Genomic DNA, 119,667 nt, shown 5'->3' on the forward strand with positions numbered 1-119,667 from the left:
CTCGTGTTCAAACAGAACACGGGCTTTTCAGAAACACGAATCAAGCTGTGTTTGACTTCATCACATGGTTTTCCAACCCACTTTTGCAGACAAAGACTTGTGAATTTACAAAAATGGACACGAGCTTCAAACTTTAGGATCATTATTCACTCAAATACAATCAAACATGGCACTTGTTGGACCTCTTATGGTACTAGACACTTTGTCCACTTGTTTATTTACTTTATAGTCTGTCTAATTTAGTCACACATACCACAGCAGCTATTTAATGTTCCTTCATGGTTTTTGGTATTATTGTAATGCTTATTTAATCTACTTTGATCTCTTTTATTCTTGTTTTCCATCTCAAAATGGCTCTTTTCTGGAAGACGATTCTACAAATTTGGGAAACCATATGATTCATGCACAGCAGCTTGACTCTGCTGCCATCTTCTGGTCATAACAAGACCTACACTTTATGAGTGTCTAAATGCTTTCTGTTTTATTGTTTTTGTGTTGCAGCTGAACTGGAGTTTGTGCAGATTGTGATCATAATCGTCGTGATGACTGTGATGGTCGTGGTGGTCGTGTGCCTGCTCAACCACTATAAACTCACCACGTGGTCGTTCCTGAGCCGGGCGAGCCAGGCACAGAGTCAAGATCTCTCTCTGCAGCCGGTGAGACTCTCTATCTTTCCTAACCAATCGTTTTAGTCTCTGTCAACTTGACATCCAATAGGACAGTCTGTTTGTTTGTCTGACCGATGGAAGACGGTGTCCTAAGTATTTTTGTAATTTCATTCGTTCAAACTAGCATGGACAATACAACTCAATCGTCACATCGGAAAATGTTTAAAAGTGTAAAAACTATTCACAGGTTTGTGCTCATCAGTTATTTATCCAGTACCCCATATATCCGAGTCCATCAGTAATTCATCCCAGCCGGACATCTTACGCGAGTGAGCTTTTATCTGAGAAGGTTGCAGCACTTTATGATTTGGAGAGTGCTTTGTTCAGCACAACCTAAAAGTCTCTCAAGTGTGTGTGTGAGTTTGTTTACTTCTGGAAAGCCCTCCCTCATCTAATCCAAAATAGGGTGCAGCACTAGACTGAGCGGGGGAGAGAGAGCGCCGCATGTGTGGGTGTCTCATCTCGCCAAAGGGAGGATTTTCGATACGGTTCTGCAGCAGGCAGACAGACGGCAAGAAACAAAAGACCATCTTTTATATTAGATGAACGCTTTCAAAACGCTGGTTGACGCTGTGGCCTGAAGGTTCTCAAACAAGTTGCGTGCAAGCCAAGATGTACATGCCGGTGACACGAGATCTTCTCTCCTCTTCATTTCCTGTTTCTACAATCACTATCAAAAAGCCTTTGAAATCTTTAGAGCACCCGCTGTGGTAAAAGCAGACAGAATATAGATTGTCTCACATTGAACACCGAATGCCGCATCAGGACATGCGATGCATTTCTCCTTCAGAAAGCCAAAGAGTTTTTTGGAAGACACAATGGCAGTGTCCCTCAGAGACCAGGACATGTTGATTATATTAAGCGGTTCTGTCTAGACGCCAGTCAAACGCAGACCACTGCATCATCCGCCGGAGAGAAATGTCTCCTGAGTGACTGAGACTTTTCATTCATGAGGGACCACGAGGGGGGGAGCCAAGGAGGGGAGCAGGCTAGGGATGTCTGGAGAATGCTGCTCTCTGATTTTTATTTTCAATATATGAAGACGCAGAATATTACGAGGGTGTAACAAATAGGCTCTGTACGGGGACGTAGAATGATTTGTTGTTCTGATTTGAAAGAGTCTTTTTGTTTTTGTTTTTTAAAGTCACCTATCACATCCATTTGTTTGTGGATTTTGTGTTGATGTTCATTTTTAAATGTTTAAAAGAAACTTTGCTAATTTAAGAAAATACTAACAGTGATACTTCACCCGAAAATACAAATTCTGTCATCATTTACTCACCCTCTTGTGATTTCAAACCCGTATGGCTTTCTTTCTTCTGCTTCTTTCTTCTAACAGAAGCACCCATTCACTTTTATTGTATGGAAACAATGTCAATGGGTACCGCCGTTGTTCTGTTACCGACATTCTTCAAAGTATCTTCTTTTGTGTCCCGCAGAAGAAAGAAAGCCATACAGGTTTGAAATGACAAGAGTGGGTGAATTATCCCATTAAAGGCTACATGCTGTTGTTTTAAATGTATTAGAATCGTAACTTATACTACAACTCGAATCAATGAATATTACATCTGTCTATGTTCCTGCTTGTTTGCAGGAGGGATCTTTGTGGCCATCAGATAATGGGCTGAGGCAAGGGGCATCTGAGGTAAGCTGTCTGTTTATGTGTGGGCTTTTAAAGGATTGTTGTTCTCTTGTATAAATAGCTCATCTGCCTGTAACAAACAGTGAAGTCTCAAATGCGTGTTGTCTTTTTGACGGTGTGTGCGAGGAAGGGTGCATCTGTGTGACTGTATATGTGCGCTTGCACTGAAACTAAAGTGCGTCGAGGATGGATGCACGCATATATTAATTGTTTGTGTCTGGGGTGGGGGGTGTCCCTCTCACCGGGACGCAGCCTCTCAGCGCTTCATTAATCTCTCAGCCTCCTCTGGCAGCGTCTAGACAGTCGTCTGAGAGTCCAGACACTCTGAGTCTATATGCGCAAATTGCCACTCATCGGGCTGAAGCTCGCCGACATAAACGTGGCCCCAGCCGTAATGAGGCTGACATGCAGATTTCACTCTGATGAATGATATTTTATCAGCTACACATTAGCATAGTAATGTCTGAACTGGGATCGGTTTACGTTTGGGCCCTGGCGGTGAGTTTATGTGAAAATTTATGGTCATGATTGATCTGCATGGATTTGGCATGAGTAGAATATAAATAAATGTCTTATCTATACCTTAAAGGGACAGTTCACCCCAAAAATACAAATTCTGTCATCATTTACTCGCCTTCGAGTTGCTCCAAATCTGTATACATTTCTTTGTTTTGATGAACACGGAGAATGATATTTGGAAGAATGCTTATAACTAAACATTTCTTGGACCACATTGACTACTATTATACTAGGAAAATACAAATTTTTGTTTTAGTTCTGATGAACACAAAGAATATATTTTGAGGATGTAGGACAGCAAGTAGATCTGGGCCACTTTTGACTACCATTGTACTTTTTTACTATGTTAGTCAACGGGGTCCAAGAACTGTTTGGTTACAAGTATTCATCCAAATATATTTGGGTTCAAACAAACAAAGAAATTTATACTGGTTTGGAACAACTAAGTGATAAAGTTATGACAGAATTTTAATAATTTACCCACTGTTATTCCAAACCTGTACTTCCTTCATCATAACACAAGAAGATATTTTGAAGAAATAACATTGGACCCCATTGACTACCATTTTATGCACACAAAATAAATATTGGTTTGTCTTCTACAGAAATGGTGACAACATTTGTAACCATCCTAAAAAAGTGTTTTACCTCAATGTAGGTTAAAAAAAAATTGCCTTCAAAATTTCTTATATATAATATATATATATATATATATATATATATAATTTAGGTTGGAATTAAAAATTATGAAATAATTTGTGTGAATTTTACACTTTGCCAACTTTATACAGCAACGCATGGATGAAGGTTTGTTTCGGTTGTAGGTTAAACAGATGAAGAATTGATAAATGAGCTTTCCTCGCTGTGCTGTTTTTGGATTAAAGCATTATCTTATAATTAACGGTATGACATCAGCTCCTCTAAAACTGAGATGAAGTTCTTTTTGGATTTTTTTCCCGCTCTTCTCTGCAGGTGGTGTACGCTCCTCAGCCTAGGGACCGTTTTACCGCTCCCACTTTCATGCAGCATAATCGCTTCAGACGTTTCCAGCCCACCTACCCGTACCTGCAACACGAGATCGACCTGCCGCCCACCATCTCGCTGTCAGACGGAGAGGAACCTCCGCCGTACCAGGGACCTTGCACGCTGCAGCTGAGAGACCCCGAGCAGCAACTGGAGCTCAACAGAGAGTCCGTACGCGCCCCACCCAACCGGACCATCTTCGACAGCGACCTCATTGACATGCACAGTTCAGGGGGCGGCGGTGGGCCACGCCCTCCCAGTAGCAACTCTGGGATCAGTGCCACCAATTCCAGTAACCACGGACGCATGGAGGGCCCCCCGCCTGCTTACAGTCAGGTGATCGGACAGAACTCGGGCATAGTACTTTACCTCCACCAGCACAGCAATAACCCGCCCGTCACTTTGCAAACTCTGCCCAGGGGCCGGACAAATCCAAGCAGCCCAGAGAGCACAATAGCACTGAGCATGGGCCGACAAAAGGAGTTAGTGTGAATGGGCGGGGCAAGCACAGGATTGGCGGACCACTCTTCAACCATACAGAGAAAATGGGTTCTCTGTTTTGACACTCCCATGCACAACAGAGCTTAATAGCAACAAACGCAAAACCATGTTTAAAAAAACAATGTGGAGCTGCGCTTACTAAAGCAAAATTGATTTTTTTTCTTTCAGATCAGCTGTGCAAACATCTGGAGTTTTGTTGACTTGCGCATAGCCGACAAATCAGAAAAAAAATATCTAGCACAAGACAGGCTTTTGTTGTTATTGTTTTTTTTATATTTTATCGTCGTATCCCCTTAAACGCCCCCCTCCTGCCCAAGCCACACGTGACACGCTGGCTGTGTGGTTTTTTTGTTGTTTTTAAGACCGAGATCTGTGCAGCATGAACAAAATGGTGTAAATCCAAATCCTAGTGCCAAGTTTATATGGAAGGTGTCATGGGGCGTCGACTGTCTTAAAGACTTGTTATACATTTTAATCAAAACCCTTCTGTGAAATTGCACTATTGTTGGTAATCAGAGGAATATGGGGAAGCGCGGGGGGGTTGCGAGGGGTGACGTACGTGTTTACTGTTTGTACTGTTTGTCTTCATATAGATCTGATCATATGCTTCAATGCATGCTCTCTATGAGAGAGATGTGATCTTGTCTGTCCTCAGCACAAGAAAAAAATCTCTGATCCAGCCTAAAATAGCCTTTATCTAAATGAGGCACAGAAAACAGAGAGCCCGCTATAGTCTCATCGACCTTAACCGGTGACACTTTCACAGACTCGAGCTGATCTGAGGTCAGCTGCCTGGAGGCCCAGTTGACAATAAGCCTTTTTAAACTGTAAAGGTTTGACATGTTATGAGCTGTTACTCTGGGTCTGGAATGAGAAATTCACTGTAGCGTGTTTCAGTATGTTGCTCATCAGCTCTTTTTAGATTTTTCTTAAAATAAAAATAATTTATACGTATATTTTATAGCTGGAATCTGATTCTAACATCATTCAAGAGATAGTTCACCCAAAAATATATATTCTGTCATTTACTCACCCTCAAGTTGTTCCAAACCTGTATAAATGTAGTTCTGCTGAACACAAAGATAGTTGGAAGAATGTTTTTAACTAAACAATTCTGGGTCACCACTGACAACTAGAGTAGGAAAACGATGATTTTTTGTGTGACAATGATTTTTGTGTGCGTGTTTAAGAGAACAAATACGTCTGTATAGGTTTGGAACAGTTTGAGCGTGAGCAAATGATGACAAACGTTTAATTTTAAGTGAACTATCCCTTTAAGTTTTAAAGTTACCATTGCATGCCTTTTGCACTTTTGTCTGTAAGTAACAACTGTAAAATCAGACACCCATAAAGGTATCCAGCGTTGTACTGTTGTGAATTTCATTTGATTTCTTTGCTTTTATTTCAGTCTCCATTTCAAGCTGCCACGTCTAGTACACGGTTCAGTGTGATGAACCCCTTTGCATCCTCCATCATCTGGTACCCAATGAAAAGTAATCAGGTTTCAGAATATGGTAGTCAAGGGCTAATGTTACGAGCATCCATTTTTACCCAGCAATCCTCTGTTGCGTTTAATCTCCCCTTGTCGCCCAGTCAGAATGAACTCTCAACCCTGACACCACCTTTGTTTTTCCTGTCCATGTGTTGACCCTCTCATTCCCACCCAAACACTTCTGAGCAGAAATCTGCATTCAGTTTAACCTTGATCACAATCATTTAGGCCCAGATGAATAATGTTGCTCTAAACCAAGAGCTCTTGAATCTGGTCCAAAGGTTGAGAGAATCTTGAAGAAACCCCAAAGACTCTTAACAGTTAGTGCACACAAACCCTTTAATAAGGAGACTGAAGACTGAGCCCCTGCTTTTAGTCACCGCATAGCCTGTCAAGGACAGATGGACTTGTGGCCATGGAGATTTTTATACTCTTACGTGTGTTTACCTGGGAGTCATGGTCAAACATTTTTCAAAAGCAACACATCCACCGTTATAAGCTACTCTGTACGCAGAATGTTAGAGTCAGCCAATCGAAATGTGTTTTTTTTTTATGTGTGCGTCTGTGTTAGTTGGCTTTGTTTTTTTCTGCCGTTGTTGGGGTTTTGTTTTCATCTGTCATATGGACCCCCGTGATATAAACCAGACTGAACAAATCGAAAATCTACATTAGGATTTATAGAATCTCAACAGATAGATTAAAGGGACAGTTCACACTAAAAAATCTGTCATCATTTAACCACCCTCAAGTTCCCAATCTGTATGTATTTATTTGTTTTAATGAATAAAGAGAGCGATATTTGGAAGAATGTAGGAAAGCAAACAGTTCTTGGCCACCACTGACTACCATAGTAGGAAAAATTGACAATGGTAGTCAATAGTGCCCCAGAACTGTTTGCTTTCCTACATTCTTCAGAATATCTTCTTTTGCATTCAACAAAGCATAGAAATGTATAAGCATTTTTTCAACAATGTTAGTTAACGGTATCCAAGAACTGTTTGGTAACAAACATTCTTCCAAATATCTTTCTGTTCAGCAGAACGAAGGAATTTGGAGAATGTTTGGGTGAACTGTTCCTTAAAGATGCTGGAACGGTGTATGAATGGTCTTGTCAAGCACAGACAACGTAACTTCTTTAGAGGTTAAATGAACATGGCGCAAAACGAGCACAATGTCCAATTTAAGAGCCCCGTTCCTGTTACGTGTCCCTCTGTCCTCATTCTCTCGCAGAGCTCAACGTTCCATTTATCAGTTTGCTGCTTCCGCTTTTGCTGCTGTTATGCTGCTTCTTCATCCGCTGCACTTTTATGTTTCACCTTTCTATCTGTTCACCATCCCGCGTTAACACTTCCCTTTGTTGTCTGGTTTTCATTCGTCTCTTTGAAAGCGCTTGTTCTCGGCTGTTTTCCGCTGTCCATGGAGTTTGCATGTTACTCGCAAGCTGAACCGGTGCCTATTTGATCGTGTTGTTTTCGAGCGACGTAGGAACCCACTTGCACTCTAAAAGTTCCCACCTTAGCCGTGCCTCACTTCCAATGGTGCTTTCTTCTTCTGTGTGATGTTTTTTTAAACCTTTTATTTGTAAGGTGCTGTAAATAAAGTCAGTCTGTATGCACATATCCTACCCAATGGGTAGACACCAGAGAAAAAAAGACATTGTTAATAATGTAACAATTTGTAATTGATGAAGATTTTAACACGGTGGCAAGATTTGTAAATGCCTGCGGTTCAAATGTGCTGTTTTTCAGAAAGACACTTATGAAAATACTAAACTACAGAGTACTTCTTAGATTTTTGAGTAACATCCTGCTACAGTATGAAAGAAACGGATGTTCTGCGACAACCAAGAAATATTTAGATGTGCTTTTAACACTGCCCCAACTATATGTGACACACACATCCTTGATAGGAAAAACAGTGTAGTTAAGTTACAAGTTAACAAAGTAAATTACAAAACTGGAATCCACGGATAATAGAATCGTTGACCACCAAACGGTGCCAGACTCCCACTCACGGACAAAAAACACTGAGGGCTTGTGATAAAACATGTTCATTTTAATCCCAACAGATACATGGTTTTTGTCATGCAACCCTGTGTTGTGCTTCCTGTCTGCAAAGTTTAATAATGAACCAAATGAGAGATGTAGTTTTAACATTCTTATTTTTGTTATATATTTCAGACATTCTCGTGTATGTGGTGTATAGGAGCAAAAAATGATTTTAATTGCAGATATTTATGTGCCGGTGCTCCACTGTACAGTAGCTTGTATTCGCATGTCTATAGTTATATAATGTACATAGCAATGCCATTTTGACTACAAGCACCTGACTAACAGCAGTTGGTGACATTTTGAGAAATGTACAATGTACTAAGAAGCTTTTAGAGCTACAAAAAAAGCTTTTTTCTTGCACAAACGCGGAGAACTAATAACTGAAATGGTTTAGATGTAATTTACTCTGACGCTTATCATGTGAAAAGCTTCTGAGTGTAGCCATTCAGAACTACACAGAGCAACACATCATCACCGACCTTTATTTTATACTGAATATCTCCCTGAGTTTATGTTACTCTGTATGTTCATGTGTGTGCATACTTTTCGATACATGCACATGTACATACTCACACTTTAATACTGTATTTTGTTTTATTTAAACCATTGTGATGTAACTAATGGGTTTTAAGCCTAAGGTCTGTTACTGCAATGCTGTTTTTCCGAAAAAATGTAATCGATACGTTGCTCTAAATTACTGTTATAGACAAACTTTTATGCTTGTACTTCTGCTGTTGTCAAACTGCAGTAAAACTAATAAACTAAAATGTACCAGTTCTCAAAGACTACTACATCATCTTTCTTTTAATGAACCTTGGTTTTAAAGATTTTAAATGACGCTAATAAAAACTAGCAGTTATTTTTGATATTGTTTAGATTGTTTATCCAAAAAGGGATGCATCAATAGGAGTTTTTGGGGCCGATACCAATATTGGTCAATTGCATACAGTACTACACACTATTAGCTAGTTTTCTGCATTCAATTATTTTTACTGAACATGAATTGGATCCTAAAATCTAAGACGACAACATAACAATCTTCAAAGGTAATTTTGCTATCCAATATTTATTTTAACCCAAGTTTGAACATTTCTTTAATGAATTTAAATAGTTATTATTTTGCTCCAAGAAATACATTGGATATTCACACATCCAACTCATTGACTCCATGCAGTTAATTTATAAACTAGGGACCTATGAAATCAGTTTTATTAATATTTTGTGGTCTACAACTTTTAAAATGAATCAGTATCTTACATCTTATGTTTGTTTTCTTTTGCTGTTTTAAGTCTGCTCGAATTCAATTACTACTTATGTAAATTTTTAGTAGCAGTTCTGTCATGTGGTTACCTGGACTTTTATTTTGACAACATAATGAATTGTGACTGTTTGCTTCAATGTTTGACAGCAGCTTCTCTCAAATAAAATGGTAAAATGCGCCTAAGGTAAACTCTTTTAGAGTTGCGCTAATTTAGTTTGTGTGTTCGCGTCCACCAGATGCTAAAAAGTCCACTACAGTACACAAAACCACACCACTCATTCAAACGCAGAACATGCAGATTGTATATTTAAACAGCAGCAGAATAATTATTAGCAATATTCATAGCACACTATGAATTTTATAAGCTGTTCAGTGCTACACGGAAATCATAAAGATATAATAAAACATCGGCCTCTCATACTATTGCCGATGGTGTTAAATGAATCCAATCTCGGCAGATTAATATCGGCGCCCGATACATCGGTGGATCCCTAGTAACATTATATAGCTAATGTTTTTCACTATACTTGCTGTCTGTAGCCCAGATACTCCATAAACAGTGCAATACAGGAATTTTAATACAGGAAAAGGACCAACACAGAATTCAAAGACAGATACACACACACAAATTAAAATAAGTATCCAATTGACATTTATATGCATCACTTGGCTGTCAGGTAGAAATACTTCTTAGAAACTTAAAACTAATACTTTCACACAAACACAGTCCTGATTTTAGGTTGATTCTAGTATTATTGCAGTAGTTCAAGTTTGTTTCATCTTAATCATGAAACAACAAAACTTTTGTGCAAATTGTTTTTAAAAACAATTTGTACATTGTTACATTCAGTTCAATGCAAGAATTTACATAAAGTACTTTCATCATTGATTATTTTAATAGACATTTGTTTCGCCTGTGTTTCCTGAACAGGTATCAGTTCTTGTATGTGAATATATGTAGTACCTTACGAGGTCAATAAAGACTTCTACAACTCGGAAAACCTCCGTTATTGAGCTTGTGAACATTTTGTGAAAACCATTCCACTGTTCCCACCACATAAGTGGGATTCTCTTCCAGAAGTTGACAGCGTGATACACAAATCACAGCAAATCCTGCACCTACTCAGGTTTCTTACGGAAAGACATTTTGTCTTTCGTGTCCTGTAGTCTTTCGGAAAATTTGCCTTTCGTTTCAGAGAAGCGCTCTTTGGTCCCCTCCATTCGTTCCGACAGCAGTTCTTTGGTTTCCTCCATTTTCTCAGAAAACCTGTCTTTCGTTTCCTCCATTTTTTCAGTCAGTCTTTCCCTGGTCTCCTCCATTTTGTCATGCAGATATTCTTTGACAGGCGGTGGGGTGGAGAGGTATCCGTGTTTGCGGAGGTACTGGACGGAGAGAGACGTGCCTCCCAGTGTCACTGTGTATCGGGCAGGTGTAGCGAGCTGTGACCATTAGGACATTTCGATTAAATAATATTCAGATAAACAGAGAATTCAAATATTATTAAATAGTATTTAAATAGTTCATCAAAAAATTAACATCACTCACCCTACATTTTTTAAATGACAAAAGGGTGAGTAAATGATGAAAGCAATTTAAAGTAAAATAGTGGTTCCCAACTGGTGTCCTTAAGCTTCAGGGCCCAGATTTTATATTAAACAAAACCGTTTACTGTACAACAGTAAATATTAATATATTTTTAACACGCTAATTTGCCATTTATGAATATTACTAGAACTGTATAACAATATACAGTATAACAATTTGATCATTAAAAAACACAACCTTAGAAATGTTTTGTGTATTTTTACATACCATGTCACATAGACCATCAATGTTGGCATTAGATTACTATAGTTTAATCTGCTGTGTCAAATGTTTTGCACCAAAATAACTTTTGGCCTTTGCCAACAGCCCAAAAATATAGGAACTGTTTTCAGTTCCCTTAGACATGTTTATAACCCCATTTTTCTACCCTAAGTGCAATAACACGGTTAGCTGCGTTTTATTACCTGCATTTTTTAAAGGTAATGAATACAGACCCACCAGTTAAGAACCAAAGCTTCAGAGAACAGTTATAATAAGACTTAATAATAGGTTTAGTTTCAGCTGCCGCTGCTGCTAGGGGTGTGACGAGATCTCGTGAACAATTTTCTTACGCAATTGGCATGATGGAGTGCTGGGCTCAACCATTTTAGTCGCACATGGTCCCTAAATTTAACCTGTGCGACCTCAAAATATATTTGGGAGCATTTGTGTGAGTGCACATTTTTTTTTGGTGTGACCCGTTTTCATTACTGTACAGAACACACTAATTTCTACTTTTCCACCGTGTAAACACATTCTAGACGGACAGGTTTGAATGTTTGCGCATCTGCAAAACCCCGCATTGGTGTTTACGGCGGTTTGCGCTGCTAGCAATTGAGCTGACTGTACAAGGCAAACCTCTTCAGAAATGGATCATCTGTCTCTTACATATGTGCAATGTAAGCATAAAACATGTTGTAGTTTAACTGTTTCTCTGAAGGCTATGAGGGATCGGTCAGTGGAGGAAGGAGGATTGACAGCGTGATATGCTAACACGAGCACTGTGCAAAATCAAATAGAGAAAACAACCACAGCTCTTTACTAAAATCTGTGCCTGTTAAGAGAACAAAGCATAAACTCTGTGCAAGTACTGGCTGTCATTTGAGTTTGTGAGAAACCATTTTGCATTGTTTACTTATATGTGACCCTGGATCGCAAAACCAGTCTTCAGTAGCACAGGAACTTTTTTAGTAAAAGACAAAAATACTTTGTATGGGTCAACACTATAGATTTTTCTTTTAAGACAAAAACCATTAGGATATTAAGGACAGATCCTGTTCAATGAAGATATTTTGTAAATTTCCTACCTTAAATATATAAAAAAAATATTTATGTGAGCGGATGGCCTGCCACAGTCTCCCTGATTAACAACTTCAAAGGCAAATTTCTCAATATTTCACTTTCAGATTCCTGAGTTTTAAACGGTGGTATCTGAGCCTGATATTGTCCTATTCTAACTCATACATAAGCTTATTTATTCGGTCAAAAAATTGACCCATAAGACTGGTTTTGTTGTCCAAGGTCACATATTACCCTACAAAGTCTATATTATATTATTATTCATTAAAATAGAAGTTTAATGTGTTTCATGAAGTACAAGTTGATTTTATAACGCCTTAATACTATTTTTCCCTATATATTTCATCATTGAGGATTTCTTAAAAAAAACTCTAAAACTCTCGTCTCGTGAACCAGTCTCATGTGTACTCGACTCGTGGGATAAGTGTCTCGTCACACCCCTAGCTGCTGCAGTTGATGTTTGTATACCTTATACATTGCGTAGGCTGTGAGTACATAGCCACCCTGGGAATCTCGCAAAATTCCCACCATCCAATCCGGTAAACCGATAAACTCCAGAAACGGAACCACATTCACTCCTCTGTGGAGAACATACGCAGAACATCACATTCATTCATCTTGACAGTTATTGTTAGCACGAAGTATGGATCCATAACATCAGTTGATTTTAAAATAACACCACTAAAGCTTTTGTGACCCGCTGAAGATCAGACAGACTATATCTGTTAAACCATTTTTTTTAATTCTAAAGTCTTAACCTGTCATGTACCAACACTTACATTTAGGTGAAAAGAGCTGTACTTGTAGCAACCCAAAACCTTAAATCTCCATTAATTCTACACTGAAGTATACTATGCACTTTGGGCTTTAAGGTTCCAAGGTTATAAAAACTTTTGCTTACTGATTTCATTTCTCGCATAAATTGCCCAGACGAAACAATGGAAAAAGTAAAAAGTACCACTAGAGAAATGTCGAAAGCTATGTGGATTAAAACATTGTACGGCACCTGTTCATTTGTATTGTCAAAGGATTGCAGACAACCGATGGTCACTTACTTCATAGCAGCATAATAGAAACTCCCGAACCATACTGTGGACGTGACGATATGCACGGGCACCATCACTTTACCGTACTGTTTGAACATCTTCTTAAATCTCTGAAACAGCCCAATGGATTTGTCTTGCAGAGGATCGATATCATCCTTATTCTGAAGGGCAGCCTCCACAGATTGGATCGGATCAGTCTTATAAAGACCCTCAGTCCCTGCCAGACTCTGCGGAGGGTTTAATGGCGTTTCTTCCTCCTCTGACCTTTTGCAGGCTTCTTTCACCCTGACGGTATTAGTAAAGCTGAAACAGCGCGAGCCCCGGAGGGTCAAAGGAATGTCTCGTGCCGCCCTGGCGTGTCCCAGGTACACAGAACGCAGCAGGAACACCTGCCGCAGCACGACTGGAGACCACATCCGCTGCATCACTCGCACGGCCTACAGAGCGCCGCCTACAGAAACAGGACAAACCAGATGAGTTAAACATATTGTGAGGCTTATTAATGTAAGTGTTAAAGAACAGTTTCACCCAAACTATAAACATTTGGTTAAAGGGGATATATGACATGGCTAAAACTAAAAATATAATAGTTTGTTTTAGATGTAATGCAACACGTTTTAAGATTCAAAACGCCACATACCATGCATGTTTGTATCTCCTCTTTCCCACGCCTCTCTGAGACGCACAGATTTTTTTCAAAGCTCATCGCTCTGAATAGCAAGGTGTGTTATGTTTGGCCAGTTAACCGGTGCTTAGTGATTGGTCGAATACAGCAAGCGTGTGATGAAATGATACACTCGGGGCCAGTCTTAGTCAAAGCATACCACGAACTGACGTATATTTGTGGGGTTGTATGCATCTAGTGTTCTGACACTTTCATTTTGCAATTGTATGTCTCTAATACATGAATGGGCAACTTATAACACACCAAAGACAAAGAAAAACACGTGTTGGCACCATATGACCCCTTTAATGATCTATAAAATATGAACCGTTTTTTTATATTGCGTATTTGACTGAATTTATGATTCCCATGATATTAAAAAGCCTGTTTTTGGATGCATGTGGGAGCTTCCTACGTTGATGGTATCCATCGTAAAGTTGTTTAATGCCAAGAAAGCGCAGCGTTGCAATCTAGTGTGGATTCTTTGAAGAAGGTCAAACACAAGATTTAAAATATTATTAACCGGCAGTAAATAAATCTTATATGAAAATTTGTGTCGTTTCACAGTTATTATGACTTCGGTGAACACAGTAACAGAATGAGTTGGTGTGTGCATGCAGTGTGCCATCAAATAAACAATATAACGGCAACTATTTTAAAGCCAAAAAGAAAATATCATTTTGATATAGATCGCTATAAAACATGCTTTGAGGTTCTATATCGAATTGTTTTAACACAAAACAAGTGACATCACTATTAGTTTAGCACTAGTAATGATTCAACACTCACACAGTGTGAGCTTGATAAACAAATGCTAATGGTCAGGATAGACAAGGCTCGTGGCACTTTGTCAATTTCAAGATTTATCAGTTTAAAGACACAGTAACGTTCACTTAATTCCACAGATTAATGAGGTTAGATTTAACCATCAAACTATCCAGGACAGACTGCTTTTCTGTTTGTATGAAACGTCAATTAGGGGTCTAAAAGCGGTACAAAATTACAGTGCAAACCCTCCTTATCTTCAGTCCAATGTCTCGGTTGATCATTTTTACAGCCCTGACACTCCCATTTGTTTAAACACTGTTGGCCGTGTCTCTCAGCCTTGTGGAGTGTCTATATAACAGCATATTTTGGGTTTAATATTAACAAATTTTGCTCATAATATTTTAATCTCAATCGTCAAGGCTGTCAAGACTTCCAAAAGAAAACTTCAACTTCTCAAAATCCCAGGAAAGTAAACAACAGTCTAGAACTACAAGCGTCATATAAACGTTGTATTTGAGCTTTCTTTCGTTGATATTGGAGGGCTTTGGAGATCGGATCCCTGTTTGCCAAACAAGAACTTCTTTCTGTCCGTCTAAGTTAACAGGGCCCCGATTTAAACTTCATCCAACTGGCATAGCTTGGCCCCGTGCTACAGCACACATAGCTAAACGATATTCTTTTAAAGGCGTTTTAGCCGAAGTAGAAGAATAGGTGCAAAAAGAGACACTTACATTCACCTCTTGAAGGTCTGTTCTGGGTTTAAGGAGAGTCCTCGCAGTGCCCCATGTCTCACCACACTCATGTCATGTACACGCACGTTTTCCACACACATTCACATGGAACTCTGCTGCGCGAGGCATCTTGGGAAGTGTAGTCATTTGAGTCTATGCACTCGGGATTTTGACGGCTGCTGTCCAAAAATCTCTCTTATTATTCCCAAATATATTTTATATATTATATATTTATATATATGAGTGTCATAATTACATTATTTTGGACTTTAATTCTGTTTTATTTAAAAAGGTGTAAGCGCTTTCAATGTTGCATCAGTGCAAAGGAGGGACGTGAAGATTCGCTTTACAATAGAAATACACGGTGGCATAAAACAATATAAAATACATAAGCTTCATAAAAAATGTTTTAGTAGGGAAATGAGAAACACGGTACAGAAATAGTCATAACCTGCTTAAAGGCACATATTCATAAATATATTTATTTATTTTCCATTGTCTCCTATGTCGGCAAAGCAATAACAACAAAACGTATTTATGATTTATTGTTTTTTACTCAACTTAATTCGTCAAAGTAATAAACTGTAGTTACATTTTTCCTCCACTAGATGGTAGTGGAATAGCGGAAACGTATTTAAAGTTGTTTTATTTAATAGATATTATTCATTAACAGGTCCAATGATTAAAGAATAGAACTTTGTATTTGCTTGATTTCAAATGATGAATTATTGTATTAAAATAAATACATTTCAAATGGTTTATCAGTCATTGTTACTCCTGTCATGTACCAATAACAGAACTATTTAATGTGACAAGCATTGAGTGTTTTAAATCACCATAATTATTTTTGCATTGTTGCAATAATATAAAACACTGTTTTATGTTTGAAGTTTAAGGGGATATTTGAAGTAATTACATTTGTGTTGTCAGTGAAGGCTTATGTGGTTCAAAGCTGACATGGCGCTTTAATTAAAACACCGTTCCTCAGGTTTTGTGGTCATCCGGGACTAAGCTAAATGCTTAGACTCATTATTGGATTTATAAGTGACTCTTCTTGTTCGTCTCTTGTTAAAGCCTATAGGAGCCAAACCAGACATGTCTCCCAATAGCTTTAATGGCCACCATCTCAATTTTGATTCTTCTTTATATTGTTCTGCAACCAAGACGATGAGAAATTATTTTGAAGGAAGACTTGTCAATTGTGTAAATTAATATGCTAGACAGTGTCTCCCAGAGTCATTTAAATAAAATGTCAAACATCTAAAGGAAAACTACATGAGAAGTGAAAAAGGAAAACTAAAAATAGCCATTTCAAAAGTGTCACGTTTTTATTTGGGACCAATGCCTTAATAGGAAATGACATCACATGACCAATGTCTCATTAACAATATCTTATGACCAATATGGCCAACATTGTGAAGTGATATAAGCAGATTAAAACATTCTTATGTGGATAATGAGCAGACAAGCTGGGAATCTGTCATGAACTGGAGTATCAAAATGGTCACAATCCACATTCTTCTCATTAAATCACAGAAATGATCACATGAATGAATCGCATACGACTTATCTAAAGTCCAAAGCACACTCTTAAAATAAAAGCTCTTAAATGGCTCTGAGTGGCTTGTTTTGTGCCATGAGGAACATACATGCAATCTTCAAAAGGTTCTTTGGTAAACAATTATAAAGACTATAAAGGCGAGAGTTTCTATCTTAACATTATAGATGTTTTAAAATGAAAACTAGATTCTATTTCTAGATTTAATTTTGATGACCTTCAGGATACATCCTTGTTTACGCTCGTCTCAGTAATGTGTTTCACGGCGCTTATGTACTTAACAGACAAATCTGAAAAATTGATTTATGCTTCAGACTACTGATGTGGGTGGCAGAGTGATGCGCTTGTAGATGCGGTTGGCCACCTGTGACAGGTCAATGACTTTAACTAAAGTGTAACTGCACAAGTTAGGCTTATTGTATTTCAACTATCACGCATCTGACATGAAACTAATTACTGGTGTCTATTTGAGCTTCATTATATCTCTCTGCTTAGCCACGTCTATGTTCTAACAGATGCGTTCACCGCATAACATTTTTGAGTTTGTTATGGTGAAAAGGTTGATGTCACCTGGAGGCGTAAAACTGAAAGTTGTGATGTGCACCATTGGGGCTGCTGTTTTAAAAATGCCCAATGTGTCATCCCTATACGTGAGTTAAAGCAAGAACAACACACTTACTTTCTCTGGCGTTCTGGTTCATTCAATTCAAAACAAGTTTGCAGGTTTACAGAGAATCCATTTTATAGGATAAAGTCAGTAAAATTGGGACACTTATTGGTAAACTCTGAATTATATACAAATAATAATTCTACTGTTTAAAGCAAATGCTGAAGGTCTCTTAGCTCCAACTGTAGTTTTTAAAGGAAAATGTTTTTTTAAAGAGAAATGAAATAGATTAATGATAAGAACACATTTTTATGTGGGACACAATAAATGTTGGATACAATTATGCATAAGACACATAAACAGGGTTATTTACATAAACCGAATAAAAAATGCTTACATCACATGCAAAAAAAATGATATGGCTACCTGTTCTTCTTCAAACTCCGACAAGGGCGCTTCCTTTTGCTTCCACTCAATTCTATAGCTAGAATACCTTTCGCGTATTTACCTTTGTGCGTCTCCAAAAGCGCAGCTGAACTCTATTAATGTTTTGGAAATCTGATGTGGTCGAAGGAACTCATGTGTTCCACAAGCTGCCATTCGCTGATCACACAATGCCATCAAAAATAATTGCATTCCAGTGTTTGTTTAAAAGTGCCAACCTTACACCCGTACATTCCCAGGTCAAATCTATCGATCCGATGCAAAATAAAGTGATTACGCATTTGTCAATTCGGGATGCGCCGACGTCAACAAAAAGTTTATTGACAGTAGTCTGCTGATCCTACTTAAACATTGAAGTATTTGGTGAGTATTGACATGACTTCGGACTGATTTGTCGCTTAGATCAGGATTAAAGACAATGTAGGTATCAGTATCGATGGGGGGGCGGAGCGCGCGCCCGCTGCGCTATATGAGAGCGCGCTGAGAGATTCATACTGCAGAGAGAGCTCTATGTATTGGATTAGTAGCTAGAACTACCTTTAACTTCTATACTCGACGAAACATTTCCAGTGATGCATACAACAGTAAGTAATACATTTGTTGATTTCACTGTTGTTGATGTTGTTGTTTCAGTAGTCTATCAGTAATCATTCTTCTTCTTCTTCTTCCAAGGAGGTACCATAAAATATCTAACTATTTTTATTATTACTATGCTATTCTATCTATTATTTTATATCTCTTTTTTATGTTATACCATACATTTATTACTGTTAATATTCCTAATAATAATTTTTGTATACTTTGTTATTCAGCTTCATTCTTGACCTATCAGTAACTGAGAGAATTATCATGTCCTACTTTTCTTACCTTTGCAACAGTTAATGGTAAAATATACATACAGCCGGTGTGTTTGCATTCAAATTTTGTGTAGATCATTTTGAAACTGCAGCTCTTTTTATACATTTATTCCTGATGTGTGACTCTGAAAACATTCGAGCTGCACACCTGCCACAATATGTGAGATCATATCAGGTAATCATTTTAGGTTGTCATAACATCACTTAGATCCTTGTAAAAATTGTACCTACGATGGGGCTACATTTTTATCAATCGAAAAGCATTGGGAGTTGGGCTTGTGTTAGGATTATATAATATAGAAATTGAGGAACTCCTTTGAATATTGATGACCATGTCGGAAGGGCTTGTGAGTAGGGTTGGGAATCAAAAATGGGAATCGATTGGGATTTGGAATCGAAAGACTAGGAAAAGCACAGAATAAATAAGCTATACGGTTTGGACATACAATAAATACAGACACAGAAAAGATTATATTTATCTTATATTATGAGGTGGCCTAATGAGATTGCATCTGAAATAATGTCAAATTGTAATTCAATTAGCTTTTTTCATGTATTTTAGAATTGTGACCAGAGTTGTGGGACATGAACATGAACAAAACTGGTGTTTGGACCTATAAAGGCTTCATATTTTTATATTCGATCACATTAATTATTCATTTAAATGTTTGTCAATGTGTGTAATGACACTGACTATTTATAAAGCATCATATTTTGACAGATTTTGACATAAATCTAAATTTTCATTACATTAACTTAAAAGTGCCCATAGTTGCAGAAACACCCATATATATATATATAAATATATATAACCCCAGTATTGTATATAGTTAATTTTACATGTCTCAGCTAATGACATACATTTCCTCTCAACTAATTTTTTTTGTTTTCCAGAAGAGCTACATGGATACAACATCATGCAACTAGCAACATACTGATCCATTTTCCCTCGACACCACACAAGGACATGAACCTCTCAGAGTGGCCCGCGCTTTCCCCAAACTCTTCTTTGCGATACACAAACCAAAGCGATGAGTCCAGCAGGTACAGGCCGAGTGCATTGGCATGTGAGCAAGTGCACATTGCACCTGAGGTGTTCCTCACGCTGGGCCTCATCAGCCTGCTCGAGAACATCCTGGTCATTCTCGCCGTCGTGAAGAACACGAACCTCCACTCGCCCATGTACTTCTTCGTCTGTAGCCTGGCTGTGGCCGACATGCTGGTGAGCGTTTCTAACGCATGGGAGACTATAGTGATCCACCTGCTGGCAAACAGAAGTTTAGTTATTGAAGATCACTTCATCCGTCAGATGGATAATGCGTTTGACTCGCTCATCTGCATCTCCGTGGTGGCATCTATGTGTGGCCTGTTAGCGATCGCCGTGGATCGCTACGTGACCATCTTCTATGCTCTTCGGTACCATAACATCATGACCGTACGTCGAGCGGGGATGATCATCAGCAGCATCTGGGTGTTTTCCACAGGCTGTGGAATCATCTTCATAATCTACTCTGACACGAAGCCTGTGGTGGTGTGCCTGGTGGCCATGTTCTGTGCCATGCTGCTCCTGATGGCTTCCCTCTACAGCCACATGTTCCTTCTGGCGCGCTCGCACGTCAAACGCATGGCAGCGTTGCCGGGATACAATGCCAACGTCAGGCAGAGAGCAAGCATGAAGGGTGCCGTCACCCTCACCATACTGCTGGGCATCTTCATCGTGTGCTGGGCTCCGTTCTTTCTCCACCTAATCCTTATGATCTCCTGCCCAAAGAACGTTTACTGTGTCTGCTTCATGTCACACTTCAACATGTATCTGATACTCATCATGTGCAACTCTGTGATCGACCCGCTGATCTATGCGTTTCGGAGCCAGGAGATGAGAAAGACCTTCAAAGAGATCATTTTGTGTGATGGACTGCGTGGTTTCTGCATCCTGCTCAGCAAATATTGAACAAGGTTCTTGGAAGATCCCGACGGTATGGACTGATGGATGAGTGTGTGTGTTCGGATGGATCTGTGTTGCACATGAGGTGGGTTTAAGTCCCAGTGAAACGCCTGAGATCGCTAGGGTTGGGCCAATAGAAGATGACATCCTTCATTGCCGATGGCTGACACCCATCACGATGTTGGGACGGCATCTTGATTCCCCTGCATGACGCATTTTCGTCATCAGGAGGGTCAGCGGTCGTCCACACATCCCGTCTGCCTACATGTACAGCACATTCCCAAGACAAATGCTAAGCCGAGTCCACATTATGACATTCTGCGCATGTGTCGATCTCGTCCATTCATGTTTATCCGCAGTTGAGTTTGAACTATAAAACGCACAGCATTACTTGGCATTTTCCAGCAGATTTGCACGTATGATTGACAGATATGCTCAGCTCTGTGCTGTCGTTTCTTCTGAACTGGAGCACACTCACGTGCAATCACTCGCAAAACACTAACGCAAAATTACGACTTCAATGTTCATTTTTTTCCCAGTCTGGATCATCCCCTATCTCCCATCTAGTGCATAATGCGCCATTCACCATGTAGGACATAATCAATGTGCGAACGAGAGGCACCGCTTCCGCAGCTCTCATAGTGAAGGGGGCGGGTCTCTTGATTCTAACGCGGATTTGATTGGACGTGAACTTTGACCAGATACTAAGGGGCGTTGTAGCATACAAGTTTGTTTTTATTAAAGGGATACTTCAAGCCAAGAAACTAAATTTCCCCATGTTTAACTCACCCTCAAGGCATCCTAACTGAATATGACTTTCTTCTTGAAGAATAATGTAGTCGGAGGTATCCTTTTTCTTCCAAGCGGTTGAATGGGCATGAATGGGGGGGGATTTTTTGAAGCTCCAAATTTTGCAATATTGTAACTGCTTGACACAGCTCTGTGGTCTTAACTAAGGTCTTTCTAAGCGAATAAATGTGTTTTTTTTAAATACATTTTCATAGTTACAACGATATTTACACCAATCTCTAACTTCTGTTGTCTGCCTGCTGTGCGTCTTCTTCCTTTAGAGTTTATGGCGGTTGCCAAAAAAACATTTGGTGAATTCCCCCCACCAACTGGGCAGGAGTGTGGAACATTGATGGATAGTTAAACAGAGAGTTTAAGAGAAATAAAAATGTAAATACAACTAATTTAAAAATACAACGTTTAAACTCTATTAAACAAAATGTACATTTCTTAAGAATCTCATTAGAGTAAAGTATCTGATCCATTGTTCAATACCGTTTTAAGTTTAAGGCTTTCTATTCCCATACCTCTTAATTCTTCCAAAAGTGACAACCTGTCATTTTCGTAAGCAGAACAATATAATATGTTCTACTGTTTCTGATGATCCGCAAAAACTACAATTCCCAGATTCATGTTTGCTGAGCCTATATAGGCAAGGCTTAAGAGCTGTGTCCAAGATGAAGAGAATTTGAACAAGGGGTGTGGCGTGGCAGATCCGGCACGTTAGTGGGGTGGGGAGAAGTAAGGGAATGTGCAATCACTGTGGGGTTTTCTATTTAGATGTTTTGAAAATGCATATAAGAAAGCCTGAAAGCAGACATCCTAAAATAATCTCAGATTTATCAAAGAAATTTAAAGTGATAGACGCAGATTTTATCTTGAGTTCGCTTTAGTTCAAATGCTGTGATGGATGACATCAGTTTGGATGACAAACTGATAGTAACAGTTTATTGTCGTAATGATGATATATATAATATTTTTCCATGTAAAACACAAAAACCACATCATTCAGAAGTTACAAATTAAATTTTAAATTACGTAAAAAAGCCATTTTACCCTCTTTATCCCATCATCGCAGCAACATGATAGCCTTTTTATTATAAAAAAAAAGCTATTGCTATTATAATTATAATACGTGCTTTTTAATGAACAATCTGCAGGCAACAGGTCAGCACGAATAATTTCCAGTACGTGTGTTTTGGCACTTTTTCGAGCTTTTTGGAGCATCAAGAAATTGCCCCCCATTCACTACCATTCTTCCCCTGGAAAAAAATGGATATGTCGTATTATAACTCAGACTACATTATTTTTCAAGAAGAAAGTCATTTTCACCTTTAAGTACTAAGCTAAACAAGCTATTTCACATAACAGACAGTTTAAATATAGTATAGTCCACACAATAAAAACAGAATTTGAAAAAGTAACCCAGTTCAAAAGTTTTTTATATATAGATTATATGTAGAGCATATATAGATGCTTGAGTGTAACCTGGATTGTCATTGTGACAATTGTATAAGAGACTCTTGTTTGTCCTGAGCCAATAATCTGCCCACTGTTCTGTTTTTGCAGCATCTCCTAGTTTTTCTGTATTTACTATATAGCTATGTGTTCAGGTAAATGTATCGTTTTTGTTTCATCCTGTGAACTACTAACAATATTTCTCACAAATTTCAGATAAAGATATTGTTTCTATTTGCATTTATTTGCAGAAGATTAAAACTGGACAAACTGGTCAAAACACAAGAAAAGATGCTCTGTATATTTTCAGACCTCAAATACTGCAAGGAATACAACTGTACATGTATTTAGGAAAAGTTCACGATTTATTTTTAATGGAATATCCTCAATTTTCCTCCCTTTTTTTACGTTGCTGTTGGATGAGTTTATGTCACCTCTGAGGTTTGATTTTGTTGAAGTTCAACAAACACTGGACTCGAATGGTGACAATACATCTAGAATTGCTGATTGAATGAAAATTTAGAATGGTCTTTTAATATTTTCTGCATCTGTAAGTTAAATTCTTCATAGTACAATTTGATAGTAATACAGTAAATGACAGAAAGTGTAAATGTTGTAATCTTATGTTTTTTTTTGTCACAGAATGTGTCTTTAAAAAAAAGTTTTGTCAGATAAAAATGTCTCTGAAGTAACTGGTTTTATTCACATCAAAATATTTATTATGATACATATAACATGATTTAATCTGAATACGTCAATGGAAGTAATTTAAATAACAACGGCATGCCCAGTGTAGTGTTAGAAATGACGTCCAAAAATACAATAAAACGCTCTGTATTAAAAAGTCTAAAAGCATGCCAAATAAAGAAGTATTTATGTAAACATGTTTTATAAAATTCTAGATATTGTCCTGTAATTTCAGAAGGAAAAATTCTTGGTGAGTCTTTACAACTTTCATGCAGTTGCACTTATTTATGAATATTTCAAAAGATTTCTAGGCAATGACATATGTTTAATGATTTTTCAAAATGCTGTATTGTAAAAAAATATATTGTATTTAAATGAATGCTAAATGACTGTATGAATATTTCTGTTTTAAGTAAATGTTGTTTTGATCTTTAAATATGTGTGAATTGAGTCTGTTCAATATGAAAATGTATTTTTTATCGAGCAATCTGTAACCCTTAACGTCCAGACACGTGCCTCTCTCAGAAAGACTCTTTACAGATCCTCGAACCCAAACACATGAACATTTTCTTAAAGGTGCTGCGCAGCTCGGCGCTCCGGAAGGCATAGATAGCTGGATCAATAACTGCATGACTCACCAGCAGCACAACGTGTAGCTGAAAGAGAGAGCGGTAACATTCACAGTAAGGGTTCTCTGGGCAAATCAAAATTATCAGCAAATGAAGGGTGAACGGAGCCCAGCAGGCCACAAACACCCCAATCAAAATTGTGAGCGTCAGCGCCCCCCTCATGGCGCTCCTCCTATGGCGCGCTGTGGCACTGGGCATAGATGCGATCCTGTTGGCATGGTGACGCGCTAGCAAGAACATATGCACATAGAGCAGGAGGATGAGGAGCAGAGCGGTGAAGGAAAGCACGACGAAGAAGATCTTCACCGTGGCCTCCTGAAAGAAGCCGATCATCAGCACCCCGCAGATGCCACACATCACCCATATAGTAGACAGAATGACCACCACGCGACGCATGGTCATGAGTGTGTGATACCTCAGCGCGTGGAATATGGTGATGTATCGATCCACAGCTATGGCAAGGATGCTAAAAATTGAACCGAGGAGGCACATGCACAGAAGGGAGTCCATGATGTCATCTATATTTAGCTCGAAAGTGCCACGAGAGTTTAGCCGTCCAGCGTCGGTAAACAACAACATGATGTTCTCAAGGGCTTTGGAGAAGCCAGATATGGTGTTGAATGCGGCCAAGTTGCAGATGAAGCAGTACATGGGAGAGTGAAGGTTCTTGTTTTTGATCACAGCCACAATCACTAAGAAGTTTTCACTTAGGCTTGCAACCGCAATGACCATAAAAACCTCCTTGGGCACTTGAACCTCAGCACAGTCTGTATGGTTTTTAGATTTTGAGCTGGAGTTCATGATCCGGGTCGATCAGTGTTTATAAACCAACCAGATGGAGATGACACTTGAACGTTGGATTTTGGTCTTCATCAGATGAAGATTCGGTAGGAAATGACCTGTGGGGCACAAAGATTTTTAGTCGTCTGCTTTAAACACATATAAGTCAACATTCTTAGTTGGTTACATACATGGACGAAGCTGTTAATGAGCACATTTATGTTTTATGCTACGACTCAAGATCAACGGATACTTTACATCATGGATCTCTTTGTCAGTTAGAGTACATTGTATGTACTGCGTGCAATACAGTAAATGTAAAGAGAATTGTACACAGAGTTTGACAATTTTTCCATTTATTATATAATATATTATACATTAAACAGAAAAATAGTAAATGAAACCTCAATCATATTTGGACACTCAAGCCAAACTTAAAAAATATTACACGGTGTCGCATTTTAGTTAACAAGGATTAACCCTGAATAATGGTAGAAACACTTGTTTACGGATGCCACTTGGCTTTGTTTTCTGATGTCAGCACCACCTCATGCATCTGCAAGGATTACATTTTTATCCCAAAGATGTTTTTAAAGTACATTTCCTTTAACAGAAAAAAACATGCCACATGGCCTATTTTTCAATCAAAGCATTCAATGGAAATAATATAGGAACAATAAGCAGCATGTTATCATTTGTGACCCTGTTACTCAATTGTAAAGATATCAAGATTAGATTTTGCACTTAATGTTATGTACTTATCAAACGATTGATGTTATGGAGAAAATCATAAATAAAGAAAATTGCCATTAACCTTTCACTTGCAGGGTCACATTTCCTTCCTTCAACATGAAGCTACTCATTATGGTATGTGAGCTTTTTTCTGTTTAAATAGAGAAACCTTATCCTGAATGAACCATTTAAGACCTTTATCAGAAAAATTCAGTGAAAATATTTAAGCAGCTTGTGAAGATGTAACCAGGCAAACTCAATCAATAGCTCTGTATTATATAATGGAATATCTACAGAATATCTAAAGCCACTGGATTATACTCCAGATGAGAAAATTAATTGATAAGAGAGATGAAAGAACATGCATTAAGGCACCCTCAGTCATAATAATGTGCTTCATATGAGTGATGCTATGACCCGATGAACATCACATCTTTTTTTATGTTTTTTTATGTTTTTATGTCACATCTTTCTGCTATTAACAGTGTTTTACTTGAATGTTTTTCAGATTCACTGCAGATCTTTAATATTCTCAGTAAAAATGAAGTAAAACAGACCCATTATCTAAGCCTTACACCTGTCAAAACATGACAGACTACAACATTTCATGCTGAGGATTTATTAAGAAACATCAAACACAAAGGTTTGTGTAATTTGTCATTCGTCTTTGTATTTTCGCCCATTAATCTGCTCTACAGATTTTAGTTGTGTAGGTGCAGAGACAACCATAATTAAAACTTGAAAAGACTGGTCTTAAAAGAACAGAGCCAGCGATGAAAAGCTTCTGCGTTGACAAGAACTCCAACATTCCTGCCAATTACACGTCTATTGATCTGTACCAAGACTAATACCCAGTTTTGGACAGTTTAAGACCCATACGGATTTAATGAAACCGCATTGTTCAGAATGGATTAACCCGTTTGCCAATTATTCAATATTCCTCAAATTCACTTACCGTTTCTCTTATCAAACACAACCACAAAGTTACAACCTGTGAATATTCAGAGCAGCAGTGTTCCTCCGTTTCAGCCAGAATGTAAGACTTCAGACTGGTGGCCCCGGAAAGCCTCTGTTATGATAATTAATAATAGACCTCGGGCTATAATAGCATGTGGACATGCCTGTATATTTGTGTATCCTTGATTGCTCAAGGCTGTGTGAACCACTTGTGTTTATGTTCCTTTTTTTCAAAAACCAGCAAAGGCCACACAAGGCCATCCTAACTCTCCCCTATAGATTGCATTTGTGTGGGGAGGGGGTCTTGCTCTTATCAAAACTAAGGCGAATTGGTGGAGGGTTTGACCTTGGTCTGTTTTTATAGAGTGTGACAAAAGTTTTAGTAAAGTTTTTTGATTGTACGTTCCCCGTCTTTCTAAAATATTCAAGGTAACTGTTCCCTAGACATAGATTGAATGTTTCTGTTTCAACACCTATAATTAACATTTCAGGGCAAATCCCTTTTGTCAACTACTGTAGCTTAACATAGTAGTAGTTTTAACACTATAATATAAAAAAAGTAGTTCCCTGAACTTTAAAAACTTTCAGCCACATAATTATAATCAGACCTAACCTATTGTAAAACATGATGGAAACTGAAGCGTAGGATGTGATGAAGCCTATTCAACAGCAATTTTTCAAAAGAAACAATAAACGAGCAGGTAGATTGAGGTGATGCACAACATCTACAAATGATGTAACTATTAGCTGAAAAGGATGCTATTAAGTAATGTTACAACTAAGGATGCCACAATACAGCAAATGCATTGACAAGAATCGTGATATTAATAAACATGATTTTTAGTTCAATATTGCAACACTACACATGAGAGAAAACACAAAATAAACAAAAGTAAAGATACTTTCACTGAAAGTATTTTTTATTGATTAGAAAAATCTGTTTATTGTTATTGTGAAATCTTTTTCCCACCATAAGTGTAGTAAAAACATTCTTACTACTGAAAATCCTAAATGTGGATCATAATTTAGTCTCCTTTATTTTTATGGTTATTAATTATTGTTGCTGTGTACGTCGTGTAATTGATTGTTATATTATGACTTCAAAAAACTGTCCAATTTTGGATTATAAATATTGCGTTTATGCCGCCACCAGGTGGAGAAATGCGGTAATTGTATGAGGAGCGACACTGAACCTAATAGTCGGCAGGGGTCACCAGAGTGCTTTTCCATAGTGCCTATTAATAATAAATATTCGTTTTTAGCGAATGCATTAAACTACAAAGAAATAAAATAAAGCCACAAAGAAAACACGTTGAAGAAAACGAAAAGAAAATGTCGAGTAATGATGACCATCAGGTCAATACTCGTGTACTTCAGTGCAATAACAGAAAACATGATTGACACCAAAATTAGTCAAAAATTCGACATAAAAGAAATGAATGTGTTTGTGCTGAATATTTCTATATTTATAAACTAACAAATACGGTCAATGAGTTGCATATAAACATCACAGATATTACATGTTTTTATCATGGCGTTTGTGTCATAAAAAGGCAAAAAAAATTGCCTTGCAATGTTTACAAACAGGATTTACATAATCTAAAATAATAATAATTAAAATATAATAATAATAATTAAAATTAGAGATCAAAACTTAACATTCTACTTATAAAACCCTGAACGTTTTTGTTAATCCTTTACACTTTTATTATGGCTTTACATTGACAATAATCGTAGATGCTACATCAGAGTACATTTGTAAAACGACGGTAACTCGTATTTTGGTGATAACCGATATTCTGTAAACGTGAGCTCATCGCATGTCTGCGGAATGGCCACTAGAGGGCGTCTACCCTACAGTCCATGCGCATTGCGAGGCCAGTCAGGAGGGTATGGTCGACCATGAACGCCTGCAAACATTTCCTGATCTTGGGATAAGAGAACTGTGAGTCATTATTTCCACGAATGAGTCTTTCCTTAAACATTTCATCTACTGCGGTGGTCACTCTGCTCCATAGCAACCGGGGTTTTGTGGGCTGTTTATATATAAAGAGATCCGGTGCTCAGACCTGTGATTCTTAATGCATGACTCAACACTTTTAACAATCTTATTCAAACAGACCCTTTTTGTTCAAGATAATTATATTCCTTAAACGTCAATTAGTCGTTTGTACTGCATCAAAATGTTGCGTTTTGTAGCCTATTAAAGCTTAATTGTATTAATCACAACGTTCTATATGAAAATGTTATATAAAGCCAATCTAGCTAAATAGGGGAATGGAAGTGTCTAACTTGTCATGCTTAGACACTTTGTAACCTGTCATGCTTTGTTTGATCTTTCTCCGTTTCACGCCACACTTTGACCTTTTGAGCATTCCTACAAAACAGCTGATGTTAAATGTGTCACGTGACCCGATCTCCCAGATCCTGCGTCAGATTCTTGAAAGAGTCCTTAAGAGAGACAGTTTCTCTTGGGAATTTCATTGTTTTGTTGGAATGCACGGAGTTTGCGTGTCATAGTACGAACGAGGCAGAGGATGGCAGTGAAAGGGCTTTATTAGACAAAGAGACATCAGAAAAAGAGAAAGCTGCCAGGCCTTTCTCACACACTGCGACTCTTTTCCATCGATCCGCCTTTGCGGTTGTAAGTATACTTATCCTCTCACGCCACAGTGTCTGCTGTTTCCAGAACAGTTTTGGCACATAGTGATTAAAATAATAACGGATGATATTTATGTATGCCTGGTTCTTTAAGATCCTAGTCTTGTATCTTCTGGTTCAGCACCCGACATGCATGTACTGAGCAGGTGTGACCTGTCTTTGCAATTGTGTCCTCACTCACTTAAGCTAGTATGCACTAGGTAGTGTGTAAACTGAAGCACAACCTTCCTTCCTTTAAAAGATCTTATGTACTTGTTCTCTTTTTTCCCCCGCGACACCTGATTGGATACTTTATTTTTGACATGTCCACCCCTTAGCAAGAAATGACAGGCAGGGATTTAATATAAGAGGTGCGGTGGCTCTCCGAAAGCTCTCTTCTTTTAAGTGTCTGCTGTTTCCAGAACAGTTTTGGCACATAGTGATTAAAATAATAACGGATGATATTTATGTATGCCTGCTTCTTTAAGACCTTAGTCTTGTATCTTCTGGTTCAGCACCCGACATGCATGTACTGAGCAGGTGTGACTTGTCTTTGCAATTGTGTCCTCACTCACTTAAGCTAGTATGCACTAGGTAGTGTATGGTAGTTGACCAGTAGTGTGTAAACTGAAGCACAACCTTCCTTCCTTAAAAGGATCTTATGTTCTCGTTCTCTTTTTTTCCGCGACACCTGATTGGATACTTTATTTTTGACATGTCCACCCCTTAGCAAGAAATGACAGGCTGGGATTTAATATAAGAGGTGCGGTGGCTCTCCGAAAGCCCTCTTCTTTTAAGTGTCTGCTGTTTCCAGAACAGTTTTTGCACATAGTGATTAAAATAATAACAGATGATATCTATGTATGCCTGCTTCTTTAAGACCTTAGTCTTGTATCTTCTGGTTCAGCACCCGACATGCATGTACTGAGCAGGTGAGACCTGTCTTTGCAATTGTGTCCTCACTCACTTAAGCTAGTATGCACTAGGTAGTGTATGGGAGTTGACCAGTAGTGTGTAAACTGAAGCACAACCTTCCTTCCTTAAAAGGATCTTATTTTCTCGTTCTCTTTTTTTCCCCCGCGACACCTGATTGGATACTTTATTTTTGACATGTCCACCCCTTAGCAATAAATGACAGGCTGGGATTTAATATAAGAGGTGCGGTGGCTCTCCGAAAGCTCTCTTTTTTTGACCTCGTGTCATACAGCGGGGATGGATCTAGTCTGGATTTGTGTGAGACGACGATAAAGGAACGCTTACTTGGTTGGATACATTTGCTCTTCGGAAACCTCGGTGGACTACCTCGGATTTTGTCAAGCTGTTATTTATTTTATTTATTCTTTTTTTGTCATTTCTTTAGGGAAGATTAAATTATGTTTTTGAAGCTTTGTTCTTCTACAGTAAGTTACGGATTTCGTAAATAAAAATATCAACTGTAAGTGAATGATGAATCAAGAGACCTTTTGAGGCTCCGTGCATTCCGTATTCCCTTGTGTGGACATACTGAGTCAGACTTAACTCCACCTTCCTCTCCCTCCCCTGCTCCTCTCTCTCTCTCTCTCTCTCTCTCTCTCGTCCTTTGAAAGGAGGGTTGAGCGACAGCGTGAGTTTCTGCCAGAGGTTTGGAGCGTAAGTCAGACCAGACACACGCACTGAATAGTTTGCGCTGGACACAGAAGCTCCAGGAAACTTCCATAACACAAACTCTATACGACTTCATCAACCAGGTTAGTGATTCTGGTGTATTGCAGATTAGTATGGTGCTGCAGATTGTAAATGCTCTGTATCGAGATAACTTTCACTTGTGTTTTATAGCTTTTTTAGCATTGCAGAGAGGGAGAGGGAGAGGGAGAGAGAGAGAAACAGAGAGACAGACAGAGAGACAGAGACGTTTGTGTTCAGTAATTGTGTCTAGGGGGAGTGTCGCACAGGCCTGTCTCAGCATATTGTTACGTTTGGAATTACTTTTACGATCCAAAATAAATACCACCGTGTCTGTGTGGTGCAAGCTAATGTAGGTAGGACTTTATCATGCATGTCTATGCCAGTCTCGCATTTTGTTTGTTTTTAGTATTTTCTCAAAATATACATTTGTTAGTCTAGAATAGGCGATGTTTAAGTTTGTCTGAAAAAAAGAGTTGTTTATTCTCACAAATGTGTTCTGAATATGAATGGATATGATTGGAGGTTGGGCGTGGCATAGAGGGTGAGTGAGGGAATGTGGGTAGGTCGATGGGCAGAGAGGTGGGAACACGTGAGTGGGCGTTGATTCGCGTGTATTTATTTATCGCAATAAATAAGTTTAATAATCATTTGTCTTATTGTTTCAGAAGAATGATTCTCAAACATGTCTGTCTTATGCTGTCCTGTTATCTCCTTCACACTCACTTTACTTTTCTTCACTTCTCTTCTCAGTCCCGTACACTTCCAGGACAGCTATGGAGACTCCAAGTCAAAAACGAAGCACCCGCGGAGGGGCGGCCAACATCGTGTCTCCCACTCGCATCACCCGGCTGCAGGAGAAGGAAGACCTGTGTAACCTGAATGACCGTTTGGCGGTGTACATCGATAAGGTGCGATCTCTAGAGTCAGAGAATGCAGGCCTGCGGCTGCGCATCACTGAGTCGGAGACGGAGATCAGCCGAGAGCTGGGGGGTATGAAAGCGGCGTACGAGGCGGAGCTGGCAGACGCCAGGAAGTCTCTGGACTCAGTGGCCAAAGAGCGAGCCAGACTACAACTGGAGCTCAGCAAAGTACGTGAGGACTACAAGGAGCTGAAGGCCAGGTATGTGTCCAGGTCACCTTCATTTCACGAAAAATCCCCCGATAATAATTTGAAAGTAAACCAGAATTGCAGCCCTGGTCCTGGAAATCAAGGATTTCTTATAAACGCTCCAGTGAACACGACTCCCAGAAAGCCCCCAGTTTCAGTTTCGGTCACAGGTGCATTTTGCTGACATGTAGAAAAACTGCAGACCCCAGCTGATTTTAGCTCCCCTTTTCTTCCTGAAATGTCTTCAGTTCGTAAAGGAGATCCGTTTAACCCTAAAGAGCAGAATGGAGCCGACCCCTGGACGCACAGCCTAGTCCTCGGCTAAATTTAGCTGAACTATTACAGCTCTGCCTTGTGTGTCTGCTTATTTCTTCGGTCACTTAATTTGACAGCTCACTGCTTTAGTCTCTTTGATGCATCTTTTCCTGTCGAGCATTAACGTAAACGCATTAGCAGTCAGGGTAACAGATTAAAATGGCTGTTATGAAGAAAAATAGACTTGGACAAAAGCAAACAACATAAATCCGGTATTATGGCAACAGTCTCAAAGGTTATTAATTGTGACTTAAAACGGTTTCATTCATGTATATTGTTGTGCTTTACCAATATTTTTCTTTTTTATTATTTTCTTTAAATAAGCCATGCGTAATTGACAAAAAAATGATTTAATGGTTTTAGCGCCATATTTAAATGGCACGTAATGGGATCGAACAGATGGATGCTTATACTAGGGCCACCCACACGCTTCCTCTGACTCTTCCAAAGGTGTTCTCCAGCTTAGGTAGCCTTAAACGTTGTGAGTGTGAAGTGAGGGTGGTGTGGTTGGGAAAAGACTGTTGGGTTTGTCACCACACCCCTTGCAACAGGTTCAGTGTGTTTTTTTTATCTGGTTCATCAATGAAATTACATTCCAGGTTATAGCTGCTATGCCTTCTGCGGAAATGATGAATTTCTGTTCTGAATTTTTATCAAGACTGAAGAAGATAGATAACAACTTTGTAATGTGCGGGTTTAACCAAAAAGCATGCGGAGGCAGGTTGATATGGAATAGAAAAGCTTTGTGATATGTTGTTAAGTCATTCTTAGTTTTCTTTAGTGGCACTTAAGTGGGATTTAAATAATAAGGCGCCTACAATTTTATTTAAATAATATAATTGATTTGTTAATTCTGTATAGTGTACAGTAGATTAAAATATTTAAGTTGAATTAAATTGTCTTTACAAGCCATTTTCAATTTATTCAACTTATTTTTTATAAAAAAATTTGTGTTTTATTTCAACTCATCAATACAAATTAAACAGTTTAAATGTGTATTTACATAACAACAGTGATTTAAAATGACTTGTAAAATCAACATGATTTCACCTTATTTTTGGTGAGTTTTCACATTTCACATTGACATGCATATTTAACACAAGTCTGACTCCATAGATACCAGCCATCATTAAAACAAAAGCAACATAACACCTATAAACCCCCACAGACTCGAGTCGATGGCCATGCTTGAAATATGTTAATGTGGGTGTTTATTGAGGTTTTGTTCCGAAGGATAATGATGTAATTGTTAGTTAGTCGTTGTAAATGTTGCCGTAACGTTCTCAGACTGTTTACGCGGCTGTCTCTATGGTAGTTTTTTTAGGTAATCCTCAGTTGAAAGTTAAATTCACACCCGAGCGGGTGTGGTTCCAAGATAAACGCATATCATTGCCAGTCACACTCCTTTACCAAATTATTTCACCAACACTCAGTACAGTCGTGTTTGTGGTTAAATTGGGGAAGTTAATGGTTTCTATTGGTCTCCCAGGGTATCCCTTGAATGAGTTCCGGTAAATGTTGATTCTGTGATGCAGTTAGATGCCTTTACTCATTGGAGCTGTTTAGAAGTGTTTGGTTTCCACAGCAACCACGCAGCATTGTGGGTATGTGAGAGACGCTTCTGAGTGGACAGAGTAGTGACTCATGAGCTTTAAGTAGCTACGGGGAAACACCTCGGGAAGACGGGCTTATGTTAGGATTAAAACTGTAGTATTGTTTCATATATATGAGTCATTAAATGTACTTTCTTAGCAGAAATAAAACGCACATTAGAAATAATTTATTTCGTTTTCTTCTTTATGGTAGACTGAGACTTTACTGAACTGGTGCTTTAAATATTGAATTCGACAATATGTGTAGCGTTTTGGTTTAGCTCGAGATATGTCATACTGCATATATTTCTAATATAAAGAAGATGTAGTTAAGAGGCTTGTCTTAAAGTTATTATAATTTACTGGTTCTTTAATTTAGGGTCAGGCCAGGTCATGTACTATAGCAGAGACAGCACACGTTTTTGGCTGCCGGAGGGATGTGTGTGTTTGTGAGCATCTGTGTGCATGTGGTCAGTGTTCACGTTCTTGTGTTCTCTATTGGCAAATCTGTAAAACACCATTTGGTTATAATCAGACAGAAGACTATTCTGTGTGCATGCATGTGTCTTTCTGAACTCTATAGACAGGTGCAGTGTGTGAGTGTGTGTGATCAGTGGGTTCATGTGTAGAAAGATGAGTTTATTTCAGTTCATTCGGTACCATTGTGTACATAAAAATGTTGATTTGGATTATACAATTACAAGCCGTTATAGTGCAGCTCAAAAGGTAAGTCGGAGGATATCGGAGGCAATACATTTATTTTAAATGACTAACACTAATCCATTATTTAGTTAAACATCTGCTGAGTCTCGAGCCCTGCCCGTTTGAGCAGAGATTACAATTTATTTGTGAAATTATTGAAACATGATTAATCTTAGTTCAGATATGCACTCCAGCATCCCAAAAGGAAGTCTTGCAGATTAAAGCATGATTCCACAGATTATACTGTAAAGATTAACCAGTCTACATGTCCCCCACGTGCTCTTTCTATGTGGTTAGAGTATCGCAAATGGACTCACAAGGCTTATATCGGATATCTCTACAGTGTTGGACGTCCTTCCGTGTAAAAACTGTTGTGTTATGATGCCTGTAGTTAAAAGAAAATACATTTCAATCAACGTTATTTTGGATATGTGAGTTTTAGGAAAGGTTTAGATTTTATTACAAAGCATTGAAGACTCTTAAATCATTTCATAGGTCTAATGATTATGGGAACTACATTCTGATCAATGTTGCTTAAGGTAGGGCAAAAAGAACAAATACACATTTGGCAGGTTTCAGACTTTAATATAATACTATGCTGGATGAGTCATTTCTTGGCCCTTCCCCATCTCTTGTAGGTTTGCCATTGACTGGATTATCTGTATCCTAGGTGCAAAGTTACTACTGTACTAGTCTGGCTACAGATATCCCGACAGAAACTCCACCCTGCCAACAAAAACGCAAAACTGTCTTTTATGTGAAGTATTTGTGTGTATTGCGTGGTGTGGTTTAGAAATCATTGTTAACCTATTCATTTTTATATATAAGAATAAACTTTAGTGCTCGGGTTGTCTAGGCGGAATGCAGATAGTATTTACACATCTTAAAGGGAAATAATTTCCCATCATCCTCTGGCTTTATCAAATTTAACACACGGCAGTAAACACTTATCATATGATGCTAATAAACTTCCTGCAGAGTCACAAATGGCACATTCACATGAGATAATCCTTGTGTTGTTTGGGCATTGTGTGTGGTATAAAATCAACTTTGAGAAATTACAATTTATATTGAACTGTGTTTTATTGTGAAAATGCCGAAATACTTTGATCTTTTTTAGAACCACTCCCATGATGGCGTTTTGTACTTCAGAACTGCCCTTCCATAAATACTCAAACAAGATACATTTTATTTTGTCCCGATCCTTTTGACTTTACAAAGTGCTTACATCTCTATGTCAACTTCACCAAACCGATGTGTACAAAAGCATTACTGCACATTCATCATACTATGCGTCTGAAAAGAAAACCCTGTCTCGTTTCTCAGTGAAGAACATGCTGTGTGAAAAGGGATACAGATCCCATTCTGTTGTTGGTTTGTTCACTGCCTTAGGACACATTTCTTTGCTAACCTCATGACCTCACTGAAGATCAACTGTCGTAGGCATATCACGTTAAGGAAATAGTTCACCAAAAAATGAAACTTTTGTTGTAAATTATGTAATAAATTGTGACACAAAAGATTTTGGGAGAACTGTGCTTTTAAACATTCTGAGATCTTTATTCCACTTAAGTTGAATGTTTTAAATTAATGAATACAGACTGACTTTGTTTGACTGACTTTAATATAACAATGGTCAAGGATTCCATGTGTTTTTTTTTTTACTGTTGTAAACTTTGTAGAATGTAGTTTTATATAGTGTTTATGTTCTCCACACACTCAGTCTGAAAAAACATTTATTTTGAAGTTTTAGGTTAATACATTTCAATGGCATGACAATGATAAATATACAAATTGAATTCTCCAAAAATAATGAGGTCTATAACCAAACACAAAGCTTATGCACATTTTATGATCCACATCAATTATTATAAATAATTCTTACATGACGGGCAAATAAACTTTTGCACACTCCCCTAGACACGTATACATTTTTGGTTAGATTAACACGCTTTTTATGATTACTTTTCATTTGTTTTATTCTTTAAATGTTGAATGTTTAAAGCACATAGACGCATCCATATTTTTCCCATGCGGTTCCATTTGGTTGTGGTTGAATGGGAACGGCCTGTGGACCGAATGACTCATTCGGTTGGTTACATAATTTCCATCTACTGACTCAAAAGATCAGACATGTCAGACTTATACTGTGTAAAGGGTTCGGTTGTGAAGACTATAACTTTCATTGTAATAGTTGATCCTTCATGACACTTTAAAGAGTTGTTGAAATACAATTAATGTAGTCACATTTAAGGAGGAGGTGGAAAAATAAATAGGATAAATCATAATGTGCAAAAAAACAAGCTGTTGTAATGGAAGCCCCACCCAACTGCTTAAAGAGCGAATCAGCTTTTAGATATGGAGCCCTGTTTTTTTAACAGAGTACGCATGCGTTAACTGTACTATTAAATAAATAAAATTTGTTGTCCGACGTTATTGCTGATTTAAAATATTTAGAAATTTAGCAGCTCATTTTGGAGATTTAACACTTTACTCATTCAAATAGTAGCTGTACTTGCACCATTGCCTTTGTAAAAAAAAAAACGCTGCCTGGAGGTATAACTGAAATAGTCGTCTGTTGAACGAACTTGCCTCGAAGGAACTTTTTTCAATTCATATACAAAGCCAAGCTATCTGTGTTTTTTATTAGTTTGGTAGATAAACGATAATAACATACATCTGACAGTTTTAATTAAATGCAAAGGTGCCAAATCTTACTGAAATGCCTTCATAGTTTTATTCAAATCCAACAAAACTGCTTAACGAACCGATGTGGTTAAGAAAGAGAGAAGAGGCGGAGTCACGTGTCCGTGCCATGTGACTCATAGCCTTGCTGCCAGATCCAAACCAAACCACACATAATGGGAAACACTGGCAGAGTACACACACACAGAAACATACACACACACATCATCTCCATCCCATTCTTAACCAGCAAGGTCTGAAGGGCTGGAGATGACAGTTAGATGCATCTGGTTATGTTTAGTCTGTTAAAAAGTCACTGGAAAGTGTTTATATACAAAACCAGATCCTCGGATGCATTATGAGATTATGTTCGACTGGGCTCGGATAAGAAAAGGGAGGAGCGGGTTACTGTAATTGGTGCTGTTCTGGTGGGTTGTACGGGCGTCAGGGAGAGAGTGAGTCACCATCCGCAGCTCATAAACCCAGAGCTGCCACGCTGGCAGGGCCTCGATGCATTCTCCTTGTTACAAAACGCTTTTTATTAATATTGGATGGTTAGATTAATGTATGTCTGTCCAGTCCAGTATAAAGTATAGACAGATTCATCATTTTGGAGATGAGGCCAATTGCTGAACAACTGTGCCAGGATCAGTTTTTTGTTATCAGTTGTTTCATGGTCATGAATGAATCAACTGCCTGGTTTTGCACAAGTCTTGCTCTTAAGGCTGACTAGACAGAAGGATTAAATACATTATAGATGTGTATTTCAGTCTAAAGGGAAGTTGTGTATGCATTTGTGGCTGTAAGCCAGTGAATCAGAGATAGGGAATAATGTTCTCTTTGTTTCTGAACGGGTAACGGATACGGGGCACACCCTGAATATAAAGCCACACCTTTAGGGTCCACCAGTGAGATTCAGAAGAATCCTAACATGTATTTGTATTTATGGCACTACCACTTCTGGAACAGTTGCTTTCTGATGTCATTTGAACATAAAAATGCTGAATTATTTTTCTGGTTTATATTTTTATGTAGTTACCATAACTTTAGATAATAAAAGTCATGTCATATAAAACACAACTATGATCTTGATATGTTGATAATAAAGTATATGTGATAAAGGCATTTGGGTGTCAACGTCAGTGTATCCCGCTCTTTGAAATTTAAGATTTGATTTTGAAAAATGCACAGTAAGCAGGATGTCTGCTCACGTGTATCTATTAAATTACAGGATTATTTCAGACTTGAAGGTCTAAAATTCAGACGTAGACCTAGATTTGAATTTACTTAACCTGTTAAATGTATTTAAATTAATCGTGTACAGAATAAAAGTTTGTGTTTACATAAAATAAATGTCTGTGTACTGTGCATATTACCTTCGTGTTTATATATTTAAGAAACATATAAACGTTTAATATTTATAAATTTTATATGTAATTTAAATTATTGGTAAATATCAATAATTCACCCCCAAAAAATTATAAATATATATACATTTATGTGTATGTTTTTGTATTTATAAATACAAAATGAATATGCACAATACACGGACACATATTATGTAAACACAAACTTTTTCCTGGATGCGATTAATCGCGATTAATCGTTTGACAGCCCTAATTAAAATCTTTCATAATTTAGAATTTTTATAAAAAAAAACATATTTCTATGTTGATAGTTTTATGTTTAATCGCAGATCTCCCTATTTATGCAACTTTTACTGCTTTTCGAATACATGCCGCTTCTAGTCAGAGTTAAATAGTGCATATACACATTTAGATCTTGTATCACAGAATGACTTTCCTTAACGCCATAAAACTTTCTATCATAAAAAGCACCATATAAATGTGACCTTATTGATGTAGGAGGTTGCGGCGAAAGGTGTTGAATAGATTGTCCCCTCAATAGCCTTCCTTTACTATATCAGAGCCATACTTGGGTATCGCTAGTCATTAGTGATGTAAGTGAAATGGACATAGTTATTCTAGATATCATTTTTAGTGAACAAAATGAGGAAGTGCGGTCAGTTAGTGAGTCACTATAATTTTTTTGGGTCTGTTTCCAGAGGAGAGGGGATGTAGAATTTGCAGGATTTAAATCAGCATTTAAGGGTAGACTAGCAACTAGCATATAGATGTCATCAAACCCTTGATTACCATTAAGTTTTGAAAGCCAAACATGTATAACATATCGCAATACCAGTTAATGTCTGCCATAGTTTAGCTTAGTTAAGTCTTGATCAGCTTAAAGAATTTATTGAAGCGTTAAGTTGTGCAAACTCAGTTTTTTCCAGTTATTTAACAGTGTTAATGTTACCTCCTTTTTTCTCTTGTCCATACGTTTTTCCATCTGTACTTTCCACTCGGTTTCCATGGAGACTTTATGGACAGACTGTAGTTGGTAAGAGTGAGTCAGAATCGTCTCTGTTAAAGGGGAAATGTTCATTCTTTGACCGGTGTGAAAATGGGGAACCCTTAAATGAGATATTTGATATTGTCCACACATGTTCTCCACCCGGTGGAAACTAAAACTGTCAGTCACGTTTACGTCAAAAGTGTTGCATGAGTGTTTTGTTAAGCTGCAGGGAAGAGGGGGCGGAGTTTGAGGCTGGGTATTATTTTTTAATTCAACTCAGACGCATGCTGAAATAAAAAAGCAATAAATAATTCATTCGCACAGTGGGCTTTTGAATGTATATAAATAAGTACTATAAAGGTTTAGTTCATCTGAAAATTACATTCGTGTGACAGGTTGTATGGTTTACCATGTGTTTTTTTAAGGTTTTACAAAATGTTTTTGATGACCGCCTGCAGGCGTTTTTCCTCTCACAACCTCCAGCTGTTGTATTTGACGGCTGTATGTTTCAGTCTGTTATGTGGTACTGTTTGCTACAAGCATGGGAGAAACACTGCAATGACTAAAATTGAAAGAAGAGGTGTGGTTTTGGAATCATAAGTGCTTTGTAATGAATGGCCATTAGTGTTATTAACAATATTTATCTGGATTTGACTTTTATAGTTCTTCATTGAATAATTTGGCTACAGTGTGTTTTGGCAACACTCAGTTCACAACAAGGGTGGTTGTTGGGGAAACCCCATTCTTTCTCTCTTTTTATATTTAGTGGACTTTTCTCTCAAAGATGGTAGGACAACCTTTAGTCATCCACTCTGTCATGGTTACCATACTGCAAACATTCATAGGGATTTTTGTGGGTTTCATTTTCGTCACAGAAAAAGACAAAGATAGCTGTGATTCGCTGAGAAGCTGGAGGCTGAGCTGTAACATTCCTCTCCTCCCTCCCTCTTTCTTTCTCCTCTCTCTTTCCTTGTGGCTTAAATGTTTCCAAGCGTTTTTACGATGCCAAGCCTAACCCTTCTCCTGCTTTCTCTCACACACATACAACCCGGGACACAAACTACACACAAAACTTACTGGAACCGATGCTTTATTGAAGAACCCTTGGCCAAATACTATAATTTAGAAGCTCTGTTATATTTTAGCTAACACAAGCGTAATTCTCATCACCAGTCAGAGATGTAGTTCACTGTTTGCAGTATGTAAACATTGACCAGGTCTGTGCAAACAGCAAGGTCCAGTCAGAAACAAAGAGAACCGGTGTAGAGGCGACATCAACACACGTTGTCCCATTGTCTGCTTTCAAAGGCCTCTGGTCAATTTGACTTCCTGTGGACAGATCCTGGAAACTAAACAAACAGCCCAAATACAGTGGCAGAAAACATGAACGCTGATACATACCACAAGATAATAGAATCCAAATAAGGGAACAAGCCACTGACCTGAATTTAGCTGTTAACACTGACCACACGAGGCTCTTAAACTTTTATCGTGTCCTCCAAATGAACACCAGTGCAAATTTTAAACATATGCCAGATATTGTATAACTATAACAAAATAAAATACATAATATTGTAAAAAATTAAACTTAAATTATTTGGGCCAATTTTTCCATAATAATACTGTACCCTGCTAAAGGGAAGGCGTTTTGTTTTTAAAACATGTAATATAATCCTACAGGTTGACTTGTGATGCATTTTTCTTTTTCATACCAGAATCTGAAATCAAGATGTTTCGTTTTACATAAAGTACCTTTGTTGTACTTAGGATTCTTCAAAAGCATCATTTGTTGAAGTATCATTGTATTTATTTACATATTCTTGTGCGCACAATTTCTTGTAAATGGTAAATGCAGAAACTAATCTTATCTTGACTTTATTTTGGTTGTCTTGGTGTTATTTTTTTGGTTGAATAATTTTATATGGCTGGCTGGGTTTAGCATTTCTCCAATTGCATCAGTAACTGAAAACCTTAGATTTTTGTGTCGCTGCAGTATGCTTGGTGTTAAAGACGCCTTCTATATGAATCAGAACAACAACAATAACAACAAATATCTCTTTCTGTGCACTTCTTAATCGTTTTTAGTAAGTGGAATAGCTGGAAAGAATAAAATGTCATAACAGAGCGGCCGTTGTTTAGAATGGGAAGTTGGTCAAATTCCTTCTCTCAGGAAGGAGGTATCATGGGATTGTTCCATTCACACACCTCTGAGAACTCTGGAAGTATCTTAGTAAATCTAGTTTTTAATCTTTCAGTAGTTGTCTTAGTTTAACATTATAATTATGTTTGTTTTGACTTCCCCTAAAAATGTAAACACTGTAGCTCTATGGAGTTACAAAACATTGCTCTGTTTAGCTTAGCATCTCAACCATCAGATAGCCATAATGACTCAATGGTGTGAGGTTTTTGTAGGATTATTTCCCTTTTTTAAAAATGGCAGATGTCTACAATCCACTACACTCTTACCCCAAAATAAATGTGCTTCTAAAGGTTATTCGATGCCATAGAAGGACCTTTCTGGTCTAAATGGTTCCATAAAGAACCTTTAACATCCGAAGAACCTTTCTGTTTCACTAAAGGTTCTTTGTGGCGAAAAAAGATTCTTCAAATTATGAAACATTATGAACAAGATTTTGAAAAATTGATCTTTTATGGCTTTGCTGTAAAGAACCTGTTAAGCAACTTTATTTTTAAGAGTGTTGGGTTAATTTAGGTCGTACTTTGTGTACAATCTAATTTGCAATGGTTTTGTGTGTGTATGTTGTAATTTAACGGCACTGTGGCAGAGTTTAAATTGTTTTAAGTTGTAATCATTATTTTGAAAGACTTTTGAAATCTGAACTGGGCAAATACATCTTTAAACCTACAGAGGAATGTCAGTAAATTGTTCATTGTCTGTATGAGGGATGTATGTTTTGTTCATTACATAGAAGCCAAATGAAGCGTTGAAAAAGGATGAGAAAACATGCTGTCTTCATTCGCCCACCCTGAAGTTTTTCCAAATCTATATACATTTAGGTGTTCTAATGAACACAGAGAAAGATATTTGAAAGAATGCCCTACACTGGTGGTCAGGGGTGGGCAAGAATTGTTTGGTTACAAGCATTCTTCGAAATATCTTTCTCTGTGTTCATCAGAACAAAGAAATTAATACAATTTGAGGGTGAGGAAAAGATGACAGAATTTACATTTTTGGGTGAACTGTCCCTTTAAGAACACAACAGTGAGGAATTCTATCATATAAGAGTTTATTGTATACAGTCTATTAAAACTGCAAACTTGAACCTTCATTCACATCAAACCCTGCTGTTATAAAATAGCTTTTTTCACTGATTTGTTTATACCAAGATGATACTCTTCTGTGGTAGGTTAAGATCTTGTGTCGTTCTTTACTATGTTTTGAACCGAACAACACTGTATTCATGCACATGTGGTTTAAATTCACTGTTGGAGGTTCAAATCCTTCTTTTTTTTATTAAAGAGAGGCTTCATGGGGTTAATGTTTACTGGCTTTTGGGACAAACTCTGGGCAGGCTGATGAAAATATGCACTGGGCTGGTTATACAAGCTTCGCTGCTTGCCAAACATATTTAGTTTTGCACAAAATTTGTTTCATATTTAATTCTCTTAGATCAGTTGAGACACGATGCTACACCCAATCCTCTATTGAGGAGCTTAAAAGGAGCCATGGCGCCACAATAAAATAGCTGCTTTCATTATGAGTTATTCTCTTTAAATATATCATACGTCGACATGCACAAATGAATATGATGTTCTGCATATAATAATCTACTGTGTACTTTTGTGTGTCTGGGTAAAAATGTTCTTTTTATACTGTATTTTCAACTGTAGGAACGGTAAAAAGGAGGCGGATCTTGAATCGGCTTTGGCCAGGCTGAAGGATCTGGAAGCTCTGCTGAACTCTAAGGATGCTGCTTTAACCACCGCTCTCGGGGAGAAGAGATCCCTGGAGGCGGAAGTTAGAGATCTGAAGGCACAGCTGGCCAAGGTGATGACCGCATAAATGATTAAGGCTCTTGAGGTGATGGAGAGGTTAAAGTTTATGTGCTGGGAGCTAAAGTAGCTAATTGAAAATCCCAGTTCATGTGGAAGGCAACTATTTGTCCCTTAAGTGATCATTCACCCCAAAATAAGAATTCTGGCACCAGCTGTTCCCTATCCTGTTGTTTAAACAGTGGTTCTCAAACTGGGGGACCCAAAAGGGATCCATGGGGACCACAGTTTTATGGCATTTAATGAAATATGGAAATTTATGATATTTCTGAAGTTTGCAGAAAAAGAAGACGTTCCAGCATTGAATAATTAAATATGTTTTTGGTTTAATTCAAATTCTATTAAGGATCACAAGTCTTTATTTGGGAGGGGGGGCATAGCGATACATCCTAGTACACACAAGCGGGCCTTACAACAAAAAATTTGAGACCCACTGGTTTAAGACAAGATTCTTCTGTGGAACACAAAAGAAGGTATTTTGAGAAATGTCTTTGTGTCCAAATGGGCTAAAAATGTCTTCTGTCATGTTCTGCAGAAGAAAGTCATACAGGTTTTGAATGCACGAGGAAAATATTAGGGAAAATATGATTGCTCTTTATTCACATCTGGTCGTCAGATTATAATCGCTGGTCCACATCAGAACAGCTAACCGTAGTAACATATAAAAAGTAAGCGACCAGTGTTTATTAATGTGTGTCGAGTTATAAAGATGATTTATTGTGTTGCAGCTTGGAGGAAATCTGGTTGATGCTAAGAAGCAGCTACAGGATGAAATGCTGAGACGGGTGGATGCTGAGAACCGAATCCAGACCTTGAAGGAGGAGCTGGAATTTCAAAAGAACATCTTTAATGAGGTCTCATACACATGCCCACCTACAAATATTTATAGTGCTTCGTGCACGTTTGATATACATCTCAAGTATACATAATTAAGTCCACGATGCGGTGCAGAGCTGCAGGATCTTCTAATCCTGAGACCCGATGTTGTTATACAGGAGATCCGTGAGTCTAAACGCAGGCATGAGTCTCGTGTGGTGGAAATCGACAACGGCCCTCAAATGGATTTCGAAAGTAAACTGGCCGAGGCTTTGGTTGAACTCCGCAACCAGCATGAGGAGCAAGTTCGTATCTACAAAGATGAGATCGGGAAGACCTACAACTCTAAGGTAACACAACAGAGGGTGGCGAGAGAACTCACAAATGAATGTGATTTCCTACTGCTGTTTATCCCCCCCGAGGCACCAACCTGTCCGCCCTGTATACATATTTGCAGGCTTATCTGGGTCCAGCAGCATTTATCAAAATGTCTAGAGCATACAACGTATCTGTCAGTTAAACATAATGCTGTTTTGTGCTTGTTTGTGTAGCTGGAAAACGCTCGGCAGTCTGCAGACAGGAACAGTCATTTGGTGGGTGCCGCCCATGAGGAACTGCAGCAAACACGTGTGAGGTTAGAGGGCGTGACCTCACAGCTCACTCAACTGCAGAAACAGGTACACACACGTGCATGCGTTTCAGATATTTATTGCGGAGTGCTGTTTTGAAATTCGTCTGATTGGACAATTTCCTACAAGTGAGCCATAGCTTAATTACTGTTTATACTTGATTAAACATGCCATTGGCATCTGACTCCTGATTCATAGAATTCCGTCCTGGCCTGGAATGAATTGACAATATTAGCGTACAGATTAAGTTGTAGCGTCTATTCGTCTGCTGCCTAGCAAAACCCTGCAAATCTTTTACATTACTATATCTTTCGAATATTATACATATTTTAATTCAAATATTAAAAGTCTCATTTAAATCTTGATGATGTGTGTGATGTAATTTGCTTTGTGTTAGTTGTCTGCTCGCGAGGCAAAGATCCGCGAGTTGGAGGAGGCTATGTCCAGGGAGAGGGACGTCTTGCGTCGCCGTCTAGAAGAGAAGGATAGAGAGATGGCTGAAATGAGACAGCGCATGCAGCAACAGCTAGATGAGTACCAAGAACTCCTGGACATCAAACTTGCGCTCGACATGGAGATCAGCGCTTACAGGAAGCTCCTGGAGGGCGAGGAGGAGAGGTGACAAGCAGATTCACTCATAGTTGTACTTGTTACATGGGCTTTTTTGAATATTTGGTTCCGATTGGTCAGTTTCTCTATTTTGTAATCTTATATTATTGTATAATGAAGCCTAAAATGTTAGTTTTTCCCTTTTTTTGACAATTATTATTTGCCATAATGACCGTACAACATCTTTCAAAGTTCCAATGAGAATATGATTTTTAAAAACAAGACTCTAAAACTTTATATAATAATGTCCTCTAACCTTTTGTTGCTTAATGTTAAAGGAGTAGTTCACATTCAAAATACATTTTCATGATCATTTACTCACCCCCATGTCATCCAAGATGTTCATGTTTTTTTTTCTTTAGTCGAAAAGAAATGAAGATTCTGATGAAAACATTCAAGGATTTTTCTCCATTTAGTTCAATGGACTCCAAACGGTTGAAGGTCAAAATATATAAACCCTGACTCGGTACTTCCGCCTACGTCAATCGTGACCTTTTCAACGTAATGACGGACTTTGTGAAGTCATGAATGCGTATCGCAGAACATATCGCTTGATAAGACCCTTATTCATCGTCTGGTATCATTTAAAGCCCATTGAAGCTGCACTGAAACTTTAATTTTGACCTTCACCCGTTTGGAGTCCATTGAAGTCCACTATATGGAGAAAAATCCTGAAATGTATTTATCAAAAACCATAACTTCTTTTCGACCAAAGAAACAAATACATAAAGATCTTGGATGACATGGGGCTGAGTAAATGAGCATGAAAATATATTTTGAAAGTGAACTACTCCTTTAACCTTAATGCTAAAACACTTGACTTACAGTCTTTCTTTCTCTCTTACTGCTCTTCTTTCTGTCAAGGCTGCGTCTCTCTCCAAGTCCTCCTCCCGTACGCAGTGTGGCTGTGAGCCGCTCCTCTGGTTCTGCTCGTGTGGTCCAGAGCAGCACTTCTCGCACCGCATCTGGCAGCTCCAAAAAACGGCGTCTGAACGATAACGACAGCGACGCCTCCAGCGTGGTCGGCGGAACAGTCACGCGTACTCGCGTCTCACAGCAGGCCTCCGCCAGCGGCCGCGTGACTGTGGACGAAGTTGACATGGAGGGAAAATATGTCCGTCTTAGTAACAAATCTGACCAGGTGAGAGAAACTCATATACACTTGTAAAAATATATTTCTTGAATATTGTAGAATTACAATTCTGGCAAAGGTTCATGTGTAAATGACCAGTTTAAGTAAATAAACCAACATCAAGACTAGCTAGTGTTTATTCATTATTATCTTTTTTTCTACTAAGGATCAAGCTTTGGGACACTGGCAGGTTAAGAGGCAGATTGGTTCTGGCACTCCAATTATCTACAAGTTCCCACCCAAATTTACCCTGAAGTCGGGTCAGACTGTCACGGTGAGTAATGATTAACAACCGTCTCATTTTTCTTTCATTGTTTAAATTCCTGACACAACTCACTGCGTCTCTCTGCTGTCAGATCTGGGCCGCAGGAGCTGGTGGAACCCACAGCCCCCCCTCTGACCTGGTGTGGAAGACCCAGAACTCATGGGGCAGTGGAGATCTGTTCCAGACCACCCTGATCAGTGCTAGCGGGGAGGTAAGAGAACGTTCATCGACTGGCTGCTTTCGATTAATCCAACAGTAAATGCCATGTGCGAAGAACATTTATTGTGATTGGTCGCTTCTTAAATAGGCTGTTCATGGCTCAGAAAAGCTGTGGTGTAGACCATATCTTATGCTGTAGCTCATTTTCTTGCCTTTATCTCTTTGTGTATCTTCAGGAAATGGCAATGAGGAAGGTCACTCGTACTCTTTTCCAGGATGATGATGATGACGATATGGTACATTTGTATTTCATTTTATTATGCATATTTTAACATTTTACCTAATATCTGCAAGAGTAAAAAAACATGTGTTCTGTGTACCGCCCCTTTAAACTCTGGTTTGGTTCTACATAAGCACACCAGCCATAATGAACATCTTTTTCTTTAACCAGCTTTGTACTTTGTGAGGTTTGCATGCGAGGTTTTTCCGCAATGAATCATAGCACTAAAATGAACTGAGAACGGCCTGCAAACACTTCATCTATAATAAGATCCGTTGCCCTTCTCTGTCTTGCCTCTCTTGTATTTCACCCGCTGATGCTCCCTGCAGGCCGCTCACAGCACATGCGGGGAAAGCGAGTACAACCTGCGCAGTCGCACTGTGGTGTGTGGCTCGTGCGGCCAGCCGTCAGACCGAAGCGGCAGCTGCATGGCGGCCAGCTCTGGAGTGTCCAGCGCGTCTCGTTCGTTCACCAGTGGAGGGGGTCTGCCTGAGTCCTTTGTGTCGCCTTCACATTTTATCGTGGCCAATGACAAACCAAGACAGGTTTGTGATTAAAAAATGTATTTTTTCGATATTAATTGATTGGTTCTGTATTACAAATAATAGCATAATACAATATTGATGAATATAATTAAAATAATTATTCATTATGTCGCACGAGTGAAACATTAAATAGACATAAAAATCAAACATTTAATTAAAGTCACTTTCTTTATGAAGTGTTTTTGTCTGTTTTAATTTGTTCTTTAAATTTGTAAATTTTCATTTTATGTTTTGTGACCTTTCTTAAGTGATTTGAACTTAATTGTTGTCTGTAGTAAAATGGAATGAAATTGATAATTGTAAAAAATATAGTTTAGTGAAACTTAAGTAAAACTTTATTCTTGGCCTTAAAATTATTCATAAATTACACATCTCTCAATCGTTCTGAAGTTTAGGGTCACTTGTACTTTCTTTGACATTTTAGGATTTGTCTTGAATTTGTAAAATGTCCCTTTTGCGACCAGCTTTTATATAACACTGGGATTCTTTTTTAAGAGTATTAAATTCCACCTATTCTAGGCTACTATTGGCAGATTTTTTACATTATTCAGTCCAAGTTTAAAAAACATTTTTTATTTAATACAAATTTTGAATGTCATGAAATAAGTATTTTTTGTCTACAAAACTATTTAGACATTTAATGGTATACCTTGATCAAAAGGATTGTAAAGTCAGGAGAAAAATGTCACTCAAGAGCCCCCAAACTTTTGAACGATTCTGTATTTTATGTGAATAATTTTAAGGCCAAGAATTAATTTTTACAATGGAAAATTTTGTACAATAATATTTTTTTCCATATGGAAGATAACAATTTTGTATTTTTTTTAAGTTTTAATCTATTATGGAATGCCACGTATACATTAAATAAAATGAATTTATGAGTTAAAGAACGTTTAAAATTTGAATATTAAAATGTAAAATAACCAGATTAAGAAAGATAAATGTTTTTTTAAATAAAATAAAACGTTTATTAATTCTCTCTCTCTTTTTTCTCTCTCTCAGGCTGGGCCCAAACTAGATAACTGCTCCATCATGTAAACCCCTACGGGCAGCCCTGACATCTATCCATTCACATAAACCAGGAAGAATTTCTCCTTTTCCTAGATCCTAGTTGGATTATTGTTCCTATGACATGATATATTTTGTACTTTTCTTAGTTTGTATTTCATAATCTGCAGGGTAGATTTTTGCTTTTGCTTGGCAAAGCGCTTGATAGCAGCTTCTATGCTGTAGCTGTAGATGATTATGTCCAGTGTTACTCTAATAGATTTGCATGATGGCTGCGCAGTAGCTACAAAATACTCGTACTGTACTCAGGTAGAGAGGCGAACTGAGCATTTCACACTCGCACCATGAGGTCTACACGGGAATGCTGTCAAAACACAACACGCACAGTTAAGAAACCCTCTAGACAAGGTCTGTTGTTACAAAACTCTTTACTACAGCCTCACTGCAGACTGGTTATCCACCCGACCTACGCGGGCAAAAAAAAAGGAATTTTTGAAGGACAAGAAATGAGGTTCCAGTTTAATTTTTATTGACCGTTCAGCACATTTGTGTAAAGTTATTGCAGCAGTTTGTTTTACAGTATTTTTGTGCTACCTCTTGCGGTTTTTATGTACGCCTGTTAAAGGGAAACATACTTACTCAACAGCCTCATCAGCTGTTAGCAATTATGTCGTCAGTTGCAAGGGCTCACAAATGTACAATAGACCTCAAGATCATGTCATTCTACAGAGTTTCGTTACGGTGAGACTTCAGGTTCTACAGTAGTACTATTATAGATGTGTTCTGGATGTAAAACTATTTTGTGCGTTAGCATTGCACATTTAAATTGGTACTGTTTTTTTTGTAGGGGCACTCTTACAGAGCCCGAATAGGCTGCAGATGATGTAGTCTTACTTAATAAGTGTTATGAAATGTTTCTGAAAGACTTGAAGCAACTACACAACTTCAAATCCAAAGAAGATAGTTCTAAACAAATCTGACTTTTGTTGTTTTGACTTGCAGAGGATCATGTTGTCTTAAATGAACCGCTGCAATGTTACAGGTTTGAGCAACAAATTTATGCTTCGAGTCTTGGAGGAAGAATATTTGAATGTGCAAAACGTCCACCGTCATTCCCTGGTTTAACTTCCCATATTTTTACGGTGGCCTTTGTTGTTTTGTTGAAACATCAGATATTTATTTACACTAAATGATTATTTGTCATATCTCTATGGATTTGAGTGCCGATTTGTTCATCACTCCTCTTGCAGTTCCAGTTCCTCATCTAAACAGCTGTTAGACTGCAGTAAAACTGGTGTAGTAAAGAGTTTTTGCACTGGGAATCAAATTCTTATAGTGGTGCTTAAAGGAAGAACTAAAATGATTTGTTTTTTTTGAAAGTAATATAATCTTTGAACATAAATTTAGTGCTTTAATATGAAATCTACAGTAATCGCAGCTGCATATATTACATATTACATATGTTATTCTGTCGCATTGCAAAGCTTTGGGTTGCTAAAGGAGATTTTGGGATAGTATTTTTTCTACATATACTTAAGACTTGTGGTAATGTATTTGTGCTTTAATCAGCCGTTGTCATTATTGTAAGACAATTATTTCGTTTTTCTCTGAAACTGACAGCTCAATTTGCCTGTTTGTCATAGGAAATTTTGTTTGAAATCGTGAAATTTGTTAAAGCTTCGTATGCAAAGTAATAGAGAATTAAAAAAAATGTCTCTGTAATGAATCTTTCTGTACACATTGTCATCATGTAACAGAGTTAAATTATAGAATCATGACAACAAAATATTGTTTTCTTTTTTTTTAAAGGTTTTCTTTTGTTTGTGATTTAATTTCCTAAAGGTTTTGAAAAAAAAACAATTGGCTGAAACAGACTACAGGGCTTGATATTTTTGTTACTTGCTTTATCGTTGGGAGCTTACGTTTTTCTTTTCATCATTTACATTTAATTTTGTGAGCAAATTCAGAATTGATGTTAAAATAAGAGCCTTGTTACAAACTGTGCCTTAATATTATTCAGTTAAATAAAGCCCTTTTGACTTTTTCAATTTGTCTGCATCATATGGAAGATACATTTGTATCTATTAAATCTTTCATTTTTATCTTTTGTTATTATAACAGTCATTTGCATAACACTGCTTGCAAAGTTATTATCTGCCAAAAAGCTTATGAAAATATCATGATGATAATATCATTGTGCTCCTGGTAAACAGATTGTCCAGATGGACACCTAGAGACAATGTGCTGCATTTGTTATGCAGATGTGTGTGTGTTTTGTCTGCAGGTAAGTCTCGAGGCTTTGTTTGTTTATTGCTAAAGATATAACAGTTCTCATGTCCTGAACTTTATTTATTTGTATTTTATTGTAAGTGAAATATGAATGAGCTTTAATGAGACATTTACTGCAGTGTATGTGTATTGCTGTGACGAGGAAATGAATTCAGCTGGTGTCTTAGTCCAGTGTTGGATGTAACTACTAAGTCATCAGTTACTGTAATTTAATTATTTTTCCATTAAAAAGTAAAGTAAGGGATCACTCTTATTTTTTCTGTAACTTAATTACAGTTACTTTGGATGTAATTGAACTCTCTAATGCAGTGGTTCTCAAACTTTTTTGTCTTAATTACCCTTTTTATGATTTTTTTCAAGCCAAGTACTGCTTGACCAGACGACAAAATTTTACTTTAAAAACACAGTGAAATGAGAGTCAAACAGTTATTATATCTAAATGTATTCATTTATTTTTTATGCATCTTTGTATAGTCCTAATTTCATATGAAAATACTATTATCATAATTTATAGATTTTCTTTATTTATTCCTAAATGTCAGTACGCGTACCCCCATTTGAGATCCACTGATCTAATGTATACAATACCGGAGTTGACATTAAATTCTAACTTTAAAATGCATGCATGGATGTATATTTCTCACATTTGTAATACTTCTGTAATTATGTAGTTTTATATTGTTTATTTGAATTAAATGAAGATTATTTTCATGTCTAACCTTGAATCACTTAACTAATCAAGGTTGACTTAGGATATAGAAAGTAGTTACAAGTACTTTTTTTTTACTTTTTTTGTACAGTAATCTAATTACACTATTAAATATGTAATTATTAACTAGTAATTAATTACTTTTTCAGAGTAACTTACCCAACACAACACTGTCATTGTGTATTGCATTAGACAAAAACTGTGTCTTGAAATAACATTTAGCAGACACATTTATCAAAAGTGAGCAAGGAACAATAAAACAATACATCAATAGGAAATAAACTGAATTATAGCAACTATAACTAAAAATGCTTAAAATAAAGTTAATAAAGGACAGTCAAGATTCACATTATGCATGAAAACTGATATTTATTTACACTATATACAGTTTTTATGTTTCTGACATTCAAAGCAAAGGTTTTTTTAATGTGCCCTCAAATTTACAATCTCATATAAAGAATTTTCATATTTTTTTGTAACTTAATTTTATTTATATAATCATACTGACATTTACAACCCTGATTACCAGATTGGATAAAATACTATAAAGCATTTAGCCCAGCTCTTACCTAGATATGGCTTTATCAAAATATATTGCATAAATGAACATGCTTTGCCTATCTTGGGCCTTTTTATGTGTATATTTCACATAAAGATGATTTTTATATGGCAACTTTTGTGACGGCAGGAAAATATTTCTATTAAAAAAACTGCCAAAAAAACATGTGCAAATATGCAGTATGCAGCAAATTGTTAAATGCTATTTAAAGCTGGTTCTTGTTCGTCAGTTGTTACAAAAGACACCCAAAATATTCACAGGAGGAAAAGAATGGTAGAGCTTTAGACAGCTTAGTTTGCTTTGGGTTTTAAATTCCTCTAAAGCAGGGGGTACACTTGACTGTGCGCGTCCGTAACAGACCATCAGAGGGCAGCGCTGAGTCGCGTCATTCAAAGACCCACTGCAAATTAATGGTGCAGGAAGTCATTCGCCAATGCAAACAATCCGAGTAAACAGCAAGACAAAAACCAAAGAGTATGGAGAAGGATATGCTTCTTAGCTTTCCCGTCTTGGTTTCAGCTGCCCACTTGCTGTGTATTGTACCCCTAGAGGACTATTGCACTTTTCTCGTGCATGTGCTGTTGTACGCGTCACGTCCACGTGGTCTCAAAAAATAGGGTCCTCGCGGACGGGGTGTGCGGACGGTCACGGAACCTCCTGATGATGAAAATTATCATGCGAGTGGAGCACGGATGGCCAAGACCATAACCCCTCCTTTACGGAGACATTTTGCTCCATGAACATTCAATAGTGTCCAATAGATGGCAGTGTTGTGCAGCTCAGGCCTCAGTCATTGTTTTTGGTCGCATCTATCCATCAATGCATTCATATGCGAGTGATTGTAGTGATTTTCAAGAAGGACCAAAGTGTTTTAAATCCGGAGGTCAGTGTGGCAGTCTCCGTGGCGATGGAGATGGGGGTCTCCGTACCGGGGGCAGGTCGTAATGCCCGGGGATGTGGCTGTTGATTGGAAGATCGTAGTGATTCTGAGTTTCCTGTTCCAGAACGTTGCCGAGGGAACAGTGTTCTGAAATAAAAGAAATACATTGTAATGGTGATCCAGATGGGAAACACGATGACACACCAACAAGCTTTCATGTTCTTGTGCATCAGTGCTTATCAAACAACTTTCAACATCATGTTTGAACGGGTTACCTCTGCACACTAGAGAAGACGAGGTCACGGCGGGCGGGCTGATCTCAGTGTAAGATCGCTCTCGGGGCACCGCAGACTTCATCTCCATGTAGCTGCTCTCTGGAGGACACGGTGGCAAGCCAGGCAGATCTTTGATGGTGGCGTACGGGTTCTCACTGTTCAGAGAGCTGCTGCTCACTGCCACACAAGAATCTTTTAAATCTGCAACCACACCATAAGACGTAACATTTTATAAATAACATGACAAATATTCAACCCTCTCTCTTTAACAGAAAGATGTATATGAAACTTTCACCTTTGTTGTAGTGCTTCCCAAGAGTAGCGCTATAGCTGTAACTCCGATCAATCCCAAAAGCCCCTGCAAACCACGAGGACCGTGTTTACTCAGCCCGCCACACAAACAGGAAATAACTCAAATGTTTAGTAGGTGAAGAAATGACATGTCCCACATGATTTGATACCTGCATCTTTAATTGGTTCCTGGTGTTTCCATCCTGGAGGAAGAGTTGCATTTGTGTCAGCTACAAACAGACCTCTCCTCTCTCTCTCCCTGTTCTTCAGACTGCAGAACAGCTGGTTGTTGGTGTTCTATCAAAGCACAAGAGACAGAGAAGGTGTTTCTGTTACAGTGTATAGCCATGTTAAAGATACAATGCAAAGACACATGAAAGTAAAAAAATCTGGCTTATTTCATCATTTATATATTTTGAATTGATCTTAAAATACACGTAAAAACAGTAGTATTGCATTGTTTAAACATGAATATGAACTTTGGAGTATTTAAGATCAAGAAACATTGTATCTTTTTTATTTTGACCAGTTTGTACCATTTCAATTTTAAGCAAATAAAAACAATTTTCATTGGGAATTCGCGAGAAATGTTGTCGCTATAAAATTATAATTTTACTGATAAAAAGGTTTGGATTGGTCGGTTTTTCCATGACTATATGTGCTAAATCTGCATGCAAAGTTAACCATAATGTGAAGTGCCCTCTACTGGGGATTTGTGCCTTTTCTATTAAGAAAATGTTTACAACACATGCAAATTAATCATGATTTACTCTCCTCTATGCGCCATATGATTTTTTTCATCATCATATGACAGCCAGTCCCAAGACCCCAACTCACCATATTTGAACTGGTTTCAGATGATGTCTATTTACGTTTATAATTTCTGTATCTCTAAATAAGCTCAAAATATTTGTTTTCTCTCTCAAAGGAATTTTTCGCTTCAGAAAACATTGATTAACCCACCAGAATAAATATGGTGAATGTATGAATATAGGATGGATGAGGGTGAAGTAAATTTCATTTTCCTGTAAACTCTGCAAATAAAAGTGTTCTTTACTGTATACAGCATATTTATTTAGGTATATGAAGATCAGTATACTATGCACTCTATACAAAGAGTGTTACTAACCTTAGTATAACCATAGTACTCACCTTTATGACTCTGTCCTGGTTGTTGGGGAGGTGCGGCAGTGGAGGTCTATTCTGAGACAGCGTGTGGTAACTTGGGTTTGAGTAATAGTGATGATAGCTGTGCGGTACATCTACACGAAATATCCAAATAAGATATTATTTTCTTCTACTATTTTTAGCCTGTTTCTAACAACATGGACTTTATGATAGAAAGGGTACCTGGCACAGCATATTCTGAACTGACAGTACGGGTCGAGGAGAAAGAAACAACGGGTGTGTTGCTCTGTTTGTCTTGCTGTCTGCGACGATACAACAGCAAAATCGCCAACAAGAGCACCACCAAAATCACCAGCACCACGATGCCTGCGATCGCTCCCCATGAGTCTCTCTCCACCGGAGACACAGGCACCATCATGTTTAGCTCCCGCTCTGACAAAAGACACAAGATTAAACACATTACACAGACTGAACGACATCAACAAGTAATGTGTCACGATGGATAGTTCAAAGCAACATAACATTACAAAACAAACATTACATTATAAACAAGAATAATCATTATAAGACCATGTTTTTACTTTTTTAACCTTTATTTTAAGCTGATCATTTAAATATTAAAGATTTTGTTTTATAAAAGGTCATATAAATTAAAATAATAAGGAACATAGGCCCAGTTTTACAGACAAGGCTTATCTTAAGCCAGGACTATGTCTTTATTAAATTAAGATATTTAAGTGGCTTTTGATAAAATGCCTCAGATAAAAAACATTACTTGTGTGCCTCGTGAGACAAAACAATGACAAGTATATATTTTAAGCTATATCGATGCAATTCATTTTAGTCTGGGACTAGTCTTAAACCTTGTTTGTGAAACCGTGAAAATAATATAATTTTAAGTGACAAACAAACAAGTCACTTGTAAACCGTTACAACACATCAATATAAACATAAAATAGGTTTCATAATTTTATTAGTTTTCTATAAGTTATATTTTTGGGGTCTTTATGCCTTTTTTTGATTAGTACAGTGGAGAGGTGGAAGGAAAGCGTGTAAGGACCGTCGGGGCGGAATTCGAATTTGGGTCACCATGAGCACACTTGCCCTATATGTTGGCGCACTAACTAGGAGGCTATCAGGACAGACATAAGTATCCTTATTTAAGTATATTTTGTTTGTGTTAGGTAAGTTTTAAGTATAATTTAATTTATGTACTAGTAGCATATATAGCATATATCAATGCATCAGGGTTGTACAAAATTCAGAATTGATTTGAGAATAACCCCTAATTTCCAATTCAATTCTTGAACTTGCATTAGAATTGAGATTGCAAACAGGAAGCTGAATAGCGATTCAAATTGCAGGAAGTAGAATCTGAATTCTGTAAAACTGAAAGAAATTCATGATACATAATTAAGGTGTATTTAACAATGAAGCTTTACAGTAAATATTACATATGATTACAACATGAATTTTATACAGATATTATTGTATGGAGTTTATGTACAATATTGAAGTAATTTACCATACATTAACATTAAAAACATACTCTATAAAATTGTTATAACTTTCAAATTGTGGAAAATGATAGGACAGCACTTCATTTCCCATAATACCTTGCTGTATCCAAGTCTTTAAAATGGTTGACCAAACATTTGAGGAACTGTTGACCATTAGATGTAATAACGTTACCCTGTAAAGTACTTTAATAAATTATAATTGCATTTACCAAAACATTGTTTCATTTGATTACTTTGAAATTAAGATATAGCTAATTATTCAAAAATTAACATTTACATTTTACATTTAGTCATTTAGCAGACGCTTTTATCCAAAGCGAATTACAAGTTGGGTAAACAATGGAAGCAATTGGGTCAAACATAGGGACAACAAAAAGCATAAGAGCAATAAAGCCTACTACACAAAGCCTACCACAGTGTACAGAGCCAAGTTTAGTTTATCTAAGCTTAAATAAGCATGCTTTTTTTTTGATATTGTAGAAAAGATATAGAAATGAAGGGAATGTATGCTCAATGTTAGTGTCTGTATTTCCATCAGAAAGAAACAAATATTTTAAAAGTATCACATTCTCACTGATATCTGATAAGAATGAATTTCTCTCAATTGCAATGAATTCAATTCCACTTCCTGTTTAAATTCATATTCAATTCAACATCCTGTAGGGTGGAGTCATTTCATATTCAAATTAATTAATTTAATTGAATTAAATTCTTGAATTCAGAATACAGCTCAAATCAGACTTTTCTGTCAGTGTAAGGCAATCACAGGATACTTAAGTGTAATTGTATATTGTTTAAAAAGTATATAATTAATTTAAAATTCTAATAAGTAGTCTGAAATAAGTATTCTTAAATCAACCCTGAATAAAGTTCTTCAATTGAAAGAGGAGGCTAACGCTGTACCTGGTTTGCAGTCCGTGTCCGGTCCAGGTACACAAACACAGTCTCCGGTGTGAGGGTCGCAGGAATGGTTTGGAGGACATGAGCAGGTCAGAGCGCAGTTAGTGCCGAACGTCCCTGTCGGACACACTATAAAGGCAGACATTTGGCAAATGATTCATAAACTTGGAGCGTTGAAAAGACAGAGTCTGGTTCAAGTCAAAAACATATTTTTAACAGAGAATGCGTTCCAACATCACTTCCAGGAAATCTGGTCACAGGCTCCTCAAGATGAAACAACTGGGATATTAAAGTTTAAATTATGCTAACAGTTAAAAGAAAAAACCTGATTTTTAACTCCCAAAAAATGAAGATTGTAGGACGCAGGGACTCACATGAGGAGCAGTCTGATCCGGCCCATCCTGGTGGGCAGAGACAGGCGCCATCTACATGATGACACGTCGCATTGTTGGTGCACATGCACACGCTGCTACACTGCTTTCCATGGCGACCGATGGGGCAGGCTAGACAAAATCAGACACATTTGCATAATGCACATGTCATACAAAATAGGTTTGTACTCCGTGCATGTTTCGTGTGTGTATAACTAACCTTGTTCACATAATGATCCTGTAAATCCAGGCAGACACTGACATTCGCCTGTGATGTGATGGCAGGAGGAGGCATGAACACATGAGGGACACTGTCGACTACACTTCTCTCCATACAGACCAGCGCTGCACTCTATGGAGAGGTGAGAGAGAAGACCACTGTTTTATCCATCTGTAATGTGACGGGAGAGATCTCAAAGACAGGAATGTGAACTGGCTGCTCACTGTGTTGACACTGAGCTCCCCAGAATCCAGGTTTGCACAGACATGTTCCGGTGTGTGCCTGACAGGGGGCGCTGTTGAGGCAGGAGCACGTCTGGTTGCACTGATGGCCCCATGTCCCTTCTGGACATTGCTGCGTGCAGCGAAGACCTAGAGAAAAGCAAAGCAGACAGACTGAACTTGAACTGGTTTCTATTTAGAATGAGTGAAATGCATTATGGGAATTAATTAATTATTAAATAAGGATAGGCTGTTTGAAATGGACTACTGTACTACAGAATAAACTTTGTGGGCGAACTGTCCCTTTAAATATCTTAAAATGTGCTACAGTAATACAAAGATCGTCTTTGCAAATGTCACTGAGTTCTTACCTGTCCAGCCGGGTAAACACAGACATTGTCCTGCAATACTGTGACATCCTTCGTCATGAAGACAGTCACATTTGTGTTGACAGCCTGGGCCGAACGTGCCTATCTGTTAAGCGAAAAAGCAGTTCAGAATGGAAATACTGAATCAGGAAGATCAAGTAACGCCGACTGTGCAGTGTGAGATTATACGGCTCTGACATAATTACTACCTTTATATGAATGATAGCATCACAGCATAAACGGTCAGCAAAAGAACTTTGTTTCATCTTACAACAAGATCTATAGTATAACACTCATGTTTTTAGTGTTATGCATTTCACATCAGATTTATAACTTTAGTGTTGGAGTTAAGCTGTTTCTGCCTATTTAGGAGACAGATACGTCAAACACAGACGCATCAGATATCAAACCGGTTTGTGGGAATTTGTCTCGGATCTGGACAGTTATTTAAAATCAAAAACACTTTTTATTATATACTAAAGCAAAGCCTTGACTCACCGGACAGGACTCATCACAATAGTCTCCTCTCCACCCCGCTGTGCACTTGCATGAGCCGTCGGCAGGGTTGCAGGTCCCTCCATTTGCACAGTGACATGTGAAGTTACAGCCAGGACCCCACGTGCCCTTTGAACATGCAACGGCGCAGTCGGGTCCCCTCCAGCCTAAACACACAATATAGTGTTTATTCTCACTTCTACCAGCAACATTAATGAAGAGGAAAAACTACAGAAGGGAAAATAATGTTTTTGTATTTTTAGATCAAATGCTTTTGCCTTAAATGGTTAAGTTGAGTTTGAGAGATGTTTTATAGCATTGTTAACACTTTCTGTAGCTATTGTAAAGGTCTCTGTGACAGCTTGTATTAGGAACCATCGTAATTTATGCCCTCAAACTTTCATTCTATTTTCTCAAAATCATCACATTGGCTGTAATATCTACAGCAGACACTGTCATCACTGTGTATTAGACTAGCAAAATGTTTTGTCTGCTTATATATTTATACATGCACTCACAGACACAAAACAATTAAATGGCTGACATATTTCAAAAAATAAAATTTCTTAGTATTTTTGTGTGTATCAAATATTTAGTCTAAATCAAGATACATTTACTAACTAATTTTTGTTTCATTCTGTGAACTACTCACAGTATTTCTCCCACGTAAAAAAAAAATATTGTTTCTTTTTGCAAAAATGAAAACTGAGAAACAGGTCAAAATTTCAGAAACTATGCTCTGTGTTCATATTCATTTTTACGCTGTACAACAGTAATATTTGTACATGTATTTAGAAAATTTCTAAACTATTTTTCATGATAACCTTCATTTTTATCACAGGGTGTGCCTCAGCTCCCTTGTTCTGTGGGCAGGACACTGATCAGTGAGTCAGAAATCCTTTCAGTGCACTGAAACGTATGTTCCCAAAAAATTTCCACAATGCAAGGCAAAAACTGGGGAGCATCGATGCTCCCTATGCTCCCTTACTCAAAACCACGTGACATTTTTTGAGGCCGTTTAACCGAAATCGTAGGAGCTCAATAAACGTCATGAACCGCGATATTACTTTTAAAAAAAGAACAATGTTTATTTAAGTTCAATTATAAACACACATTGCTAGACAGGCAGGGAACACAATCTACTTTACAGTTACATTTAATAACCACCTAAATGTGTTCACTTATATGTAACACAATAGTAAAAGTGGTTCTCATATGTACTTTAACCAGTGTTTAAAAATAAAGTCAAAGAGACGTCGGTTTTGACTGTTGTGGGTAATGCTGTGAAGTATCCCAATCTAAAAGTGAACCAGGATACGATTCACGACCTCGGGAGCTGATTGAGACACAGTCACACTGTCTTGTCATGCTGTCAGTGTTTCACATTGCCGTTGGATGACTTTGTCACTCCTGAGGTTAGATTTTGTTCAAATTTAACAGACTCAAGACTGGAAAGGCCAATATATATCTAGAAATGCTGATTAAATACAATTATGTAATGGTCTCTTAATTTTTTCCACGGCTGTATATTTACATATTTATGCATTTTAATAATTAGGTGTTCCCTGGGAAATAAACCCATGAACTTTGCGTTGCTAGCACAATGCTCTACCAACTAACCTAAATTAGGTGAAACAATATCTGCCATTGGGGCAAGAAACATTAACTTGATTTAAATATGTTGAAGGGGTGAAACCTAATTCAGGTTTATTATTCTTACCCTATTGGCATATAGTGTATATGAAGAGCTCTTTTCCAAAACACTATAAATCCCTTTTAATAGTTTTCATGAAAATGACATTTTTTTACCTAGACCCATACATTTTGTTAATATTCAATTTATCCTGTTAAAATGGTCTGTTGGCTCAGTCTGAACATGTTAAACAATGATTGTTAAACAATATTTTCGATTATAAAAAGTTTATTTTTATTTTTTTCAAAAAAAAAGTTGGTTTATTTCTTTTTTATAACAAATAAACAAGAGAACATGAAACATATGACATCAGGGACTCATACTATAAATTAAATTAATAAAAATATAAATTAATATAAATTAATATAAATCATATAAATGTAAATGCAAGTGCATGAAATAAATAAAAACCAAATAAAATAAATAGTAACAAACTAAATAGTAAAATAAAATTAATATTTTCAATTTCATGTTTCAATATTTTCCACAACAAATTTAAAAATAACACGCTTACAAATACCACTAATGAGCGAATTCTGATTGGTCGCGAGGACATATCGCATTTAGGCTAAAAACAGGTTCGGCACTTACAGCGTTTTGGAAAGAAACTGCATCTTGCAGAACATTTTAAACAAGGAAATATAGCGATTTGGCATGAAACAATAGGTTTAGTACACAGCAAAATGGCTTATTAAATTTGACATTTAATGCGTTTTGGAAAGGGCTCTTTAGATATATTCTTGCATTACGCAGAAATTCTCTAAATCGTTTTTTGAAACAAGACTTTATTTAACAGGTTATTTTGCTTCCCAAGTAAATGTATTTTGATTTAAAAAAATGATGAATTTTTCTTTCTTACTACACTAAAAACTTACCTTCTTTACAGTAGCATGTGCCATCAATAGGAGAACAGGCTATAAAGTTTACACAGGTACACTGAGATGAGCAGTTCTTCCCATAGAGGCCATCCTCACACAGTTTAGCACAGTGTTTCCCCTAAAAACACACACGGTATATATTTCAACCAAAGATATGACATTACATCGCGTATTGATTACTGTCACAGCAACCACTCACTGTGTATCCGGGGGCACAATGGCACTGGCCGGTCACTGTGTCACACACCCCTCCGTTCACACAGAGGCAGGGTTCCAGACAACCGTTTCCGTAGTAACCATGAGGACAGGTCTCATTGCAATACAGCCCCGCCCAACCAGACTGACAGGTACATTCCCCCTTTAGAGGGTGACAGCTGTAACAACCATGAAACACAATAAATACACGCAACTCTACGATTTATGGCTGATACAAACACTAGATATAACACAGTGTGGACCTGAGGGTGTTTTGGGAGTTGCAGAGGCACCGTTGTTCACAGTGAATGCCATAAAGGCCAACGGGACACATTCTCTGGTCACAGCGGGGTCCGGTAAAGCCCGGTTCACACAGACATCCGCCATGGATGTTATAACACCGGGCTCCATTAGCACAGTCACACACGCCCTTACAGGTCTCACCGTACGTACCTACTGGACACTCATCGTGACACCTTCAGAGGAGATACACACAATTGAATACATGTTTTGAATGCAAATATATTTGGCAGTATTTCGGATTGTATAGTAGCTATTTATCTTGGTTTAGTAAAGTATGAGGGTTCATACAGACCTGTCTCCCGTGTAGCCCGCATCACACTGGCATTGGCCGTTCTGTGGATCACAGTGGCCACCGTTATGGCACATACATTCACTAACACAGTTACTACCAAACCGGCCTGGTGGACATCGCTCGGTACAGACTGCACCCTAAAAAGAGAGAGAGAGGCGCTAGTTTAGAATGGAAAAGTTTACATAAAATGTAATAACTTGTATATCTTGCCATTGGGTGGAAAATGTTTTCCAAAACAACTACTTTTCAGGGAATAGAAAAAATTCAACACAATCTTATTTTTAATCTATTATTTTACGAGGTGGCAAACTTTGGCTGCATGATGCTTGAATTCTTTCGATCTCATTGGAACATTTTAGTGCCCTTTGCTTTCTACCAGTTACGGTAGGGGTGGGGCTTCAGTATTGTTTTTTTCTGGCAATCGTACAATTTACAATGTACGAATTCATACGGATTGCCCACCTCGTAACCAGGTCGGTCTGCGTATTACTTTTAATCTGTGAATAACTTGCAAAACCCACAGACAAGCATGAAAAGTGACCATAAGTGACGATGACTGAAAAAAATATATTCATAAGATACGAGGGTTGTGCCAGACAGCAGTGACATACAGTTTTATTACAGTTAAAAAAATCAGTTTTCGATGTTGAGTTTACAAATACATTTACATTTCAATTAGAATTACTAGATTTAAATTAGATTTCGTCTTCAAATTAGGCGTCAATTTTCATACTGATTTATGCCATTTCAAATAGCACAATCCAGGTTTGATAATCAGAATCATAAAAGAAAGAAACAGGATTTTCTGACTTTTATTGTAAAATGATGAACACACAGACTTCTCACCATCCAGCCAGGAGGACACAAGCACACCCCCGTTCCCTGGCAAATGCCTCCATTCTGACATGGGCAACGTCGAGAACATCGGTTTGGCTTGAAACACGACTCCTCACACCTAAGTTTCATCAAAGACACATTACAGCAAAGAACTATGCGTCTAAGACTGCGAATGTTTTTAAACTTGTATGGCACATAACAACAGGCACATTTTTCATTCCAATGCAGCGAAATTACATTAATATAATCAAATTATCTTTTTTTGTACTCACAAAGTTCCAGTAAAACCTCCTTTGCACACACATTCTCCAGTGGTTTTATTGCAGAACCCTCCTGTTCCACACTGGCACTGCTGTAGACAGCCTCGACCGAAAAACTTTTCGGAACAGGGGTCCTGAAAATCAGAGAGTGATCAAAGCCACGTCAAGTGGCTGATCCAGTGTTGCTGTGTTGGTTGCTCAAATAAATGTTTTAAACTGTTTGTGTGGCGGTGTACCTGACAGTGTTCACCGGTAAATCCAGAAGGACAAAGGCAGGACCCCGTGAGAGCATCACACACTCCTCCATTCTGACACTCGCAGGCCAGCCTACACTCTAGACCCCAATGCTGGGCATCACATGCTAAAAAACACATTGCACGCTAAATTTATATACTTATAAGATACATTAACTCACACACAGGAGAATTTCTTCGGATTGTAGTCTTAAAGTTATCTGATTGTGTTTGGTCCTATGTAATCTGTGAAAAACACTCTGGCTTTGCCGAGCGTCAATGGCCCTCGGAGCATAACGGATTGATAACGCGATTGACTGGAGGATTTGCACGGAGATCAACAAAAGGAATGAGTTTCAAATGGGAAATTTTACACAGGGACTTTGGCCGGACCTCACAGAGATGTTGGGCCAGCGCTCACACAGGGATTGGATTACAGTCACGACACGTCCTCAACTGATGACGCGAACCCTTTATGGGGTGAAGAGGAGGAATCCATCACAGACATAGACACGTTTATTTGCACACGGTTATGTGGAAGATGTCAAGATGAAGTGCTCATTACAGAGAAAGAGAACAGTTTAGATCTGGACTCACTTTGATTTCTGGAACAGATCAGTCAAGCCTGTTTGGCCGTTCATACTAGTTTGAACTTCTGGATTTTGTATATTGCCTATTTGGTTGATTTGTTTCTCTCCTTCTGGCTAGCAAACAGACCGACCAATGCCAGCATATATATATATATATACATTTACTGAAAAACTGTATTTCTGTGCATTAGTGAGTTATGCAGATTTTGGGTAAGGTGATGTTATTGTTCTGTCTTTTTACTTCAGGGCTGAGATTAAAAACTCTGGGGTTTGACCAATCTGACCCTCTCTGACAAATGATGATGTAAAGGATTCCAGCGCCCTGGATCACATGTCAAAGTCTAGTAACCGGACCTTACCAGCTGTCTCAATTCAAACAATAAGCTGACCCACAACCAGAACATTCATGCTAGCAAAAAGACAAGAGGAGGACTTCTCAGCTCACTTAAGATGGTCTTGACATCGAATTTAACTACACTTAAAGCCTATCTTAAAATGTTCTTTTCCCAAGCCCCTTGCCCTTAAGTTCCAAATTGTTGTAAACAACAAAAAGAGTGTGTTTGAAAGTGGCGTAATGTATGATCAATTTCCCTCCTGTTTGTACATCAGTTATATGTTTACATTGTGTAAAGTCGAAAACAAGAAAAGAAGAAAGATGTTTCAAAACAGCATGTATCCAAATGATAAGAAATGTGAGAAAATTCCTCTCCAGGCCCCGGGAGAACATATATTTTTGGGTTGAGGGTTTAACGTTTAAGGTCACTTTCCCAGAAGCCCTTGCCTTTTTAGGGAGCAACCATGAACCTCTTTCTAATTCCAAAATGAAGGTTTTCAAAAGCGTTGACCTTTCTTCCAAACTTTTAAACGTTCAGTTTCCACTTTTGCGTGAATTGCTAGAAGGCAGGAGAAGCAACTTGATGTACTCTGGCCTTTGGTCCCTCAGGAGAGAGTGAGAAAATGTGTATTTAAAACCTCAAACCTCTCTAATTTCCCACAAAACTACCCAACGCACAAGCATTCAGGATGTGTCAAGTCATATTTCGCCAATGAAAGCTAATAATAGGGTTTCACAGTCCAGCTAAACAGAGCAGAGCCGAATGAGAGAAAAACATGCCTCTGACTTAAACGAATTGAGTTTCCATTAATTTCTGTAAAATCCATCCAGAATCCCGGAAGACACTGTACTACAGAGTTAAACCACCGTAACCCTGCAGATATCAATATGTTTCATAAGCACATCTTATGTATTGGACAATCGGGTTTTACTTTAAATAACTTTGCAAATTCATTTCCAAAAAGCGTGAACTTGGACTGAAGAAATTTGTGGACAATATTTTGCAATGTGTATAAAGGGACACTCCACCAAATAATTAAAATTCTGTCATGAATCCCCCCCAAGTTTTTCCAAATCTGTACATTTCTTTGTTCTATTGAACACAAAGATATTTGTAAGAATGTTAGAAACTGACCTTCCTGGGACGTCATTGACTACCATAGTTGGAAAAACTAAAATGGTAGTAAAGAACTGTGCCCAGGAACTGTAATTTCTTAAATTCTTCAAATACTGTACATCTATTTTTTGGTGTTTTTTTCACTATAGTAATCAATGATGTCCCAGAAATGTCAGTTGCTAACATTTTAACTTTGTGTTCATCAGGACAACGAATTTGACACATGTTGGGAACAGCTTGAGGGTGATAAAAGATGACAGAATCTTCATTTTTGGGTGTATCGCTGTAAACAGGTCATATTATATTTGACTTTTTATTATACTTTTAAAAGGTCACTTATTAAACTGAGTTAAGTTTTAATTCCAAAACAATCATATTTTAAAGTTTCTTTCTAAACCTTCTCTTAAATGGCTCATGTCCCTTTAAGAAACATCCTTAGCATGCAAACTGAGCATTATGGCCGCTGAGAGTTTCTGTCATGTTAAATAAACTCACAAGATTTGATGTGTTAAGTATAGAAGAAGAGCAAAAGGTTTGACTTGCTTTCCCTTATCTTACTCTGTTCTGCTTTTTTCTTTGCACAGGTCAATAGGTGACGTGAAGCCTAAACATGGATTTGTGTCACAAAAATGATGTTAATGTGATGTTAATGTCTAGTGTTTGCCTTTTGTTTGTGTATGTTTTGATTGTACATCAAGCTATTATTGCAAGAGAAAGTAGAGGAAAATCAAGGAAAAATCGTATTCCTGAAGATGGAAATGTAGTGTTAGATTAGGAACATTCCACAGTGTTTAGATGGATGTGTTGTTTCTAGTCAATCTTACTACGAAGAAATCAATAAACTCAACCAAGAAAAACTATAAGAGATGCTATGGGCATTACAATTTCAGCTGTGCAAAACGCTTTGTTTTCATAATGCATACACAGGAGGAGTGAAGGAGAGAAAGAGAGGAGCACAGGGGAAAAGAAAACAAGAGGGAAAAGGAAAAACAGGGAAAATGGGGCCCAATAAAAATGTGCAGTAACACAACAGACGACAACACGCTTAAAAATGAAACCACAGCACTCGCTAATGAAACTTCTCTCCATATGTGTGTGTGTATGAGTATGATAGAGAAAAAGAGAATATGAGTCATATGAGTTGTGTGTTATGGTGTGTTGCAGTGAGAGTAATGTGTGTGTGTGTGATGTTTAACTCACAGCTGGAACAGTCGTCTCCTCGCCAGCCGTTCTCACACTGACACCGATCAGGTGCTACACATCGACCATGGACACACTCTTTTGTGCAGCGTGCTACACACACAGCAGGGAAAGAAATAATAAACACAAAAAGTTGCAAATGTACATATATGTGTGAGTAAAAAAATAGTAAAATACATGTAAATAAGTAACTTTGCAAAAAGTAGCTTTGAAGATCTATTTTTCTTTGTTTTTGTGAGGATCCTGTTCCTGGCTTTTTGTTTTATAGAACGACCACAGATAAAGGTCCAACCTTTAGCAAAACCTTAATTTAATACTTACGGACACATTTATTTCTGCTCTCATAAAACCCACGGCAGCACTGATATCTCCTACGGTAGTCCATTTTCACCACCTGTCTATATGCTGTTTTATAAGTTATCCTGGAGGGAGACAGAAAGTGGGAATGAAAAACAGACAGGAGTTTAAAAACAGCCTTTACTTTACACCTGGAACAATTCAAGAGCTTAATACAAGACCACATAATAGCAATTGTTATTTTATAATCTGTTTGTTGGATATGAACCAGACGTCTGATACAGTAGTTATCTTTAATCCATAAAAGTATAATATTAAGAACTGTTTTAAACAGCCTATGCACATCCCTTCACCTTACTTCAAATGAAACTTAAAAAGCCTTCTGGGAACAGCCGTAAGACCGGCAGGGAGAGCAGGTTTTCACGCCAGCTTTATAATAAAGGGAGCGTGCTTATGCGCACCAGAATCACAATTACTTGGACCCAAAGCGGTTTCCACTGCCAAAGCAAACAGTCCCATCGGTGACCTCAGCCAAAGACCAAAAACCTCAGTGGCTCAGTTGGATAATAGTTTTAGAATGCATGCATGAGTTTAGTCTTTGTCAAGTCGGTGTAACCATTTGTGTGATGCTTCAGTGTGAGTGTTTGTCACCTGTGTCGGTTACATTTGTTCGCACTCCAGGGTTCAGCGCAGGTCTCTTCGTACACTTGGTCAAACGGGCGAGCATATGATTGCTTTACTGAAGTGGTAAAACTAGAAAGGGACAAACATCTCAGTTTTGAAAAATGTTATGTTACTTATGCTTTTGGCAGATGCTTTTTTACAGATGTATTAGTTTCTGTGTTCGTTGGGATTCGAACATACAACCTTGGTCTAGTAAGCAAAATGTGCACCTCTTCAAATGTACCATAGTGACATGTTTCTTCCAGTAGTTTTTACAATAAAATTGGCACCCTTCACTATATAGAAAGAACCACAGTCCTTCCAAATGTTAAGTTCAATAAAACTGTTCCCACACAAGTGCTTATTGTCTTTGTTATTTCGTTACAGGCATTGCTATATAGTTTTGGTAGCCAGCATGCAGCGGACCAGGTCGCTGTATTTGGCGCTGGAGTTCTGCACTAGAGCGGATGATTCTTACCTTTCCCATAAGCTGCAGACGTTTGGATCTCGAGGATCCAGAGACAATGACAGTCCACACAGACAGCCCAAGATAAACAGGACCACACAGCTCTCCGCCATCTTCATCCTGCTGTGAACATAAAACCAGTCAACTTATAAAATACAAAAACTCTGCCCCCTCACAACTGCTGACGTGACACGGCGAGGCTAATTCACAGCTCTCTGTTTCAAAACGTAGACATCTGGTTTTATTTATGGGGATGCTTTAAGCATTGTGTAGGAAGAGCAGACACATCTCACATGATGAGGATTTCTGAGAGCGCTTGCTCTCTCTCTCACACACACACACACACACACACAGAGGACACACATTTGAAACAATCTCAGGATACGTACCCACTGAGTCTCTTCCTCTTATATGAGAACAATGTGAACCCTGGAGTGTCACAGTAATACGCTTACTGGGCATCTAAGATTTATTGCACTATTGTGTCTAGCAGTATCAGAAATGTACCAGGGCGTTGGTGTAAATTACCACTGAAAACGCACCAAATATTTTGACTATGTGAGTCTATGTACAGTATGGTGTTCATTTCATTTAAAGGCTAGTTAGAAGTTAGAAGTTCATTGTTTCAATTCATTGATTCACAGAGGTGTTAGATGGAACTGGAAAACAAAAAAAAGTTCAAACATTTCGAAATAGCTTCTCATTAAACTGTACTGTAGTGTAGTTTAGAAAAATATATATTTATTCTGTAATGTAAATGTGAAAAATATGGTGTGATTTATATGGCACTAAGAATATAAAGATAAAATATTTATAATATATGTTGTACACATACAGCGTTGGAAAAATTAAGAGACTTTACTATTTATTGGTATGTGTTTAGGTACAATGATCATCAGGTTTTCATCATGAGCTGTAGGACTTTGTTGGTTTTACTAGGGTGGATTAAATGGTTGTATTCTTTTTTTCTTTAAGTGCTTCATTAGAAAAAGTGGTTGTGACCACATCAGGATTCCTGTGAGCTTAAAAACTGTGAGCGTGTTTTTTAATGAGCAATGTACCGCGACAAAGCGTCTGTGACAAACAAATGTTTTAAATCAATGCTGAACCTGAGGAACAGTTTATTGCAGTCGGAGTAAACAACAAGTTTTTGCACTTTGAACCTCTATTAAGATATGTTGCAGGCATTCAAATGCTATGTTAACAACATATCACATATACGTTTGTGGCTTTTATATAAAAACTCTTCATTTTCAAATACAGAGACGACGCCTAATTGGAATCAGTCCAGAGGACCTCTCACAACCCCTTCAGATATCAGATAAATATTTTATGTAAAAGCATCTGGATTTGGTTATCCATTTGTTGAAGATGATTTGCCACAGATGCATGTGATATATTAAGATGACCTAGATTTTAAAAGATTAAATATTTTCATCCATGCAAATTATTTTCTTAGAACTGCTCAGTCTTTGACCGTATTGCTTGTGCTTGTAGAAGGTGCAGTATTAAACCACGAGTTGATTTTAATGAGCCGAACAGATGGCTGTTATTTGCACTCTGTTGCTTTCATGTGGACAAATTATGGAGACGACGCATTACACGACACAAACAAGAAGGGGAAGAGAGAGAGAGAGATTTCTTTAATCAACATTTTGTTTGCATCTGACACAAAGCATTGGTGCCGCATTGAAATGAGTTCCATATGTCAGGATATTTTTAGAGGACACGCTCGGTAACGGAGCTCACAAATGTCAAACGCTTTCGAGGTAGCAGCCTGAGCGTGAGTGCTCTGAAAGCTCAAACCATAGATGTTCAGTCATTTAAATGGCCCCACAACACTGTTCCAAGATCAAATTGAGGGTTTTCTTTTTAATGGAAATGAGTGAAAACAGATGCAGTCATCTCTCTGGCTGGGTCACTAAAGTTCTGTCCTCATGTTTGGTATTAACAGTTCCAGGCACTAAAGTGAAAATGCACACGCTACTGCAAAAGTAGTTATATATTTTTGGGGATTGTACTTTTGCCTATTTAATATAGACGGATTAAAATAAAGATAAAGAAAAATAAAGACACATCTATAGTCAAACTAAACTTGCGTCACCCACATGAGGGGCACAAGTACTACCACTGCACCATGGCTCAGACGTTTAAAAGATTCCCACTGTGGATTTCCATGTTACGTGATTTCTAGACTAAAACCTGGCTCAGACTACAGGATTCTCGGCCAGATTTTACCCCGATTTCCCTTCCCGAGAATCTTTGAAAAAATCGGGCCTAGAAACGCGATCGGGCCCGAGAATCGGCCAAGATTATCACGTAATGTGAGGCGTTCACAGATCAAATCTTAGAACTCCCGATCTGCTCCGAGAGAAATCTTAGCCGCCCCGATCATATCAAACATGTTTGATATTTAGGATTGTAGATCGGGCTGATGACGTTGGTGCTTTCGCTACAGCCAATGAGAGACAGATCGACAAGTGACGGAGGTAAAGCTTCTGCAAGGGTACGTTGTACAGCGGAGATGGAGGATCGTCTTTATAATGTAGCCTATCCTCAAAAATATACCACAACCGCACAGATAAGAACAAGAGCTGGGGAGAAGTCACGTCGGTTTTAAATGTACCGCGTAAATTAACTGCTAACGCGCAGCTTGTAGTTTCGGTCAACATATTGTTATTTAACTATATGCGCACATATAACATGCGTTCATGTGTTTGTTTTTATCTTATAATCACATTGGCATTCATCTCAGTTCGGCAGCGACAATTGTTTCTTCTGTTATTTATTAACATTAAACTTAAGCGGCTCGCCTAAAGCACAGTCATAACTTCAGCCCTAGCAAAAAAGCATTATAGCATCACCTGCTTAAAATACGTCTCAGCGGCTTTGGACTGACATACAGAGAATCATTCAGAGCGACAAAGACACAGAATTACAGGATTGAATGTTACACACCTTGCTACAGTTTTGCTACAGTAACGTATAAATCCCTTACTTTTGAATTGCTACCGAAACATCTGCTTTTCACGCGGATAAGCCGTAGTACAGTTAAATGGGTACAGTTACACACTCAAGACCTTTCGCATAGCCCCTGCATTTCCTTCATCTATCGTAGAAATACACTTTTTTCATAATAGGACAAATAGATCACGTGAAATTACTGCGATGTCGCTTTGTTTACTTCTGTTTCCCGGTTAGATGACGTAAGAGGCGTCCTCTGGTATGATAATCTTAATATTATCCTGTATTTGGGTGTCTTAAAAATGTCTTCTGATGTGCAATTATGAAATAACAAAATCGAATCAATTAATTTTTATTTTTGCACTCGCTACATTTATTCTTATTCATAAACACAACTTTACCCCCAACGTTTTCTTCTCTGGACATTTCACATTCATAAATGCAAGTTTACAAAGGGCAAACCTATTTTGTAGTGCGTGAAAAAGAGATTCAAATGTAGATGTAATGCAAGGTTTAAGATTTTACATAAGAGAATCTGATAAGATTCTCCTTATGTGTGAGCTGCAACCAGATTTAAAATCTGTCAGGATTTTAAAACTCCTGTAGTCTGAGCCAGGCTTAAGCAGGGACATAACATTACCTAACCTGGCCCACCATTTACATTTATCCTAGTCTTAAAGGAGTAGTTCACTAAAAAAATTAGGGGGCAAATTTTTAAGTGAACTACTTTTAATAGGATCTGGATTTACATTTTCAACACAGTATAAAAGCCTTATTTACAAGTATATTTTAATATACTTTACATAGTAAGTATTATTATACCAGTGTACTGTACCTTTTTAATAGTATTTGATACCCACATTGGTGTTTATATAAGTATACTTTAAGTGTAACAGTAGTAAACTTTGAGTATTAGTTTACACAAGTGCACTTAAAGGAATACTGATAGTTAACTAGTTGAAAACTCAAGTTTAACACCGTTGTTTTGTTTATGAAAGCGCACTTTTAATTAAACATTCTCTGGTAAACCATAGTTTTGTTGTTTTTCAATAGTTAAGTAGTTTTTATACAGCGGAAACAAGAAGACTACTTAAGAACAAGAGTAAACACAACTACAAGCCAAGTATACATTTCAATATGAAGAGTTTGGTTCCCAAATGAGATAATTCCTTTAAAAAAAAATCAAAAATCATGTTTTTTATTATGTAATCATGTTTTTATTGTGTAAGTTAGCTGTATTTTTGAGTCTTAATGGCTGAAATCAAAACAAACCAACTTCTGTTTGATTGATTTTATTTAGAATGCACAATAAAAAAACTGAATTAATAAAAATATTAAAAGGACTTGGAACCAAACTCTTTATTTACTTTTTAGTATATCTCTATCAAAAGATTCAGTGCAAATAGGCCGAATGTACTTTTTCTTTTATGTCAGCATAAGTCAAGTATACATAAGAGGGTAGTTGACAAATAAACCCAGCATGTGTACACATTTTTGAAAGAAAAAAACACACAAGGAAGATAAATCTCTCTCATAATAATGTTAAATGTAATATTAATAATTTATTATTAGCTCACACACCATAAGACACAAGTAAGGTTTATTTGTCAACTATACCCAAGTGTCATTTTAGGTATATTTCCGAGAAGTACATAAAAAGTAGAGTCAAGTTATGCTTTCTTATTCACAGTTTAAAAGAAGTATAATGACAGTACACCTGGATAAACATTTTTTTTTGCTAGAGAATGCCCTGCACAGCACTGCAAAGTACTTTTGCAACGAAACTAAAAGTTGACAGAAAATCAAAACAGTCACACAGTTTCTCGAAAGTGTGTTTTAGCTCTGATCAGAGTGATTTAAAGCCAGAGATTTAATGTTGGTATATCCACACAGGGCACATGGCACTGATCAAGCATCCCTATTTCCTTTCCTGACCCTCCCCACAACAGTTTGGGGCTGCATGCTAATTTAAGGAAAAATATAAGTCACCCTTTGGAACGGAGAGATGAAGAAGGAAAATAAGAAGAAAAATGAGCCGTCGAATAAAAAAAAACAGCCAGAAAGAGAGGCAAGAAAGAGACAGAAAAGTTGCATAATGGCTTTGAACCCAATGGACCCTTCGTGCATAAATAGTCTCTCATAACATCTATATATTAAAAAATCGTCACAGTTCTCAAACTGCACCGACAAATGTGGAGCAGATATCCAGTCAGACTCCAACTAACACACGCTTCCATCCATCACAGAAACACACTGCCAAACCTGCAATGATGTGTAATGTAGAAAGACTAGAAAATGAGAAGTTAAGCTGTTGAACACTCAACATGTCTGTCTAAACAGACTGTTCCTAAACCCCCCTCAAACAGCGAATGAGAAGAGGGTTTTTTCCAATAAATATAATACTGCTACGTCCTAGAGAGCATCCAAAGTTGACATCGGGGATTGGAAGATACCGAGGTGTATACAGATTCATGGCCGACCTGAAAAAGGAATAAATAAAAGTGTATGAAGAGCCAATGTTCAATGGTCCTTCTTTTAAAAAAGTTTGTGGAAATACAACAGTACTTTAGATGATGGAAACACAGCGAGCTAGACTGCTTATCTCTAGTGAGGTCATATATCTGTTTCTCAAAGTATCCGTTGAAACACGTAACACTTCATTTATCGTTGCAGTTCATGTGGGGTTGCTCAAATGCACTCGAAATAGATTTTTTGCTGCTTTTTAGTTTGATATATGAAACTGAACTAATGCAACACAATTTATTTTCATTGCGTGCAATAAATAAAAATTGGCAGATGGCGTTTAGGTCCCCCAACCTTAACCGTACGAACCGAATTATAAAGCTATTAAGAAAATACTATGTTCTTTTCGTGAGGTGCTTCGCAGACCGATCGGCATATGACATTAAAGTGCTGCAAGAGCAGAGCTCCGTGTGCTTTCGAAACCTTCTAGCGGTTCTCTGGTGTCGGACATATCGCCAATCAGTCTGCAGTATTTTAGGAAATCGAACATACCTAATGCAAAGTCACATATGCAGTATTTCGTGAGTATCAGTTCCTTAGGAACTTGCACTTTTTAAAATAGTTCTATGTTAAATTTAATGAAGTTTAATTAATTGGAGGCCTCATGTAAACCTGTAAGTTGTTTATAAGTAATGAACAAAGTTTTTGAGTTGTCTGTGGACATGTTATCTTATCGAAGGAAAAGAACAATTGATCCCAATAGGGACCATAAGTGAGACTTTGGTCTGTGGACATAAATCAAGTTAGCATTGAAGCAATTGATATATATACATAAATATATGTCAATGACTTCAATACTAACTTGATATATACTGTATATATAATCATAGTTTCTGCCATGGCGCTTTTGCAAAAATGAATTAACCAAACCTAGAAAAATGGTGCTTTGGTTAAAAAGGTTTTCAACCACTGGTTTATACTGTAATATCTATAATGATAATGTTTACCTACTTGTTCGCCCCAAAATTATGTCATCATTTACGTACCGGGAACTTGTTCCAAACCTATATACATTTTTTTGCTCTGATAAACAAAGATATTTGGAAGAATCTTAGCAGTGTTTGCAATTTTCAGTTCTGGGACATCATTGACTACCATAGTAGGAAACATAATTGTATATTCTTTGTTATGTTGAACACATAATGAGATATTTTCCAGAATTTAGGAACGCAAACAGTTCTTTGACTACCATTTTGATTTTTTACTACTATGGTAGTCAATAATGTCCCAGAACTGAAAATATGTTTCTTTGTATTCAAGAGAACAAAGAAATGTATAACGGTTTGCAACAACTTGAGGGTGAGTAAAAGGTGACAGGATTTAATTTTTTGGTGGCCTTAAGCTATTTTATAATGATATATTTTTGCTTTTAAAATGATATCAAAAAATAAAAAAAGTGTTTCTTGGAACAGTTACAGTAACAGCCAGAACAAAAGATCAGCATCATTTCAATAAGCTCAGTTCATCCAAAGTCAGCCTCATCCGTCTTTCTGCCTTAGCTAAAACAACCACATAAAACATCTCAGAAATTGAGTGAAAGGTTATTACAGTTTACTACCATGATTGTCTGCAAATGACCGGCTCCTGTTTTGGTATAAGAGAAGTATGTTGTTTGCCACACTATTAATTACCATGCCAGAAGGAGACACACCGAGAGATAAACAGAGAAGAGACAGATATGAAGTAAAGGAATGATACGGAGCTGACTGTCATTTAACCAAAACCCCAGTCCTGACTCAGACACACTAACTTCAACCAGTAAAACCCAGTTACGGTAAACTGGGATAAAAGTCTCTAATGTAAAACATATGAGGCTGAATTTCAGAAAAACATTCAGCCTCCGCACCACAGAGTGTTTTGCTGGCTGTGGTCTGGATACAGAGCAGTGCCACACACAGAAGTGTGTATGTGTGTGTATAGGGGTGTGGGGTAGTGAACCCCTCATCAATAAACCAGAGGTTAGTGAGTCAGTGCAATACTCCACCCTTGTTTAATGCTTCAGTAATCTCAAAGTCTATGGAAATGTATATTTATTTGGTGAACGGAGATTGCAGATTCATACAGTCAAATCACTGTTTATCTCCTCAAGAAATTAAAACATTCAGATGCCAGATTATTTATGTTCTTTGGCGGGTTTTAAATAGATTGTTGCAATTCGGTTTACCTATGTCATAAAAACATAGCCACACAAGAATAGAATAGCTTGGAGGGATAGTTTGAAGGCGTCATAAAGGGGCGGCTCTAGACCACTAGAATATCCACTTACGGGCTATTCAAACCATAATTACAATGCAAAACACATAACGTAGTTGCTACAGGCTGTTCTAATGCATCATAAATGACAATAAATAATGAGCGGGTGTGAGAAAAAGTTTGAATGTGCACAAATTTGTGCACATCCTAAGCGCTTTCGATTTTGTGTACATTATACAAATATGTTTCAGACTTCTAAGTAACGGGAGACAAAAAATTGTTTTTTCACATACTGTAACTCACAAACCATTGAAATCGTACAAGAAATGTTATTTTGAATATGTTACACTGAATTTGCAAATTATTTGTAAACAAAAATTGAAAGAAGTTCCTGACCAATTGGGGGTTTAAAGTGAATAAACTGTATAATGAATTGTATTATATTAATTAGCAAAATTTATATAAAACTTTTGGGGTAGGCTATATGAAAACTCATTCAGCATTAACAGCTTATATTAATTTTTACACGCACAGTAAATTTTACATTTGCAAACATTTTTATGTTATAAATGAAAATGCATATACTGTGCTCCTTTCATATATAAAAAAAATGCAGTGTTGAACTATGAAGCTTACATCCGTTATCCCTTTTTATGCTGACACTGTTTTTTCCAAGCTTATTCTCTTCATCTCTCTCTCTTCTATTTCCGTGCTTATATTTGATTATGAATCGAAAATAACACAATTCATTGCCTTCTGCAAACATCTAGCACTTCTGTTTTTACATTTAACAGAATGACAACACTGAACTTGGAGAAAATTGGGCATTTGCACCACCAGATGGATTTGTAATAGTGTTCGTCACAGTCTGAGCAACAGAGGTCTTAAACCCAAACACTGTCAGCACATGAAGTAATATGCTGTTAACTCTCTGCCAAACCCAAATAATAATACCCTTATACCCAGCGTTCATACTGCACAAGTAATTGTGATGGGAACCATTTAAACACTGCTAGAACGATCTGCTAGAAAAAAGACTACACGTGCTAGAATGAACATCATGTTTGCTCTTGGTCTTTCATTTAATACCTATTTCTATAAGGTTTAATATTTATGAACATTTACTCAAAAAAAAAACATTATTTAATCATGTTATTCCATATCCAACATTCAATGAAATACAGTATAGACATATATATATGTCAATACATGTGAAGCTCTGAACATTCATGGTTAATATTATGAGAGAGGCAATACTTCTTAGTGTTTTGTTTGTTTGTTAGTTTTTCAATGAATGAATTACAAAACAATTGTTGAAACCATTTCTATGAAAGCCTAAATATTTATTGCAACTATCAAACTGTTCTTTACTGTTTTACAGGAAAATGCTCAAAACAATTCAGTGAATAACCCCCAAAAGGTAAACTGTTCTTTTTGGTGAACTTAAATAAACTTAAATTCTTTAGATCTAGCCCTGACAGTGTCTCACCTTTACCGTTTTGGCTATGGAACACAAGCTTGTGTCATGCTGTGCTCTGCGGTCGGTCTAAAGCTCCAAGTAGCTCTCAAAAGAGAGAAAAACAGGATATGTGGGCCCTTCCTTCTTTATCGCCCTCTTTACACCCCCCCCTCCCAATGTCTCTGGGGTAATACACCACTGTTCCACTCTCGCACGAGCCACAGTGACCGACCTGACCACTGTGCACACATCTAAGAGCTGGAATGCAGAAATCCATCAGTGACCCACCCAAATTTCCTCGACATATATCCCTGAGACGTACTTGACCTTGTGTTTTTGTTTTGGTTAGTTTGGACTGGTTCTAGTCCTGTAGTTGTGCCTTATCTAACTTATTCATGTGACCTCATAGATAGAGAAAAGTTCTGCTATGACAACTCTTCTGCTGAAGCAATTAATGCTATTCTGAGTATATCCTAAAAGCAGACAAAGAAAAGAATCTTGTTCACCAGTGTGTTTTGTTTGATAAAGGACCTGTTAAAGCGGTCCACTCAGCGAGACCAAAAATGGACTGATGATGCTTTTTTTTGGCTTTCTCTGATGTCTGTGTTATAGCTAGTAATGGCCATAGCTATAGCCATTTAAAGGCATAGAGAGGAGAACTCCTGAAGCTTTGAGGGGGACCTCACAGTTTGACAGCTATTTTTTTCTAGACATTGTGGACCATATAACCACAGACAGCATGACTGTGGCTTTACTGGGCTCAAGACACGCGGTGGTCAAACAAACAAAACACATTTCTTTACCAACACGGTGCTTTTACACATGCTGCCATATTATAACCACACACTGTATAGATACTCACAACTACACAGGAGCAAATTTTATTCACGTTTAAGTGCACACGCGCATCCACAAGCTGCGGTGATAGTGTTGCCATGCTAAACCAAACCCTCAGAGGCGGAGAAATTAAAGAGATGGCCACTTCTGAGGTTGGTGCTCTTTTAAAAGACATGACCGAGCACCACCATAATTACATGGGACATAATTTATATGGCCTATAAGACGGAGAGGAAAAAACTACGGAAGAAATAAGAACAAATTTTGCAACTTCAAGATGATATTTAGACAGATTTCTTGTGTCTTTATTAAAGCTACAATTTCATCCAGAGCATTGTGATTTAAACTGATAATAATTAGATTTTTATATAAAAAAAAAAAAATCTATTTGAACAATTCAACATTTTTTTATATTTTTATTATATTGAAAGTCAGTACTGCTTACACACTTAATTTTTCATAACAGAATTTTCCGTATATTGCATTCACACAATAGAGTATGACTCAGTTATGGCATTTGGGATATTTACAATAATTTTACACTAATTCCTCTGGAATGTTGATTAACACCACAGCATAACTCTTTACATCCTTATCTCACTGGAAATGTTCCCTAGCTCTTCCTCCAACTCACTTCTTCCTCTACCTCTCCTCTCGGTTTCCGGTCTAGTCACCCACAAATATCATGACAGATAGAATCTGGACCACTCAGAGTGTCAGGACATGAGCTCTGTTCGGGATGAATCATCTGTCCTGTACATGCTGTCGCTGTCCCACTTCCTTTGACCTCATCTATAATACTGGATGCTTCGAGATGACATTTGTATCGAGGTTTTTATTTTTGTTGGCGAATGATGACTATGTACCTTAGACCAGTGGTTCTCAAACTTTTTTGGCTTAAGTACCCTTTTGTATGATATTTTCAAGCCAAGTACCCCTTGAACAGACAACATTTCACTTTAAAATACAGTGAAATGAGAGTCAAACAGTATTTAATCTAAATTTATTAATTTATTTTTTATGCATCTTTGTGTAGTCCTAATTTCATATAAAAATACTATTATCATAATTTATTGATTTTTTATTATTTATTCCTAAATGTCAGTTTCTTTCACATACCCCCTGCAGTACCCCCGGGGGTACGCGTACCCCCATTTGAGAACCACTGCCTAAGAGTACAGTAAGTATTATATAACCATTCTGAATTAGTTCTAAATTACATTCGGCTAACTGAACTCTATAACCTTTTAAAACTTGATACAATATATTACGTTACTTGTTAAAACTATGCTTTTAAAAGAAGACAATCCTTGATCCCCGTGTATGTTTGATGTATGGAAAGAGAGACCAGATGAACATCATGTTTGTCATACTGGTTTTAAGAGGAAATTCGTTTTCAGTTTTGGTTTCTTCCCGAAGGTCCAGATGAGGTTATCCTCTTAATTTCAGTGACACACCAAAAATGACATCATGACCATTCCTACACCATTATTTATTTTGTTTCCTATTTAGTTTTTTTCCCAAAGCAAACAAGTTAGTTAAACAAACATGTTTCCAAAGGCTTATTTTTCCATCACAATGATGAAAGGGAAAAAATCTCAAAAAATCTTGGATGTCACTTTGTCATACGCTTTCGCCTATTGCTTTTGGGAATGTGACCCAGATAGTTAATTGCTCTCTGAACTTTCTGCAAGAATGACTGTTAGTACTTTAAGCTGGAAAAGTGATGGAGCGAAGACAAGTTTAATTCTAGCTATTTAGTATCATTGAGAGGCTGTTCACATGTCAATCTCTGATTTATGAATGACTCTCCGCTTTAACACAAATCCTAGATGAGCTGTGCTTCTGCTTGTCATCCAAGGAAATGCAAAACAAATGCACGTGTATGTGTGTGCTCGTTCTTACACGTGCGCATCTGTGTAAAGAAACAGCCGAGCCAATGATCATGTGCCCATATGAGCCTCCACATACATACCCAACTCTTCAAAAATGGGGGGTCCACCCCTCACCCCCTGGCTAAATTGATTTCAGATGAGCGCAGTGTGTGTATGTAAGGCCCAGAGGAGTCCGGGCGTGCTGTCAGAACACATGTGGGAGAGAAAGAGAGAGAGAATATTTACGTGGTCCCAACAGGACCCAAAGGAACATCACTCCAGGCTGGAGACCCAAAATCACAGCTGTGAAGTCAGCTGAGCAACCTCTCTGTGAGGGACATTTTCCTAAATAAACTTTTGTGAGTAACTCGTACATCAGCATCACAACTGTAGAAGTGCGCATCTGACATAATACTGATTTGGAAAGGACCAAAACAAACAGTTTAACTTCAATCTTTAATTTAACATGTTTCAATTGACATTTGGCATCTAAACCATATAAAGTGCTGTACAGTAGTAGGGTTCTACATACTTTGACCAATGAACTGTGATTTGTGATAACTAAATTAATAATTAATAGAGTTTGCATTACTGTAATAAAGAGCTTTTATTCTACGGTCTGTTTAAACGTTTTAGAGCTCAGCATTAGTAATACTATAGATATTTCCATGACTGCTCTATGACCTTTCAAAATAATATTCATTTTCCGTTCTTTTCCAGAACTGGAAATAACATAATTTAAAACTGTTTCATATTTCCAGGTTTTTCATGACCGTGGGAACCTTGGAATAGCAAAGAAGAGTTTAATTTAAGTATAAAAAGTCATGGGGATCCGTGTCACTAAAAAGGGCACAAAAGCTTATAAACCGTACGGAACAATATTTCTTGAAAATCTAATAATATACAAAGTTTTCTATGATCTTTAGGTTAAGGGGTTTGGTTAGGGGTAGGGAATAGAATATATAGTTTGTACAATATAATAACCATTACGCCTATGGACTGTCCCGACGGAGATAATAAACCAGAGCGGGTGTGTTGGTGTGCGCGTGTGTGTGTAGTGTGCGTTGCATATGTGGATGTGTATTTATACAATATATACTATATGTATGTTTGTGAATAAATGTAAATGTCTAAATGTAAATATATTTAAGAAATATAAGTAATATATACTTCTATATAAATATAAATAAATGAATATATTTAAGTAAATATTTGCTATATAAATGTATGTATGTGTGTGCATTTATATAGACATATACATACCACACACATATTGTATATAAACACAAACAATATTTTTGGAATTGATTATTTGCGACCACTAAAAGAATTTAACAAAATTAAAACTATAATAATACAGACTTGACACAGATCTAATTGTGTAATTATTTAGTCCACAATCATATAGAGTACAGTAAGTACACAAAGGCGTGCTGATGGACATTGCCATTTCATCTCAGGCATGACATACACTATCACAATCACCACTGTCCTCTCATTGTTTCTGTTAACAACATTTTATTCAGCTTTGGTTAAAGCTTTGGACTGACTAAACTTTGAGACAACAGACTCCCCTCCTCGCATCTGTTCTGAATCGACACGCTGTTGGCTGGGAAATATATTTGCAGACACTAATATGGACTCATTCTAAGCTGTTAAGGAACTTTTCATATGTGAGTTTTTTGTCCTGCCTCTTTTGTTTTATAATGCAGGTCTGGGCAGTGCTTCATGTCCTGGGTATAGTAAAGCTGTCCCACACAGGAATTTACCTTATGTTTATTTATGAGACAGAATAGCAAACATTTGGAACAGAATGACCGGTGACCGCACTGCCCATGCAGACAGATGGACGAACCACAGCAGGTTGTGCTGAAAGCATTAATGTGTTTTTAAAAATATCTATTTTTATGAAGATATTTTTCAGTTTTGTTATTATATTTCCAGAGGTTTGGCCCAGACCTGTATTCAGTCAATGGTATGACAACACTTAGCCTCCCCTAGGAGCAAAAGAGGAGCATTAGGAGAGAATTCAGGTGTATGATGCTGAAACCAAAGATCTCGTCATATTTCCAACTGAGCGGACCAAGACTTGTTGGCAAAGCAATGCTAAAATATTTGTTTCTGTTAGGCAGCTTGAAGATTTGCCTTTTCTTTCTAGCTTTTACATAATGCTAGAGAATAATGCCAAGATATCAAGATACCAATTTTGAAGCGATTCAGTTTGACATCTGGTATCAGAGAATATCAATGGATCACCCACTTGCCATCATTCTTCTCCCTAGAGGAAGTTCACTCTCTGCCAACACATTCCTTCTAAAGCCTTCTAATTTACTCAACTGGTCATCGCAGCAGAGCCCTGCCCAAGATTGAAGAGGAAGCCTGTTCCTTATTAAAGCTATCTTTCTATCACCTTTTTACAGCCAAAAAATAACCGGATGTTTCTGCATCAGACCATTTGAAAGTAAAAGGCTTTTTACCAAAATGCATTGCACTTTGCCTGCTCTAAAGGTGACTCCAGGGATCTTGATTTTCTCCCTCCACTCACTACTGCCACAGACTGTACATACTATTTAAACCTCAATTTCTATTATTACGACTTTAAGTAATAGACGACAATAGTCTGACCTCCTATGAACCCACTCCTCTCCTATACATAAGCATACAGCTTTACTCTTTCTGAAATCCTATTGGAACGTGGTTTTACAGGACCAGAACTAAATCTGCAGCTTTGTTTGATATGTTGACATCAGTTCCACTAAAACAGGAAGTTAGTGACATATTGAGTCGGGCGCTTTTGATTATGGAGAGCATTTGATTGGTCGGAAAAGTCTTATGAGAACCTGAACAATTGTGTCAAATAAATGTTGATTGCAGATATGTATGACAAACTTTAGATTCCTCATCTCTATATGTTTATATCTATATATATTTTTTGAATGCTAAAAAATGCTGGGTTGTTTCCATGTTTGAGTCAGAAAGGGACAAACTCAACCGTTTAATTTAAATTAACCCCCAAAAAGTTTATATGCTGGGAAACAACCAAGCATTTTGGGCCAAAACAACCCAGCCTATAGGTTCATTTTAAGAACTGGGGATTGTTTGTCCCCAGTTCTGAGACTGAGGTTGGGTTTGTCCCACTTTGACTCAACCATGTGTTGAAAACCCATGCATTTTTTGTTAATGTTATCACTTGAAATTTGTAAAGCACATGACAGTTTATATATGCTAAATCCGTAAAGACTTCCTCTTTGAATGCATTGACAAGCATGTTACCCTCTTAAAACTTGTACAATAAGGTTTAATATTTTGCCAATAGTTGACTCCATAAGTTAACATAAACTGAAAATGAACAATACTTCTACATCATTTATTCATTTTGGTTGTCAATAAGCTTATGGTAAAGTGCCACAATGGACTTTAATCATTAGCATTGAAAACATAATAAGGCTCATAATTTACAAGAAGTAACATGCTATTCTTCACATCCAAACTGGTGTACATTATAAAACAATATTATAAAATATTATAATACATTATAATAAAAAGCTGAGGGCATAATGTTATGTCTAGAAGGCCCTATAACTTCCACAACAAAGCGTAAATAACAGGAAAGGAGAAAGAACTATGGAAGAGAAAGAGGGCAGGTAAACACAGTTTGCCAGATGCTGGATTCAGGATGTCCTGGGCAATAGACACGACAGAGAGAATAAAAGAGGAAACAGAGGGGCAATTTCCCGCTGCCAGCTATTTCTCAATAATCTTTTTCCCAAAATGACTGATTAGCTAACTATTTTTTGCTTTTAAGAATTCCACAACATGTTGTTAAAACTGTTTCTTTTGCCCCTCGGGTTTGAGGATCAGTGATTCAATTTATTTTATTACCAAATTCATTGTCTGTAAAAAAATAACTGTATTCACAGGTCAGTGATGTCTCCTGTCTCCTCCTCTTATATAACAGAACATTAGGGAGTTTACTAGAAAAAAACAAAAGGAAACATCTTGTGAGTAACTCCATGTCTGTCATCCATTGTCCATTTCCCTTCAGTACATGTCCACACAAACAGCCATACACACGCACACACACGCACACACACATATATGTTGGGTTTCCGTCTTTTATGGGGACATTCCATAGTCGCAATGGTTTTTCTACTGAACAAACTGTATATCATATTCCCTACCCTTAAACCTAACAATCACACAAAACTTATTTCACTTTTAGATTTTCCAAAAAGTTAATTCTGTAAAATGTATAAGCTTGTTTCCTCATGGGGACCAAAAAATGTCCCCACAAGGACAAGGATTGTGTGTTGCCATCTTTGTACCGTAGGGTTTACCTGGTACACACACACTTCATCCATATAGACAAACCTTTGGCTCCTTGTGTGTCTCTAACAGACCTCATATTTTACCACAATACATTTTCCGAATGGATCTCATGGGACAAACTTCAGTACAGCACAAGTATGACTTTTCCATAATGTGCTGCAAAAGGAAAAGTTAGTTTTTTCTCGGTCGTCTACCTGATTTAAAACACAAAACAGTTCTGATAGGGGAGGACAGATGTACAATCGATGGCTGCAAATTTTGAGGTTAAAGGTCAGAGATTCCAAATATGAAGCACCAGATTTTAACATAACAATGACTGAGGAGTTACATTCTCTCAAGACACTTGGAAAAGAGAATAACCCCTCTCAGATAACATGGTTATACGAATAACCTTGTCCTGTCATGAATCACAATCATCACAAGTAAACCGGAACTTAAAGGAAAAGTTCATCTCAAAATCGAAATGATCATATTTTTTACTCACCCACATTTTGTTCAACGTGTTTTAAGACCTCTCTGCATCTTCGGAACAGAAATATATATAGTTTACCTGACATCTAAGAGATTTCCAGGCCTCCTCATATACATCATGGTCATAGTTGTTGTCAAGCTCCAGCTAAAGATATCCTTAAAATTGGTCCATGCGCTCCAATTTACAGATGTCTTTTCTGGACATTGACAACACCTATGCATGATGTCTATGAGAAGGCCTGAAAATCTCAAGGATGTCATCAAAAATATCTTTAGTCGTGTTCTGTAGACGCCGGGAGGTCTTAAAACATGTTGAATGTCATGTGGGTGAGAAAAAATAACACAATTTTGATTTGGAGACGAACCTTTCCTTTAAAAGAGTGCTACTGAGGCCACTTTCTAAATGAGTTCAAAATAACATTTACATAAAAAAAGAAAACATGTTTATTAAATCAATTGTTTCTCAAAGCCATAAATAAAGTAAAGAGTGAAATAAGTTTTTCAGGTTTTTGAAAAAAGACCCCCTTAATGTTACTGTCACTTCTCTTTAAACGCTAGAGATCAGATCTCAACAATGTTTGAAAGTACAGCCACCAAATGACTGCAATCAAAACTTCCAACTTCCTCAAATATTTGTTAACTTTCCAATGTAGAATGTAGAGCTCTATATTACTTGTATCTCACATTTGGGTCAATTTTAATTTCTTCTAAGGAATTTACAGTGAAACATCTGAGATGAGAACGAGTTTAATACTTAATGAAATAAAATAACTCCATTAAATCCCCTAAGGTTTTAAAGATCAACCTCAATGCAATAGACTTGTTCTTCTGTCCTAAATTGAAACAATCACAGAGAAGTAAAAAACTATTAAAAACGCTACTGATGGCTGTCATAACCATTTTTCTGAATATTCTCCAGTTAAACACTTTTGTAAGGTCTCACAACTGCAATCCTTCTTTATTTCTCCACAGTCATCTTTCTTTTCTTCGTGCAAAACAACATCAGGTTTTCTTTCTCTTCTGCTAATGTCTGCCAGTACTGTGGGCAAAACTTCCCACTGCAGTTTATGTGGTGGTTCAGCCTAATAAAACATCTTCATGTAACATAAGGGTGAAAATAAACAGAGATGTGGACGTGTAAACAAATAGCCTACTGACAAAAACGACAAGAACACAAAACAAGCCACTTCATTAGGAAAACTTTAGACTGCCAAAGAACAAATCACAGCATTTGCAGAAATCAGCATAAATAGAAGGAAATGGCTTTATGCTTTCTTAAATTCTTTGCCTTAAAGAGCATGTGCTTGAGAGTTTGAGGGTCCGCTGTATGTCAGAATGCAGTGGAAATTAGTGTTGTAGTCGAGACCACCAAAACCGAGACCAAGACAAGACTGAGACCAGGGGGTGTCGAGACCAAGACAAGACCAAGACTTTGAGGGGACGAGACCAAGACAAAACTAATACCAAGGCAGGCCAAAACCTAGTCGAGACCATGACCAGCACTCCTAAAATTCATTAAAAAGATCCACAAAACGTCATAATTAAATTATAATAGAAGTAACTTGGGTGATTTATTGGGTGCAGAAATGTATGTGTATGATGTTTTATGCGCATGTGTTACCACCCACCTCCTGTAACATATTATGATTTTTGTGCGGGTGAAAATTCCAACAACTAAATTACAATTTAAGTCTGTGACCTTCAACAAAACAAAACTTTAAGTGATTTAAGTAGTTTCATTGCTTTTTCATCTAATGAATAGCAAAAAATAAATTTTCAAAAGATAAGATTTGGTCTACATTTGTTTGGGACTAGCCAAAATAGAACAAAAACTTGTGTTTAATTGTGTCTAAAACGTATGTTACTTATTAACTCAAGGTTTATTGAGAAATTATATAAAATCAATATCACATCATATGTTTTAAATTAAAAACAAGATCTCATACAAGTACCTTTTTTGCAATCACTTCTCGGATATTCTGGGCCTTTGTGTGTATTCATTTTGTTGACAGATTTCTTTGAAACAATCCCCAATTCTTCTCTTACCAGCAGTAAGAGTAACAAAAGTAACATAAGAATCAAATAAGGAACAAGTGTTGAATGCTTTTAAAGCCAGAGTTTTACATCCAATCACATGAATGACGTTAACGCATAAATCAGACAATGCACCAGCAATTTAGTGTAATTCCCATAGTTGTGGCCTTGACCGGTCTTGAAATAAAACCCCAAAGCCACTAAGTCTAAGACCAAGACAAGGCCAACACCAAAGACAGTCGAGACCGAGACAAGACCGAGACCATCAAAAAATAGTCTTAAGACCGCTCTCGAGACCAAGACCGGTATCCACAACACTAGTGGAAATATTATCCAGCATCCTCATCTGTTAACACAAAGCAAATATGTATCTAATTTTGCCTTGAACTATTATAAATTCATGTTCTGTCAGGTCTAAACGTGAAAAAAAAAATTTATGACTGCATTGACGTTTTCAATGAGTTCATTTCTTTTGGCATTCAGCATCAGATCTCTTTCAAGGAAGCATTTGGGTTTATCAGTTGCTAATTTTATTAAGTCGCTGACATAGAAGACAAGCAGCTGTGAACTTCTGAACCAATACACCTTGCCATAATCCAAGGAATTTCACTTAAAGAGCCTGTGCCAACCCAGTGGTGGTGACCCAACAGAGAAACCCTATCTAAAACAGCTGTTTTTTTATTGAAAGCTATTGTTTACTGCTGTCAAGGTGAAACGTTCCTTCTGTGAAAATCAATTAGAGCCTCTGCTGTCCAGATGTGGAACCACTGGCAGGTAGTACTGTTTCTTCCTAAACCTCTATTCCTAAGCCTGACCTGATTTTGGAATATATGTAGATGATGAATCAAACAATGAATTAATTTCAAGTGTATTGAATCGCTTAGACAAAAGTGGGTCAAGATAAATTTTCCCTATAGGTCTAATGTGCTTTTGACCAATTATAGTTTTACTGGGCTTTGTTTTACTTGATGTATACTTAACGTAGAACACATGTTATGATCCCTACACATTAAAGTACAGAATGTGTTGGACAGAGTTCAAAATTGGTTAGATCAACCAACCAGGACAGAAACATACAGAACAATGCTTGGAGACACTAAAAGGCAATGTGTTTGGACAGCGTGTAATGCTAGTCCCTAAATCCCACAATGCACCATATTCACATATCACATTTATTACTCATATATAGGTTAAAACAGCCATAGTAATCCTACAGCTGTCTAAGATCACAATGCACCACAATTACAAGGAATATCTCTGTTATATGTTATATATGTTTGTTATTGAACGATACCAATGTACAGTCCTCCTGCTCTTTTCATCAACAACTTTATAACTTTGATGGTTATGAACGGAATGGTTTGTTTAAAAACTGTATATAAATTGAGAGTGAGTCCTAAGAAAGTAGTGATTCCTGCCTTAATAACAAATCACATCCCAGCCTTCCAGAAGTAGGTCAGGGCAGAAGATGAAAAAAGCTGCACGACAAAGATGCAAAACGCTTCAACAAAACACGAGAAAATCAAGTACATTCATGCAAACAGTGACATATTTTGCGACATAGCGCATTGGTGTTGGCGCAAAACGGCATTTGGCTCTTTCAAAAGTTGCGCAAAACTATCTTACCTTACTAGAGAAGTGGCATAGGAATTTACTGAGGGAATATTCTGAAGAGCTGCGTCCCGAAGACAATGGAGATCCTTTGGAGATCCGTCCTTTACGCTTTTTAAGGTAATTCAGTGTATACAGTTTGTAACCGTGTCTTGCTCCTAAAATTAAAGGTAAATTGTTTTGCGTCTATATCGTGCGATTCTATGCAGAAGAGCGCGCGCGACAATGACAGGCAGCAGAAGTGAAGCTTTGGTGCGAGAGGAGTGGGCACGAACTTACGCCTCCTGTGTTTTTCCCTCCCATTGTCAATGCATTTTAAATAACTGTAGTTTAAGCGTTGCTACCCTTAAATACACATATATAACCCTTAAAATATACGCGTAACAAAGCGTAGCCTACTTTTCTTGTATTAACGTTAATGACATTTACTTAGTTTTCACCTCGTTTGGCCTTTCTTTTTGCTCATTTATATTAAAATAAGTAGACTGATTACCTGAAAAGTGTCCATATTAATGAACCGATGAAATATTTCAGCAGTCAGTGTAAGTTACTCTGAGAAAGTAATTAATTACAAGTTACTCATTACATATTCAATAGTGTAATTAGATTACTGTCCAAATTACTCTGCCCAAAAAGTATTTAGTTACTCGTTACTAATTACTTTCTATATCCTACATCAACCTTGATTAGTTAAGTGATTCAAGGATAGACATGAAACGGCTTATTTAATTCATTCAAATAAATAATATTATTAACTGACCAAAGTATTGCAAATGTGAGAATTGTACATTAAAGCACAGATTTTAAAGTAAGACTTGATTTGATGTCAATTACACTATTGCACACGCATATATTTCACAAAGTATTTAGTTGAATTACATCAATAGTAATTACAGAAAACATATGAGTAATCCCCTACTTTTCTTTTTCAAGGGAAAAGTCATTAAATTACAGTAACTTACTTAGTAACTCACTGTCAGCAGTAAACCCATTTTATGAATCTTAACTACTTTTATTCTTCTTATTAGATGCATATCTCAAGATGAAACGATGTATAGCTTAATAGAAATCTTTAGCACTAAAATGTTTCCTTGCATCGTTGTTTAAGGCTGGTCTGGAAAGTTAAATTAGAGGGATTGCATGCTACATGCGAAACTTATACATTCAAAACAAGTGAGTTAAAAATAGCGGGGGACTTAAAATGGATATCCAGGGTCAGCCCTATTTCTTAATTAGTACTATTCTGCACACAAATAGAATTCAGGCAAAAATAAATGTTACAACCATCGGTTTGAAGGGTCTGTGAGAATGGCTTCCTGCTGGGTTTAATGATAAGGGATAGCTGAGGGCCTCTTTTCCCTTCACGCATCGTATTAACAGATAACCCTTTGTAACATGGGAAATAATAGAAAATGACAAAACAGAGTTCCTGTTTGACTCAGACACTCAATAAAAGATGAGCTGAGTCCGTTTAAATTTGTTTAAAGATAAGGTTTCCTTGCACGTGGCATATTTTGAGCATCCGTGTGATTCATGTTTCTTGTAAAACGGCTTGTTCTGTGAAATTCCTTGAAATAAATGTAAATCTTTCTAACTGTGTTTCAATAACTTCCTCAAGTTCTTCATAGTTTCAACTATGGCGAGGACAGATTGCCTTGCGTTACGTACATAGGACAGGGAAATAGCAACGCATTTCCCCCCTTTTAAATTTGACATTGTTCTTGTGCTTCTGTAGTCAAACCAATTAAAGTGATAGTTCACCCAAAAATTGAAAATTCTGTCATTTACCTTTTTGTCATGTCAAACCTGTATGCTTTTGTTTGTTTTGCAAACACTAACTCGTTAAAGAAGACATTTTGAAGAATGAAAACAACTGCGGTGTCCATTGACTTGCATTGGTTTTGTCCATTCAATAGAAGTGAATGGGTAACGCTTGTTCGGACACATCATTCTTCAAAATATCTTCTTTTGGTATTAAGGTTGATATTTTAAGCGTATAATACTTTATAATGGTGACCCCTAGTGTTGAAATGATACATTTTCTCCTCTGTTGAATAAGGAGAAATGAAAAAATGATAAAATTCCCAAAACCAACAAAACTAACCTGAGGGGTTAAGATAGTGAAATATCTGCGCGAATGAAATTGCAGTGAATTTTTTGTGACGTGATATATATCCAGGTTTATCATGTAACATTTATCAAACGCGTTCTGCCAGTAACTTACATTTTATGGACCTTCTGACTATCCGTACTGTCGGCTACTCGCTCAACTCTCGAGTGTGATCTGGGTTAACCATCGTCGGTTCTCGACACTCGGGTCTGAGGTTGAGCTGGTAGTCTCCTTAGAAAAATGCGTTTTTTAGGCTTTATTGCCTGTCTTGTTTTGGGCACCTTGTGTGCGGAGTGCAGCGATGTGCTGGAGCTCGGAGACTCGGACTTCGATCAGACCACAGCCATGCACGAGACAATGCTAGTGGAGTTCTTCGCACCCTGGTATGTCCCAGAGACGATTTGCTTGTTTAATAAATGTGTCCCTAAACAGTATTGTTTTACTAGCACCTGGTCTCAGTTTTTGCAGTTGAATCAATTCATCATTGTTTCTTTATAGTTAAATGGGTCCAAGATTGTTATACAATGATGCTAAATTTGACAGCTTATTTCTAACAATTAAAAAAACCTTAATACGTTGGAGACCTAAATTAGAGAAAAAATATATTTATTTACAATTTAACTAAATATTTCACCCCAGAAGATCATTTGAAGAAAGCTGGTAACCGAACAGCACTGGCCCCCATTCACTTCTATTGTATGGACACAAAACCAATGCAATTGGAAGGGGCCCAGTAAACGACAACATTCTTCAAAATATCTTCTTTTGTGTTCTGCCGAAGAAAGAAAGTCGTACAGGTTTGAAATGACACAAGGGTGAGGAAATGATTTTTGGCTTGAACCATCAGTTTAACACAATTTTTCTTCTGGAATATTGTAAGTATTTAATATTTGAAGGATTCTTAGGTGTGGGTTTGCTGTTCTACTAGCAATTGCAATGCACTTCAACACTTGTGAGACTTAAAGGTTAAAAAAAATAGTAGGAAGTGACAGTGTAGAGGCCTTTGTTTTGACTGACTTTGACGGTTGTCTGCAATTGTCACTGTTTCGATAAGAGACCCAAAAAGGCTAGTCGCCCATTTAAAAATCATTTAGAGACAGGAATGGTGCACCGAGCAATGTGAGAATCAAGTGATCTCTTGCGGTTGCAATTGTGCTGAAGTCAGTCAAAGCAAGAGCTTCTACCCCTCCAACAAATTTTGATAGTTGTAAATCTCAAAACGTTTAGTTATTATCTTGAGTTGTACTACAATGGTTACTGTTCCCTAATTATCTTTATGCGTCTGCTCTGGCTTTGTGTAGTGTAGCATTTAATAACACCATGTATCATTTACATGACTGTGCCTGGCGTTACAGGTGTGGTCACTGCCAGAGGCTTGCTCCAGAATATGAGACTGCTGCCACAAAACTCAAAGGGACGGTGGCTTTAGCAAAGGTGACACATAATACAGCTGTCAGTTCCTGTTACTGTTCACAGTTCAGGATCTGCCGCATTTTTTTATACTTTTTTCGAGACCGACACTGACTGTGGTGTAGTTTTTGGTCTCTTCAGTCTTCATCATCACCTACTACTTCCTACACATGGCTTGTTTATTTCATGACCTTTAGCATACACATAACTCAATGTTTCCACTGTGTTTTATTAGGTTGACTGCACAGTGAACACTCAGTCCTGTGAGAGATTTGGAGTGAACGGATACCCCACACTTAAAGTCTTCCGCAATGGAGAGGAAACTGGATCCTATGATGGGCCCAGATCCGCAGGTAGATGTTTGTGTATATGTAGATATGTATTGTTCTGTCTATCATATCTAACATATGTATATAGTATATATATATATTGTAATAACTCTGTTGTTCTTTGGTCTTGCCAGCTGGAATTGTGAGCTACATGAAAAAGCATGCTGGGCCGAGTTCTGTGACTCTGAACAGTGAAGCAGATTTGGATTCTTTTGTTGACAACTTTGAGGCCAGTGCGGTGGGTGAGTTGAGTTTGTATTGTTATGCTCGTCAGAACATCTTTGCAACAATCTTTCCTTCAGCAAAAATCTAATAAATAAAACTTAGTTAATTCCTTACGATAGCAAGTGGTTAAAGTTTTTTTGCCCACATTACAGGATTTTTCTCTGGGGATGACAGTGCACAGCTGGCAGAGTTTCTCAAGATTTCTAGTGTCCTGAGCGACAGCTATCGATTTGCTCATTCCACTGATCTGGGAACCGGCCTGAAATATGGGGTAGATGGAGAGTATGTATGACAAAGCCTGAAGACTGTATTTGACGTTTTTAATATTTAATATGATGTGTTTTTTCATACGCGTCTCTGTTTCTGTCAGGACTGTTCTGTTGTTTCGCCCACCACGTTTGAACAGCAAGTTTGAGGACAGCGTTGTGAAATACACGGAAACTGTTTCGACTTCCTCGCTGCGAACATTTATCAGAGACAACGTGTATGTTTGCAAAGATGCATCCCCTTATACCATATCTGTCTTTCCAGATTTGTATTTACTTTCTTTTCCTTCTCGTAGATTTGGTCTCTGTCCACATTTGACCACCGAGAACAAGGACAGTCTGAGGGAAGGCAACCTGCTTACAGCGTATTACGGCGTTGATTATTTACGTAATCCAAAAGGCACAAACTATTGGAGGAACAGGTGAGGATTCACATACATATAGACTTATACAGTGCAGCATTGATGTTTTACATTATTTCATTCTTTCACAGAATCATGAAGGTGGTGACACAATTCCAGGGTCGAGGTTTGAATTTCGCAGTGGCAGATCGGCAGGAGTTCCAGGATGAGCTTGAGGCGGAGTTTGGTCTGGGTCAGTCAGAGGAAGGAGATGTACCCCTCGTCACCATTCGGACAAGAGAAGGACTCAAGTATACCATGCAGGAGGAATTCACGTGAGTCTTCTAGCGTAGTCTGTGTATTGTGCTCCTGCCTCATGTGCTTTTACTCATTATGAGAAATCCAGTCAAGATAAACAGCATATTGTAGTACACAATAGTCTTTAGTACTTCTTTCAGTTTGTTTGAAAGGCTCTTTTGTGTGTATTTTTAGGAGAGATGGGAAGTCCTTGGAGATGTTCTTGGAGGATTACTTTGCTAACAGATTGAAGAAATATGTTAAGACTGAGGCTGTTCCAGAGTCAAATGATGGCCCTGTTAAGGTAGATCACAAACACTGTTTACTGGACTTGGATAAAACTGTCTTATTATATCTGATGTGGTGTGATTAATTATTTGAAAAATCATGTCTGTTAATTAATGTACCAAAGATTGTGGTTGCTGACAATTTCGATGAGATTGTAAACGATCCAGAGAAGGATGTGTTGGTGGAATTTTACGCTCCCTGGTGTGGCCATTGCAAGAACCTGGAGCCAAAATTTAAGGAGCTTGGAGAAAAGGTTTGACAGTGCAATTGAGAGTGTGGTATAAAATCTAAGTAATGCCAATGTGCTAAATTTCTTTTTTCTGTCTTAGATCGCTGGGGACCCCAACATTGTTATAGCTAAAATGGATGCCACTGCTAATGATGTACCTCCAAATTTTGATGTCCAAGGGTAACAATCTATGTCTTGTTGATCTCTAATCTATTTCTAGTCTGTTTCAACAGATTTTGACATTCTGCTGTTTTTTTGTTGTTGATTCATTGGCTTATTTCTATAGCTTTCCAACAATTTACTTTGTACCCTCTGGACAGAAAGACCAACCACTACGATATGAGGTGAAACTCTCAAACACATACACACATAATCCATATTAACTACTGCAATGTTACTCATACATGTTTTCTTTGTAGGGAGGTCGTGAAGTTAGTGACTTCATCAGCTACTTGAAAAAAGAGGCCACCAATCCGCTCGTCTTAAACGACTCCAGAGACGAACTGTAGAACAATCATTTAGATATTGCATTTAACGGGTGGAGAAATGAACAGAACAACATTAAAGTGATCAGTTGATCTTCAGTCTAATAATTTACTCTTAGCCTAAAAGCAGCTGATCACTATCTAATTGAAAGGGATCATCAATTGCACAGCAATAGCCCTGCTGTTGAAGCAGAAAGTCACTTGTTAAATGTTTGGAATGGTGTTTAAAGGTTTGATGCTGTTATAATTTAACAATCTGCTGCCTTATGCAAGTTGGCACAATTTTCTTTCATTCTCTGTTGTTTGCAAATATCACTGTTTACATGAACATGTAATTCCCTTTCTTTTGTACAATCATTATTTAAAGATGTACAGGTCATACATGTTACCATAGCATCCCAAGTTCTGTATGATAATGTCAATCACAATCAAAACACATGCGTCATGTTTTTATGTTTGTTTTGGTATTGAACTAATTTACACAGAATGTTTGCACAATAGGTTTACAGGTCAAATTATTTTTTCCAAACAATGTTCAAAGATTACAGATATATTACACATTGCCTGACTTCTTCTGTTTAAATAAAGTATATGTGTTACATCTTTACAAACACCTTAATATTTAGTTTACACATTTTCTTGTACATTATTATTTTAAATAAATCTGTTCATGGTTTATTTAAATATGACCATGAACAATATCTATAAGGTTTGGTAGGTTTTGAATGACTGTGTAATTACAGTCTGTGAAAAGGTACCTTTACTACCTCCTCATGTTTTTCACGTCTGATCAAACATCTGTAAGACATGAGAGACAACCTCTACGCTATTAAATCTTTTAAAAGTTTGGCACTTATTGTGTTTATGTATTTAAAATGTGCGTGTTTCATGTTTGCATACAATAATAAACGAAAAGATAAACTCATCTGTTTTTTTGTGTATAGTCTTTTTTATTATAGACAATGCCCTCAGATAATACATAAAATCTTTGATTTTTAGAATAAATGTTTTTATATATTAGCAAAAAAAGTTGTTACAACAGTCAGTGTATATCCACGATTGCATGTTTCTTGTAATTCAAGTATTTATAAACTAAACTGAAAATAACCGAAGATGTTGTGGAAGCTCATTGCTGTAATATGCTTCTTTCGAGAACTTTTCACATTGCCTCCACTTTAGACCCGCCTCTAAGGAGTGTCCTTACCATTTCCGATTGGTGGAGATCAGGGCATGTCAACATTTCTCGCTTGCTTATTGGTCCGCTGTGTGACGGCACACCCGGTAACGCCTCGTTTGTCCTTTCCTTTTACCGTTGTGCTCGTTGTCTAGTGCCGGTGAGCTAAATCCACGCCGCGAAGATGATGGGTCGACCGGTTCTCGTGCTTAGTGAGTTCCGATTTCACCATCATATTTATGCATGCACAACGGTACCTTGCTCGCGACAAGCTATCGGATCTATAGCTTTTAAAATAAGCAGGAAATTAAAGCGTCAATGCTAGAATGCTAGGCTAACTAGTGTGGCACGGGGGCCTCGCGTGTCTGACAAGCTCATGTCACTGTTGAGATTAGTCATTGTATTAGCTTCATGGCTAGTGGTGCTCGTTAATAGGGATTTTACTTCAAAAATTGCATTGGAAGTTGCATAGTCAACAATAAAACTAACGCTGTTAGTTAGTCATCCATTGTGGCAGTCGCTTTTGTGTAAGATTGGTCATTAGTTAGCAGCAGGCTAAATGCGCATCGCATGAGGATGTGCTGACTAAAGTTGCACCCTGCTTTGAAATTACAATGAAATATAATGATACCTACTTAATATCAATGCTTCAAGTTAGCACGTGTTTGCTTAAATGCTGTATTCTGTTGTATGTTCTCTGCTAATAAACGTGTCCCGATGAAAAAATAAATCCCATTGAGAGGGTTTGATGCACACTGGTGCTGTTTCTGCCCATAACAGGTCAGAACATCAAGAGAGAGTCTGGGCGGAAGGTCCAGTTGGGAAACATCAATGCGGCTAAGGTGTGTCCGTTACCTTTTTGAGAAAGCGTTTCATATGTCGGAAGAAATCCACTAACATTTTTTTTCTCTTTCTTTTTAAGACCATAGCAGATATCATCAGAACATGTCTGGGACCAAGAGCTATGATGAAGGTATGCTTATAAAGTAAAATAAAATGTACTATCGTTCAAAAGTTTAGGCTTTAGTTAAAAAATCTTCATTATTTAGTCTAAACTGTGTATTACATTTATTTTGTAATTGAAAAATAATATTTTGGCAAAATAATATGTTTGTCGTAAAAAAAAACGTTAAACAGTCTTGCATACACCTTCAGATCTGCTTATTTTAAGATCATGAGAAAGATTTTGAGTGAACCTTTTTTTCAAAGTGGCATATGTTATGCACAGATTAAACATTGATATCGCCTGTGTTGTGTGCAATGCTTGTAGCCCTTTATAAAAATGTTTTTTGAAAAGTTTTGATGTCTTCTTGCAGATGCTGCTGGATCCTATGGGTGGCATCGTTATGACCAATGATGGCAATGCTATTCTGAGAGAGGTAATCGTGAATACCATTTTAGACTTAAATTTTAAACGAAGACTTTGTTTTGTTGATTATTTAAGTTTATTAAAATTTTCTATCACATTCAGATCCAGGTCCAACATCCAGCTGCCAAATCCATGATTGAGATTAGTCGTACTCAGGATGAGGAAGTTGGAGATGGGACCACTTCTGTAATTATTCTGGGTGAGTGTTATCTTTGCATTTTCCGTGTCAGTACTGTCAAATCTGTGTAACCATACAAAATGCTAAATACATTTACATGTAATCTACATATCGATTTTATTGATCTGAATTGGGGTTCTTTGAATTTGTTTTTAGTAAGTTACAGATAATGTTTAGTGCTGCTTATTTACACATCGTATAATAAGACGCAAACACTAAAAGATTAATCTTGAGATTTAAGAGAATGCATCAGAGAATCAATATTTTTTCCTTGTCCACCCATTTTGATTTAGTTTTACTGCAATGCATTCTGGGATTGCATTTAGTGAAAGTAATTTTGCCTTCATTTTGGTGCCTCCAAAAAACAGTTTAAGTCAAACATTAAGATGCGTGGGAGCACATCGATATCTGCTTCTGTGGACAGTTCTCTAAGTTTTGAACTCAAGTTTGTTTGTAGAGAAGTTGAGAAGAGAACATAGTGTAGCTTCCACTGATCAACCGTGTTGTGCGTATGTGACTGTACAGCGGGTGAGATGCTGTCAGTGGCAGAGCAGTTTTTGGAACAGCAGATGCATCCTACTGTGGTGATCAGTGCATACAGACAGGCTCTGGATGACATGCTCAACATACTCAAAGATATCAGGTAATCCCACACACAGACATAGTTATTCTGTGTTTAATAGTTCACAGGGGCACTTGTGTGATGAGTCGCTAAGGTTAACACAACATTTTATTTCATATGATTATTTTATCTCCTGTTCCAACAGTACTCCAATAGATGTGAATAATCGGGATATGATGCTGTTGATAATAAACTCCGCCGTCAACACCAAAGCTTTAAGCCGCTGGTCCACCCTGGCCTGTAACATCGCTCTTGATGCCGTTCGTACTGTTGAGCTGGATGAGAATGGACGTAAGAGATTGACATTAAGAATTACGCCAAAGTTGAAAAGGTAGGTCACTGCTGGAAATGGCATTTTTGTATAGATTTCACACGTTCTCTATTAGGGGTGTGACAATATATCGATATGGCGATGCATCGTCGTCCTTCTCCATGAGATACCAGAATCGATACACTGCACCAAATATCAATATTTTGAATAATTAATAAAACAAGATTCTCTGAAAATATTTCCAAGCGTTATTACATCATGGGTCCACTTGGTGGCGCTTAACCCGCAAATGAGGGAAACGTGAACAAATGCATGGATCACAATGAAAAATAAATTATGCTCCATGCATATTTGTGAATTAACGTTAATGTGCTTAGATTCAATGGAAGTTGCTGGACTGAAATGTTTATTTTATGTTTATTTTATTTAAGCTGGTTTAACATTAAGATCATCCCTGGTTTAAAAAAGTGGCTGTTAAATTTAGAAAAGTGCATGTATAAAAAAATTAAAAGTTAAATGTGTCAATTTTGCACAAATAATACCTTAATTTAAGCATAAAATGTTTAATTTACTTGAAATATTACTCATGTTTGTAATATGTTATTAGTTTATCTACCGACTCGAATAAAGAGACAAATGTTGGACTTATCCTTTTCATGAGCATTTTGATTTCATAGTTAGGCAGATACCGTGATGTATCGTGATAGAATTGTCAAACAATATATTGATTGCTGTAGAATTGTCAAATCATTATATTATTTATCGCATCGTCATGTACCCTATGATTCCCAACCCTATTCTCTTACTTTAATTTTTTGAAAAATGTGGACGTCGAGTCTTTTAACATATATATATTTTTTTCTAATATTCCAGGTTTAGTTAATACTAATGATTCAAATGCTTTGTAAACAGGGCAGTTTTAAGATCTATACAATTACTTGTGTTCCTGTGTAGGTGCCTGGTGGCTTCATCGAGGACTCCTGCGTGCTTAAGGGTGTGATGGTAAATAAGGATGTAACTCATTCCCGTATGCGACGACTCATCAAGGACCCCAGAATTATTCTTTTGGACTGCTCTTTGGAGTACAAGAAGGGTGAGAGTCAGGTGAGCTGTTGCCTCAAACCAAAATCTGTCTGTGAATGCTGCTTGTATAGACTTCGAAACTGTAACACTCAACGTGTTTCTCTTTAGACTGATATTGAAATCACTCGTGAGGAAGACTTTGCCCGCATCCTGAAGATGGAGGAAGATTACGTTCAGCAGATGTGCGAGGAGATCATCCGTCTTAAACCTGACCTGATCTTCACCGAGAAGGGGATCTCGGGTACAAATGAGCACTACCACAGTCGTGTGTTAATGTGGTGATATCAGAATGGGAGTTTCATATTTGTGGTTTGTCCTCTCTCTGTAGATCTGGCTCAGCACTATCTGGTGAAAGCAAACATCACTGCGATCCGCCGTGTCAGAAAGACAGACAACAACCGTATTGCAAGGTGCCGAATCATCCGCATTCGTATTTCCAAGTATTCATGTGTGCCTGGTGGCTCATTACAAGACAATTCAATTTGTATTGTGTTTATTTTTGTTTTTAGAGCGTGTGGGGCACGTATTGTGAGCAGGACAGACGAGCTCCGTGAAGAGGATGTGGGTACAGGAGCTGGCCTGTTTGAAGTAAAAAAGATTGGTGATGAGTATTTTACCTTTGTCACCGAGTGCAAAGACCCCAAAGCCTGTACCATCCTCCTGAGAGGAGCCAGCAAAGAGATTTTAGCGGTGAGAGAAGACGCATGATTTGCATTGCTTATCGGGCAATTAACGAGAAGTTGTTTTAATTATTATGAAAGGTCTCCAAAAGGTGTTAGCAGTCCGAGCCACCTTCAGTAAGAGGAGCTTTCAACACTCTTTATTAAATGTTTGATTAACTCTGCCGGAATATGCTGTGGCTTTAGGCAGATTTCAGGGGATCTTGCTCACGTTAATTGACTTGTCGCAGTTTGACGGATTATCTCTCTCTGCTCTCTCAGGAAGTGGAGCGGAATCTACAGGATGCCATGCAGGTATGTCGCAACGTCCTGTTGGACCCTCATCTGCTGCCAGGTGGTGGCGCGGTTGAGATGGTGGTGTCTCACCGGCTCACAGAGCGCTCACGAGCTCTGACCGGTGTAGAGCAGTGGCCGTACCGGGCTGTGGCTCACGCGCTGGAGGTTATCCCACGTACACTCATCCAGAACTGTGGAGCCTCAGCAATACGTGTGCTCACATCTCTTAGGGTAAGACATCCATTTTTATTTTACAGAGGCTATTGATAAATGTTGGATTGCATGTTGCTGCTAGTTCACCTGACTGTCTGCTACTTCCTGTCTCTCGAGTATGTGACTATAGTGTTTAAGGGCATCTGTACTGCTATTTCAGGCCAAGCACACCCAGGAGGGCAGCACCTCATGGGGGGTCAATGGAGAGACAGGAACTCTGGCTGATATGGAGAAACTAGGGATCTGGGAACCTCTGGCAGTTAAAGCCCAAACATATAAGACAGCAGTGGAGGTAGGAGATGCGTATGACGACCATAAATGCCTCATCATAAAGCAGGCGATACAATTCTGTGTCCTAGTATTTTTTTAAAGGAGACGCATTCCGATATTGCTTTAATGGTCTATTTCTTTCCCTCATGTTTAGACCGCCATCCTGTTACTGCGCATTGATGACATCGTTTCTGGTCACAAGAAGAAGGGAGATGGCCAGACAGGTGGAGCACCAACGGAGGAGTAAAGGCGCAAGATACAGCAAAAAGGATGAAGGAATGAAGCATACATGAGGGACAGTTTTAAGATCACCAAAGTAATGAGTGAAATGAAGCAAAGGAAGACCATACATATACAAGCATTTGTGTGCAGAACAGTGTTCTCAAACAGAATGCGTTCAGAATGTCATTTGCTCTGTTGCTTTGTGTATCATTAGGCCAGAAGCTCTTCCCTCATTTAGTTTTTTCCCCCTCTGGCAAATTAAACAACCCTGAATTGGAATAAGATGCGTTTGTGCTAGTGTCTCTGTGCTTCACTTTGCTGGTATTGTTTCTTTGTATTTCCTACTGGTGATAAATTTAAAATCTAACAAATAATCTTGTTGTGCCGACTCTTTTTGTGCTTTGTGGTTTCATTTATTTTTTTACAGCTGGGATTGAACGTAGTTTTGTCTTTACAGACCATTACTCAATAATAGCACATAAGGAAACACATGAAGTGTAAACACCACGTCACTAAAAATGTACAATATTTAATGCAGGTATTTTGCCAAAAGTGTTAAAACAACATAACAGAAGCCGGTTCTCTGTATTAACAGAAAATTAAGAGCACTAACAAACACATTTACATTATATACAAGAGTGGATGTCAACAGTGCTTTAAAAAACAGTTTAAATATTCTCACTGTAAATCGCCCCACATGCAAACAGTTTTATTTTCGTTTAGATTTAAAAAAGAAATGTGATGTGTATGGAACTATATGCATGGAGGGTAAAACTTTAAAGGGATTGTTCACACACATCTTTAAGTTCTGTCTTCATTTACTTGCCCTCAGGATGTTACAAAGTTTAAAAAATATATTTTTTGCTGAACACGAAGAATATCAGTAAGCAAATGGCTATTTACTGCCGTACAGGGAAAATGAATACTATAGAGTCAATGAGGGAAGAAATCTGCGTGGTTACTGAAATTCTCCCAAATATCTTTGTGTTCATCAGGACAATGTGTAAATTGTATACAGGTTTGGAACAACCTGAGGGTGAGAAAATGAGACCGAATTTAAAATTTTCGGTGAACTACGCTTTTGAATCACCCAGAATATATGCAATTTTACATCTATGTTGCGTTTCTTTTAATACCTTAACATAGCAGGCATTTAAAACCAACTGCCCTTTCCCCCAGTTACTTCGAACACTATGCAGCGACTGACCGAGGCAGACACATGCAAAGTTATTCAAATCATTCGAGGTGAAGTGTGATGTGAAAAATCCACCTTGCACAATTAATGACATCCCTCGACACAGATTTGTGCTTTACTATATCATCCCTGAGCTCTTTCTCCTGTCTCGGGGTCCACTCCACTGTCCAGATCTGTCCGAAAAAAAGCTACATTATTTTTTTGATTCGGCTGACCACCATCCCGACAAACTTGATATTTCCCAGAAGAAATATTACTATTGTATCACTAATGACAGGTATTCAGTTTAACTGTCTTAAAGGCATAGCTGTCATTGACTCTCTTCTGTGCCACAAAGACCGCTTGTAAGTAAATGATGTAAATTTTCATGTTAGAGTATACAATCCCTTTCATGGGAGATACTCCGTGGGCTATTTAAAGTGATCATTTACAAAGTATTAACCATCACTATTACAGTCTTGGTCATGAGCATCTTCTCTTACCCATACTGGTGTCGCTGTTGTGCTGCTGCTGGTTGATGAGGCTAAAATTGGGACGTCCTGCTGTACCCGACACCATGTAATTTGGCCTCGCTGCTGTGGTTGAGGGGCCCATATCTGTGTCCATCGCTGTTTAAATAAAACAAATGATAATTGCAATAATAATAATTCATTTAATGCATCTATTGTAACAACTGACTGCCTATCCGATGTAGAATAAAATAATGATGCTATACATCTGCATATAAAATCCAAGTATGTAAGCCTTTATTAAACCAAGTGGCTTTTGCTTAAGAATATTGCACATAAAGTTGAGAAAATGATGGTCTATACAGGCGCATTAACTAGTAGGCTACTGACTTTTTATTTAGTTTTCAATGTCCATATATGTTTCAATAGACCAACCTGAGAGTTCCTCCTGCGGGTGGGAGGTCGACTGCATGTTTGGGGGTCTCGGAAACGTCTCAACACTGACAGCTGCGTTAATAACCCCGTTTGACACGGAGGTCTGAGTTGTTCCCCATTGTCCTCCAGCGAGCACGACTGAGTTCATCGAATCTGGACAATGTAAGTCAAACAAGTAGAAGTTTTACGTAACGATTTGCAACTTCCGACCCACAGTACGAACTAAGATCAACACGCGAACAATCAAAATTATAGCAGCAGGTCAACATCGTTACACTTTATCACGACGACAAACTTTTCAAATTGTCATACACACCAAACAAACAAGTATTATGGATGCAGCGGAGCTTTGTAAGTGTAGTTAGCACGTATAAAACAGTTAAGGTTTATAAACCACCATCAGTTTAATCGTGCTGTTATCGACCTTACCACAGCACTTGTTTCTCCTCAGTTTTCGAAACGGGCAGTTCTCCTTCATCCGGAACAAACAAGCGCCGTGTTTCCTTCTGCCTTGAGATGTCATGCTGCTTTTTATGTGTAGTTGTTAAATTTATTAAATTGACGTGGTTCAAAGTGCTCTTAAGGTCTCGAAGGTCCGTCGTCTATGTACATTTGATAGCATATCAGATGACAGCAGGTAACAGGAAATACTTTTTGCCCTCCGACAAAAAAAAATGGAAACTAGTCGAACAGGTTCGTATCTGTAGACCGACCACTGATGGGATTGTTTATGGTATTTTATATGAAGTGCAAAAACTTGCCAAACAATTCATGTCATGAATACATCCGGTTTAACAATGTTTATGACAATATAAAGGATTGTGTAAATATGTTAACACATTGTAACAGATGTGTGGCTTTAGCATGAAAATATCATTTTACAAGATCTTAGACATTTCTAAAGCTGTAGTTTTATGTTCAACGTTTATGCTAAACCTTGCTCGCTGTAAACTGCAACCTTCCCTAAAATAAGGGAAGATAAAGAAGCGCCTGTGGAAAATAACATGCTTGGGCAGGCAAAGAACACAATACTTCCAGGTGCCCCGAACAAGCAAACAATGCATAGAGCTTGGCCATACAAAAATACACATTTGTGGAATAAATATCTGAAAAATTCAATTCTTATTGCCGTTCTCGCATCTTAAAATAGTTGAAAATTTTGTAACCAGTCCATCTGGAGCTCTTCTGAGCGATTAAAAACCTTACACTGCATCTGCTGTGGCTTTATTTTTGGCTCCACTAAGGTACATTTGTTGTCCTTCGGCTTAATTTACTCCAGCTTTTGGTTTAAAGTTTTTACTTCTATTTATAAGTTTGTTCTGCGAAAAGAGCTCCACACTCCCTCCCTCATTATTCCACCCCCATCTCTATTCTTCGCTCCACCTTGGCAGCTTGACTGGCACTCTGGCAGTCATCCTAGTCATTATATACATTTCAGTACTCAAGAATAGAAAAGCGGACACATGAAGAAAAAAAAATCACAGTTAGATTAAAGATTTTCAAACAGCAATGTACAGAATAGTCCAATGCAAATTTGCTGGCTCTAAACTTTGAGATATCCAGTTGCCAAGGAGTCCAATGTGGCTGTTCTAGCCCCAAAACCCTGCTTGACTGGAGGCACTGGTGTTTCGGAGACGTCTTGTGCAAACACAGAACCTGCGGAATCGGAGAGGAAGATGAAGTAGAGGTTTGCCACCAGCATGACCAGCATCGGAAGAAAGGAGAACCCGAAGCCAACACCCCTTATGCTGCTGTCGCACACTGCTGCGATCCAGTAAAGCAGTCTGTGGTGCAAAAAAACACAATTTGTTTATTCGTTTGCCCTAAAAAAACAATAGGTGTTCTTTTACTGAATTTTAAAGACATTGCAATAGTTAATGTTGCTTTGTGTGAATGTAAGCAGTCTGTAAAAAAAGGGAAGTCATCGGCCATTATTATTTCAGTTCCTTGTCAGATTTGCATCACTCGGTGTAAATGCCGGTCTACGTTCCATTTGTGACACTGCGACACTGTACGCGGTTGACCAATCACAGCAGATTAGACCATCTGACCAATCAGATCAGAGTAGGCTCACAGAAAGGAGCGGATAAGAAAGATGAACCGCCGAAGGATCATTTGAGAGTCAGTCAAGAAGTAAGGTAATAACAGCCTGTTATTAGAAAAGTGTTTTTACACCTTGTATGTACGTAAACTTAATGTTGGACATATTTACTCGAAGATAGACCGCACGTCCCTAGAATGATATCTGAGTGAGTGCTTCTTACAAAACACATAATATTGATCATCAGCCTTTATGAAAAATCGCAATGTTACAATCTTAGTTGGAAGATAAAACCATTGGTTACCATAGTTATACTATAAAAATTGTGATATAAATTGTGGTTCTACTTTAATCTCGATGCGGCTGCGGCGCCGACGCACCTACAATAACAGGAGCATGGTGACCGCATCACTCCATTTTAGCGTGCATGCCACGTGTCTACATTTAAAATAATGAACTTGCACGGGCAAAAGACGTGAAATGTGAATCGGGTTTAAGGCAGCCAAGACATGCATGTGCTTGTGGCCTTCATGAGATTCAGTATGTACCTGCCAAATGCAAAGACGATGGTGAGAAGAGGAACCAGTTTAAGCAGATCCTGATTCAGGTACGCAGCCATGACAGTCAGCTGCAAAAAGTAAAGAATAAAAAGGGAGATGGAATCCTCCACATAACGCTGGTGAACAGCAACCTGTTTCACTTCGCTCTCCCCCTCAAATCGCGGCTTCAATGAGCGATACCACAGACGGGACACGCCTAGTACCAACACACCTAAGAATGAGAAAATGAGTGACAGCCTCAAATTACTTCTTACTGATTTCAGGACTGAGTGAACACACAGGTATATTTGAAGAGTTTGGTTCCAAAATGAGATAGCATGATTTTTTAAATATAAAAAAATGGAGTTGTTTTTATTTTGTTATGTTTTTCTTGTGTTATATTGTGTTAGTTAGCTATTTAATTTTACAGTTATTATGGCTTAAGTCAAAACCACTGCAGTTTGATTGATATTAATTGGTATGCGCAATATTTTGTAAACAAACTCTTCATCTGTATATATAATAAAGCAAATCACTACCCCATAGGCATGAAAACGACTCCAGCTTACCTAGCACAATAGGTATGACTGCAAAAACAGAGCAGCGCAATGTGTAGACCAGCCTTAGGGGCGCGCTGTCGAGTTGAGGGGCATCAAATGGGAGGAAGATGTACCCACCCCACACCAATAATGGGAAGATCAAAGCCGAAGTGAACATTGATGCACCCATTTTAAGGGCTTGGCGACGCGACTCGTCATAGATACCTGAAAGAGAGTGAGATATCAGACCATTCATATATATATATATATATTATTTTAAGTTTCATTTCAGATTACTCAAAACTGTGAAGGTGTAGGTTCTACTTACAGCAGTATGGTTCGCTCTCAATAGGCCAGTCTCTGTAATGCTCTTCTGGAGGTGCTCCATTCGTACTGTGTGTCCCCAGGAAGTGGCTTTTCTCTTCTTCAACATTTCTCCAGTCGTCATCTCTATCCCGGGGATATTCCGGGTGGCTGGTGGAGCGCATAACGGTGACGCTGGTATTAAACACCCCAGCTGCTTTCTCTGGCATAACATTCTCCTCCTCCACCTGTATCTCCGAGTTAGGGATGCTTTTCACTCCATACCTCTGCTCAATTTTGGAATCCCTTTTTTCGTCGGTCTCCATCCATCCCTCACATAACTTCTGCTTCTCTCCCATTCCATACTCCTCCCTTTCGCTTTCCGTCCTGCTCACTCCTTCTCGGAGCGAGACGCAATCGGATCTCACGCTTGTGGTCTCTCTGTCCTTCCCTGTGTTTTGTAGTTCAGATTTCTTCTCGGACCATGGTAGGGTGCTGGGTTCAATATCTCCATATTTCAGCACTGTTTTGGAACCCTCTGTGCTGGTTATGGTTTTTGTTAGATTGTCCACATCTGCAACCCATTCCGGGGTCTGGGGCTCTGCAACGTTTGCAGGAGAGCCCTTTTTCATCTTTCCAAGGCCTGAAGACAGAAATGATGAAAATGAGCATGTTTAGAAACTACAAAAAGCAACAATGTAAGAGAATCAACATGTCATATTTTCTTTAATTGCATTTCTTTTTTTGTGTCTCGAAAGAAAACAACAGAGCGAAAAATTAAGTTCAATTTACTTAACTAAGCATATTGTTTGAATGCATTTACATTTAGTCATTTAGCAGACGCTTTGATCCAAAGCGACTTACAAGTCGGGTAAACAATGGAAGTATGCATACTATATTAGTTAATTATTCACAATGGATCAGCATAAAATTTTAGAAAATGTAGTATTATTCGAACCATTCAACAAATCATGGAACGAGTCAAGACAAAAATGTAGTTATATACTCCACAATTGTAATAAAGACTGTACATTTAGCACGTCTCATCAAAATGTAAATAACTCTTAAATATAATACATTAAGAACTAGATTATTTATCAGACATATACATACTAAAACTAAAACAAATGTCAAGTTGTAAACGTGTGACGAAGCCACTAGGCCTCAAAACAACATGACGACAATCTGGCCGAGTTTATAAGAACAATAGATGACAGCATTAACACTCTGCTAAAACTCAACATGACACATTTGATCTGAACTTTAAATACTCATAGAAACTTTATAAAGTAAAAGAGATTTAGCAGGGCGACGTGAATCCAAAGCTATTAGATACGTCAAAACAAAACAACACGACACGGACAGTGAAACATTTACAAAGTCACGGTTAAATATTGTTTGGTTTTTGTTTATTGTGCTCACCCCGATTCCGGCACACGGTGTATATTTTCTGAATGTTTTTCTTCCTTTTATGAAGTGAAACTCTCGTTGTGGAAGTTCAGGTGTGTCCAGGTGAATTTTCTTAAAGGGACAGGCTCTTAAAGGGGAAGTCGCTCACTCGCGCAGTCTTAAAGGCTACCGTATACCCACTACATTAAATTACATTACACCAGGGATCCCTCAAGAATTATTAAAGTACTTCTCCCGCAAATTAAAATTCTGTCATCGTTAACTCACCTTCGAATTATCATTTTTGAGTGAAGTATCACTTTAACAAAAGAAAAAAAGCCTGACAAGCGTCCATTTCACAATATGACACTCGATGATTTACAATGTTTAAATATCAAGATGCAAAGCAACTAGAGATTCCGAGATTCCAATAAAGTTTGAAGGAATGTGAAATGCTAAAATAAAAGAAAATATTATTTTAACAGAGACATGATCGTATAAAAAAGAAACGAAATATAGACTGTATGTGTCATCTGTGTTATGTCCAGTGCTCGAATTGAAGGGGGGGGGGGGCTGGGGGATCCGGGACCCCCCATAAGGCGTGAGGAACCCCCTTAAGAAGTAAAAAATGGACTTTCGGGGTCCCTCAGATATTTGTATTTGAGTAGAAATTATAATGACAAATGTGATTAAATTCATGCAATGGATGTGGTCAATTTTGTGAATTAATTATTAACAATAATTTTATTAAGTTTGTTTATGGGCTAGTTGTCATGTCTCTTTAAATTTGAAACGCCCTGCACCACGTCTAAAGACCGCTAAGCGCAGGACAGCGAAAGAAGCCTGTTCTTCTATGTAAGCCTGTTTTAAATATAATAGTATATAGTTATGCATATTATAATCCAATATATTGTGTATTTTGTATCAATTGTATATTTCGAGACTAATCCCCACCAAAAAAAGTCTTATGATGGGGACCCCCATAACACTTGGTTCAATTCGAGCACTGGTTATGTCTCATCTGATAAAACTAAAATCCATCTATATCTAAAAATATGCACTAGCCTTAAAGTGTGACAACCTGCCCCACTCTCCCACATCCTTCTAGAATCAAAAGGATAAGGGGATTGTGGTTCAATGTTTCTGCACTGTAACATTCCTCACATTAAATCTACCAAAAGGAAACCATGTTTTGCGTACATATTCTAGATTTGCATTCAATCTTTTTTGTTCTCAACTTCATCCAATTTGCCTTTTTACAACTACAAGCTGAAGTAACGATTCTGTGGATCCACGGCATGAGTCACTTTGGTAGTCATTTGGCATGTGTCAAGAAAACAAATGTAAATATAAATTATGATTCTGACAGCATTGGGATGGGAACATTATGAAACTCACCACCCTAAATAGCACATAGTTTGATGAAGTAGCTCTGGCCTTGCCTACATTACATGTCTCATTACCTTTCCCTCTACAACACACCTAATTTATTTTGCTCCCCAGCATGCTGTTCTCAAGCCCAAAGGACCCCTCTGAGACGTGGCACTATAAAATGGAACCATCACCGCTGTCCTGAGGTTGAGTGAAAGCACATCTGTACACGATGGCAGGAGAAGATGAAAACAGATGACTATGAGATGTTTTCCAGCTTCATGCTCCCCCCTGCGAAAGCTGCTACTGGCGTGTTTGCCTGCTGTTAGCATAATGCAAAATGAAGGGGTTAAAGTTGTTTTCATGCTGTGCTGGAGGAAGGATTGGATGTCTTTCTCAGCAGGAGGAGGTGATTTTGGACCGAGCAGTGTCGGAGTGAAGGGGTGTCCCCCGCCATCTGATCAGGGCTTTTAATTGAATTAAAGCTGTAGATGTGAAGAAAAAGTGATCGGAATCAAAAAATAACTTGGCACAACGTATTCTTTCTCACATGCAAAATCCTTTTTATCACATTTCCCCCCACGTTTCGTGGTACTGTTTATTAAGACACTCCACGGGCTGAGATGTAAACATATCTTTTTATTCCGAAACAAATATAAAAGCACATTAAAAAGCAAAAAGCCACTTGTAAACTACATGGCACATTTCTCTTTGAATAAAGTCAACAGCATCTCTTTGCATTTAAAGGCTCAAATATACAGGACACAGCACTCAGCTAAGACACAATGTGCATTGTGAAAACAGCAGATCAGTGTCCTGGGTAAAGAACAACCCCCAGATAAACATTCCTGCCTCAGCAGTACTGACTTTAAAGCAAGAACTAAGATGCACCTAAACGGCGATATCCACCTCCTCTGTACGCGAGACATATATTGCACCTGTTTATTTCAGCTTGGTTTCTATTGAACATGTACGTTTTAAGCGAAACAAGGGAAAACCAGACTGTGCTGAAAACCAGGACGGTGAACATCTGATAGAACAGTCCATTGGCAAATACTGGAGAACATCGGACTCCCATTACTGTAGAGAGAGGCGGGGAGACAAAGAGCTTGTCAAATCATAACATTCAGATTGCCCAAAGAGGCTGGTAGGTCAGTACGATGATTGACATTTAGCTGAATAACAGCAAGGCCGGTTTATCTTGCTATTTTGTAAACACACGGATTTATAAGGCAAAAGTCTCCATCCGTTGAGCTCAGGGGGTTTAATAATCCCGGAACCAATGCCGCATGCTTCGTATGATAAGTGTGGAATGATTAATTCAAAAGTGGATTAACCTAATTTCTTCGTAATTTCGCAATCTTTAATTTGCTGTTCCTCAGACGTAGAAAATCATTTTAATTACAATAATAAAGCTATTTGCCTGGTTTAAAACATAAATGAGTCATCGCTAATACTATTCAGCTATGCTGAACGTGACATCAGTGGATTGTGGTGAAATCTGCAAGCGCAGAACCTGCCATTAAAAAACCCTGTAACAACATACAAACACGATGTATGTTTAAGTGCAGTTTTTAAAGACCGCCGAGTACACGAAACCACCACCACTGCACAACAACACTTGACGGGCACAGTCAGCTCTGAGGTGGTGTGTGAGGTAACCATCAGGCGATGCGGTAGTCAAACGTGTCTTTTTCCATATAGTCCGTCCACGTGGAACTCGGCATGCTGCTGTAGGGATCCAGCAGGATGCGGAAGCAGCGCACGATCAGCAGCCCCAGAAAGATGAAGAGCAGGAGCACAAAGACGAAGGCAGCCTTCTGTTCCAGCGTGAGGAAAGGGATGGGCTGGGTGGCCCCAGACGCAGACAGCGTGCTGCTGTGAAGATGTTCGGCCATCCTCTCCAGCGTTCCGGCACGGGTCAGGGGCACAAGGCCGTTTTCACCAGGTTTGTAATCAACAGGTTCCTGTTTAGAGCCATTCTAGAAACACACAATTTACTCAGGATTATTAGACAACTATACACGATCCAACAAAAGAAAGTGAAATATCATCACTTCATCAATGTATTTCTTTTGTCATATATATTAATAAAATATGAGAAAAAGCTAGTTACTAAGAATCTGAATATACGCACATACATGTGACTGATGATATGTACAGTATATATAATGCGTGTTTAAGGCAGTATGTGTTTATTACTGTAAATGATAGATTGTATGATACATTGTGAGATACTGCACTCAAATTTTTATGTATAATATGATAAATACTCAAATTAAGGTTTTTTATTGACACTACGTTGTATTATTTTGCGCACAAAACATTAAAGTTGACTTCTCAAACATTGACGTTAATGATAAGCCGTTTTCATGTAGAAAAACAGGAATTTTGCTGGGTTTGCACATACACGTGGGCAGTTGACGAATAAATAGTACATAAAGAACTGTTTATATTACATTGTTTTATATTATTTATATTTATAATACAAAATAGCATTCGATTTATTGCCATTGTTAGTTTCTTTTCAAAATTTTGCTGTCACACCGTAGGACGAATTAGCAAATGATTCTGTCAACCACACATGTATATAATACATCTATACTGTATATAAACATAGGCCTCAAATTCACTGTTATCGACAGTGTTACATAAGACTACTATTACTGTGTACAGAAATATTTCACAATGCAATGACTCCAGTGCATACAGTTTTACTGATGCACATTAAAAAAATGTTGTCGCCGTGGACAACAAGTAGCGTTGAGTACACATCCCTCCGATCCTATTGAACTAATACAGCAGCTTAATCCATTTTCATTCCAAAACACGACTCTGATCTGATGTGGCTGATTCATTCTTAAAACCTATTCTGTTTCTGTGGCAGCCGGTGACCCTTCAATGGTTCACTTCTTTGATGCAAGCACTCACGATCAGCCCCGGCACTCCCTGTGATATCTGCTTCAATTTCCCTAAATCTAACAAGGGTGTTGTGTGAGCCACTGATGCGAAGATTTCTCTCAAATAATCTGCAATCGCACGAATACAACGCGTTGCTTAAAAATCAACCACACCGGCGTTGGGTACTCAAGGTTTTTGATTCCAAAAAACAACGTGCACTAACACGTCTCCATTTTTCTTTTCGTTGTATTTATGCATTTTCACGTGGCAGTGTGTATATTAGATTGTTTCCTATATTGAAACCCCCAGATTGCATTTGGACAGCTGTGACAGTTCAAACAGAGACATTGTAAACATACAGTAAGGTAAGAATAATGAAAGCATTAGTTTCTCACCTGTTGTTAGTGAAGAGGATTCATCAGTGGGTGGGTGATGGAGACCCAAAATATCCAGAGAGACGGACAGCTTCCATCACGGCCGTCCACCCAGACACAGATGGTTTTCACAACTTTTCACCCCGGCTCGTCGATTTTGCTCGGCAATCAAAATAAAATCTGCTGCTCTCTGCTTCCATTCCTCTCCTCTGTGGTCCAACTCCCTCTTTCCCTCACCAAGATGAGCATGTAGTGGTGTCACATCACCCATAGCAACCAGTTGCCATAGCAATCCCTCCAAGTGCGTTCAGTAAAGCTGGGCTAGTGAGAGACAAGTGTGATCCAGCCAAAGCGCAGTGTAAACCTGTGTTTCTGTGAAGGCGGAGGGTTTAAAACAGACCCACTGATGTGTGATAAAAACACTAGCTAAAAATAGTCACCGATTTGAACTTTGCTGGATTTACGTGTTTTATGATACGGTCTCCAATACAGCGAGCTTTGATGTAACCGTAAGCCGCTCATGAATGCTGGCCAGTCAGCTTAAACTGGGATTTGTCAAGCTTCTAGCCATAATGTTGCCATTTGATATGTCTGAGAAAGCACAGTATATACATTTAGTACATACATTTTTGGGCTGACGACTACACATTTTAAAAAATACAGCCTGCAGCTATAATTCAATAAATACATTTGAATAAAACATGTGAACATGCAAAATATTACATTATTTATGGAGCAGCTAACTGACAGATTAAACGTTTGACTGAGTGTAAGGAATATTCAGCCATGAACACGCAATAACATCCTCGCCATCAATTCGTTTTAAAATGTATTTCAATTGAACACTTCAAATAATTATATTGAATTTAGCATAATTTGTTTTTCTTCAAATGAGTAAATTAAAGAGCAAAAATAAGGGTGTGAATCACCATTTCAAATAATGTCGTTTTAAGATTATTCCCATTACAATCTAAAGTAATTGATTAATTAATTTATTTTTCATTTTCTATAGAATCACCAGCAAAGATTTTTATAGTAGAAAACACACATATACTATAAATGTTTTGAAATCTCTTTTTTGCTATAGTAATTTTGCACAAAATTAACTAATTCTTGTTAAACCTCTAAAAAATGTTTAGATGATGACACAAGGATGTCTGACTAATTATTATTTGTATTCATATATATGCGTGGAGGGAAGATTTATCAAAGTGAATATGCATTGCATTTTGAAGGTATATGTGAAGAGTTTGATTCCAAAATGAGATAACACAGTTTTTAAAAATGTAAAAAAAATCATGTTTTTTATCGTGCATGCTAAATTATATCAATAGAACTGCAGTTGGTTTGTTTCAATTTAAGCCATAATAACAAAAAAATACAGCTAACTAACACAATAAGAACATACTTAAAAACATGATTTTTGAAAAGTGATCTCATTTTGGAACCAAACTCTTCATATATAGCTTTTGCATTAATTAATATATATAATTATCATACAGAATAAACAGAATCTTCCACTAAATAGATTTACATTTAATTAAAATATACTGTAATAGTAATTTTCAGAATTAAACATCTTACATTAAACTAAAACAATCTATTGTTGAATGTTATTTTCTGTCAAACTTTATTTGAAATGTGTGAACAAGCCCTCTTCTTATAGTCCCATTGAAACACTGTTTTTCTTGTCGATTTTAATGTAAACAGCGCCACCTACCCATTTTATTTTGTAGTGCACCCCACCGGTGCTCATACAGAATGTTCTCCACCAACAGGTTTGCTTCCATCTTCTTCTGAGGTCATTGTAACTAAGAAGCAGAGACCAAATGCAATATAGTAAATAAATATGCCTGAAAATGGTTCTTAACGTACCTCTACATGTAAACATTTAACAACCTTCATCATATTTAGACATAGATAAGATGCATATATGATTGTAAACAGAAGTGAAACACATTTCTAAATAGATAAATTCCACGAACACGTAATCTATCTTCTGACCGCTGGGGGGCAGCAGAGTCCCACTCTTCATCACTGCCTTTCTCTCCATTGTTTTGTGAATGTATGTGTAGATGGCGCTCTCTATCTTCCCCATTTATTGTAACAGACTCAGATGCATCACATATTTGATGTAAAGAGACTATTTCTTGTCAGTAAACAGTGCAGACTTGTAGCCGACGGATCATGACTTGCCAAAATGAAGTTGAATTGATTAATTAATCAAGGAGTATAATTAACTTAATTATGCAAGTTAGCACTTGCCTAGGAATTCAACTCTTTGAGAAAGGTAACTACAATAATTTAATGTTAGCTGTAGCAGTTATTGTTCTCATCTACTGTAACCTTCATCAGCAGCAGAAACAACAACATTAACCATCATCAAAGAGAAATATTAGCAAAATCACTTACCTTCCAATTCTTGCTAAATCTCTTTCGCAAGCCATTTTGGTTTTTATTACAAAACGAACACTGCAAAGTAGGCCTACCGCGCTGCAGTCTCCGGCAGAAATATTACTGTAATGAAACATTTGACTGATTCATTCGCATTGCTACTAATATGGATGCAAATGGAAGAAACCGTAGGCAGCCCACAGATATGTGATCATATATTTCAAAGATTAATGATCTTATCGATGGTTATTATTCAGTTGAGACGGGCATTTGAATTAATGAGGTAGATGTTCAAAGCGGAATGCTAAAATGAAAACAGAAAAAAGCGAGAACATTCACCACGCTAATGTGTTGCATTTACATTTATCTTTTTTTTTTACGTAAAAACACAATATTTTCAGCGCTGTGCATGATATCTCCAAACTAGAGGATTTTAAATGACTTTTTTTCTGTGGTTGCATTGAAAATGTTCTGTCTCTATAGCTCTATTTTCTTATCCATGTGTCCATGTGTTGAAGCATGTTTTGACAGGCCTGCGGTGACCTCTGATGAATTTCTTCACAGCAAACATGAGAGGGTGATCCTAAACACTGCATCTCATCCAAACCTTTCAAGCCTAAATGTCACTGATGCATGAGACTTGTGTTTATTGCAATCAACAGTCCAAACACTCTTCCCTTTCATCAAAGCTCCGGATAACTTCTGTTTATAGATTCGAATGCGAGTCTACAGAACAAAAGCGTGCGACACAGCCTTTGAAATGAACGTTGTGCATTTCATCAGAGAAGAATCTTGTGAAAGAAAACGAAAAAAAGGTGGCAGTCACAAAGGAAAGAAAACCGTCTGACAGTGGTGACCCTCGGGCCATTTTTCAGCCCCGCGTTTTGAGACACATCATTTAATTGAAGAAAGGAACCTGTGGAAGATTGCGGTTCCGAGTGGTTAACTGCGGGGAGGTGCAACGGTCACAGGACTAATTGAATGTTAGCATAAACCATTAGAAAATGATCTCAAGTGCTTTGTCAGCATAACCAGGTAGGCGGGCGAGAGCCAAAAAGTTCGGAAAATGAAGCTTCGGCGAGACAACAATAATTGGGAAGATTTAATGTGTGTGACCTTGTGATTTTACATCCTACTGTATAAAAGCGCCTTATTTTTTTATGTATTCTATCAGTACAATAATAGGAAGTACACGTTAAGTCTTTTTTTTAAAATTCCATGACATAAATGTACATAGAAGTCTAAGTACGTATGGCGTGTAGGCCAACTTGTACTTGATACACTTGGCTTGAAGTGGTGTTTACCCTTATAATTGAGTAGCCTATTGAGCCTTTAGCCAATATCACATAGTTTGAAATACTATTGTCTAACTAGTTGTGTACTCAAAGTTTACTACGGTTACTTACATTTACATTTACATTTAGTACGCTTTTATCCAAAGCGACTTACAGGTGGGGTAAGCAATGAAAGAAATTGGGACAGAAAAAGTACAACAAAAGCATAAGTGCAATCAAAAAATAAGACTGGTCTCATATAACCTAACACAGTATACAGAGCTAAGCTAGAGTTTTATTTTTTTATAAAGTGTAGAGAAGAAATAGAAGTCAGAACTGATCAGTCAGGTGTTGTATTACTTATATTTGCAAACTTAAGATTCTTAAGTAAGTGCTTGGACTTCTCTGTCAGTTTATGTCTTGGAATTTCAAATAAGAAATAAATGTCCAGGACCAACAAAGGCTTGTCTTCCCCGGAAGACACTCAGTGACCACATCTTGACATTTTACAGAAGTCTCTTTGTGTTGGGTTTGGTGGAGCTTTAAACGCATGAACAATCTTTAAAAGAGAAGGTGTGAACTGCTCCCTAAAAATTATCAAATTCAGTCTGGACCCTTTTCCTCTTTCACTGGCAATCTAGTCTGCGATGTCCTCATCTACGGAAAGGGAGTCTCAGAGCAGTATCTTCTGCTTTATGTCTTGTGTTCTTTGGCTTTCTTCCATCATTACACATGCACAGTAGGAATGGAACTGTTCTCAAGATTCACCTCTTCCTAAAGCTCATCTTTCTCAGACGTTCACATTCGCTACCACAAAACCACAAGTGTTCCATTTTTAGCTCACTAGAGTTTCAAGCTAATTGGCTGCAAAATGAGAAAATCGTATAACGTCTTATGCCGGTTAAAATGAGTTAAATCTGCAAAAGCCTTGCACCTGGTGTTTTTCAGGACCCCCTCTACAGGGACCACCGCAGTGCAGAAAGCCCTAAAAACCTGTGATAGGGACACTCAATCTCGCTGCTCTCGTTTCATCAGATCACTCTTTCATTTCCGTGATCCACAATCCCCCCAAACCTGAGCTTTAATGGGAATGAGGACAGGGACAAACAGTGTTTACAGGTATTAGGAGTTAAAACCGCACCTTGGGTACGAGATAGGACCCCAACGACTTGGCACAGAGGCCATTACTAACAAAAAATGTGGACTCCACATTTTCATCCATCTGTCTGTCTGTCTAGTTACTGGTCTCCGGTATGGCAAACTGGTTTTTCCAGCAATTAACCAGAATAAACCAGCCTTGACAATGATGTGTATTCATGCAATCGTGACATTGGCTTAGGAACGTGTATTACTCAAACCCAAAATCCCCGGCATCAGGTGACAGAGCAGATGTCCTGTGACAGCTGGTAATGTACGTGGGTCCTGCAGTTGTTAAGATGGCATGTGGCTTTGACTTATGCCAGCCTGTGTCTAGCTATGTGTTTGTTTGAGTGCTTGTTGGAATGAGGGTCATGAATTGTGGGTTAATTAAAAGTGGGTAAAAAATGTGCATGTGCGTGCGTGGGCTGTTGTTGGGTTATTAGAGTTGGGGGCACATGTAGCGTGTAGGGTGGGGCGAGCAGGCAGGGCTGCCAGTTTAGTGAGATGGTCAGGAAGAGTTTATGAGTGGGTGACAGACAGAGACAGGTGTGTTGCTGTATCGATGTAAAGTGTCAGAAGTGCTGAGTAAAGGCTCCTGGTACACCAGAGGAAACTGGATGGAACCAGCCCTTACCGTAATGGGGGTGTGTCACGGCTGTCTGACATACCGGACATGCCACCCATAGCACGTAGCTCTTCACTGACACATGAGTTACTGTACTACTGCCCGGGACTGTCCATATCATGGCAATTGACTATAATATCAGGTGACTTTGAATCTCAGATTCATTTTCTAATGTTAGCATGATCCACTTTCTTCCCAGCGATGGTAGGTTTATGGGTGAGCTAGAGGTGGGCCTTCATTTTTTTTTTAGCTTTTTATATTATTCACCGTGATATTAAAAACAGAGATTATCAATGTTGTGTTAATACTACAAATCAGATATTATGGTAAATAAACCGCACAACCTGTTTAAAATCTCTCTCTGCCTCCCTACACTCATATGTTAAGCGTGATTCATTGAATAATAAAAAAAGAAAATACAAAATAGCAAATTACGGATGTATTAAGGGGGAATTCAATCGGCATTATTTGTTTATTTTCATGAAACATTTCAATATCTATCACAAATACGTATATATACATATCTGATATATATATATATATATATATATATATATATATATACATATCCTTATAAATACATATCTGATATTGTGACCACCCATACAAATTGTCAACTCTTAAAGTGATAGTTCACCCAAATGAGTTTCTTTCTTCCAGATAACACAAAAGAAGATATTTTGATGAAAGTTGGTAACTGAACAGCACTGGCCCCCATTCACTTCTTTTGTATGGACACTTTACCAATGGAAGTGAATGGGTGCCAGGGGTTTCTTCTGCGGAAGAGAGAAAAGTTACATTACATTTAAGTTACATTTCAAGATACTCACAGTATCATGATAAAGTTGTTAGATTTAATGCAAAACTGTATTCGGCCAATATACAGTATGTGATATTTTCAAAAGTCTCATATAAATAGGCAAAAGTCCACCAAGATTTGTGGCTGAGAAGGGCTGTTAATAAAATAAAAAGAATGATGTTCTGTACGGGAGTAATGAAGTCAGATTTAGAAAAATGTAAGAATATTTATCCATAATTGTTTCATTAACTTCTAGTAAGATGAAGACATTTCTGTGAATTATTTAAAATCATTATTAATATTTGAAGGTTTCCAACACGCTCAAGAACAATGAAATCATAATATGAATTTGTGCCAGATTATTTACCATGACCTAAATTCATGACTTAACCTGCTCGTCGGTTCCATCAACCAATCAGGTTTGAGTTAAGTTTAGGGCTTCAGAAGCCCATTGTTTCCTTATGGTTTTA

General features: G+C 37.7%; 10 protein-coding genes across 15 annotated transcripts in view; 5 read left to right on the forward strand and 5 right to left on the reverse strand.

Annotated features, from left to right (window-relative positions):
- The window catches only part of ldlrad4b (low density lipoprotein receptor class A domain containing 4b), a 42,743-nt gene extending 34,070 nt beyond the window's left edge, over positions 1-8,673 (forward strand). For both annotated transcript variants that reach the window (XM_056762954.1, XM_056762955.1), the window contains 3 exons: positions 502-656; positions 2,263-2,313; positions 3,802-8,673. In XM_056762954.1, the coding sequence (XP_056618932.1) occupies positions 502-656; positions 2,263-2,313; positions 3,802-4,344 (749 nt within the window). In that variant the 3' untranslated portion in view covers positions 4,345-8,673. The remainder of the gene's footprint in view (positions 1-501; positions 657-2,262; positions 2,314-3,801) is intronic.
- A 1,044-nt stretch (positions 8,674-9,717) lies between these two features.
- fam210ab (family with sequence similarity 210 member Ab) lies at positions 9,718-15,366 on the reverse strand. Its single transcript, XM_056762956.1, has 4 exons — positions 15,251-15,366; positions 13,097-13,538; positions 12,510-12,621; positions 9,718-10,597 (listed from the first exon to the last, which is right to left on the reverse strand). Exons 2-4 carry the CDS (start codon positions 13,510-13,512, stop codon positions 10,277-10,279), a joined length of 849 nt encoding a protein of 282 aa, XP_056618934.1. The 5' UTR covers positions 13,513-13,538; positions 15,251-15,366; the 3' UTR covers positions 9,718-10,276.
- A 4,317-nt stretch (positions 15,367-19,683) lies between these two features.
- mc5rb (melanocortin 5b receptor) lies at positions 19,684-20,667 on the forward strand. The gene has a single exon (XM_056762953.1). The coding sequence runs from the start codon at positions 19,684-19,686 to the stop codon at positions 20,665-20,667; it is 984 nt and encodes a 327-aa protein (XP_056618931.1).
- A 3,449-nt stretch (positions 20,668-24,116) lies between these two features.
- On the reverse strand, positions 24,117-26,754 carry mc2r (melanocortin 2 receptor). The gene is made up of 2 exons (XM_056762167.1): positions 26,692-26,754; positions 24,117-25,123 (listed from the first exon to the last, which is right to left on the reverse strand). Exon 2 carries the CDS (start codon positions 25,023-25,025, stop codon positions 24,117-24,119), a length of 909 nt encoding a protein of 302 aa, XP_056618145.1. The 5' UTR covers positions 25,026-25,123; positions 26,692-26,754.
- Positions 26,755-28,565: 1,811 nt separating this feature from the next.
- On the forward strand, positions 28,566-51,256 carry lmna (lamin A). Of its 4 annotated transcripts, none has more exons than XM_056762945.1 (14): positions 28,566-28,638; positions 30,920-31,060; positions 31,749-32,118; positions 43,608-43,764; positions 44,498-44,623; positions 44,765-44,935; positions 45,137-45,262; positions 45,612-45,832; positions 46,688-46,964; positions 47,122-47,229; positions 47,312-47,431; positions 47,616-47,675; positions 47,989-48,204; positions 49,207-51,256. In XM_056762945.1, the coding sequence occupies exons 3-14, from the start codon at positions 31,772-31,774 to the stop codon at positions 49,240-49,242; spliced, it is 1,965 nt and encodes a 654-aa protein (XP_056618923.1). In that variant the 5' UTR covers positions 28,566-28,638; positions 30,920-31,060; positions 31,749-31,771; the 3' UTR covers positions 49,243-51,256. The 4 variants fall into 4 exon arrangements, with proteins under 4 accessions (XP_056618923.1, XP_056618925.1, XP_056618922.1 ...); XM_056762944.1 differs by lacking the exon at positions 28,566-28,638 and adding an exon at positions 29,026-29,337; XM_056762946.1 differs by lacking the exon at positions 28,566-28,638 and adding an exon at positions 30,538-30,733.
- Positions 51,257-52,565: 1,309 nt separating this feature from the next.
- On the reverse strand, positions 52,566-89,322 carry pear1 (platelet endothelial aggregation receptor 1). 2 transcript variants are annotated; one of them, XM_056762939.1, is made up of 24 exons: positions 89,107-89,322; positions 68,809-68,916; positions 68,319-68,420; positions 67,692-67,792; positions 67,371-67,463; positions 64,133-64,257; positions 63,909-64,030; positions 63,646-63,754; positions 62,800-62,936; positions 62,468-62,680; positions 62,209-62,383; positions 62,007-62,127; positions 59,442-59,605; positions 58,947-59,049; positions 58,579-58,725; positions 58,355-58,486; positions 58,138-58,266; positions 57,767-57,892; positions 55,566-55,775; positions 55,368-55,477; positions 54,386-54,512; positions 54,220-54,282; positions 53,925-54,125; positions 52,566-53,796 (listed from the first exon to the last, which is right to left on the reverse strand). In XM_056762939.1, exons 2-24 carry the CDS (start codon positions 68,913-68,915, stop codon positions 53,654-53,656), a joined length of 3,060 nt encoding a protein of 1,019 aa, XP_056618917.1. In that variant the 5' UTR covers position 68,916; positions 89,107-89,322; the 3' UTR covers positions 52,566-53,653. The 2 variants fall into 2 exon arrangements, with proteins under 2 accessions (XP_056618917.1, XP_056618916.1); XM_056762938.1 differs by having other exon boundaries at positions 68,809-68,919.
- Positions 89,323-91,348: 2,026 nt separating this feature from the next.
- On the forward strand, positions 91,349-95,996 carry pdia7 (protein disulfide isomerase family A, member 7). Its single transcript, XM_056762951.1, has 13 exons — positions 91,349-91,584; positions 92,557-92,635; positions 92,847-92,964; positions 93,075-93,182; positions 93,318-93,447; positions 93,536-93,649; positions 93,728-93,853; positions 93,925-94,107; positions 94,265-94,373; positions 94,482-94,610; positions 94,687-94,766; positions 94,873-94,930; positions 95,006-95,996. Exons 1-13 carry the CDS (start codon positions 91,442-91,444, stop codon positions 95,093-95,095), a joined length of 1,467 nt encoding a protein of 488 aa, XP_056618929.1. The 5' UTR covers positions 91,349-91,441; the 3' UTR covers positions 95,096-95,996.
- A 346-nt stretch (positions 95,997-96,342) lies between these two features.
- On the forward strand, positions 96,343-101,803 carry cct3 (chaperonin containing TCP1, subunit 3 (gamma)). The gene is given in 15 exon segments (XM_056762948.1): positions 96,343-96,457; positions 97,026-97,087; positions 97,168-97,218; positions 97,562-97,624; positions 97,717-97,813; positions 98,318-98,435; positions 98,560-98,705; positions 98,708-98,745; positions 99,640-99,789; positions 99,877-100,009; positions 100,097-100,178; positions 100,278-100,458; positions 100,710-100,955; positions 101,098-101,229; positions 101,362-101,803. Coding segments are annotated over 15 exon segments (1,620 nt in total). The 5' UTR covers positions 96,343-96,429; the 3' UTR covers positions 101,455-101,803.
- Positions 101,804-101,938: 135 nt separating this feature from the next.
- On the reverse strand, positions 101,939-108,493 carry tmem79b (transmembrane protein 79b). Its single transcript, XM_056762952.1, has 8 exons — positions 108,353-108,493; positions 106,956-107,573; positions 106,658-106,852; positions 106,098-106,320; positions 103,938-105,292; positions 103,509-103,661; positions 103,107-103,232; positions 101,939-102,797 (listed from the first exon to the last, which is right to left on the reverse strand). The coding sequence occupies exons 2-5, from the start codon at positions 107,560-107,562 to the stop codon at positions 105,052-105,054; spliced, it is 1,266 nt and encodes a 421-aa protein (XP_056618930.1). The 5' UTR covers positions 107,563-107,573; positions 108,353-108,493; the 3' UTR covers positions 101,939-102,797; positions 103,107-103,232; positions 103,509-103,661; positions 103,938-105,051.
- A 2,852-nt stretch (positions 108,494-111,345) lies between these two features.
- LOC130433210 (cortexin-2) lies at positions 111,346-113,198 on the reverse strand. The gene is made up of 2 exons (XM_056762959.1): positions 112,987-113,198; positions 111,346-111,672 (listed from the first exon to the last, which is right to left on the reverse strand). The coding sequence occupies exon 2, from the start codon at positions 111,586-111,588 to the stop codon at positions 111,355-111,357; it is 234 nt and encodes a 77-aa protein (XP_056618937.1). The 5' UTR covers positions 111,589-111,672; positions 112,987-113,198; the 3' UTR covers positions 111,346-111,354.
- Between the last annotated feature and the right edge of the window lie 6,469 nt (positions 113,199-119,667).

Source organism: Triplophysa dalaica, chromosome 12 (genome assembly GCF_015846415.1).
Source record: "Triplophysa dalaica isolate WHDGS20190420 chromosome 12, ASM1584641v1, whole genome shotgun sequence".
Classification (NCBI taxonomy): Eukaryota; Metazoa; Chordata; class Actinopteri; order Cypriniformes; family Nemacheilidae; genus Triplophysa; species Triplophysa dalaica.

Coding starts and splice junctions, on each gene's coding strand:
- mc2r (XM_056762167.1), bottom strand. CDS start 25,025: ATGAACTCCAGCTCAAAATCTAAAAACCATACAGACTGTGCTGAGGTT.
- lmna (XM_056762945.1), top strand. CDS start 31,772: ATGGAGACTCCAAGTCAAAAACGAAGCACCCGCGGAGGGGCGGCCAAC. Junction 44,624..44,764: donor AAAAGAACATCTTTAATGAG/GTCTCATACACA, acceptor GTTGTTATACAG/GAGATCCGTGAGTCTAAACG. Junction 44,936..45,136: donor GGAAGACCTACAACTCTAAG/GTAACACAACAG, acceptor TTGTTTGTGTAG/CTGGAAAACGCTCGGCAGTC.
- pear1 (XM_056762939.1), bottom strand. CDS start 68,915: ATGAAGATGGCGGAGAGCTGTGTGGTCCTGTTTATCTTGGGCTGTCTG. Junction 58,267..58,354: donor AGGATCATTATGTGAACAAG/GTTAGTTATACA, acceptor GATTTTGTCTAG/CCTGCCCCATCGGTCGCCAT. Junction 57,893..58,137: donor CGGATCAGACTGCTCCTCAT/GTGAGTCCCTGC, acceptor CTGCCTTTATAG/TGTGTCCGACAGGGACGTTC.
- fam210ab (XM_056762956.1), bottom strand. CDS start 13,512: ATGCAGCGGATGTGGTCTCCAGTCGTGCTGCGGCAGGTGTTCCTGCTG. Junction 12,622..13,096: donor TTCTATTATGCTGCTATGAA/GTAAGTGACCAT, acceptor TGTTCTCCACAG/AGGAGTGAATGTGGTTCCGT. Junction 10,598..12,509: donor CAGCCTACGCAATGTATAAG/GTATACAAACAT, acceptor TAATGGTCACAG/CTCGCTACACCTGCCCGATA.
- tmem79b (XM_056762952.1), bottom strand. CDS start 107,562: ATGAAAAAGGGCTCTCCTGCAAACGTTGCAGAGCCCCAGACCCCGGAA. Junction 106,321..106,657: donor AGTCATACCTATTGTGCTAG/GTAAGCTGGAGT, acceptor TCTCATTCTTAG/GTGTGTTGGTACTAGGCGTG. Junction 105,293..106,097: donor ATCGTCTTTGCATTTGGCAG/GTACATACTGAA, acceptor TTTGCACCACAG/ACTGCTTTACTGGATCGCAG.
- mc5rb (XM_056762953.1), top strand. CDS start 19,684: ATGAACCTCTCAGAGTGGCCCGCGCTTTCCCCAAACTCTTCTTTGCGA.
- pdia7 (XM_056762951.1), top strand. CDS start 91,442: ATGCGTTTTTTAGGCTTTATTGCCTGTCTTGTTTTGGGCACCTTGTGT. Junction 93,183..93,317: donor CTTTGAGGCCAGTGCGGTGG/GTGAGTTGAGTT, acceptor CCCACATTACAG/GATTTTTCTCTGGGGATGAC. Junction 94,374..94,481: donor CAAATGATGGCCCTGTTAAG/GTAGATCACAAA, acceptor AATGTACCAAAG/ATTGTGGTTGCTGACAATTT.
- LOC130433210 (XM_056762959.1), bottom strand. CDS start 111,588: ATGGCCGAACATCTTCACAGCAGCACGCTGTCTGCGTCTGGGGCCACC.